Source organism: Sebastes umbrosus, chromosome 4 (assembly GCF_015220745.1).
Source record: "Sebastes umbrosus isolate fSebUmb1 chromosome 4, fSebUmb1.pri, whole genome shotgun sequence".
NCBI lineage: Eukaryota > Metazoa > Chordata > Actinopteri > Perciformes > Sebastidae > Sebastes > Sebastes umbrosus.
In genome coordinates, this window is record NC_051272.1 from 33,567,718 (window position 1) to 33,684,974 (window position 117,257).

Here is a 117,257-nt window from a genome sequence, read left to right on the forward strand (position 1 = left end):
GCAAAAACTCCTCTGACTAACAGACACACTCAAACTGACTTTTTCTTCTTAACAAGCCAAGAAAACACAGAGCCCATTGGCCTGTGGCCAGTGTCTTTCTTTGCACATAGAAGCTCTTCACCGCGAGAACCATAAATCAATAGGTGGCTTCAGTGGGAATCACCAAGTTTATTCATTTGAACAACAGACGACCATAAAAGTGCAGAAGTTAACTTAAACTTATTAGTCATGTGGAACCTTGTAAAATGACTTCATATTATTGTAATTCAATTCAATAGCTAAAAGTTAATTTCATAGTATGGTGTATTGGTGGCCCTGCTCTCAACAGAAACGCTGGCTGCACAATGTCTCCACAGTGAGAGAGAGAGTGGTGAAATTATAGTTGTAAGGCTAACTCAGAGATACGGGGCTAAAATGTGAATGAAGTGAAACAGAATAGAATAGAAATGTCATTACAATTTAGGTACTTCTATGTAGAAAATGAGAGGCAAACAAAGAGAGAGACAGGGAGAGAGAATATGCCTCGGGCTCCTCTCAGCATTTTATCATGTACACAAATGGTTTCCCAACAAATACCAAATGTCAGAGGCCCTTAGAGTAGACAGAAGCCAGAGGCAGCATTAGTGTCTTGTATGTCAGCTTCCTGGACGTGTGCCCTCAGTCTGCCCTTTGCTTCAGCTAAACCTTTGGCTGAGACTGCCCACCAGGACCCATAGACAGAAGTAATGAAAGACCTGTAATAGATCTGCCTACAGAGACGGCAAGCAAGACAGTAATGGTTAGATCAACCTACAAACAGTTTGTGCTGTTTAGATTTCTCACCATAAAATCCTACCCCGTGGGTGAGACTGTGAGATTTTACCTCAATGGTCACGATGTCGGGGCTAAACTCATTGTGAATGCATCCTTCATTTTATGACTGATGGGACTTCCGTGTAATCCCGAGGAGTGTTGCTGTGATGATCCAGGTCGAGTGCTAAGCTGTAGAGCTTTGATTCATTTCCTCAGGCGGTTTTATGACAGGAGGCCAGCCGACCGGCCTTTGGGTGTTGACCAAAATATAGCCCCAGGTCATTTAAATAGGTAAAGAAGGATTTTATTAAATATCACTGCTGTTACTGCTTGTTTATAGAACTGTCTGGATAGAAACTGTCAGCAGGTATATTATTTTAAGATATGCCCTTTACAGTATTGGACTAAAATACCTGTACTGTAGCGTTGTCTTGTAAACAAAGAGGAAAAAAACGATGTTTTGTTGATGCCCCAGTCGACTAATATTTTTGAGAGGGAATGGTTTTATTAGTGCAGTGGTTAGCACTGTCGCTTCACAGCAAGAGGTTCGAACCCGGCTCGGGGCCCGTCTGTGTGGAGTTTGTATGTTCTCACTGTGTTAGCGTGGGTTTTCTCCGGGTTCTCCGGTTTCCTCCCACAGTCCAAAGACATGCAGGTTAGGTTCATTGTTGACTCTAAATGTCCTGTAGGTGTGAATGTGAGTGTGAATGGTTGTCTGTCTCTATGTGTCAGTCCTGTGATAGTCTGGAGACCTGTCCAGGGTGAACCCTGCCTTCGCCCAATGTGAGTTGGGATCGGCTCCAAGGACTTGCCAAGGTAGAGCGGTATGTAGAGTGTGGCCTCCGGTGGAGGACCGACACGTCAACCTCCTCGAGCTCCAGGCAGTGGTCTTGGTCCTCCTGCACTTCAGGCCCCTGATACAGGGGAAAACACATACTGGTGAGGACCAACAACCGCACCACGGTGGCTTATATCAACAGACAGGGCAGAGTTTGGTCCACTTCAACAGTGGAGAACCTGTGGTTGTGGACCTCACAGCCCCTGTTGTCTCTGATGGCTCAACAAATTCCGGGACTAGAGTACAGGGGTGCCGACCTCATGTCGAGGGGCGGACCTCTGTCGGACGAGTGGAGGCTTCACCCAGAGGTGGTGAAGCGGATTTGGTCCCCGAGGTGGAAGCGGAAGTGGATCTGTTGGCCACCCGTCGTAAACACTGACTTGACGCAGAGACTTTGGTTTTCATATTAAGACCTCGGACAATATATTACAAGTGAAAAACATGAAGATTCAAAGGAGCAGTATGTTTTTGCGTATGCCTCCCTCTGTCAGGACAATTCTATACCAGGATCAATAGTCACAACCCAGAGGCAAGGTCAATATTTTCATCACCAGTGACCTACCTTCTAACTCGCTGGTCCATCATCTCATATTTAACACTCCAGCGGGCAGCTAGGACTGGGCCACCATCACATGCTTTGGTACGCTAATGCCTTTTCCACACAAATCCATATTTGACAATGATAATAGCAGCCTACTGGTTATCTGTGAATATTCCCACCAACAACAACAACAACCAGGGTTTCCCTGGGATGCTGCCTGTGTTGGGTGAATTAAACATCAACACAGGCAGCCTCAATTGGTAGTATCAAGAATGACACTGTGGTAGACAGCAATGCATACCACTACCCCCCACTCATGGATCCGACCTTGGGACAAAAACAACAAATATTGAACCAGTCCCAATTTTCACTGGGGTGGACTATTTTTTTAAAATTTATATTTACAAAGATAAATTATACCATAATAAAATTTAACACAGTGGCAAAATGTAGTTAAGTATTAAAAGTCAAAGTATCAATTAATGCAGACAAGCCCTGAGGTGGAGTTCAGTCTAAAACAAACACACACAGGCTGAGGTGTCTGAATGTCACCTCTGGATAACAAGCAGCGCCACTGCAGGGATAGCAAGCTAGTGATAGAAGCAGCTAAAGGCCAACACACTCACACATAGACAGAGAGGGCGTGGACAAAATACCATTAACACCTTACCAATAATACAGTCAGGAAATACCAATATCATGGGTTATCTTGTTTGTTAGTTACATAAGTGTCCGTCAGTCAGTGTTGTTCAGGATTAAATGAACTGTTCCTCTTTGTTAAAGTAGTTTTCCTCTTGGCACTCTGTATATCTAAATTATATCAAACTGTTTTTTTGCCTCATTATTCCACTTGTGATGCAGCAGTAATTACTGTAAATCACAACTAAAAAGGCAGCTACACACAAGTGAGTCATTAAACTCATATCAAATATCAATAACAAGCAGGAGTCAGCTTTAGCAGAGGTCTGATGATTATCAACATTACCATGATATATATATTATGATATAGCAACTTTGTGGATCAGACATCACAAAGTGTTACACAATAACTGACAAAATGTAGAATACAAACACAATGTAAGAGCAGAAAATAAACATGGGAACGTTTATAGCGTCAATGCCTTAAGTCAGAAATGTACATATATTGTGAAGTAACATTCCACTCTGCAGCAGGTTCTCTAGTTGTATTAGTATTTCAAAACTTGATATATATATTTAAAATGAACCCAGTTCTGAAGTCTTTTAGTAGCATAAAGAATAGGGGTGTGAGGAAATTTCGAAAATATAGAGTATCGTGATATTATGTTTTGTGATACTGTATCGATTCTCAAAAACACTATTGATTTTTATCGCTGCAAATATTAATTCAGTCAATACTTTATTTAATGGGCAAAGATTCAGTGTATGTGTCCTTAAGAAGTAGTGCTGTTCTGATAGGATAAAACATTTTTTTTTTTTACTCAGATGTTATGCATATGGTGGTGTGTTCTTTATACTATGACAGTTATCCTAAAATTAGATTTTTAAAAATTGCAATATATCACCTTGTTTACAGTATCGCAATATATTACAATATATTGAATCATAACCCGTGTATCATGATACGTATCGCCAGATTCCAATACACAGCCCTAATAAAGAATTTAAATAATAAATATAAAAATGCACATACAGTACTGTATGTACTAACATATATGAAGTCAATTTGTACAATCACTGTACTTGCAATTCATCCTAATGATGTCCAAGTTTTAAGAAAACTTGCATTTTGATATCACCTTCTATTAAAGTGGATGTAGCGAGGTCATTAAAACGAGAACTGGTAATTTTGCACATGATGACACCACGTAAAACGCCTTTGGTGTTATTTGAATGTCCTCTCTGATCCACCTTAGGCAATATGGGAAAAGAAGGTGACATGCAACAAGGGTCCCTGGCTGGTCTCTATACAGTCTGATTTTTGGGCTTTCTGGTCGAATAGAGTCATGTAACGGTGGGCTGACAGGTTTAGATTGTTATTATAAGTGTCTGACAACATCATGGAAAGGACCCTATGAAAAATAAAACGTTTCTCTTACCTTTCGCTTCCTGTTTGTTATTGTGTCATGTGACTTGTTGCCAAAAGACAACGGTGGAAACGTGAGTGCGAGTTGGAGAGAGGAGTGCCGGAGTTGTCAGAGTTTGTTGTGTTGGAGTACAGAGAGCGTAGCTTAGTGTTATATAAAAAGATTTTCCATGTCACGGCTGAATATTTAGATGATTTCCACAATGTGGATGCGACGTGAGATTTCAAAATGAGACTTCTCTGAGTGAGACACACAATAACAAACAGACCGGATCAAGGGAAAGGTAAAGAAAGACTTTTTATTTCTCTGTAGGGTTCTTTCCATAATGTAGTCAGACACTTGTAATAACAATCTGAAGCCTGTCAGTGGAAAAAACAACAAGCACTTTTAGTGGACTGTAACTTTTAGTCTGCAGCTTTTATCCCTCAATACTGGATCAATTTCAAAAGTTGTTGTCCCCATTAGTCACTTAGACACCAAAACATGGGAAAATAGATTCCAGGTTGAAAAACACAGACGTTACTCTTTAATGTTCTCAGTAACACCTGCGCATTTCCTGCTATGACAAGTCAAAATGTCTGCCATTTTAGGCAAAAAAATAAAATAAAATTTGTCTGGAGCCGCAAAACATTTGAGCATTGTGATGAAGGTAACACAGTTTATAGTCTAAGTATATAGTATATAAGTCTAATAAAGTGAGGGCCCTATTTCAAATGTATGACAGAGTATTAGGGCCACATTGAGGGAAAAAAATCGTAGATTTCGAGAATAAAGTCATATTACAAGAATAAAGTCTTAACTTTACGAGAAAAAAATAAAATAACACGTAAAATTACTACTTTATAATATTCTCATATTTTTCCCTCGTAAACCTATGACTTTATTTTCATAATATTACGACATTTTTTCTCTCGTAAACCTATGACTTTATTCTCGAAATCTCAGATTTATTTTTTTTCCTCAATGTGGCCCTAACAATCTGTCGTACCATAGACCCACAACAATGACAAATAAAAATGAAAATGTAAACAAAAAACAGTTATTCATTTCCATGTTTAAAAATCCACAGGGAGCCACTGGAGAGGAGCTGAAGAGCCGCATGTGGCTCCGGAGCCGCAGGTTGCTGACCCCTGGCCTACATCGATAAAATAGCTATTTATTGTCCTACTTTCTAACACATTACAGCATGGCATAATAGGCTAGACTCGCAATCAGAAATATTTACATAAAGTGTCACTTGAGGCAGAGAAGAAAGGAAAAGTTTGTTGTTTAGAGTAGTGGCAGAATAGACAGCTAATCAACAGCCTGTTGCTATGTTGTTTTTCTTGGATACAGTCGGCTCATGATGATGAGGAGGTGGTTTTAAGCAGAGTTTAAGCAGAAGGAAAGACTGTTTATAAATGCATTCAGAATGTTATGGTCTCAATGACTAAGTCACTCAGTTTTAGTAGCATTTGGTGCCTGACGGGTGGTAAATGCAGATTCTGCTCACTCTGCACAACAGTTGAGAGGTGACCTAAATCTGCATGCTGTGACTACAGTTTGTTTTCCAGTTTCAAAGGCCATCTTACCACAGACTACGCAACAAAGTGGTACTTGTAGGACTACGGGATATCGGCAGAAGTAACACAAGCAGCAAACATTGATAGCAAGTAGATGCTGAAACAACAGTCTGCAATAAGATCCCATGCAAATATTTGTAAAATCAAGACTAAAATGTATTGCTGATAGTGAGATATTAATTATATAATAATGTGTTTTTCTCTACTGTTTCTACCAAGGTAGCCATCCCTTTAACCTCCAGTTGTGTTTGTAGGCAATTTAGAAATGACCGAGTTGGACTGCTTTATGGCAAATGTTGCCATTTTTGGATATCGAATTACGTATATGAAGGCAAAAAACGTCCATACATCCATGTGACCCACCTCTACTGACCAGCCTAAAACTCCTAAGGTTACCCATCTGTAATGATATAACAGAAAGAACAAGCAACTGTTTTCATTTGTAAAGCTGTAACCAGCAAATGTTAGGAATCTTTACTTGATACACATTAAAACAATTAATCAACAATCAAAATTTCAGCAACCAACGATTCATAATCAACTGAATGTCCATCAAAAATCAACGGTTTCGGCACTAGTGATGAAACACGTAGCGATTATGAACACATTGTCAAATTGTCGAGATTACGTGAAACTCACACAATATGACAAAGTAATGAAAATGTATCCTCGTCCCACCACAGACAGCGTGGCTCAAAGGTAGAGGGTGGTGATTTGTCAGTGCTGCCGTCGTGCTCTGTCTAAGTTCTGACCAGAGTCTGTATCTTTTAACCTCAGTGCCGAGGTCAGGGCTGCATATCGGTGATCTTCCTCTTGCGGTAGTTGAGAACAAGACTGGAGGCGGTGAGTTGTGAGGCCTGGCCTTTCTCCCAGCTCTGGAAGCCGTTGAGGCCGCTCTGCCCGGACGTGAACAGAGCCCTCTCCAGACAGTCCAGACGCTCCACCAGCGCAGACGTGTCCTCGTTGTAGGCATTCTGGGAGGAGTCCATGTTCCGTCTGAACCGACCAATGAACGTCTGGACGAAGGACAATGTCAACAGTTTGCCAGCGGTTAGATGAGAAGACAATGACTGCACATATAGGGTGAGTATTATTGCTGTTGAGGTATTTTACATTAAAGGAATACTTCACCCACAAAACGACCATTTGCATATCAATTACTCACACAGTATTACCTTGAATTCTTGAAAAAAAACTTTGTTTTTCTCTCATGCCTCCAAATTCAAATTATGTGATTAAATTCAGTTTTTCAATGCAATTATTCAAGTTGAGCAATTCAAATTCAAATATGAATGATTCAAACTCAGTTTTTAGTGAGACATACAGTACTTCTGCCCATATGAACCCCTTCTGGTCTTAATATTATAATATTACAAGTACACATACCAAGCTCGTATATAATTTAGTCTATAAACCTATAAATCCTAATGTCCACCGTGATATTTTTATTTCTTCAGTCTTCACGGTGCCTGGGTTTAAAGAGTCTCTATAGAAATGTAGTTATGTATAATTTATATAAATGTAGTGAGCACCAGCAGTTCTGAAAACCGGCTGCATGCAGCTAAGTCTTCATAACGTGCTCCGTTTTCACTCCTTTGGTTCTTGGTAGAGTTAAAACATCACATAAACACACTAAGGAAATAGGGAAGATATTCAATACTGTATCATGCCCTTTCTGATCAAGCCCATGTGGTTAAAAACAACCAAGGTGGCAATTCTGATGCTTGAAATGTGTGAAAACCTTGTGGTGTGTAAGGCCATGGAGAAGTCTTATAGTGTGCAACAACCCTCTGTTTGTGCGTGTCTGTCAAACAATGAGATTAGAGGTAATCTGCCTGGTAACAGCTGCACCAAATAACCAGTAGTCTCGCCCATGTTTTCTGATCTGATTGCACCCCCTAGCTGTAATGTAGTAAATAACACTGGCTGCGTTTGTTTTGAATCTGCATTGTCTGTTGATCTATGAAGATTTTATAGCAAAGCATCTGGGCTGTTGTACAATGCAATATGTATTATTAATTATTTGACCACAAATTTATTCAGACATCTAAAGACACCCAGAAAACTGTTTTGGGTATTGCGAGCTTGTATAAACATCTTTATCTCTCATGAAAACACAAGTCAAGAATAACAATCAAATCTGTTGCGTTTCATTGGCTGGAAAACCTACTGTGTGCATCACAAATTGTAAAAATTCTCTGACATACAGACTTGCATGTGTAGCAAACATGAACAATATTTTCTCAAAGGAAAAAAAAAGAAAATATTCTAGTAAAGTGTGACATGGTAGTCACCTGTGGTTCTGCAAAAAAAGGGAAAGGAATCCTCCAAATGTGCTCTCACTTTGTGTAGCAAAGGTGACTTCTGCTAGATGCAGCTGCCATCACTTTCTGTTTCAAACATTTTACTTTAAGTGTAACAAAACCTAGATAAATGAATAGTTCAACATTTTGGGAATTACACTTCTTTGCATTTTGACGTAAAGTTAGATGAGAAGATCGATACCTCTCACATATACATGTACATTAAATATAAGGCTACAGCCAGCAGCCAGTTAGCTTAGCATTAAGACTTGAATCATGGGGTAACAGCTAGCCTGGCTCTGTATTAAGGTAACAAAATTCACCTAAAAATGCCAGACTATTTTGAACGTTTTTGTGGAAAACTCACATTTGACAGTTATTTTTTTATGTAAAAAATAAAGCATACCAATCTGTACACTGATCAAAGGACAACACATAATATTTCACTAGAGTCTAGTTGTATCAGCTGCTTGGCAGATTTTTTCACCATTTGCTGCTTCTTTTGGATGTGGCCCTTTGGTTGTTAAAATAAATGGATTCTACACTTTTATATAAAAATTATTATAAATATTAATGAATGACGACAAGGAAAAACTTTTGATTACAACACATTGGGCAGAGAAAAATGTGTAATTGTCAGCAAATTAATTATTGCTTACAGGACCTCCGACCTCCAGATCAGATACATATATACATAAACACGATATGGGCCAGTGTTGTACACCACTGATCTCACGTTCCACATTGAAAGTCTGTAAAAACTCATTTAGATATCTGACCATTACAAAATGATGTCCCTGCCTTTAACAGTGGGCGTACAGTTTATACACTGTTTGGCTGCCGCTGATGTTGAAAGAATTTAGGGAAAGAAAAACAAGTCTGAGTCAGTCTGTCTGGGTAAGCATCACCATTTTAGTGAAAGCAAACACATAATATTCACAAGGTCGATTTAGCAATGCACAGCAATTCAAGTCTAATGGTGTGTTTTCTTTCCTCACAGCCAAGTAGCACTAAATTACAAGAGATGTTGGGATCTGTAAAAGCATACATTGTGTACATCTGTGCACACAAAGCTTAAGATAGGGATAATCTCATTTAATTAATTAAAATTACACTTATATGTCCATTTTAAAATGTAATGAAGAGTCTAAGCCCACTTAATATCTGCCACCATGATAAGTGACTACCTTTTTTTGTCCTGCAGGTTTGTCTCACCTCCTGGAGGTCATAGTTTTCCTTGATGAGGTAAATAAATCAGGTTGACATGTAATGTGCGTAACAAGGACTCCTGTCGGATATTTAAATTATGTATTATTTGTTAATGGTCTTCCAGTGTAGACCTGAGCTATATTATAAATTGTTTCATGCAAATACCAACGATGAGGTTTGAAATTCAATACCAGCATTGTTTTGGTACCTTCTCATGTTAAATCAAGTGTTTTGTGTTAATGTTTGTGCATGTTGTTCACCTGCAGCAGCGTCTGTGCGATCTCTGGGTTCTCTGGGCTGTCAAAGTGCAGCATCTGGGATCCCAGGCCGTAGTAGTAGGGCCCCATCTTATGCAGATCCACCACGTTGGGGTCTGCGTTGAACACAGTCCTCCAGCCCTCTCTGTACACCTTCGGAAGCTCAACTGACAACACTCTCCTCTTCTTCTCGTACAGACCCTTGGACAGCCACAAAGGAAGCTCCATCTTCGTACCCTGAGATGAAGGAAATGGACTTCAGAGTTGGAGGAATTGTCGAGTTGCCTGCTCTCTGGGGTCCATACTAGGGCTGGGACGATACACCTCTCTCCTGAGTGATATTATCACGATACTTGAGTGGCGATTCGATAAATGTATTGTGATTTTTAAGTATGCAATTCGATATTACGATTTATCCCCTGTATCATTATGCATATCGTATTGCCAGATTCTTTCTAATATACAGCCCTAGTAAGTTTAGGGTTTCAGATCAAGTGTTGTGTATTATTACATAAAATATTTCCTATGAAGTCAAAGTTAACTGAAGTACATTTCCATGAGATGTGAGTGGTACCTCATCTGTATTGTTAGATGTTGGGCTTCAACCAGTAACAGACCAAACGATATTATTATGATAAAATATTTAAATTTCACTGCTGGTTCCTGAGTAACACAAGTTTATATTTTATGCGTTATGTCCTTCACTATTGATTGTTGCTGTTCATTGATCATCAGTGTGACGTCATGCCTGTGAGCTGTGTGTCAATGCCTCCATGCAAGGCAAGTTTCCTCCGGGATAATACTAATAATAATCAAGTTTTGGTAAGTAATAAACATGCCGAATTGAAAAGTGGTCTTGCTTATTTTCTTTAGCATGCTTAATCATCTTTTACCACATAGTACTAATACTAATACAGCAAGGTAAGAGTAAACTGCAGTATAGTGAGTGAAGTCTGGCGTCACTTTCTCTACATAACAAGAAGACCTCTATCTATCTATCTATCTATCTATCTATCTATCTATCTATCTATCTACCTATCTATCTATCTATCTATCTACCTATCTATCTATCTACCTATCTATCTATCTATCTATCTATCTACCTATCTATCTATCTACCTATCTATCTATCTATCTACCTATCTATCTATCTACCTATCTATCTATCTATCTATCTATCTACCTATCTATCTATCTACCTATCTATCTATCTATCTATCTACCTATCTATCTATCTATCTACCTATCTATCTATCTACCTATCTATCTATCTATCTACCTATCTATCTACCTATCTATCTACCTATCTATCTATCTATCTATCTATCTATCTGTAGCTGTATTTCTCATAGACACAATTATCTCTAAATAAATACATTGACAACATTGTAACTATCGCGACATGTTCTCCAGTAACTTCACCGACCTCCGGTATATCCTGCGTGTCACTCGACTTCTCCAGAAAGCCCAGCCGAGGAAAGCTGCACTCCGTCCGGATGGGAAGTCTCTCGTGTGAGAGCAGGATGTCGTCTAGAGACAGGAAGCTCTCCTGCATGCCCACACCGGGCTGCACGGGGAGATACGACTGAGTGTCCATGTTGTGTGGCCGAATGAGACCGACAGTAGCTTTATCTACTGACACATCGAGCAGAGATCTCTCCTGTCGTGTTTACAACTCCTCTTCCTCCTCCTCGCTTTTTTGGCGCCAGAGCCTGTTGACCAATCAGAGCGCCGCTGTGAGATCCAGACCAGAGCAATGGATTCAATGTGAGTCGAACTGGGTCAAAATATCTGTTATCTGTTGTTTTGTTCTGCTTTATATTCTAAAGGTTGCTGTTTAAAAAGTTAAATAAAATAAATAATAATAATAATAATAATAATGAAAAATACATTCAATAAAAACAAAAAATTGTATTCGCCTATTTTGCTATAAAAACTCAAGTGCAATTACGAATTTAGCCATTAGAGGTCAGAATATTACCATTACAAATTCAAAGCCCCCTTGTGTCCTGTACTAATAATGTTTAGCAGTCATGTCGACTTGTTATAATAATAATAATAATAATAATAATAATAATAGCACAAATAGAGGATAATAATGAAAAGTACTTCAAACAAGCAATAAAAAGTCAACCTTGAATTTTCATTTAAATTAAATTGGAAATTAGCATGCTCATGCTTCTCTTTTGCTCTATCCCGATCACATTAATCAGTTGATGAATGAAAAATGCCACCTAACCCATTCTGTAATCATGTATTTCCCATCTGTTAGGCTACCATCACTTTACAAATCTAGACAAAAGGAAGAACAGGTCAGTCATCTTTCTTATTTTGAATTTTTTTTAATATTATAGATTATTATATGTCATTATCATTACTCATCCTACAGATTGCACATCAAAGTCATCAGACATGTTCGTCGGCGCCCCCAGAAAGCAGGCAGCCATTCACATCTTTGGAAAGTCAAATAAGTCACGACCTAAATGGAGTCAAATTAAATAAAGCCATATTAAACGAAGGTACTGTATTGTTGTAGCTGTGTATCTGAGCGGAGTGGGCAGGCAGCCGGTACAGCGGGCCTACTGTCGACTGTAGCAGCAGTCTGAGAGACTCATTAGATATTTTCACTCTGCAAACTAAACAGACTGAGGCACACATCAGTTCTCAAAGAGATCATCCCCCTCCATTATCCGCGGGCCACGATACACAGAGAACGTTGTGTGTCACAAAAATAGGCAAAGAGGTTAAAAAAAGGTTACGTTAAAAAAACGTGTGCCTCTGTGTCCACCGATGCTCCTAATGGCATCTGCAAGATTTCACAGACCGGAGGAAAACAAGCAGTCAGAGCTGATCTGGAGTCTGCCGTCCAGCTGCCGTCAATTAGAGCTGGCTGTCAATCACTCGCAAACACTGATCAAACGGTCAAACTAGGCAGCGCTGATCAAATATGAATCAATATTCTGTTACTGCCTATTTCTCACCTCAAATGTTCTCAGAAAGATCTTGTAGTGTACTGTTTAGCTTTAAAATGAGAAAGTTTGTGACCCGGCAGCCATGTTGAGATCTGTTGAAGAAATACCAAGCACCGCCCACCAGCTGGAGCACAGCCAATAGGAACGCTCTCTCTCTGATATGACCTGTGATTGGTCAAAGTCTCCCATCACGGGCTAGATTTTTTTAAAGCCTGTAAACAGAGACACGAGGAGGTGCAGAAGTCTAGTTTTCTCTCAGAACACTTGAATTACAATATTCTGAAAGATTATTTTTGCCCAATGATGCCAAAAATATTCTGCCTACTGAAGCTTTAATATTAGATGTAATGTAATCAGGAAAAAAAAAGTCTAGTGGGATTGAATGCTTTCTGCTGAAAACAATTTCATACCACATTGAAACTCCACTAAAGCTGTATCACATGATGATCGCTCCAAATGGCAGCAACAGGCAGCTATGTGAAAAAATATGAAATCAAATTCTCCAAGGTGATGTCACATTGCATGCTCCTGTTTACCAAACCAGCCAGTGTGGGATACTTCATCAAGGACAGCAAAGTGATTACGTCAATTAGTCACTCTTTGGGTGGAGAAGAGACCATGCCCTGACACAAGAACTTGATTTGTTAACAGTGTCTGAAGTATTGCTGATGGGGCTTTTTTTTCTAAAAAAAATGGTTTATTTATTTACATGCAAATTGCAGCTTTAATGTACGTCATAATGCATTTTACTGCTGACTGTTTTATTAATGTAATTATTAAAGCTGCATTATACATTTTTGTGGCTAACATGTTACACATACATCAAACAGAGAGTAATGCTAGCATCCATTTGGAATCATTCATTTGTTTCTGGTGGGCTCCTTTGAATTAGCTCGGCTAACTCCTGAGAATAGCATTTGTCCCTTTAGCTGCTAAATGCTCCACTATGTCCACCAGCTAGTCAATATCTGTGTCTGTTGTCTGCTGTTAAAGGTCCCATATCATGCTCATTTTCAGGTTCTTACTTGTATTTTGGGTTTTTACTAGAACATGTTTACATACTTTAATGTTTAAAAAAACCTTTATTTTCCTCATGCTGTCTGCTTGAATATACCTGTATTTACCCTCTTTCTGAAACGCTCCGTTTTAGTAAATTACAATGTAATTGTAACAGAATTGCGTTGCTAGGAAACAGCTTGGATCCATGTTTACATCCTGTCAGCTGATGTCATTCACATACAACTGCAACAGGAAATAAACTGGGACCCATTTAGAATGTTTACGTTTAAAACTTTGAAATGGTCTAAATATTGTAGATTTGTGACATCACAAACGGGACAGAAATCCTGAATGCTTGTTTCAAAAGCTCAGTTTCTGAATACGGGCTCTTTGTATTTCTCTGTGGATTAAGCGTTTCGATACTTTCACAGTATTTATATAGAACTTAAACCTGCTTTATAATATAAAATCCATGAAAATGTCACTTTTTACAATATGGGACCTTTAAGTGATAGGCATGTAGTGTACAGTGGGTTTATTAAAGCTTTTTTTGCTGTAACAGCTGCCTGCTGATGATGATGACGATGAGCTGAAATAAGCTAAAAAAGCTCCGTAGAGATGGGGGGGAACTGCAGTCTTTGAAGGCTCATCACTGCAGCGGACACCTTTCACATACATGTAGTCATGTGAACCCATTGTTGATAGAGTTGGGTATGCGTTTACAGTCATTATGATGCCTCGCATTGCACTTCAAGTAAAGTTGTATGAAAATGATGGGTCCCCAAAATGGACCGCGCTGACTTGAATCCATTTTATACAGGAAATAGAAATCCTTAGCACAGTATGAGTGCAGAGCAGCCAGTGTTGTATAAATGGTTAACTCTCAACTGATCACATCTGAGGCAGTTTTCCTGTCAGCTTCAGAGCACCACAGAGGCCCCTTTGTAAGACGACTGCATTCAATTGTGTTAAATGCCATACTTCCTGGTACAACACTGATAAAAGTGCAATAAAACAAAGGGATAAAAGTAGTTTCATCATTTTAGTGAAAAGCTATACCAGCATCTTCTCTATTGAAATGGAGGCTAGGGCTCATGGGTATTGTAGTTTTTTAGAGCCGTCCATCATGCTGAATGAAAAAAATATGATTTTTCAGAAACAAAGTTGAAATAGTGTTATGTTGAGGAAGGGAAAAAATATTTTGGAGACAGCTGCTCTTTGCACCTCACAACTCTCAATGCATAGTAGTAGAAATAGACAGTTGTACACATATTCTATACCTATAGAAAGGCGAAGTATGTACGGTAGTCAACGGAGAGAGACGAATATTTTTTTATATACCATTTAAATTGCGCCATGAATCACACATATGATGTTTGTCAATTTAAAGAGAACATATCATGCTCATTTTCAGGTTCATGTTTGTATTTTGGGTTTCTACTAGAACATGTTTACATGCTTTAATGTTCAAAAAACACATTATTTTTCTCATACTGTCTGTCTGAATATACGTGTATTCATGCTCTGTCTGAAACAGTCCGTTTTAGTGCATTTTAACGTAATGGCAACAAAACTGTGTTGCTTAGGAAACAGCTTGGGTCCATGTTTACATCCTGTCAGCTGATGTTGTTTACATACACTGCAACAGGAAATAAACTGGGACACATTTAGTATGCTTAAGTTTAAAACTGTTAATTGGTCTAAATATTGTAGATTTGTGATATCACAAATGGACAGAAATCCTAACAACTTGTTTCAAACACACAGTTTTTGAATACGGGCTGTGTGTATTTCTCCATGGATTGAGTGTTTTGATACTTTCACAGTATTTATATAGAACTTAAACCTGCTTTATGATATAAAAGACATGAAAATCTCACTTTTTACAATATGGGACCTTTAAAAGATAGTTTTGCAAGTCAAGAAAGTCTCAGTTTGTTGTAGTATCATTTAGTTTTGTGTGAAACCGCTCAGTGAACTACGTCTCTCGTCTCGCACAATATACGTCACCAACACTAGCTAACTTAGCTATGTTCCACGCACAAATGAAACGTTATCTGACCTGATGAGTTTTATGCAGCGACTCCTAGTCTTTTTATCAGCCGGGAAGAGAAAGAACGATCAGACCTGTTGCTGGTGTGAGTTCATCCCAGTAGGAAACACACAGACATCGTAGCTTCAGAGAGAGAGACGTCACTACGACAATTTTGGATGTGTCTTCTTTCTAATTACGTATTTTCACAGTCTGATACTTCAACAGTTTTACAACAAACTGAGACTTTCTTGACTTGTAAAATTATGTTTTATATTGACAAACATCATATGTGTGATTCATGGCGCAATTCAAACAGGTTCAAAGAAATATGTGTCTCTCTCCGTTGACTACAGTACATATTTGTTCGGAAATAAGGTCCCATGGTGGTCCATCGGAAAGGGTGGGACTTCACCTCTCTATACACCTTTCTTGGCAATTGTCAAACGGCATTCTGGGAAATGTAGTAAAATGACTAAATGAAATCGGATTACACACAACCTGTTTAGTGAAAGATGATACATCACATTCAATCCCAAAATAACTGACTGGTGTGGGAGATGGTTCAAGGGTGGATTTTTTTTCCAAAAGAGTCAGCTGTATCACCATGTCCCATTAATATACCAGTATAACACATGTGTGTCTATAGGCCGACAATATATGTCAGGATTAAGATTTTTAATAGGAAACCCAGCGCTGTTCAGTTTGCATAAATTGTACCCTGGTCACAGAAGGAAAGTGAATGAAAATAGAGTCTGTCATCTAGCACAATTTATTCCACCATTTGTTTACAGTAGCTTTGTAAATGCAGTTTGTTTGTATGTTGATTTGTAGAAGTCTTCATACATCAGCTCTTGGCATTCTGAAGAGTGGGTAACACCTCACATAATTGGAATATTAAACAAATATTGTTAAATATGAACAAATGAATAAATAAGCCCCATCCAGTGGATCCACAGCGGGGCTACAGAGTCCTTTTTCGGGGTCTGAGTGGCTCGCGTCTCCAGTCGCAGTCAGCCAGACCTACTCTAGCAGAAACACAATGTGGGGAACCGACAGTAGCATAGACCAAGAGGCGCCTTTAGAATCACACACACACACACACACACACACACTCAAACACACACTCAAACACACACATGCACAAACAGTCATATGCACAGAGAGACGCACACACGCTCTCACACTCGCGACTCTCACGAGAAAATGACTAATCATGATCACATGAAAAATCTGGCAGATCTAAAAAGAAAGAACCGAGAGAGGTTAGGTGCGTAATTTACAATGTCATGTCGCTTCTCTGTAGCTGTAAACATCAGCAAAGTAAAGGGAGGACTGCCAGTCGCACACACAGGGAACATGGACATCTACACTGTAAACATTTCAATACACAGACACACACACAGCACTGTCCCAGTCAGCCCTCTACACTGACCTTTCACGCTGTAACACACACGCACTCACACACACACACACACACTAGGCTTCAGCAAAAGCTATGTTGTCACAGTTCCAAGCTCAGACACTCACACACACTCACACACACTCACACACATAGTGTACATACACATACCAGGTGAAGCCTGACACTGGAGCATCCCAAACACACATGTTACACAGTAGGAGCGTAAACTACACTGCTGGCCCCTTCCTCCCTCCCAATCCCTCTCCACCCCCAGTCCATCTTTAGATTCCCCACCCCCCCTCCCTCCATCGTCTACATACAAGACAAGCTGACATCCCAGTTTGTTTGTTTCTTATCCCTCCATCCGTCCCTGCCTGCCTGCCCAGGTGTGCACAAACCAGATCTAAGAAGCATTTTAAGGGACTCTTTGATTCGATTACTATGAGTCAAATTGGCGAGGAAGGGCGCAGAAACTGAGGCAGGAACTATGAGAAAGAAGCACACTGGGATCCAGTCTGTTATGAGAGGACGTCACCGAAGTTGGGAGTCCCGTTGTGCGATGAGAGACCCGCCGGATGATGTAAAAGTCTGATCTCAAAGCAAGCTTCTGCCGCTCAACAATCCTCAATTCATTGGTTTCCTCCTCCTCCTCTTCCTCGTCGTCTTCCTTCTTTGCTCGTATGGTTTCCTTCGTCTTCCCTCCTGCCACCCCCTCCCTGCTCTGCTTCCTCTCCTCTCCCCAGTTAAGGCCATGGGAGGGCTGGACACTAATGACTGACAGGCCTGGATCCAGACACAAGATGGAAGGCTAGCTGCTGGAGGCCTGCAAGGACCTGAGCATGTCATGGAGGCAACTGGCCACTTGAGTTGGAGGGGGGGGGGAGGGGGAGTTGAGGCAGATGAAGCCCTTTAAGGGACTGTTAGCCTGGAGAAGTGGGAGGGGAGGGAAGCAGTCTCTTCAGCAGATGTGAAACTCAGGGCTCGGGAGGGGCCCCTTTAATGTACGATGGTTTTGACGGTCACGTTTTTTTGGGTTCAGTTCACAAGGAATAATTATCTTGGTTAGGATGGTGGATTCTGTCAGGATAAGTATGTGTTGATCGCTTTGATTGTTTCATCAGATTTGGTTGTCTGTGTCCAGATATCCATGGCAGGACCACAAGATGTCCTGGAGACAGAGAGCAGGAGGGGTGGGGCACAGACAGACAGACAGAGAGTTGGAAAAATAATGCATCACTTGTAGTTAGATATGGTTTATCAAGCAACATATTAATAGAAAAAATGGTTTCAGTGGCATGGAAGACAATTATCTGCGTACACTCACGCCTTTGAAAGGTGCTGAACAAATGAAGATATAATTATTATTTACATGTTTCATCTTCAAAGTATAAAACCCGCGACCCTGAACAGGACAAGTGGTTACAAATGGATGGAAAATATAAAAACTGTTTGGTTATGTTTAATGTCTTCCCATTCACCACAACAACGATTTCTTATCATTTCTACAATGGATTTGTATCAAGTCAAAAAAGTCATAAAGTCCATCATATCAGTGGAGGTAGACAGTGACTGGACCACATCTAAATGTGAATACAAAGCCAATATGAGCTTCTGTATACTGGTTTACATGCACAATCTTATCTTGCAATAATTAGCATTCAGTACAGACAGTAGTGTGTATGTATGTATGTGCTGTGTGTCTCACCTTGAACCGTATTCATAGTAGGCCTGGTGGTCAGTCAGTCAGAGGGGTGTTCGGGGCAGGACCGATTGATCTCAAACCACGAGTCTATACAGCTGCACACAGGCACACGGGTTATTTAGTCAAACAACACGTCTGTATAATACAGCTGCAAATACAGAGAAGAGAGATCATAAGATATCAACTATATTGTAGTCCTATATGGATTCAGTACTACGGGGGATTATTGCTAAAGTAACACGTAGGCATGTTGGAAGGCCTCCATGGACTCCCACATACAGAACATACACAATATATAATATATAGATGGGACCCAGAGGGAAGCACAATAGCACTGTTACAGCACACTCACACATGTGCAATATTTTAAGCTCGTAAAATGTCACGTTCTTACTGTGTTTTATGGAACAGTTTACCTTTTAACTGCATTTCTCTGTTAGTATTTGTGTGTGGTGGTAGAACATCCTTTACGTAAGTGTAGCAATAATTTAAATGAAAGTAATACCACAATGACATAAACACGATAACAGTTGATGTTTTGTTTGCATGTGAAATCGTATCCACAAAATAACTACATGTATAGCTCTCAGATAAATGGAGTTTATTAAAAATAATATTAATTGTATTAGAGTACTTCACCGTTGTAATATGGATGTTTAAACCAAAATAGTTTTTTTTAAGCCATCCAAAATCTTTGCATGTGTTATGTTTACAACTGATTTACATTACAATACTGAGGCTAATGCTATTGCTAATTGTAGGAACAACATATCCATCATACATGTGTGAAATCCAATTGATCTTAACCTGCAACGTTGCATTGACTGTCGGATACATGTAGCTGAGCAATACGTACATATTTTCTCTCTAAAATTTTGTGAAGCAGAAATATGAAGTAACATAAAATAAAAAATACTGAAGAAAAGTATCTGAAAATTGTACAATGGATGTGTAATAAAGATTTTTGAAGCAGATCAAAGTAGGGGAGAGGGAAAAAAATCGATTCACCTATGTATCGCGTTTTTTTTTTTTTTTTTTACGATTTTGAAATTGATTTTTTAATGCCAGAATCGATATATTTGCTTCATTTGAGTCTATGCGGAAGCAGAAGGAAGTTACTGCTTTCATTGTTGTAGTCTGAGTAACATCACGTCATATTTGTTCCGTATCCGTCAACCAAAACAAATATGCCGCGAGCTGAAACGAAAAAGTAGAAAACGTTAGAGGGTCTGCGTGGATACGACCTGCACCCTCACATGTTAAATCCAGCGTGATAAACACCACACATCCAGTAAAGTATGGAAACACTTTGGGTTTCACACATTACCGGGAAAAGCAGAGCTAGACATCACGGCTAAAGCTGCATGCTAATTCTGTCACGGACAGGAAACGTTATCGTATCGCGGTAACGTGCGGTCGAGCCGGCCATCACTCTCATTCATCTCCGTGGTCAAATGGGCCGACGCTACAACTGTAGAGCACCCATTTAGAGAACGGAGCTGACGGGAGAGCTAGAGACCACCTTGGAGAAGTTAGAGGAAGTATACACATGTGACTACGTCCGGTTTTCCAAAATAAGGAGTTTGACAAAGGGAACTGTATATACAAAATACATCTATGGAAATAAGATTGATTGGATTATATTCACCAGAAGTATAAAGCATTACATGTTCCTTATAAATTCAAAAGAAATACCACTAATTTGTGAGGGAAATGTCTTTGGTTTGCTTGAAAAAATGTAATAAATAATTCCTGACAATGACTGATACATTTGACTTCAGGACATCTCTGACTACATACATGCTGAAAATCAAACATTCTTAATGTATTAATTTAGATATTTTCCAAAGTAAAAGTCCCTTGAAGTGTATGATTCAACTTTTTCCCATGGTCTAGTGGGTAAGATCGCAATAAATCGCAATATCGAATCAAAATACTTAAAAATCGCAATACATATCGAATCGGCACCCAAATATCGTGATAGTATTGAATCTGGAGATACACTAGGTGAATCATCCCATCCATAGATCAAAGTGTCATCTAAAAACCTCTTTTGCATTGAAATCCAGGACACTAATGCTAATATTATGCAAATACAAATCATAATGACAACATATTCACTCATACATGTGTGGAATCTAATCAGTCTTACTCTGTTAAGCAACTATAACTGTCAGATAAGCTGGGTTTAGGAAACAAAGACCTAAAGTAAAGTAAAAAATTGTAGCTTACTATGGATGTGACTTTTTCAACCTATAAAACGATTTCAAGGAAAGCACTTTTCAAGCACAGTACTTGGGTAATTATGTTGCCCATAAACCTGAACTCATCAGTTCACACTGAACTCTTACTTACAGTGTACACAGAAGCTGAAGTGTAGAAATGCAGCTTCAACCAAATATTTATTGTTTGTGTTGACAGATTGGAACTTAAAGGTGCTACGTGTATCATTTGACATCAATAAATAATTTCCACATTTATGTCAAGGCATCAATGTAGCCATGGGCGGATTATGAGACAATAGGTCCCCTAGGCACACAGACATGCAAAAGGCCCCACCACCTCTCCTACACAGGAGCAAGACACACAGACTTTATAGTTGCTTATTACACGGCTGTATTGATTACTCGATTCTGATTGGTCAATCACGGCGTTCTGCGGTCTGTAATTTCTGTATTACTGACCGTTGCTATGTATAACAGACTGTTGCTATGTATAGCAGACTGTTGCTATGTATAACAGACCGTTGCTATGTATAACAGACCGTTGCTATGGGCACAGCTCTGATGTCGGACTCTGGTGGACCGTTTCTGTGTCAAAATATTGATTTCTTCAGTAAGTAGCCGTGTAATAAGCGGGATAATGTACAGCTAGCGGGTCATTGTTGTGAAATAAACCCCTTCAGGGCGAGGAGAGATCCCGACGCAAAGGGGATTCTTTCACAACAATGACCGGCTCGCTGTACATTATCCCTTACTTAGCCTCTTTTTGTTATTGTTTTGTGTCTGGTTACGCATCTCTCTGTGGTTTTATGTCTCGTTTTTTGTGTCGCCCTGTAGTTGCTTGGTGTCTCTTTGTAATTGTTTTGGTCTTTTTGTAGCTATTTTGTGGTTACTTTGCTCCTTTTGTAGTCATTTTATGTCTCTTTGTGGTTGTTCTACCCTTTTTTCAGTCGTTATGAGTCTCTTTGCAGCTGTCTTGTATCTCTTTGTAGTTGTTTTGGTCTCTTTGTAGTCATTTTGTGTCTCTTTGTGGTTGTTCTGCCCCTTTTCATAGTCGTCATGAGTCTCTTTATGTCTCTTTGCAGCTTTCTTGTATCTCTTTGTAGCTGTTTGGGTCTCTTCCTACTGTAATCGTTTTATGTTTCTTTGTGGTCATTTTGAGTCTATTCCTTGTTTGTATAGCCTACTGTACGTGTCTCTTTGGGTGACATTTTGTGGGTGAAGGCCAATGGGGCCCCTGATACTTTGGGCCCCTAGGCCTGTGCCTGGTAATAAGCCCGCTCGGTAATTCATCCATGATTGTAACGGCTGTATACAAGGGAGACAACCACCTAAAACATTGGAAACTTCTGTGCTGAGTCAAACTGGGAGGGAGATGAGCCGATTTGCTTTATGGCACAAAGCAGGAGCAGGCTGATGTTTTTACATAGCAACCAGAGGTTCAGGCCATGGCAGACGATCACAGGAGTGAACGGCCAAACAAAAATCTTTTTTTGTGATTTTCGCTAAAACCAATGGGAGAAAAAAAACTGAATAAGCAACATCCTGTTTGTGACAGGATGTACTCATTGCAGCCTGCTCTCACATGGTAATTATCCCCAAGCTATATCACAGTTAATCTAACAGTGATACATGGATGTTCAGAAATGCAACACGCAGCACCTTTATTGTCGAATGATATAATATGAATAACCTTTTAATCAAATGCAACAATTACTGTCCATCTTTAAGGAATGTTATTGGAGCGCAGTAGGTGGATTTAATTAGAAGAAGTGCAAAATTATATACCGGGCAGTGATTCAAATCTGCGTGTGTGTGTGTGTGTGTGTGTGTGCGTGTGTGCGTGCGTGCCTGCGTGCGTGCGTGTGTGTCACCTTTTGTGGTAGATGCAGAGGCACGGCAGTCTGGCTATGGTGTCCCCTTGCTGCAGTTCCTCTAGACAGATCACACACTCACCGGCATCCCTCGCCAGCACATCATCTAAAGTGGCAGGCACACAAACACACACACACACACACACACACACACACAGGACACGTATCAGTATGCACCAAAGAAAGCGATAATTTCAGACTCCGACAGCATATCAAACACAGCAGAGAGCAGTAAGGACAGCAGGTTGGTGCATTACACACAGTAGTGGTTCTTAGTTTCTGCTCGTACCAATGAAAATGCACAAGGAGGAGTTTCTGGATGAATTACGGTAGGAGCCTCAAAATCTTTTTTTCACAGTAGAAAAACAGTGACCATCGTATGGAAATTCATCACTGAATATTTTTTATTTCCACCAATCTACTTAGTGTTATGAAGGCAGGATCATAAAGACTCTTGAATGGTCTATACTGTGTATGAAATATGTATATATATCAGATGTACTTTATAAAGTTTATTTTTTCATAAGAGTGATTTTGCATTCAGTTAAATGTAGTCAATGCTGAGCTGTGAAGAAAGAAAAACAGAATAGAAAATACAGCAATAAGGCAAATACTGAATAAAGATAAAGATAATGAAAAGTAAATAATAAAATAAAATAAAATAATAATACACAGGAGCATGATAGTCACATGGAGTTTTTCCAGTCACATCATTCTGTGTTGGATGTCCTATAGTGTTAGGGGTTCACCAAATACCACTGACATATACTAATCACCATAGACTGAATATAACAAGTTGACGTAGTCACCGTGACGTCACCCATTGGTTTGTGGACTGCTGTTTTGAAGCCTCGAGTTCGGCATTTTGTGATTTTTTTTGGAACCAGAAGTGACACGTGAGGGTGAATAAGACATTTCTAGGCGGCCAAAATGTTACAAATAACTTTCATGAACTGAAAACACACTGTGAAAGGGTAAGACAAAAACACGGACAACTCCCAGACTGGACAAACACCGTGGTAGCGACCTGTCAATCACAAAGTAGCCACGCCCTTAAGCATCTCCTGCATACCCCGTCTTACACAGTCTAAAAGAAAAAAAAAGGGGGCCTTATTTTTCTATGTCTCTGTTCTATGTTTACATACGGTATACTGTATGTGTCCATGTCCACGCTTGTTGTTGTCTGTCTTTTGTACGGTCTAAGACCTGCTCTATATATAAAGTCTCTTGAGATAACTTCTGTTGTGATTTGACGCTATACAAAAATAAATTGAATTGAAATTGAATTGAATTGTTTATTTGTTTATATGTCATTAAGGTGGCCAGCTTATTCGACCCTGCTTTTTTTAAGTAATATGGTTTGACTAAGATTATGATTATTACCTCTGCCAACGCCAAAGGCCTTGTTACCTCCTTCAAGGCCTTGGCTGTCTGTTAGCATGATTACTTCAAAAGTGTGCGATGGATTTGAATGAATAACAAGCCGACCACCTCACTGTAACGCCAGCTGTGAGCTGTGATTTGTTTTTTAAAGTCGTTGGCGGAGGTCTGCGCTCTCTGAGTGCCATTCTAGTTATTACAGTAGTAGTATTACTTTTCTTTTCCTTCATTGGCTATTAATTTGAGAAAGAATGAAAACAAAGTGAATTTAGTCCTCCAAAGAGGTAGTGGCTGGCGGGCAAAAGAAAAGAGGAAAAAAGAAAAGAAAAAAAAGCATCCCCTGCTTTATGGTCTATTTGACTCTAAATGGGACCATCATTCACTAAATGAACATCATGCTGTATTGTAGAAGACTTGAAACTAGCGATTGAGACCATAAACTCATGTTTACAATGTTTAGGTTCATTTTCTCATAGACTTCTATATAATATGATTAATAATGAATATCTTATTAAATACACTTTTGCACAAGATTCTCCGTCCTCACAATGGAGCTCTTATTAACTCTTTGTACTGACAGTAAAGAGGAAATCATGGATTATCATGGAGTAATATGTATTTCATATATTCAGTGGTTAAGAGCACTTTCTCATGTTTACAGTCGTAGAGCGCTCTGCCTTCCTATTATTGGTCAACGTCACAGAACACCTTGTGGAATTTGTCATACTAGACGGCAGAAGGGATAAAGCATCAGCAAAGAGCGCACATATAATAGGCCACATTTATCAACAGTATGGAAAGAAAAATTTGCAAGAAAGCACACACTTTATGCATATGTGTATATATGTGCATGATGTCATCACACATGTGAATAAATGTACTGTATGCAACAAATAAAGCTTTGAACTCTAAACCTGAAATAGAGCAGATAATATAGTACAACATGTTATTTCATATGTGTCACTGTGGGGCACAGCTACACAGACTGTGCAGCCGGGCTGCTGCTCCACTTTGAGATTGGCTGGTTGGTAAAGCAGAAGCTTTAACTGCTCATCATTACTCTTCTCTTTGACTCATGACGCATATCTGACACAAGCCGGTTTGCAAACGTAAAACCACATAAAAGCACAACAATTCATTCACACACATGAAAACAATATATGGAACAAAAATACGAGAGTATATGATTTACAGAAAGAAAACATAAAAAAGTTGATGGCACTTGCCAATTCAATCCTGATCAACAGTGTCCGAGAGGCCCATTTTATCAGTTTATACACAGACTGAAGTGACCATCACTTTTATCGAGGCTGTTTACAGTGAAAAGCCTTATGGCTTCTGGAATGAAACCAAAGTACATGCAGATGATCTCAAACACATTCCTGATGGCATTAGCTTGAAAGATTCATAAAGAACATGTGTGGGGGGTCATTGATAATCATATGTCAGGGCGAGCAGGGTCGGTTCGGACACTTTTGTATCAACACCAAATAACCTTCCATTACTTGCAGACTACTTGAATGGTAATGAAAATAATTTGATCCCTGAACACATACAGTACAGGTGTCTGCTAACAATTTATCAACCTTGTTCTGGGCTTAAGATATAATTTAAATCGAAAAAAAAAAAAAATGTTGTCTAAATTCGAACTCCTTATATTTACAATATCACTTGTTCACATTTCTTTGAGAAAAATAAAACATTCGTAAAATTATTATATTTTCGGAATTTGGCAAAAAAAGAGTTTCTGCTGGCTTTTTGTTGATCTGTAACAAGGTGGGAACTATAATTAATACTGTCCTAGCTGTCCCCCCGTCCCAACCAACCCCGCTCTCCCCTACCTTTTTGAGGACTTGCGTGAGAAATGTCATGAAAATATCATTTTTGTAGATTTGGTTGCATTTAAAACTAAAAGGAATCTACAGCAGTATGGGTCCATGTGATTAATCTCACTGAGAAGAGATAATAACACAATTACAATTTACAATGACAATCATCTATATAAGATAAAATAATAAGGGAGAAAGGTCACAACCCTGGAATTTGAATGTTAAACCATTTCCTAAGGTTTTTCTCAATCGCTTTGGCTCATCAACAGTTTGATGGGACATCACAACTCTATTGCATGTTTGCAAAAAGTAGTAACTCACCCAAAACACTTCATTCATGTTTCAAAACCTCGTTATTGTGTCAGTAAGTTGGCCGACAGCACCGAAATGAAAAGTTGCTTTGTCATCGTGTGAGCCGGACCGGTTAAAATGTTTAAGAGTTTTTTTTCATCTTGACAGTCAACACTGGAAATGTTTCTTACAGTATACACAAATCTGTGTTTTGTTCTACTTTTTGTTGACACTGACTGCTTACTGTATTATTCCAGAATGTCAGTTTTATCTAGCTGAATGCTGTGGTGTCTCACACTGAGCTTTTTAGATTCCCATTTCAACAGTAAAAACAGTACAAAACGCTTACTGAGAAAAGTCAATGCTGTACAATGTAGTAGACAATATAAAGTCACCTTTGATCTTTCATATGAGGTCATATACAATGAAAAGAAAAGTTGCCACAAAATGACATCCATGCACAAAAATATAATGAAAAAACCTGCTGTAATCCAGTAAAAAACACAACTCTACTCTACACAACTTCCTTTCCAAGGTGTAATTAAAGGTACACTGTGGACTGGTAGCACTATGGAGCAATGCATGCACATGCATGATGAGATATAGATTCTAACACTGGTTCCATGCTATTCCACCAGTTTAGTTTAGCATGTTAGTTTGCTGACATTTATTAATCAGCACTAACGTCGTGTCCACACCGCCCGCGTGAGCACCGCCTGACGACTGCCTCGCTTAAGTGCTGCGTGAGTCACGCGTCGGATGTTCAGACCAGCTGCGTTTCTGCTGCTGCTGCAGCTGCTGCTGTCAGCGCTTTCTTTCTACATAGAGTTTGCCTTTCATAATGGCCATTTCATTTTGTTATAAATGTCATTTATATTTATTTTAGACAGAGAAAGGTTAAGAAACGTGTGGTAATTTGAAAATAATAATAATAATCCACAATTAAAACCCCGTACTATATTCATTCATGGAGCTGTGCAAGTCACTGCATGTTCTACAACACTGTCCTGCACATATTTGAGAATAAAAGCCTCATGTTAACAAATGAAGGAATTCTATCCACAGAAAAAAAACACTTGCAGGCTTTTATTTTGAAATGAAGGCAGGAAGTGTTGATTTAAAAATAAATCTTTACTTTTTTTCATGTTCGTGACATATTCTACAGATACAGACATTGAAACTGTTGTAATTTTGCTGCTGTGATGTCAATATACAGTCAAAAGATCACTTTCACTGTGTGTTGTTGCCGTGAACCGCGCACGGCTCGCGGTAAAAATAGGCGAGACCTCGAATCTGTACAAGAAGCTGAAGCTGACACACAGACGAGCCACGCTGCTCATGTGGGCTGTGCGGCTGCTCTAACCCGTTAACACGGACGCTGTAATAGAAAAACAATCGGTTCCGCAGCCGTCGCGTGCTGCTCATGCAGGCGTTGCGGACACGCCGTAACACAATCAGTGAGGTTGATGGGAATACCGTTAGTTATGCAGGTATTGGACGATTGCAAGTTTTGACCTGAAGATGGAGTTAAGGGATCTCTAAAGTCAATGAAGCCATGAATGTCTGTACAACAATCCACCCAAAAGCTTTTACAGATATTTCAACCTGGACCAGAGTGGTGGACCCACACACCAATATTGCCATCCCTGGAGCCGCGACAAAAAATTTACAGTAAACTATGTTATAATTTTATGTAATTGTGAAAAAGGTTTTTTTTTTAACATCGTTTTGAATGTAAAACTGTATCTGCTAAATTATCACTAACAACAGCTGTCAAATAAATTACAGTATGAAGTCTCATGAAATAGTGATACTCAAGTAAAGACACAGAATTTAAGTACAGCACTCAAATAAATGCAACCAGTTTTTGAGGATGTGCCTGGATGATTGTGGACAATTTTCTCCTATCTGTCAAATGAAATATGAATGTTGTCCAAAAAGATTATTCAGCTAGATAGATAGATACAGTAGATAGAGAGAAAGAAAGAATATGGGGGCAGATGAGGAGAGGGGGTAGACTGTGAGATGGAATAAGAGACAGAAGACATATGCTTTGACTGCAAATCAGCTTAGTTCCTCAACAAACTCCCATAACCCCACTCTCCTCCTCCCTCCCTCCCTCTCTCTATATCTCTCTCCTCTTCTGACCCCAGTCCTTTATTCTATTGTTCGCAGTAGCACATCCCTCCGTCCTCTATCAACCCCCCTGAAAACACCCACAGCATCTCTCCGACAGAGTGCTCCGGATTAAATCGCAGGAATCTACATACGCTGTCTGATAACAATACAGCAGCTCCACTGCTCCCCTTCCCCAAATTTCCTGTGCAAATAAATCCAACCAGGAAACACTCGGAGATTAATCAACTCCCAAAAAGTCTGCATTTGACTGTGAGTGTATTAAATCTAAAGTCAACATCTGACCCAAGCTCTTATAATCAAGTGAAGAGGGTTGTTCAATCTTGTTTCCTTCACCTGTGAAATGTTTAAAAAATGAGGTCATCCGGAGTCAGTGCCCCAACTCATCATAGTCCTGCCTCAGCCAAAACCCTCTCCGGCGACTGCAGTCGGTACAGAATGCAGCTGCGAGGCTGTTAACTGGATCAGATAGGAGCACATCACCACTGTTCTAGCTAACCTGCTCTGACTCCCGGTAAATTTTAGCTGATTATAAGATTTTATTGTTAATTTTTACAAAGCCTTTCATAATCTTGAAGCTACATTTAGTGAGCTTTCAACCCCTTATGTGCTGGCAATGTACCCCGTATCCACTTTGCTGCAGCTGAAACTAGGTCATTGCAGTACAACAGCATACTGTACTACACTAAAGGAGAGATTAAAACTTGTTGTTGGTCCATGCCCTCAGGAACGACACGTAGAAGTGTTTTCTGATCTGATGCTACTATCAGAAGGACATAATTTGTCTGTGCCTTGCAGAACTGTCACCATACTGCTAACCTTGAGACCTTAAAAAAGGGAGGATGTCAAAATCAAAGTGGGGGGTCGCCCCTCTGGTGTGAACTTGGCGTGTGATTCTCTGGCATAAACTAATGGGATGCACCGATACCGATACCAGTATCGGGTATGGGGTCCGATACTGTGCTCATATACTCGTACTCGCAAAACGGCTCCGATACAACGGCACTGATACCACTTTACGGCAGCGTGACGTTAACGTCACTATCTTTCGGGTCCTATCGCACGCGCTCACGCTCCAACTCCTCGACGGTGCAGGTGAGACGGGCCGGAGGTGCGCCCGACCCCGCTGTGCAGGGATCCCACCTCAGCCGGCGCGCGCCGGCCCTCACTTTCATTGTGCCACAGGGTTTTGCACCCTCTGACTCTCGCGTGCATTAGACTCCTTGGTCTTTGTTTCTAGACGGGTCAGGTGGGTTGCAGACATCGCCACAGACCCCTAGCGCCTTTTACGTGGGCTGAGCCCCACCCTGGGGGCACGACGCGGTTGGGGCGCACTAAGGACAGCCCTCGGTGACACTTTGGCCACGGCACCAGGAAGCACCTTCCCCCCGAGCCTTTCCAAGCCGACCTAGAGCCGGTCGCGGCGCACCGCCTCATATGCGGGACTCCCCAGCCTGCCGCCTACTGTTTCCACCCAGACGACAACTGTCATTTCCCGTCGGAACAGAGCAGTCTAAAAGCCCAACTTTGGGCGCTGCACGCTGTGGCAAGCGCAGCTTAAACACAAGCTCAAACTGCGCTGTGTCGCGAGCATAGACTGCTCTCTTCCGCCGGGAAACGACAGTTGTAGTTGTAGCTCTATTGTCATCCGGGTGGAAACAGTAGGGATTATACACACTGTTCTGTTCCAGAAACAGGATAAGATAACGAAAAGGAAAAAAAGTGTGCAAATTTGCCATAAATCGGGAGAAATACGGGAGAATTGTGACCCCGGGAGGAAACTGGGAGAGGGCGATGAAAAACGGGATCCTCCCGGGAAAATCGGGAGGGTTGGCAAGTATGACTGTCACATATCACTGTTTTATGGTGTGACGATGCAATGGTTCTATGGTGTTAGTGTTTGGTTTGGTTCAGGCACTAAAAATGACTTGGTTAGGTTTAGGGGAACATCATGGTTTATTTTCAAATAAGGACTTTGGTAAGGTTAGGGAAACATCACGGTATTAGTTAAAATGAAGACTTCGATAAGGTTAGGGGACCTGGGTCATCATGGTTACAATAATGACCATCATGGTCATGGACAAAGTTTTAAAAAACAGCATTGATTGTCTGTTGGAAACAGGAAACAAACAGCGGTCTTCCGTGTTAAAGTCTGATGTTTGTTGTTCTATAATGACATCACCTGACTTCCTCCTTTGCTTCAGTCATAATTACTTAAGCTGTATTCCAAACCGCCTGCTACATACTGAGGAACGCCGTATGCAGTATATAGTACATACGGCCTTCCTCAGTAGTATGCAGAATGCAACGGTTAAAGCGATGTATTTTGCAGTATGCTAAATCTGGCTTTTAGCCTTTAAACCAGCTCTTAAAGCACTGGACAAAAAACAAACTCGTACCACAATATTATCGAACAATACAACTTTGATTTTTTTTGTTTATGTTATGTTAGTTTACTTTATAAAACACTGCAGGTTTAAACTATTTATTCTAACAGCTCATAGTGAAGTGAGACAAACAGGATCATCAGCGAGGGGAGACGGGAAATATAAAATATTGATCCACAACATTTACTCAAACTGATTTTTCAGTTACAGAAACAAAACAGCGGAATGATCTCCCTCCAGATATTAGAGTAAAAAGGGTCGTGTTGTCTGAGCAGGTATACCTGACGTCCACTGAAGTCTAAAATATAAGCATTGGTAAAACGTAAATCACAATACCAAACTTGCGTTAGTCTCAAAATGAGTCAGCAAAATATTCCTGGTGTATCTGGTAATGTTAACGGTCGACAACAGCTGACCTAAACAACAAAACAGCTTTCCAACTAACACGATACTGAGCTAACGTTAAGTCCTAAACATAAATCATTTCAGTTAGACATTAATTGTTGATTTTTTACCACAGAAGTGTGAGAAAGGTTTCTCCAAATTGAATCGAACCGAACTCAGACCACTTCCCGAGGAGGTCTGAGTTCAGTTCTATTCAGAGGGGTCTGAGTCCTTTTGGAGTGTTCACATATATGCAAAATATGCTGACTCCTTGCTCTGAGTTTGTTTTGAGGGCTGAAAGGGACCAAGTGTGAAAACACCCTAAGTCATGTGCACACTTTTCCAGGGTCTCTCCAGTGATTAGCCCTCTCCTCACCTGCCCCCGTTTCCCTCTTGACTTTTAGCTGTCTCTCTCCCGGCTGTTGGCTTGCCAACAGACATTTGGCATCCAACACCTTCGCATCAATTATGAGTTAGATGACTCGCTCTTTGCTTCTCTGAATCACATGCACTCAGTTCCCTCTTTATTGTCTCTTTCTGTGTCCTCCGGTGACCTGAGCTGCAAGAGGCAAAGTGTAGGTCCCTCACCATTCTCTCTTCTCTCACACACACACACACTCTCACACACAGACACACACATGGTCTTGCTTTCTGAGTCTCCATACTGCCCTTCTGACTCCCATGTGTGTATGTGACCCCCTCTCCCTCTCTGTGCGAGGGGCTATATTTAGTGGGGGAGGCATTAAAATATCAGCATGTAAAGTCAAAGCCCAGAAAAGATCCAGTGTTCAGCTCACGTGTGCTACCTATGACCCTCACCGGCACAGTGTAGACGAGGAGGCAAGCTCAGAGACACGGCATTTAGATTCATACAAGAATTAAAGCTGCAATCTGTAAGTTTCTGCTCATTCTGCAAATATGGGCACATTTAGTGTCATATTGTGAAGATATTTCACATTGATGTGCATTGAAAATGTCAGGAAAGTCTCTCTGCGTCTCCAACCTTCGAAATGAGCTGATTTTAGTCTTTAAACACACCGCTCATTAAAGCTGCAGTGGGTAAAAATGGAGCAAATATGATTTAAAAGAAGTTATTTTTGTAAAACGGTCACTATATCCTGACAGTAGAACATGAGACAGGTAATCTGAAAAAAATGATGTTCCCCTGTGTCCTTCAGTGTCCTCCGGTGTCCTCCGGTGCTCCTAATGGTTTCTGCAAGATTTCACAGACTCCAGATCAGCTCTGACTGGTTGTTTTCCTCCGGTATGTGAAATCCTGCAGATGCCATTAGGAGCACCGGAGGACACCGGAGGACACCGGAGGACACCGGAGGACACAGAGTCACATGATTTTTTTTCAGATTACCTGTCTCATGTACTACTGTCAGGATATAGTGACCATTTTATAAAAATAACTTTTTTTAATCATATTTGCTGCAATCTCGTCTACTTCAGCTTTAAGTAAAAATATCTACTTCTTCCACCATTGTGCCTCATCAACAAACACAAACTGAGAGCACAGATCAGTGTGCAGAGTCTTTAATCAGTCTGTCCCTTTCGTAGATGTAACAGTTAAAGTCACTATAAGATGAGCTACCAGACAGTATTACACTATTCATGTCACAATTTACGGGACTGTCGTCACTCAAGAGAGCTAATGTAGCCAGCTATCATCTATAGTGCTACTACTATAGTACGTTTCAATTGAAAATAACCTTTTGGTTCACGTCGTATTGATAAGATTTTCACAATATAGATATTTTACACGTTTGAGTTAATCAAATCGTCCAGAATGAACTTGAACGCAACACAAAGAAGGGCTAATACAAACCGCGCCGCTGGCAGCTGCGTAGTGAGGATAATGAAACTCTTCCAAACAAAAATAAAGTCATTTATTCACCATCTCATGCAAGTTTTAAAATCTTTACAGCTAATAATTTACATATTGAGAAAAATGTTTGTTGGACTAAACTCCTACAAAGTCAGTGTAGTTAGTGCTTTAATAGTCTGATTAGATTCCTGCATCTATTGTACCATAAACGTGTGATGACCTTGCTCCGAGATATGCTGATGTGCGACAGTTAGTTGGCCCAGGTGATTGACAATAGACCCCTGAGCATGCTGGGAAACAAGATAAGCTGCCCGTTTTGTGGGTCTCAAAAACCCAAGAGAGCGTGAGAGACAGAGAGAGAGAGAGAGGTGGAGGGGGGGACAAAAGATGGAGAGAAATTTCACAGCGGGAGCAGAGCCTGACTCACAGTGGAGAGAGGGACAGACGGAGGGGAGAACGAGAGAGTAATTTGCTGGAAATAAAGAGTGACAGGACAGACAGAGCCGTGGAAAAAAAAGAGAGGAATTATGGGAGTCTTTCTCCTTTTGCCCTCTCTTCTCTCATCCCTTATCAGCCATCAGGGTACTCCATCACTCTGGATCCCATCTTCCTTAAGACAGTTTCACTCTCCTCTCTCTGTCTCTGTCACTCAATCTGCTCTCCCCTCGCAGTGTGAATCCAGCTGCAGGCTTGAAACTTACATTATTTTTTTTTTACTGCACTGGCCTTATGGGCCTAGTTGAATGCTATTTGTGGAGCTGTAAAATGACTTCCCTCCTCACCCTCCATCTAACAACTTTACATGATTTAGTCTGTGTGGCAACACTGTCCCCCACTATGCATATTGTACACACACAAACACAGACTCCTACAAGGTGACCTTCAGGCTCCAGATCAGACGTTACATGTGCACAGTTTTGAGTCAAACAAGTGGTTGTCAATCAACGAGTTGCTAGGGGCGATGAACAGACATGGCTACTGTCGAGCATGTGTCTCCGAGCAACCAGGTGTGGCATAGTTAAAGGAGACATATCGTGCCCATTTTCAGGTTCATACTTGTGTTTTGGGTTTCAACTAGAACACGTTTACATGCTTAAATGTTCAACAAACATTATTTTTTCTCATCATGTCTGACTGAATATACCTGTATTCACCCTCTGTCTGAAATGCTCCGTTTTGGCCCCCGTCTCTTTAAAGGTCCCATATCATGCTCATTTTCAGGTTCATACTTGTATTTTGTGTTTCTATTAGAACATGTTTACATGCTTTAATGTTAAAAAAAAACGTTATTTTCCTCATACTGTCAGCCTGAATATACCTGTGTTTACCCTCTGTCTGAAATGCTCCGTTTTAGCGCATTTTGACAGAATTGCAACAGAATTGTGTTGCTAGGCAACAGCTTGGGTCCATGTGTACTTCCTGTCAGCTGATGACATTCACGTACACTGCAACCAGGAATAAACTGGGACACATTTAGAATGTTTACGTTTAAAATTGTGTCGAGGGTCTAAATATTGTATATTAGTGACATCACAAATGGGCAGAAATCCTGACAGCTTGTTTCAAATGCAGAGTTTCTGAATACGGGCTCTTTGTATTTCCCCGTGGATTGAATGTTTCGATACTTTCACAGTATTTATATAGGACTTAGGCCTGTTTTATAATAAAAAAACATGAAAATCTCACTTTTTTATAATATGGGACCTTTAAGTCCCTCCTGAAAACGCCCAGTCTGCTCTGATTGGCTTGGTGCACCTTTGCAAAGGTAGTTCTCAAGCTGTGGGCGGTATATTCTAAGGAGCCTGCATGTGACATAGGAAGGGGAGACACATCTGAATGGCTTGTTGAATCACATGTTTTGTGATCTATAGGTAGCTCACAAAAAAAACAAAAAAAACTGACAGGGTTGTCTTATTTCACAGTTTGTGGGTTGGTAAGTTTTTCATGATATGTAAACAGCAGCCTGCTCAAGGAAATAAACAGGAGAGTGGAAGGTAGACGGTGTGTCTGCAGCAGCTTTACTCACTCTTTATGCTCTTTATGTACATTTGTATTCCATTCATAAATAACCTTGGGTATCATTCAGAGTAACAATAAACATAAATAATGCTAGAACCTCTTGGGTAAGTCAACAACTCGCATCGTCCCTCCTGAGGCCTGTACTACCAAGCAGGATTTGGGGTTAGCGAGGTAAGTTTAGGGTTAACCCTTCAGGGTTTTCAGTCCTACGAAGGTGGATCACTTCTTACCAGGGTAGAATCGCCATGGTAACTGATGCTGAACACCTAACCTGCTCCGGAGTAGGTTATGTTCCAGATAAGTGATCAACTCATATAAAAGCACTGCCTATTGACCAATCAGATCTCAGTGCGGTGATTGTATGATAATATTACACAAATATGAAGAAGTTACAGTCATAATCCAGACTTAAAAACAATACAGTTTAAACTGATAAATGCAGGAAGGACAGCTGGATTTATTCTCTTGGTGTTTTACCACTTTGAATTATGTTTTTATATTTATTTTTTTACTTGATCTTGAGTCTTTTTCACACCACCGGAGACGGGGACGCAGCTGAAAGAAGGTTGAAACAGTCACACACGCCTTATATTTATTAATGGGCATAATGAGGTGTAACCCATCCATCCAATACATTTCTTAAAGCTATTTATATCCAGACGACTATATCTGACTTTTGAGTGTTCCGTTAAATTAATAAATCTGTTAATTTATGCATTCACACATCGGGAGTTTTTTCTTTTGCCAGCCGTCCTTCCTGCATTTGGCAGCTTCAGCTGTGTTACTTTTAGTCTGGATTAAGTGTTTAACTTCTCCGTATTTGTCTAATATAGTTTGTTCTTCCTTTGTAAAATGTGCGGCTCTGCCTGTCTGTCTGCAAATCTGTAGACTTGTCCATGTTTGTGACTGGTCATATGCTGCAAACACCGCCCCATTCATGTGAACACACTCTCATAGTGAGATAGAGAAACCCTGGGTTGATTTCCCGAGTTGATAACCAGCGTCGTAGGACCACTTAGCGGGATCTCGGTTGTTAGGGTTAGTGAAGCCAGATAACGAGGAGATACCCTGGGTATGTTGAACTCGCTTCGTAGTACAGACCTCTGGTCTTATTAGTGATATGACCCTTTGGCTTTTTAAAAGGTGACATTTAGATCTTTTCTTTTTTTTATACGAAAACTGAAGCAAGCAAAAATGCCAAACATTCACTGGTTCCTGCTCTTCCATTACGATGATTCACTGCTTTTCTACAGTTTTCAGATCAATATTTCGGGGATTTGGACTGTTGGTCAGACAAAACAAACAATTTGAAGACATCGCCTTAGACTCTAAGAAAGGTTAACCAGAATGCAGCCCTATAGGGGTGTTTCGTACAGCCACATTTCTTGCCTTAAGACAGCACTCAGATACCTTACACTGTTTTGGTCAATGTAATCATTTCTCCTGTCCATACTGGCTGTGAAGAGATCTCTTCCTAATTCAATTCCAATGCAAGTGAAGAGGGAAAACAATCCACATAAAAAAACAATTTTAAAGGTACCCCATGGAGCAATGTTTTTACGGGTGGATCAGCGGTGTGAGGTAATTACGAGGAGACCCATCGGACGCTAGTTACTAGTTATGAAGCACTGACACACACACACAAACACATTAAGCATTAGTCTTTCAGATTTTGCACCTAAACTACCGTATGTCATATTGTTTCGTCACATGATCAGCTAGAGACATCCATTTAATTGAATCATTTTTAATAGTGTTTATAGTTTGTGTAGAATAAGCAAATGCTTTTGTTATAGATTGCTACTAACCATAAAAAACAGAAAATTAAAATCTGAGCCATGACAGAGATGGGTGTACTTTTTCGAAGCGATATATTGCAAATGGCACCATTTTAAATCTAATGTGTGTTCTTCTTTAATACACACACAGACGTATTTCCGAGGTGGCCTCTAGATCCCTAGAGGGATTGTTGGAGGGCCCGTTCTCTCAACGAGCCCTGCCGTGGGTCCTTGTTTAGTTTGACCTTATTCAAGTGCACAACAACTGACATGTATGTGCACGTGCATGCAGGTGGCATACTGTACATGTCTTGGTGTCACCACCAGACATTTCAGAAAGGAGACGGGTCAGTTTCCTGTATCTGTGTCACGTGGGTTTCGCCACTGCCCCGCGGCACTTTAGGAGACTAGCAGCATGTCCTATTAAGCATATTAACACCAATGGGAGAAGTGAACATGAACACAGATTATGACTGATTCTTTTGCCCCATAGTCACCAAATAAATATTGGACCCATTTTTCACATCTTCTGAACATTCTGAGTTTTTTATACTATGACAGTTTAACTAAAATGTTATTTAAAAAAATCACAATATATCACCTTGCCTACATTATCACAATATATTGCAATATATTGAATCATAACCCCTGTATCATGATACATATATTGCAGATTCTCTTTACATGTGTTAATGTACATGCTGTATCAAAAAGTCTTGTATGATGCTAGTGCTGTTAGCATTAGCATGGAGCACATGTAGCCAGTGATCCACCAGGGACACTTGGATGATTTTGGCATCTCATCAATCATTAGTTGGTTGACCAATGGGAAAATTCACAAAAGTGTGCATGTATTCCTTTAGGATTCACTACAATTGATAGCAGGTATCATTCCCCCCCGAAACATGAAATACAATAAGGAGTAATAGATTAGTGGTCACGAAATCCAGTCAGTGAGTTGGTGGTTGAATAACAGGGAGAAAGGAGAGAGGGGCAGCGCGGAGAGACAGTGAGGGATGAGCTAACAGAATAACACAGAGCAGCTCTACACAGACGATCAATAAAGCAAAATAAAAGAGCCTGACATGCCCGGCTCCCACAGGCCTACACTGTTTACGCACCACGGCTTCTTTCTACATCACGTGGAAACCCAGAGAGATCGAGCTCAGCATTGATCTTCAAGGTTATTGATGGTCAACGTTTTTGTTTATTTTTCTATGAAGACACACTATTTAAATATGCTAGTTTATGTTCTAAAACGATACCGCAAGCATCTGAACTCAGACTTTTGACAAGTAAAAGAAATGTGTTAAAGGCCCCATATTGTAAAATGTGATATTTTCATTGCTTTTATATTATAAAGCAGGTTTAAGTTCTATATAAATACTGTGAAAGTATCGAAAGGCTTAATTCACAGAGAAATACAAACAGCCTATATTCAGAAACTGAGCTTTTGAAACAAGCCGTCAGGATTTCTGTCCATTTGTGATGTCACAAATCTACAATATTTACACCATTTCACAGTTTTAAACATAAACATTCTAAATGTGTTCCAGTTTATTTCCTGTTGCAGTGTATGTGAATGGCATCAGCTGACAGGAAGTAAACATGGACCCAAGCTGTTGCCTAGCAACGCAATTCTGTTACAATGCCATTGAAATGTACTAAAACGGAGCGTTTCAGACAGAAGGTAATTACAGGTATATTCAAGCAGACAGCATGAGGAAAATAAGTTTTTTTTAAACATTAAAGTATGTAAACATGTTTGAGTAGAAACTCAAAATATAAGTATGAACCTGAAAAAATCAGAAGTGACAGCATATTAAAGTTGTTGACTTTCTTTCTTTGTTGGCAGTCATCCCATCTGATTAATTTGTCAAATTATATATTGAATAAAATGTGAAAGGTTAGAGAGATGCTAGTGCCATACATTCTTATGCAATATGCAATGATTTGCTTAAAGTGAACTGTGCAGCAGTGTTAAGAAGACACCTGGAAACCCTCCTTGCACTATTCATGCATTCAAATCTGCTGCTGGATCATTCTTTTATCTGCTAAAACTAGCAGTTTGATTTCCTTAAGGTAGCATTCAGCCGTGATGTCTGTCACTGCTGATATCAATCCAGCAATTTTATTTGTTCCTACAAATCAGTAATATAGAACTTATTATTTCTTGTTTGTCAGAGGATTATTTTATCATTTGTATTAAAGAGAAGGAGTTATAACCCTCTTTCCTAACTAGTCTTTTTTTTTATCATTCTGTAGCTTCCCAGTGGTGTTCCTTATCTGAACATTCAAATCTTGATCGAAGTATGTATGTTTTAGAGTCAAAATGCTATTTTCCCCAAGCCCTTCTAAAACCTTTTCCCCACGTGACCTGACGCAGAGTTCTGCATGATGAAGCTGCTACGTACAGTAACTTAGATGTACTGTAGTACTGTAGTACTGTATTGTGGACACCACATTAATATTGTATCCGAAAGTCACACAATAACACAAACAAACTAACTGATCAATGCAGCGGTAGACCAGCAACTCCTGTGTTCTGCAGGGTAAAATGATGTTTTTGTGAATGGACTCTGGTCTGGTGGCTTTGAAGACTGCTAAATAATGGTTTCAGTCCCCCGTCAGAAAGGGCTGTCTGATGGCGAGGTTAAGCGGTGAAAATATTCTACATATAGCGTACACTTAAACAGATATTGATTTTTTTAGGTGGCTAAAATATGTTTTTCTGCTGATGCCGTCCACAGCCGCTTTACCTCGCCGTCAGACAGCCCTTTCCGACGGGGAACTGAAGCCGTTATATCGCTCTCTTCAAAGCCACCAGACTCCATTCACAAAGGCAGTAATTTTACCTCGCAGAACGCGGTAGTATACATACAAACCCACAGCTAACTTTGACTCAACTTCACATAATTCATAATCTTATTGATTAGCTTCGATTAGCTCACTTTGGTAACCTACATTACTGCTTTTTGCAACAACTGAGTGGGCGTTTCCATTTGAAAAAACGGAAAACAACGCAGATGGACCCGCCCTTTAAACAATATACACTATATTTATGTGGAGTGCTCCATTGGAAAATGTAATTAATAAGCGATAAAAACACAATAATCATCAATATAATGCTACCTTTGTCACACCATTAGTTCTGAAGTTAGACAATACATTGTTGAACACATCATTTAAACCAGGTTCAAATAAATAAATTAAATTTTTTTTTAATTAGCATTCAAGAACTGCAGATCTATTAAGGTTTTGATAGCGCACAATAGCTACTCATGGGAGCTGTTGTTGAATTCTAATGAACACATTTTTTGTTTTCTCTTGTTAAAATGACAAAGTACTCATATTTTATAACCAGATAATTAAAGACATTAAAAGTGCTGTTAATATGCACACGATTCAGAATGAAATGAAGGGTAAGATAAGCAAAGAAAACAGCAACATGAAGAATGGAAAAATGAAGCTGCATGAGGAAGCGTAAGGCAGTTTGTAACGCATTAGAATTTCAAGCACTTATTGCAATCAAGAGCAATTATTGAAGTAGAGCTGAATTTTGTCTCTCTATAAAGTAGCAAAATGGATATTTAATGATAAGAAAATGTGACAAAATTGTTTTGAAAACATGTCATGAAAAACTCACTTTCTCAGTGCTTGTGCAAATACATCTGGGTATCTGGAGTGTCTACCAACCCAAAAACTGAAATAAGATGACCTAGTCAGTTATTTTGTGGGCTGTCTAGACCAGAAAACATGTGATTCAACAAGCCATTCAGATGTGGCTCCCCTTCCTATGTCACATGCAGGCTCATTAGAATATATCGCCCACAGCTTGAGAACTACTTTTGCAAAGGTGCACCATATTTTTCTCGCAAGCCAATCAGAGCAGACTGGGCTTTTTCTGGAGGGGGTGTTAAAGAGACAGGCGCTAAAACGGAGCGTTTCAGACAGAGGGTAAATACAGGTATATTTAGACAGACAGAATGAGAACTAGTAGAAACCCAGAATACAAGTATGAACCTGAAAATGAGCATGATATGTCACCTTTAAGGTTGTTTCCACTGTTGTAGTTTTGTTCTGTTTTGGAATGAAATATTATTTACTACGCCAAGGCCAAAGGCCTAGGAAGGACTTTACGTTTTCACTGGTGTTGGTTTGTTGGTTTGTTTGTTTGTTTGTTTGTCTGTTAGCAGGATTACTCCAAAAGAAGAGGATTTGACTGAAATTGTTTGGAGGGGTGGGGTGTGGCACAATGCACCACCCATTACATTTTGGTTGAGATCCGGATCGTGATCCGGCTTCAGGACATTTTTTTAATAACTGCCGCTCAGCCTGAGTATTAACACCAAAGGCTATAACACATGCACAATGTAACTGATGACGCATTCATGACGTGTCACCCTGCCTCTTTCCTTCTGCCAGCAGAGAGAGAGAGACAGAGAGAGAGCAGGGGGTGGAGGGAGGGGGGGACAACTGTAGATTCTGCATTTTTTCACATTAAACTCGACCAAAGCACACTTGGTGATTGTTGGAAAGAGTAACGACGGCGCTTTAGGTGAGTTTTATTTTGTTTCTGTCCAGTTTGAATGAAGTGTTTTCCGATGCTCTGCTACGTACAGCTGATCTCAACATAAACAAAAATGGATGATGGCGCAAGCAAGCTGAATGGAGAGAGGGGGGGGGGCATCGTACTCGCACCTTGGCAGAGGTCTGCGCTCTCCGAGTGCCATTCTAGTTACCATCTAGGTTCACACTGACTTACTGTATTATAACCAAACCAGGAGCTGTAGACTGACAGCAAGTCATGCAGCACTCCACTGTGTGACTGAGCCTTATGTTTATTCATCTCCGCTATTGTCATAGAGTGCAGCAGCAGAGGCAAGAATTGATAATCAAAATTATTTGTCTAGATTGAAACAAGACCACCTGTTCAGGAGTTCTCGGTCTGGTTGTTTGTCGGCACCACAGTTTGACTGACAATTTCCACACCAGTTTAAATCAACCAACCACATCTGGTGGTTCATACCAAACAGGTTAGGGGTAAAAGCACCCCGAGAATATGATGGTTAATGCTACATCTGTCACTGCTCGAGTCACTGTGCTTTGTTTATTCAGGAGTGCATGATTGAATATGTCAGGTTGTGTAAACTCATTCTACAAATCTTAATGATTTTCCTCATTTCCCCTCATTCATAATCATAGTATATATATATATATATATATAAAAGACATTCCTTACCATTGTAGGAGAGGCGAGGCTTGCTTAGACACATGATGAAGTGAACTTCCATTTCATTGGACGCCACAGACTTGGAGCAGACAGGACACTTGAACCCTAGGAAGAACAGCAGAGGAGAGATGAGTGAAAAAAAATGTATAATTTTCAATTTTCATTATAAACCTCTCCTGTGTGCCAAGCGTAATACTAGCGTAATACTATACAACTTCCTGTTGTCTTGTTTCCCAGAGGCTGAGTGGAGTGATGCTCTGGATCGAGTAACGTTATCGTCTCCGGCCCAAGCAGGAAAATTGAACAGTGTTTGGTTCGTCCATTCTGGGCTATACTGTCAAAACATGCTGGCCAGCTCCATGAGGAGGACCCTGCTCCCTATGTAGATACACATTTATCTTCTAAGGTGATGATCTAAAGTCTAGGAGCCCTGATGATAAATGACCTATCAGCAGGCCACTTAAGTGTTGCTGTTTTTCTTCAGCGCCCCCTGGACCCCATCTAATGACAAACCATGACAGACTCGGTGTGAATGCTGTGATATAAAGCACACAGAGCAGCAGCCTGGACGAAGCAGTCCCCTCTTTGTGTCTCCAGCAAAGTCATGTCAAAGGTTGAAATGCAAAGCTATTTAATGCTCGTGATGTTTTACATTTCTTCATTGTTACTTTAAAAGCAGCTCCACCCAAACAGGCCCTGGCCCTCACAGATACAAAGAAAATAAAATGGAAATAAAACTCTAAAGAAAACTACTGAAATGTGGATTGAGGCATTAAATCATTTTTCCATTATTCTGAAAAAAGCTATTGAACCAGTAAAGATTCTAGCTGCTGCACTTTATACAAGCAAACGTTAAGTGAAGCAGGATCTAAAGGTCGGCGCGATGATTGGAGATGAACACGGGCGATACAACATAAATGAAACAAGCCACTGTAACAAAGAACTACTTTTGAATGGAAAACATTGCCCTTCAATCTGGTGTGTGTGTGTGTGTGTGTGTGTGGTGCTTGTAGACCTGTGTGTGTTTGCATTTAGCTTTTTACAGCTACTTTGTGACAGTGCCTTCTACATGTCAATTTATACAGCAGTTATACATATGCTATCCTATAGACGAATCCGGCGACCGCTTTGTGTGTTCCGCCATCTGGTGACTTAAAGGCGAATGCGTCTGTGGTTGCTCGGAGTAATTTACTCAAATGGTTGGCGTAGATAACAAAACACAGATGGGTATGTATTTAAAATTGATTAAAGTAAAATCAAAAGGCTTTTACGAGGTCACCTACATGTTCAGTTTGTGTTTTCAACAGCTGCCGTCACTACGAGCAACCACGATGCATTCGGCCGGTCACCAGTTAAACACCAAGAACTACCACTAACGTTAGCTAGCTAGGGTACCAAGTTTGTCACTACTGTTGGAGCAGCTGAGAACTGCACAGGTTCTTCCTGAACTCCTAGACATCAGTGTCAAAAGTAGAAAAACTGTACATTTCTTAGGACAGCTTGCATTCGTGTAACGTAGGGAGACGCCACCTCAGTTATGGCGACTTGTTTTATTTCTGGCTCTATCTATCTTGACGTGGAGAGGAGGTTGTGTTGCTCGGGCTCTATCTGGCGTTGAGAGGAGGTTGTGTTGTCCTGGCTCTATCTATCTGGCGTGAGAGGAGGTCGTGTTGCTCTGGCTCTATCTGTTTGGCGTTGAGAGGAGGTCGTGTTGCTCTGGCTCTATCTGTTTGGTGTGGAGAGGAGGTCGTGTTGCTCTGGCTCTATCTGTTTGGCGTTGAGAGGATGTTGTGTTGCCCTGGCTCTATCTATCTGGCGTGAGAGGAGGTTGTGTTGCTCTGGCTCTATCTGTTTGGCGTGGAGAGGAGGTCATGTTGCTCTGGCCCTACCTATCTGGCGTGGAGAGGAGGTCGTGTTGCTCTGGCTCTATCTGGTTGGCGTGGAGAGGAGGTCGTGTTGCTCTGGCTCTACCGGTTTGGCGACGCCTGGAAGCTGCTTGACATCGTCCTGGATCTACCTTCTCACATATGTTCACATTAAATGTATTATTTTTTGTCATATGGATTGTCTATGTTGTATTTTCATTATGTTGTTACTCGATCTTACTGAGTTGTTTTTGTGCCTAAAACTAACTAAACCTTAATCATAGCGTTGTCACATGACATGTTTCATCACGTTTCGGAAGGCACAAAGAAATGATGTCCTCCTGCCGATAGTGGCGTCAGAACAGAAAACACTTCCATGTGTCGTTCTAAACAAACAACATATTAAGTCCGTCCACCTTTCTCCTCTCTCACGCATTTTCACACACTGGGTTGTTTTTGAATGTTGGATCCGTCTCATAGCCCCCTCCTGTGCTGTTTGGATGGGACCCATTAGGCCTAACTATATTAGTTTAACAGATAATTACATTAACCACTAAGGCCACATGAGCCGAGTTTGCAAACAGCTGAAAACAGACCCGACGGCTCTGTGGTAACGCAGACTTGTGATCAAAACACGGCAATCCTCGACTCTAAGCAGAGGTCCAGGATCACTCAGATTGGGATAGCAGGTTTTGGAGTTGAGGCTTTTATGCCCCCCGATTAGCAAAGCTTACCGAGCTTACTGTATGTTTACTGTACTTACTTATGGTACTTATGGTACCAACAAGCTCTCAAAAAATGTATTTAGTTTTTAAACCTTGATCCACTGATGCCCTCGTACGTGTAAGTGTCTTATATCACAACCCTTTGGTTTTCACTGATTAAAGAATTTAGGGAAGGCAACTATGAGTATAGCATCATCTGTGACGATTTATAAATATACATACTGTATACTGTATGTAAATCTCTAACCAGCAGCATTGCTAGGGGGGTTTCCGTTGGGGTTTTCTTTGAGAACAGTTTTTTCCCTTTTGAGAGAGTTTTTTTTTTCGGTGGGGATGTTTTTGGGAGTTGTCCCTTGCACACTTTGCAGTTGTCGGGTTGGTGGTGCTACGTACTCCTGACAGTATTAGATCTACAGAATATGTCTATTCATTTGTTTTGTTTCTCTCTGTTACTGTCTCCTTCTCTTTTTTCTTGTCCTTTGACGCTTGTTTTCAATAAATTGCTATTTAAAGAAATGTACTTGAACTTAAAGGGGTATTCTAGAGATTTAGTTGGGGAGCACTCATGAGACAGATTAATAAAAAAAAAGTCCAAATCTGTGCAAAAGAGTCCATAGTAAGGGCTAAAGCTCCAAAAGTCCCTGGCTCTTACAGTTCCAATAGCTCAACATGTCTTTTATTGGACATGATTTCATCTGATTGATGGCGCAAGCAAGCTGAAAGATTTATTCACAAGACAAAAGTGAAAGTCTTCAAAAGAAAATAACATTATTGTGTGTTGTGTTTGTTTGCTTTTGTATTTCTAATCATCTGCTAACCCATCACATTAATTTGAGACACTCCTTTTCTGACCCCCAGTTTGGTAACCACTGTATTGGAGCCCTGATAACATCATCACAGGTTATTTATCTTAGACTTCAGAAAGCTCTCTCCAGAGTCACTGAAGACATGATACAACTGAGTTACAGCACGACTAGTAAACAGGCCTTTATATGTACAATAGGTGGAGTTCTCCAGTTATTTGGGATTAGCCTCGAATTTTACAAGACATTGACTTCTCACTGTCCAGATACAGACTGTGTATGAGTAGCCTGACAGGAGTGTGTGGTTCTGACGTACAGTAACTTCATAACAGCCTGACCTCTGTAACTCTTTAAAGCTTCAGTAGGCAGTATATTTTTGGCATCATTGGGCAAAAATTCCATAATAACCTTTCAGCATATTGTAATTCAAGTGTTCTGAGAGAAAACTAGACTTCTGCACCTCCTCATGGCTCTGTATTCAGGCTTTAACAGACATCTAAGCAAATGTGTGGTTTCCATTGGCATTTTTTCAATACACCAGAGCACTGTAATTATTTTTCTTCTCTAATGAAAAGTACAAAATAGTATTGCTGAAATGATTAGACATTTAATAAATTAGCCAATGACAGAAAAAAAATAATCGAGAGACATTTTTAGAAAATCAGTTTCATTCTCTGGCTTCCAGCTTCTCCAGGGTGAGGACTTGCTGCTTATCTCTGTTTTATATCAGTGCAAGTTGGACATCTTTGGGTTTTAGACAAAACAAGCAATTTGAAGGTGCAACCTTAGCCTTTCATTTTATTTTACTATTATTTATTTTATTTAATCAACATTTTATTGCTGATCATTATTATCTTTTTTTATTCTATTTTTTATACAATATGCTTATTTTGTGTAGTTTTATAATTTGTATTTATTTATATTTATTTCCTTGTATTTTATTTATCTTTTATTATCTTAAATACCCACCTCTTATTGCTTTCTAATTCAATTAACTTTTATATTGGTTACTTTGGTGTGCATTAGTCTCTAAATCCATTTTTTACACTCTATATTTTTGTCAATCGTCTGTCCAGCACTTTGAATTGCATTTGACTTGTTTGAAAGGTGCTATATAAATAAAGTTTGATTGATTGATTTGTGAAATTGTGACATTTTTGACATTATGTAGACTAAAGAATTAATATACTAGCGGGTGTTTGTTATTTGTCTGTTGTTTTTAGTGATTATTTTCATGAGAAAAGGGAAAATTGTAGGGTATTACATATGTGGCAATCTGAAAATGTCTGTCTGCAAACACAATCAGCTGTTTGTCTAAGAAATAAAAAAATGCTTCAAAATCTGAGGTACGGAGGTACAGTGTTTTGATAATTTGTTACATTACACACACACACACACACACACACACACACACACACACACACACACACACACACACACACACACACACACACACACAGAGGCAAATTCACTATACACAGTACCCCCCCGCCAACCCCCCCCTCCTCCACATGGCACCTGACCCACTTTTCCCTCGGCTGCTATTTTCAGATGGTCCATAGGGATGAGCAGAGAGAGAGAGAGAGAGAGCGATGGAGGAAATGAGTGAAAAAGAGGTGCAGAAGGAAGGTGAGAGAGTTCAGGCATTTGAGGAGAAATGAAGGGTTATGATACATGGTCCGGCAGGACTCTAGCTGTGCAGTCAGGGAGGTGTGTGTGTGCGTGCGTGTGTGTGTGCACATTTGCCAGCTACTCAGCCAAGCACCACCACAAATCCTTGAGGACTTTTCATATTCAAGGTGCGCATAAGGTCAGATAGGGACAAAAATAAATCAAAGGACTGGATCATAAATTAATTATAGTGGTGCCTATGTGAGAGTGTGTGTGTGTGTGTGTGTGTGTGTGTGTGTGTGTGTGTGAGTGTGGATGTGTGTGTGTATTTGAGCAACTTGTGCCAGTAATCCTGCACCCTACAACACCGTGCACATTTGGTTTATGTCAAATTGGCACATTTCCTCTCAAATATTTTTCTTGACTGTCATCACTGTGGAGTGTAGGTGACGTCAGCAGACCGACCGCAGCACTTTTATGATCAGCAGCCACGGGGACGCTTTATACCAAATGACACAGAGGAGACTGCGAGTCCAGCTTTCTCTGGATCATTTTAATGTTTATGTTTTTGTGCTGCTCTTTGTCATTTAGGCTAATAAAATCTTCTTTTTTTTAATCTTACCTCATGCAGTTTAAAAACATATTTTTAAAGGCCGGTGGATGGAATGGCTACTTTGACAAACAAAATGACATTATATTATTCAATTCTTTGTCTTATTTTACTAAAATATGCTGTTAAACCTAAAAGTTCTATTGTCTTTTCCATCAATCGATAGTTGGCTTCTTCTTGCCTGATGATGATGAGTGACAATGACAATATTGATGTTGGCATTAACCTGTGTACTTTTGGTTGTGCGTTTTGTATTCGTTTCTATATTTGTAATACATGTATACAATTATATTAAATATTTTTTATTATTTGTTTGACTGCTGTCTTTAAACCAAATTGTCACTGGAGGACATTAAAGCTCCACTTATTCTACTCCATCTATGCTTGTCTACACCTCTTAGGTGGTCCTGTTAGTTTCCAAATAACAGGGTTAAATCAGGTGAACAGACAGAGAACCTTTGACAGTCACAATCACATCATGGGATATTCTTATTTTGTCACCGCGATAGCATCGCAAACATGTATGCAGACAAAACCTGTTGTGATCAAAATGAATGTTGAGTTCGAAGATGGTCATGATCCAAGCACGGGTGCCGGAAGGGGCCATTAGGGCTTTGCGGCTGGTTTGATCGCATCACAAGATGCTCTCTAGTTGTATTGTACTTTCACAAATCTAAATCCACAACATACATCTACGTTAATCAGGAAAGACACTAACAAATATGTTAAGATGTTAATTTTAATAAATCCAAAGAATCTGGCACTGACCCTGTTATGGCCGGGACAGACGAGGGACGTCAACGTGGCGGCTCCCTTGCTGAACTGCTGCGTCTCTCAGGCATATAGTGTCCTCACCAGCAGAATGTCTGCTGCTGCTGTCAGCCCTTTCTTTCTACATAGAGTTTGCCTTTCATAATGGCCATTTCATTTTATTATAAATGTCAATTATATTTATTTTAGACAGAGAAAGGTTAAGAAACGTGCGGTAATTTGTAAATAAGAGTAGTAATCCACAAATAAAACCGCGTACTATATTCATTCATGGAGCTCTCCAAGTCACTGCATTTTCTACAACACTGTCCTGCACATCTTTCAGAATAAAAGCCTCGTGTTAACAAATGAAGGAATTATGTCCACAGAAAAAAACTTTTGAGGGCTTTTATTTTGAAACGGAAGCAGGAAGTATTAAAAAGTTAAAAATAAATCTTTACTTTTTTTCATGTCTGTGACCTATTCTACAGATATCTAGACATTGAAGCTGTAGTAATGTTGCTGGTATGATGTCAATATACAGTCAAAAGATCATTTCCACTGTCTGTTGTTGCTGTGAACCGCGCGCAGCTCGCGGTAAAAATAGGCAAGACCTCGAATCTCTAGAAGAGACGCAGCTGAGCTGCGCTGCTCACGCGGGCTGCGTGGCTGCTCTAACCTGTTAACAAGGACGCCGAAATAAAAAACAAACCGGTTCCCCAGCCGCTACACGCTGCTGACATTTCCTGTGTGGCCGTTAGATCAAAATTTAGACAACACACAAATAGTTACAACGAACTTAGGAAGGACTTTACAAACACAATTAGTAATGGATTTATGAATAGATGCAACCTAATGTATTATGTATGTAGTATGTATATTAATCATATGTTCATTTTTAGAAAAGAATATAGTTACCCACCACACCCTATTTATTTAGTATTGATACTGGTACTGGTACTTTAGATAAGAAGTCCAATTTAAATTTAAAAAAAAAAAAAACAATAATCCAAATTTTAAAATGCAGAAATAAAAAAAATAGCTCATTTCCATTTGTCTTTTGTAGTAGCTGCAGGTGCTGCATACATTTCCTTTTCAGCATTGAGAGCACACACTTGAACTAAACTGAATGTTGTGTTATCCTGTTTTCTGTCAGCCCTCTGTGATGTTTTAGTGATGAAAAACATCAGTGAATCAAAGTTGCACAGAAAAAGCAGCGCTATGCTGTGATACAATAATTAACATTCAGCGAGCGGTGGGGATCAAAGCAGAATAATGACTCAAATGCTAAATCAGTTGTTAGGCTTTCAGTTCGGATTTTCTTGTAGTTGGCTCATCACTGGCATGATAGCGTCTCACGAAAATCCTGATTTCTGTCAGGGCCGACCACCACATGATCAGCAGCCAGGCCTGATTGGTCACATTTAACTCCAGATGATTTTTCATGCAACTGTAGCAAAACAAATGTGTGCATGAAGTGTGAAGACTAGACTGGAATACCACCCAGAAGAATCATGACATTTAATGTTTTTTTACCAATAGATGATCATTTAGACACACGTATTTTATTTCACACAGTAGTTCCTCATTGTCTACAGCCACTAAAAGGAGATGATGAGCACAAATAACACTACTTGAAGAATAAAAAAATGGAACATTTATTTTGGCAGAACATTGTCTTATATATCGTTGTTCTTGGATTTTTCCAACAGCAGATGGATCCTTGAAAACTTGTCTGTCAGATGGGGAATGTCACACTACACTACGACAAGCTTTGGTGAAAATGAAAAGGTCCCTTAACTCATCACTAAAGAGTTGAGAAATGCTCATAAAGATATTAACTACAGTATATCTATTCCTCGATAACTTCTGTTATGATTTGGACGCAATATAAAAATAAGTTTAACTGAACTGAATTCAAATGATAACAACAGAAACAGACAATTATAGCAAAAGTAATGTAAAACACAGCGATGCACTAATTACCAATGATCCTTCATCATGTCATCATTTTTATATCAATCACAATGTTGATAAAAATAATACGCACCTTTACATAAACAGAGAGAAGAGAAAAATAATAAGCATCGATGCTGTTTTCAACACAAGCATTTAGCTCTCCACTGAAGTGTCAAAGGGAAAGAGAGGCACTGATAATAAATGAATGTAAGTGGTTATTATATAATACACTATAGGATAAATAAATGCAAACAAGTTCTGAGGATTGTTGAGCCAGAGAAAACCTGTTAGCCCACACAGTTCAATACAGAAACAGTAGAGAATGGAATCTGAGCCCATAAAAAGCTATCCATATCAGCTGCTGTGAGGGTCTGAAGTGTCGGCGGCACAGAGGTCCTCGCGGGGACCGCCAGTAGACAATAACCTCATATTTTTATGTTAATAAAATGTACCTGGGCGGCACGGTGGTGCCGTGGTTAGCACTGCCACCTCACAGCAAGAGGGGCCCTTCTGTGTGGAGTTAACATGTTCTCCCCGTGTTAGCGTGGGTTTACTCCGGGTTCTCCGGCTTCCTCCCAAAGACATGCAGATTAGGTTCATTGTTGACTCTAAATGTCCCGTAGGTGTGAATGTGAGTGTGAGTGGTTGTCTGTCTCTATGTGTCAGCCCTGTGATAGTCTGGAGACCTGTCCAGGGTGTACCCCGCCTTCACCCAATGTCAGCTGGGATCGGCTCCTGAATAGGATAAGCGGTTACAGATAATAGATGGATGGAAATATGTAGGATATTACTACAGACATTCCTGTAATGCAACGTCTGCTGTATTATCCATGTGTTTATTACATGTTTATTTGCATATAAAGCGGGGGAAGTGAGATCCGATCACAAGCGGTCACTGGAGACACATGCGGAGACGCATTCTAATGCCAGGTGTGAACAGACGTACTCAGAGCTGATCGAATCACCCGAGATGCATGTTAATGCAAGGTCTGAACGGGGCCTTTGAGAGAATGTCCATTAGCTTGTACCTCAATGCTTGCCAGTGCTAGCTACCTAAAGCTTTTACCTATAGGAACCCCCTCATTCATTCTTCTCTTACAGTCGTTTGGGTGGTGTTACAGCCTACATTCTAGCATATCTCTATTTGTTTGTGTGTTAAAATGTTAAAACGGTGCTTATATGAAACATATTCATTAAAACATATTTTTGATTCAGAAACGTCGACATTCGACGTATCCCTTGGTTTGGAGAAACGTACAATGGCAAAAAAAAATTCTGGAGCCTCGGTTGGATAACTCTTGGAAATATAATTTATGTGCATGCAAAAAATCATTTTCTGTGCTCTAAATGTCCATTTGCACTCTCTGAATCAAGGCACAAACATAAGGGAGAGCGTTGGGAGACACTGCACAGAAGCTCCAATTCAAACCTTCACGCAATCTGTTCGCCAATCTACCTGTCTGTGGGAGGAACACCCTGAGAACACACAGGCAACACACACACTCACACCTCACATGACTACAATAACAGCAGCGAGAGAAGCTGAATAGATGGAGCCGTCACACACTCTGAGCTGAAGTGCTATTAAATGGTCCCATGGAGACTTATTCTTGTCAACCCCTGCATAGACAACACACACACACACACACACACACACACACACACACGCACACACACTTCTCAGGCGAGGTCACTCAACTCAATCTCTGGCCAATGCATATTTCATCAACCCTGGGCAGCCTGAGACCCTGACGCAGCTCCCAAATAACCACTGATGAAGACTTCCAAGACCAACAGAGATACTCAGCAGGAAGTGGAGCAACAGATAAACTATATTGGGTATAAATGTTTGCACAGATTGGTGCTTTTCTTGCCTGTGCTGCAGCCAGGTTGATAGCTACTGTATATTTGCTTTTACAGTTTGTGTTTGCAAAGTCAGGTGAGAAGATTGATATCGATCTAATCTCCAGGACAGGTCTGGGACGTTTTTGCCCTTATAACAAAAATAAGTTTATTCTAGTGTGCTATTAGTATACGTCTTTTAAACCTAAAATAAGAGGGTATGCTTTCAGTTTACTTTTTATGTACTTATCAGAGATATACTTAACAAAATTATACTAATGTATACTTGGCTTCTGCTGACAAGTATACAGAAAAGTCTAAGTATATTTCGCTTATGCTTACTTTTTGATAGAGTAGCCTATTAAAGGGTGGGACAGTTTGTAAACGTGTGATTTGATATTAATTTACTTTAAATCTTCAAAAATTGTTCACCGTGGAGGCATGTGAGAAAAACTTCTTTTTTTTTTTTTAATCTCATCACAAAATATCAAGTCAAATAGCAAAAGTCTCTTTATGTGATGCATAAATCATTGGCTAAATACTATAAGATAAATAAAACTATACTAATAGTAAAAACTAATGAAATCGTAGTTTACTGACTATACTTTAAAGCAGGGGTTCTCAACCTTTTGTAACTTGAAGCCCACGTCTTTAAACGATTGTTAAAATAATTCCGAGGACCACTTTCCCAAATAAATGACAAACTTGGCTATAAATATGTGTTATGCCACTGTTAGGTGTAATGACCCACATAAATATTCAGCTTACCCTCACCCATCACTGCCTGCCATTATGAATCCAAACTATTCAGGGTCATATTTCCTCACCACACGCTTTGGAGCTTTTACTGGTGCAGGGTTGTCTCCAACATCACTTTTCATTTAAAGAAATGCTCCATTTTGTGTCACTGCATCCGAGACATATATATGTCTGTAAAGGGAGACTCGTGGGTACCCATAGAACCCATTTTTATTCACATATCTTGAGGTCAGAGGTCAAGGACCCCCTTTGAAAATGGCCATGCCAGTTTTTCCTCGCCAAAATTTTGCGTAACTTTGAAGTGTTATTTAGCCTCCTTCCCAAAAAGCTAGCATGGCATGTTTGGTACTAATGGATTCCTTAGGATTTTCAGTTTCATATCATTCCAGTGTCCTTCTTCCAGCTTTAAAACCCGCCCGCTACAACCTCTGAAAAACAGAATAACGGCCGTTGGATTTTGAAGAGGTTGATCTAACCATTTGTCTGTACCTCCGCGGCCCACTAGGTGGTGCTCTGAGGCCCACCAGTGGGCCCCGACCCAGTGGTTGAGAATAGCTGCTTTAAAGTGTTCTTTCATAAACTAAAAAGTGGGCTACAAGTATATAACTAGTAAACTAACAATATACCTATCACTAGTTCACGTCATAATATAGTTGAAGTAAAAAATACAACTTAGATGTAAACTAGTTGTGCACTCAAAGTTTACTATTCTTACACTTAAAGTACACTTAAAGGTATACTTTTATAAACTAAAAAGTGTGCCAATTTAGTCCCAAGAAGTATTGAAGTAGTACACTTAAAAGTATACTACTAGTACACTGTTTTTAGTATACTTAGCACATAAAGTATACTTGGGAAATATACTTGAACTTTACTTAATTTTACTTCATAAAATAAACTTGAAGTATACTTCTTTTTTGTAAGGGTAGTTTAGCACAAAGACAACGCCAAAGCTGTCTTCATTTGTCTCATTTACAGGTTGTATCTTAATAGCGGATCACTAAAAAAAGTCACCTGGCTTTTGATGAGAGTAGAGTTATGACAGGGCTCAAACTTTGCAACTCCACTGTCTAGAAAACACTTTGAAACCTAGAATTGTTTTTTCAAGTTCTGACACTAACTTGTAACTTAGCTAGCAGTACATCCTGGAACAATTATTTTATGTCATCCCACTGTAGGTAAGGCACCAAACAAAGGTGTTTTTCAGACTGGTATGTTTTTACACTGAAAAATCCAAATAGAGCATGTACATACATACTGTATATGTGTATATGACACTTGTATTTGCTTCTTCAGAACTGCCTTTCAATAGAAGGGGCACACATTTTCATTACAAACGTCATATAGACACTTTGTTCTGTCGAGATGTTCAAAAAAGAGCAGGCTGGTCTCAGACATAGCTGCTGTGTGTGAAGGACCGTATCCTCCTTTTCTGTAGCTGGGCTCTAAGTCAAAGTAAAAAAAACAAACTCTCAAAAGTAAATACATAATAAAAAAACTCAGAAGGGAAGACAAACATTGTTCAAGTGTTGTAATGAGGAGCCAAATGTCGAGAGTACTCCGAAATAGGGAGACATTTATTTCATTCATACTTAAGTTGGTATTAATTCTGCAGAATATGGCTTCATCTCCTGCCTGGGCCACAGCTGGGAGGGGATAGAGCAGCACGGCTACACTGACAGTTAATGCTATCTTGTTCCACTATTACCACCGAGGGCAGCGAGGTCGGCGTGTCTGGAGAACATAACAAGTCACTCAACTGCCAATTAGGGATGCCGAGCTGAGGATTTTTTATTTTTTTTTTGCCAGTGAACTCTCCCTCGTCATGTGATGAGCGGGGAGAAAATCATTTCCTTTTGTTATTTGCAGGTCAAAATGTGGGTTTTCATTATTCTTATGAAAAGATACAACTTTTAGAGATGAGTCAAACCTAAGGCAAGAAAGGACAGTGTTCCTGAGACAAAATCTTATTTTTGGTAACTAAAACTGTATTCTAGTTTTTAAAGCTGCAGTGGGTAGAAATGGAGCAGATATGATTTAAAAAAGGTTATTTTTACTGCCCGTGGCAGTAGAGCATGAGACAGGTAATCTGAAAAAAAAATCATGTTCCTCGTTGTCCTCCGGTGTCGTCCGGTGCTCCTAACGGCATCTGCAAAGATTTCACAGACCGGAGGAAAACAAGCAGTCAGAGCTGATCTGGTGTAACGCCTATTTCTCTCCTCAAATGTTTTCAGAAACATCTTGTAGTGTACTGTTTAGCTGTAAAATGAAAAAGTTTGTGACCCGGCAGCCATGTTGAGATCTGTTGAATAAATACCAAGCACCGCCCACCAGCCGGAGCACAGCCAATAGGAACGCTCTCTCTCTGAAATGACCTGTGATTGGTCAAAATCTCCCGTCACGGGCTAGATGTTCTAAAGCCTGAAAACAGAGCCATGAGGAGGTGCAGAAGTCTAGTTTTCTCTGAGAACACTTGAATTACAATATGCTGAAAGGTTATTATGGAATTTTTGCCTAATGACACCAAAAATATACTGACTACTGCTACTTTAATAATATAATAATGTAGGCAGCATTTCACAACAACCACTTTCATTATAACTAGCTCTTTGCCAGGCTAATAGAAATACAGTGTATGTAAGTATTTCCTTTATTTTGTCCCCCACACTTGTACACCCAAACCTCAGACTTTCATGCACTAGACCGGAGACCGCATTATGTCACAGACATGCAATTAATGTTCTTTCTCTTTTCTCTTTTTTAGCCACAATCTTTCCCGGAGCTTCACCAAGTGTTTTAATTGACTAGTTTTAGTTGTTGCGTTGATTCGCCACCGGCACGACCCCAACCTCGACCACATGTAGTTGCAACCCACAGTTATTGCATAAAGCATGCATCATTTTTAAAATCATCAAATTGTTGAACATCCTCTGGGCTTTTGCAGAATCACTCGGTATCAGTGTTCTTGTCTGGCAATATAGGGCCAACAATACAAGGTTAGAATGTGTTAAAATGTGAATTAAAGGAGAGTGTGGTCATTCTACCTTAACAGTTCAAGTGGAACCTGAACCCTGCTGCAACATGCTCTGGCATAGATGTATTTTAAAAATTAGGTGAAAAGATATCAGTCAGCAGGAACTGACTCATTCACTGCAATATTGCAGCAGACAATATGATTAAAACATGGATTATTCTGTCTCATAATGATGAATAATGTCCAGAAGAGGACAGCTGGACTGGACTGTACATAGCAACATTCATCGAAAGGAGCCGGTCTAAATCAAACCGGTGCCTGGGAGTGTAATGGCTGCACAAACAACTCTCCCAGATCAAATCAATAGCACTGTAAAATCCCCACTGTATTCAAAGCTCACATAAAATATCCGCAGAACAATAATTACAGAGCAGATGAAGGCTCCGTTATTGTTTCTTGTCCAGGCTGTTATCTGTATTAACAGTAGACGCTTTGGTTGATAAGTGTCAATAGCTGCAGAGGACAGACACACGTCAGAGGGAGGAAGGGGGGAGTCCGTTTTAACTGTGCAGTAAAATAAGGATCACAACAGTCCGGGGGCAGAGGGAGAGATGAATCATCCAGCCGTCTACTTTATGGTGCAGAAGTGAGGAGGAGGAGGAGGAGGAGGAGGAGGAGAGGACAGAGGGAGAGAAATAGAGGGGACAGTAAAGCAGAGAAAAAGAGGAAGGCGAGACAGAAAGTTGAAGGGGGAATTGATGAAAAAGAGAATGCACAAGGGAGCAATATAGAGGAAAAAAGAAAGATAATACTAAGACTAAATAAAAGGAATGAGACTGAATCATGGATCTGAGCAGGGACAGAGTGGCGGAGGAGAGAGTGAGAGGTGGAGCGATACCGAGTTGTGAGAATAGCTCAGTAATGACAGCTATGCCATCCTAGTCCTGATACCTAGGCTTTGGGTATCGGCCGATACCGAGTACTGATCTGATATCAGTGTTTCATTAATAAGACTCACTGTGTGGAAGTGACTGGGATCATTCATTTATGTGTAAGGCAACATCAGGCTGGAATTAAAGGTACTATATTTAACAATTTACATGTATGAATCGCATTGTATTGCCAATGTGTGAACATATTGTAATGTAACTTAAAAACAGAGACCTTCCCCGATTTTAGCGGTTGCCTATAACAGCCTGTGGACTGATTTCGATGTAAAGGACTCGGGACGGTTTTGCTTCTTAACGTTAGCTGATGAAGTAATTTGCAAATGGCAAGATAGTTAGTGTTATGGAGGTTGGACGTTACAAATAGTAACGGTGATATACAGTATGATTGTAATGTAATGTCACGTCACTGTTTCGGCTGATGCCCAGAATGATCGCTCGCAACAGGACTGCAGTCCACCCGTGTCATTATAACAAGGACTTTCTAAAAGTTACATATAGTGCCTTTAAAAATTGCTTTATCAACTTTGTAAAACAAAATGTAACAAATAAATACACATAAATTTACTGAATTGATATTTATTATTAATATAATAAATCGTACACCAGAAACTTGGCAAAAACAATCTTTAAAATGAACAGGAATTACAATTCAAGTGTAAACCTTTTTAATGCAGCAACACATTGGTCAAAACTTGCAGTATATAATATGAACACTATGTTATATGAACATAGAATTGAATTTAATAGATCGGCCCCACTGTCACCGATGTCCGATCCAGCTGTTTGAGTCAGTATCGGCCCGATATCCGATCCGGTATTGGTATCAGTGCATCCCTGTGTCATTCTTATATTTTCCAACTGTAGCTCAAGCCCTTTCTCATCAAGTTTTAAGCAATCAGAAGTGGTGATGTCACAAACTAGAGGTCAGCAGAAACACATATTCAGAGGGGTGTTATTCTCAAGGAATAAGGCATAGTTTGACATTTTGGCAAGACACAGTGACTTCCTGGAGTCATGTTGTCACTGTGAAGCTGCCCTCACATTGTCCTCACCGCGCCACCAGGAATGGAGCTGGGGCTGTGAAGCATTTTTTTTGGTGTAGTGGCTGGCCCGCACGAGGTATTGCAACGTCTGTGTTCATCACGTGACACACATTATGTCCCACAAAGCACATTTTCTCCATACACAATCATTGTACGGCTGTGAAATGATGGATACGTTTTTGGAGTGAAAACCAAAATTACTTTTTATTATCTGATTTTGATCCAGTGAGTTCAACAACATTTGGAAAGTCTAGAGGAGCCATATGATTCGGTTATTTTAGCTTGTTCATGTGTGCGGGGAGCCAACAGGAAGTCAGTCGTCTCGGTTGGCAAAACTCTCCGCAGGCACAGGCTCTCAACCGACTCAGCTGGAGAAGGACTCTACTGAGCGAAAAGTGAGCACCCAGTGAGCAACTTTCATAAGAATGAATGGGGCACCAGTTCTCCTTAATACATCCATGGGCCTCTCTAGGGATGCACCGATACCGATACCGGCCGATACTGACTCAAACAGCTGGATCGGATATTGGTGACAAGGGGGCCGATCTATTAAATTTAATTCTATGTTTATATATAATATATATGATAAGCCAAGTTGCTGGTGTAGGATTTATTATTTTTAATAATAAATATCAATTCAGTAAATTTATATCTGTGTATTTATTTGTTACATTTTGTTTTACAAAGTTAGGAAAGCGATGTTTAAGTCAAGCCTGATGTCGCCTTACACACAAAAGAATGATCCCAGTCACTTCCACACAGTGAGGCATATTAATTGGTAACACTGGTATCGGATTGGTACTCGATATCGGTATCGGAATTGAAAAAGTCGGATCGCTGCATCCCTAGTCTTCACAGGTACTACAAGAAAATGTTCTGTCCAAATTCATCACATCGAATTCATCTGATATATATAAATATATACTGTATATCAGTATGTAGGTCATTGTTATGAAATAAATCCCGACAGGGTGATGCCGTGGACCCTGACGCGAAGCCCTAAAGGGGTTTATTTCTCAACAATGACCCGCTAGCTGTACATTATCCCGCTTATTACATGGCTACTTACTGAAGAAATCAATAATTCGACACAAAAACGGTCCGCCAGAGTCCGACATCAGAACTGCACCAATAGCAACGGTCTGTTATACATAGCAACGGTCTGTTATACATAGCAACGGTCTGCTATACATAGCAACAGTCTTCTATAAAGAAATAACAGACCGTAGAATGCCATGACTGACCAATCAGAATCGAGTACTCAACACAGCCGTGTAATAAACATATATATATATGTGTGTGTGTGTTTTCTGAATGTCTGAATATATATATTTTGAACTTCTCTTACAGCACAATTAGAAATGCAAAAAGACTAAATTCCTCTTTATAAAGACTCTGCAAGTGCAAGAAGAAAATCTCAGAGAGGCCATTGCACAGTGCCAAGTCACTCAAGTCAAGGTAAGCTAAGGGCATGATCAGCTTCACAAGCTCAAGAAGGTTTTGTCCACAGGGAAAGCACAGAACTGAGGCCACTGGAGGTTTTTAGCTCTGTGGCAGGGAAGTTGGGAACTGATTCAGCTGCAGATTCACGCATGCACACACGCATGCACACACACGCACACACATAGAGCCATGCTGAGATTCAGCTCCACAGCAGACAGGCTGAAGGCAGAGATTCTACTGCAGAAGCACAACAAAGCCACTCTGGGGGTTTAGCTCTGTGCCATGGCAGACTGAAGGCGGAGATTTAACACACAGAGGCACTCCAGGCAGGCGGTGTCAGGCAGACGGATCAGAGAGGAGGAGAGAGAAGACACCATTAATGCTACAGATGGAAAGTCTGAGAGCAACTATAGTCACACTGCTTGTCACACACTGCTATAGCCAACCAGGCACAAGGAAGGGGGGGAGGGACTCTTGATGTTTAGTAATGACACATATTTTGTAAAAATGACTAAATTACAAATGTTGAGATAAAAGAAAAGTGCATGAATGGGAACAGCAAGTGAGGACAAGAGATATCAGGATGAGATATAAAGGTGACAGAAAAGTGTATATTCTGTCTGACTTGTAAACATCTTTCATCTGCTGCTCAGAACAAAGACCGCATGATACCAAAAATACTATTATTGTTATCTCGATGAAAGTCAGTTCTTCTCAGTGTAACCTCTCACATATCTTAAGTGATCACCTGCATTCATGTAATGTTTTGGGTGTGTGTGTTTCAACATGCCTTAAAGGTTCAGTTTTAGGTCCCATCCATCCAAAGACACAATATATTCTTCTTCAAAAAAACTGTATTATTTGGCCTCTGTGTCACGAATATGACTAAAAACTGCATTCAAAACTATACTTGGAGATCTATTTGCTGAATATATACTGTAGTATTCTGCCATCTTTGAAGCTCCCATCACCTTTGCTATTCAGGTTCTTGTTTTGTTCAGTTACAAACCTCGTCTAAAATGGAGTAGTTTTCATCATTCATCCGTCTGGAGAAAACTTATCTCACTTGTATTACCCAGACTACTGCATCATTAAGTGCTCTGCTGTCTTGGCTTCAGTTTGGCTCGACTGTTTCACCTCAGCTGACCTGGAGCATTGTGCTCATTTCTAAATCTGGGCTTAAAGGACAATTCTGGTGTATTATTATTTGGGTCTAGCTTTGGCCATCATTTATAATTATTTACAATGACTTGCACTAACCAATGTAAATGCTAATACAACAGTATCCATCCATCCATCCATCTATCCATTTTCTTCCGCTTATCGCGGGGGCAGCAGGCTTTGCAGGGAATTCCAGACGTCCCTCTCCCCAGCAACATTTACCAGCTCTTCCTGGGGGACCCCGAAGCGTTCCCAGGCCAGACCAGATATATAATCTCTCCAGCGTGTTCTGGGTCTACCCCGGGGCCTCTTACCAGTTGGACGTGCCCGGAAAACCTCCAAAGGGAGGCATCCAGGAAGCATCCTGATCAGATGTTGAACCACCTCAGCTGGCCCCTTTCGACACGAAGAAGCAGCGGCTCTACTCCGAGCTCCCTCCAGATATCCCCAAGGGTGAGCCCAGCCACTCTACAAAGGAAGCTCATTTGGCCGCTTGTATCCGCAATCTCATTCTTTCGGTCACTACCCAAAACTCATGACCATAGGTGAGGGTTGGAACGTAGATGGACTGGTAAATCAAGAGCTTTGCCTTCCGGCTCAGCTCCCTCTTCACCCTAACTGCAGATGCCGGACCAAACCGTCTGTCTACCCATCTCCCTCTCCATTTTTCCCTCACTCGTGAACAAAAGTCTGAGATACTTAAATTCCTTCACCTGGGGCAGTGACTCACTCCCCACTCAAAGGGCGCTTTCCACCATTTTCCAGCAGAGAACCGCGGCCTCAGACTTGGAGGTATTGACTCTCATCCTGACTGATTCACACTCGGCTGCAAACCGCCCCAGTGCGTGCGCAGGTCGCGGTCCGATGAAGCCAACAGAACCACATCATCTGCAAAGAGCAGAGACACAATTCTGAGGTCCCCAAACCGGACACTCTCCTCATACAACAATACAATGAATCAATCAATACAACATCATGTAACGTCCAATGTGGCAAGAAACACAAGTCAACAATTTAGCAAAGATTATGGCCTATACCACCACTTCATTTTAAGGTAAAACCTAAAGTGAGCACATCAGATCATGGCATGATAATCAGACTGAACAGCCATTTCTTTTCACTTTGTAATTCAGTCCAACAACGTCAGTAGCAGGTGACGAACCAATGTAATTTTTCACTCGGCATGTAAGTTAAAAAAAAGTTTACTTTTTTTATGCAATCAGAACAGTGGGATCTGCATTTGCATTTATCACAGTCCCTGTAATATCCAACAGCATAGAACATTGAGAGGACATATACACTGAAAGGGAACGTCTCTTTGCAAATGAAATAAAGTATTTTCTTCTTCTTCTTTCTCACCGCGGACGGCCAGCAGCTCCCGCACACACATCCACACACGTATCTCTCTGCTCGAAGGAGGAAGGAGGCAGGATCATGCATCATCAATGCGTCATCACTGTTACACTGTGCATGTATTACACCCTGTGGTCTTAATGCTCAGGCTGATCAGAATCCTTAAAAATATTCCTGAATCAGGATCGGGATCGGGATCTGGATCTGGATCTGGATCTGGATCGCCACCAAAATCGAATGGATTGTTCATTGTGCCTCACCCCACCTCTCCAAGAGATTTCATTCAAATCCATCTCAGACTTTTGGAGTAATCCTGCTAACAGACAAACAAACAAACAAACAAACCAACCAACGCCAAGGCCCAGGTAATTAATTGATCATTTCATATTGTGAAATGCCCTTCAAATTACCCAGAATCACATACGCCTGCAGGTGAGCTTGCCGCATCTCCCCGCCCCAAGGAGCGCTCTCTTCAAGTCTTCCCGTGCAATTTTTTAATTTTTTACTCATAACGAGTATCGGGTCCGATACTATGTACTCGTAGTCGCAAAACCGCTCCGATACAACGGCACCGATACCACTTTACGGCAGCGTGATGTTAACCTCTCATCACCATCTTTTGTGTCCTATTGCACGCGCTCACGCTCCACCTCCCCGACGGTGCGGGCAAGACAGGCCGGTGGAGGCCCGACCTCGCGGGGCCGGGATCCCACCTCAGCCGGCGCATGCCCGCCCTCACTTTCATTGCGCCACAGGGTTTTGCTTGCACCCTCTGACTCGCTTGGCGTTAGACTCCTTGGTCCGTGTTTCAAGACGGGTCGGGTGGGTTGGAGACATCGCCGCAGAACCCTGGCGCCTTTTACGTGGGCCAAGCCCCGCCCTGGGGGCACGACACGATTGGTGCGCACTAAGGACAGTCCGCCCCGGTCGACAGTCGAGCCGGGAGCAGGAGGCTCCATTCCTCCCCGGCGGGGAGAGAGGGCCGAGCGAGCACCTTGGCCACAACCCCGGGAAGCACCGTCGCCCCGAGCCTCTCCAAGCCGACCTAGAAACGGTCGCGGCACACCGCCTCGTATGCGGGACTCCCCAACCTGCCGTGTGTCGCTCACACCCTCCAGCTGGCTGTTAACGAGGGTCTTTTGGCACAGAGAAGTACTCGTATCGGTACTCGGTATCGGCGAATGTAATTACTACTTGTACTCGGTCTGAAAAAGTGGCATCGTTGCATCCCTATTTGCATGTAAACTATTAATTAAAAATCGATACATAGTTTTTGAGAATCGATACAGTATCACAAAACATAATATTGCAATATTCAATATTTCTTCCACCCCTAAAATTGATGTATGCTATCCTTGCTCCACCTTTTACTGTAACCAGGTTCCTTTCGTCACCTCCATTTTGTTTTTGCCACCTTGATTATGTAGCAGCAGGAGTTGCATTCAGAGCTCTACAAATAAAGCAACACAGACACTGTAGATAATAACTGGATGAGACAGCAGTATTTGTAGTATACCTTTCTCTCTCCTCAACACACACCCACCCTCCACCTCAGAGAGAGCCGCTCTGAGCCACAGTCAGACAGGAGGAAGCCTGATCTTCAGCAGCCTACCACTGTCATGACCATAAACGGCAGCCCTAGAAACTGTTGGCTTGATTACATCACAACTTACTGCTAACGCAACTCTCTCCAACAAACTCTCCTTACCTTACCGGAAAGACCAGCAGTTTCCATGGGAACAGGACAGAACAAGAGAAAGAGAAAAATAGACGGGAGAGGGATGGAGAGACAGAGGAGAGGATGGATGTTGGGGGTGTGGAGAGAAGACAGAAACAGAAAAATGAAAAACACGTCTATTGTGTTGTTTGTCTCACAGAGACGTATTGTGACCTTAGATGGAGGTGAGGCGGCGGGAGGAGATGAACTGGAAGTGGGAGGTAGGGAGAGAGAAATGTAATTATACTGAGAAAAAGAAAGGACAGGGCCGCAGCTTGAAGACAGTGTGGCCTGTGCTTTGGGTCTGTACCATCCCGCGTCACTGGGGGTTAAATTAGGATGTTTGCACCGAAGAGAGTCCCTGAATGCTCCGTCAACCCCTCAGAGGCCATCTCTCCAGAGAACACAGTGGGCCCGACAGGGATCAGTAACCAACACGGTGAACATAACTCAGTCTGAACAACAATCACAGTGCAGCTTCACACACACGCCATGTTGTTCCCTCAACAGTCATTCGGTAAAAATGAGCTGTTACATGAGCAATACTTCAACTAGGGCTCCAACTAACTATTAGTTTCAGTATTAATTCATCTCAGCATTATATTAGCAACTAGAATGGCACTCGGAGAGCACAAACCTCCGCCAAGGTGCCTGACTTTAAAAACAGATCACAGCTGTGAGGTGGTCGGCTTATTATGAACAGAGTGTGTTTCTGCGTAACGTATCGGCGGATGCCTCTCTCATTCAGCAGCCTTGTTATGTCTGTATAACGTTACACTACGTTGTCTCTCATCCCGTAATCTACCGCTTTTTTCTTTCTCACCGCGGACGGCCAGCAGCTCCCGCACACACATCCACACACGTATCCCTCTGCTCGAAGGAGGAAGGAGGCGGGTCATCAATGCGTCATCACTGTTACACTGCGCATGTGTTATATCCTGTGGTCTTAATGCTCAGGCTGATCGGAATCCTTAAAAATATTCCTGAATCGGGATCGTGATCTGGATTTGGATCGCCACCAAAATCGAATGGATTGTTCATTGTGCCTCACCCCACCCCTCGAAAGAGATTTCATTCAAATCCATCTCAGACTTTTGGAGTAATCCTGCTAACAGACAAACAAACAAACAAACAAACCAACCAACGCCAAGGCCTAGGTAATTAATTGATCATTTCATATTGTAAAATGCCCTTCAAATTCCCCAGAATCACATACCCCTGCAGGTGAGCTTGCCGCATCTCCCCGCCCCAGGGAGCGCTCTCTTCAAGTCTTCCTGTGCAATTTTTGTATTTTTTTGGGGGGGGGCTTAAAATAATTCCAGGAGTGGTGATACGTAAGTATGTAATTCACGTGACAAATAAATCAACGTTGATTTCTGGTTTCACACGGAACATGAACGGCAGTCTCCTGGGGCAAATTTTTTGACCCACCCATCCACGCCAACTTCCTCCCTACGCGGCGTTTGCCATTATTTACATATCCTGGTTCACGATTACATTAATTACACACAAATCGATTTTGTGGGATGTACACAAATTACAGTGCATTAGTTTTCGTAGGTATAGGAACAGTGTGTGAGACCAGCCTGCATCAAAACACTCAAACTATCCCTTTAAAGTATCAGAGAACTAGAGTTACAAATTAAACTTCTGATGTTCTCGTTGAACAGCACCACCCCCATGTAACATCTTAACAAACATCTGACATTATGCATGAAGGCATGCAGATTGTATCAAATGTATGTCATGTGTTTATATAACGGTGTGTCATGGCTTCTGTCCATTTCATATGGGAATGAGGCAGTTTTACACATCTGTGACTGCTATAATGTGTCACACAGTATTACAGATATACTCCAGGCAAATCAGCAACTCCTTATTTTTAAGAAACTGGAACCAGAAAATGTTTTAAATTACTCAAATGATTATCTTATTATCAAAATTGTTGGTAATACATTTTTTTGTGAATCAACTAATTGATTAATCAACTAATTTCAGCCAAATAAGGCATATGAATAAAGAACGAATCATCTCATGCAGCCACTGTGTGCTCCTTCCTTGTTGGGTTTTTACAACCCGTTCTCACTCCCAGTTCGTCAAATACCGCCGCTTGGACAGCGCCCTTCGGCATTGGATACCGGCGCATGGAGGAACCCTTTAGCAGCGGTATGCGACGTACCAGGCTTTCAACTAACTGCAATGTAAACCCCCGCATGACATTATTCAACGGTTAGAGATGTATTAAGAGTGCGAGAGTTCGCTTAGGGCAGTTGGGCAGGAGGGCCGGTGGATGGGTAAAAAAAACACAGGATTTTCAAGTAGTGCTAGTATGCTATTAGTATACTTCTTTTAAAACTTATAATATGAGAGTATGCTTTCAGATGACTTTTTATGTACTTGTCAGAGATGAACTTGACAAAATTATACGTAAGTATACTTGGCTTATACCGACAAGTATATAGAAAAGTCTAAATGTACTTGGCAAGGATACAGAAAAATCCAAGTATACTTGGTTTATACTGAAAAGTATACAGAAAAGTAAAAGTATATGTGGCTAAGTGCTATAAGTTAACTTAAAGAAAACTTACAAGTATACTTGCAGTAAAAAAAAACTATAAACTAGTAGTTTACTGAGAGAATTCTTTAAATTAAACTGACAGTATACCTATAAGTTCACTTGTAGTATAGTTCATATTATAGTTGCAGCTCAAATACTTACTACTTATACTTAAAAGTATACATTTATAAACTACAAAGTGGGCCAATTTAGTCCCAAGAAGTATTGAAGTAGTGCGCTTACAAGTATTCTACTAGTACACTGATATTAGTATACTTATGACTTAAAGTATACTTGGGATTATACTTGAACTATCTTAAAGGTCCCATATCGTGCTCATTTTCAGGTTCATACTTGTATTTTGTGTTTCTACTAGAACATGTTTACATGCTGTAATGTTCAAAAAACCCTCTATTTTCCTCATACTGTCTGCCTGAATATACAGTACAGTACCTGTATTTACACTCTGTCTGAAACGCTCCGTTTTAGTGCATTGCAATGGAATTGCGTTGCTAGGCAACAGTTTGGATCCATGTTTACTTCCCGTCAGCTGATGTTATTTACATACACTGCAACAGGAAATAAACTGGGTCACATTTAGAATGTTCACATTTAAAACCATGTAATGGTCTTAATATTGTATATTTGTGACATCACAAATGGACAGAAATCTGCAATTTCTGAATACGGGCTGTGTCTGTTTCTCCGTATATTCAGCGTTTTGATAGTTTAACAGTATTTATAAAGCGTTCAACCTGCTTAATAATATAAAAGACATGAAAATCTCACTTTTTACAATATGGGACCTTTAAGTTTACATCATTAAATAAACTTGAAGCATACTTCTTTTAGGGAATGTGACACTGCATGAGGCTTCATGGGGTTGTTTATCACTGTAAGAACTACATATAGATGAGTCAGGTGTATTACAGTAGTCTGGCCTGTATACAGCCTGTTTGAATGCTGCTACCTGTCCCTGCTCCACTTGCTGCCCGAGTCACATGTCTACCTTTAGAAAGTCTTTTTGCTCTGCTGTGACAACATTTAGGTGCTGTCCATAGCAACAGTCGCCGTGCCCATCAACTGCCACGGCCACCGCCGGAGCCCTCGCCGCACAGATTGGCCGGCCCTTCGCAATTACAGTACATAATGGTGTTGACACGCAGCCACGTGACTGATGCTACCTCTGATACCCTTTATACCTTTAACATGACTGCTGTGACTGCTTGCAGGGACCATTTAAAATAAGGTCCAAAACATATCGATAAACTACTCTCTTCAAGACTGTCTGTCTTCTCCTCCTTTTCTCACTCAGTCTCTCTTTTTTTCCCCCTAACCTCATGCTCCGCTTCTTTTTCTGCAAACGGTAAATAGCATTGGTGTGTTTGCATGCGGCGAAAGTCAGCCAGGAAGGGAATAGTGAGGTTGAGGCGACATTTGCAAAGGTGAGGGGAGTGTGTGTGTGTGTGTGTGTGTGTGTGTGTGTGTGTGTGTGTGTCACAGCGTGCACGCAGGGCTCGTGCACGTCTAGAAAAGCAGCAGTGATAGGCGGCTATGTGGTTGTCACAGCAACAAAAACCCATCTCCGAACCTCGCTCGCAGTCTCTCGTTCATTCTCCGTCATCTCATTCTGCCCTTGTATGTATGCAGAATGTGTGTGTGTGTGTGTCCTCATATGCCTCCTCTGTGTACAGGGAGGAAAAGAGCAGAGGGAAGATGGGGAGAGTGTGAATGTGTGTGTGTGAGAGAGAGAGAAAGAGAGAGAGAGAGGCAAAGGAAACAGAAATAAATTGCAGTGCTGACCTATATTCTCGAATCCCGCAACCAGTTCAGCACAGATGTTCCCCCAATCTCTGTGTTCGGCCGTGAAATCCAGCCACAACACCCGACTGTGTGGACGCCGGTCGCTCTATCTGTGCCTGCGTGGCCCTGTGTGGCCCACGTACGTTATGCATCAGCGGTGTATTTATTTGTTTGTGTGTGTGCTGCTGCTGCTGCTGCAGTGTGTGTGTGGGTGGATCTGTGCTGATTTATTTCCGTGCTTAAAGAAGTACTTCACTGATTTCAGCCTCGACCCCCATGTATATGTTAGAGTATGTCTGTGTACACTTGTCAATAATCTGTATGTGGTAGGAAGGGCTCTTTTCATCCCTCCAAATCCAAAACCTGATGATGCGAGCACAGGCCGAGCAGCAGCAGTGAGGAGTTATTTCAGGCCACAGACCTCTCTAATCATTCTCTCCAGCAGAGAGAACTGGGAGATGTTTGTGTCTTTACGACCGCTCATCCCATGGCTGCATCATTACAAGGAGTACGTACAGTTTTGGAGTCTGGATCAATTTATCTAGGAAGTAGATCCAATAAAAACAGTTCACAGAGAGGTATGGATTACCCAGCGTAACGGGAACACTGATCCAGACTGTTAATGGATTTGAATGAAATTTTTTGGAGGGGTGGGGTGTGGCATAATGAACAATCCATTCAATTTTGGTGGCGATCCGGACCATGATCCGGATTCAGGAATTTCTTTAAGGATTTCGATCAGCCTGAGCATTAAAGTGGCAATAGGCAGTATATTTTTGGCATCATTGGGCAAACTTTCCATAATAACCTTTCATCATATTGTAATTCAAGTGTTCTGAGAGATAACTAGACTTCTGCTCCTCCTCATGGCTCTGTTTTCAGGCTTTAGAAAATCTAGCCCGTGACGGGAGACTTTGACCAATCACAGGTCATTTCATTGAGAGAGCGTTCCTATTGGCTGTGCTCCGGTCATGTGACCGGTACTTGGCGTTCCTTCACCAGATTTCACAATGGTGGCGGCGTCGCAAACTTTCTCATTTTACAGCTAAACCGTGCACTACAAGATGATTCTGAAAACATTTGAGGAGAGAAATAGGCATTAACGTAACATGATATTGATTCATATTTGATCAGCGCTGCCTAGTTTGACCGTTTGGTCGGAGTTCGCGAGTGATTGACAGCCGGCTCTCATAGACGGCAGCTGGACAGCAGATGTCAGGTCAGCTCTTACTGTCTCCATGGATACAATTTTTTTTTCTTTTCATCGCTATTGACTTTAACATTATATTAAAAAAGCACCTGTGTATAGAAGTGGAAGATCTGCTTATGTATCTGTCATCTGAAAACAATAGCATGCAGACATCCACTCAGTGAGACAGAGAGAGGGGGGGGGGACAGAGGAAGTAATGGGGTTGCTGAGTAATTGCTCTCAGGCAGCAGATTATACGCAGCGCTGTGGAAAGAGTCATCGGTTCACCCCTAACCTGCTTTAAGCCAACGGTGAGCACGTGTGTGTTTTTCCTCTGTGTGTGATTTTCTATTTTTCTTTACTATTTAAAATGGGTAAAATCAGGCGGCAACCTCCGATCCTGAAAAGTGAAGCCAATGCTGAAGTGCCTTAAACTTGCATTCTTTCTAATAGCCAGCAGGGGGCGACTCCTCTGGTTGCAAAACGAAGTCTGGTTGTATAGAAGTCTATGAGGAAATGAGCCTACTTCTCACTTGATTTATTACCTCAGTAAACATTGTAAACATGAGTTTATGGTCTCAATCACTAGTTTCAAGTCTTCTTCAATATGGCATGATGTTCATTTAGTAAATTATGGTCCCATTTAGAGTCAAATAGACCATAAAGCAGGGGATGCTTTAGGGCGTGGCTACCTTTTGAGGTCACTACCGCAGCTTTGTGCGCCCTTGTCCATGTTTTTGTCTTACAACTTTAACCCTTTCACAGTGACCTGAAAACACGTTCATGTAACATTTCGGTCGCCTAAAAATGTCTTATTCATTTATAGTTCGGTTGTACTTAGCTCCACCCTCTCATGTTACTTCTGGTTCCAAAAGAAAACAAGATGGCGACGGCCAAAATGACATACTCCAGGCTTCAAAACATGGATGTATAAAGAGAGCTGGATACAGCATTGGAGGCGGGCCCCGTTCATTCCTATGAGAGTTGCTCAGTGGCGGATGAAGACAAAATGGGTCGACTTCCGAGTGGAAAAGTACCCGGATCTTCCGGCGATCTTCCGCATCCATTGGGCCCATGGAGAAGGCGCAGCAGCGTCCGCTCGGTCACAGGGTCACAGCCGTCACGCTGTCGTCACGGCTTGCTAACTCCGCCTCCCAGCTCTGGCTCCAGCCTCGTTCTGGGTCTCATTCACATGAACGGAGGAAGGGAAATAACTCTGGATTCAGCTATTAGTGCATTTAACAACTTTTAGGACCTAATGATTTAAATAAGGACTATTAGAGTGTTCGTAGGAAGTTGATTCACAAAAAAAAAAATGATCTGCTGAGTTACAGATGTCTCTTGCCCAATGTAAATCTATAGGAAAAAAGTATTTTGTTTTGATTCTCAGCCTCTCCTTCACCTGCTCTCTCTTTCTCGCTCTCTCTCTCTCACAAACACATTGACAACGGACTAGGGATGCCACAAAACCAGAAATTAGTAGTTAATTATAATGGTCGATTCCAATAACAGTGCCATGATCGTCGATACCAATTCGCTATCCCGGTAAAAAACAAAAGTAAAACAATAAACCACCTTAAAAAGAATCTAATTCTGTGGGAAACATTGGAAAGGGTTTATTTTATTCATTTATTTATATTTATATTGTCTTTACTCCTCAAAGGTGAAGAGCCCGTCATTGTTGTATAAATCAATAGTCTTTGTAACTCCTCTTTCAGCCAACCGCCGGGTTTCAAGTAGGCATTTCCACAAACTGGAGAGAACTGGGACAGTTGTGACGTTACTCCTAAAAGCTTTTTGCACTTTAAACCAAACCTTAGTTGTACTCACTACAAGGGGATTTTATGTATCTTCTTTTTAATTTAACAAGTTGTTTGGAGTAGAAAATGCATATATAAACGCAGAGTGGTTGTTGTATTCTGTTCAGTTCAGGGAGGGTTTGAGAATTAAAGCATTGCTGCTCTTAACTGTGCGGCACTATAGTACCAAAATATAAGTTGAGAAACTGTATGTTGATGAGAAACTGTGGCGAATACAGTAAGTTCAGTCTTATTCTTGGTTTGTTTTGTTGTATAAATACTGCTTTAAAAATGTTTTGAGATTTTTAACTCTGTCTTCTGGTTTTTAATATCCAATTCTAAATGCACTGGAGTCTTCATCACTGCTGACCCTACAGCGGCTGAGCAGTTTGTTCAGTCACATAATAGTGACCTACTAACCTCTGAGCTTGATGTGGCAATTGTCTTTGTCCTGACTACCTGCTTTATAATGTCAAACGTGTTAAGCTTCATTCTATCTGATCTGAAAATCCGATTCAGGTCCAGCGATGAACTTGTTCAACTCGTCCGCTTAAAAACTATTGTATTGAAATGAACAATTGATTTGTGAAGTGACCCGCGACTACTGTTCAATCACATTACAAATGGACCTGGGTGATGGCACCAGATTTGTCAGTCTTCTGCAAAGGTCTCGATTGAATTGTATCGCGTTCTCTGTTCTGTTCTCTTCAAACGGGCGATGTAATTAAGCGTTAAAGATGCTTTTACAACTTGCAAAGCACCACTGGGGAATCTGCAGCCGAGGTGGGCAGGGATTAAATGTGTTGGTCAGAAAAAGAGTGCAAATGCTGTATTGATTAAGCACTGATGCTGTATTGACAGGACGTGTCAATAAAGAGGCAGGAGGGTTGACTGTGGTTGACTGATGGGTATAATGATCAAAGGCTTGCTAAAGCACTGAGTTGTACAGTAATGTCAGTTACTTGTGTTTGTGATGGTGTTGGGGTAGGATCTAAACTGTCTTTGTCTCTATCAGTCTGTCTGCCTCTCTGCTAATATCCTCTGATTGTCTCTTTTGGTCACTGAGTCTGATGTAGTAAGTTAATGAACAAACCTCTATGCTGTTTTTCCTTCAAGCACCCTATCATTATACACTACACCTGTGTGTGATAGGCTACCTATCAGTATGATCTATACCAGTGATTCACAGCCTTTTTTTCTCAGACTTGCCTCCAAAGTAGTGGCGTCATCAGCATCGGGAATGCTTTTTCATCTAGCCGCCGCGAATCTTTCTGACAGAGGAAAATCGAATCATCATGAAATGTAAATAATTTAATTCTCGACCACACCGACCCTTGCTGCTGCCTATCTGTGTGTGTGGACGTAGAGACTGAGGGAGGGGAGCTACTTCTGCTCAGCTTGTCTGGCTCACACAGCAGTAGGGATGCACGACGATATCGGCAAGTCATCGGTATCGGCAGATAAAGGCTTTAAAGGTCCCATATTGTAAAAAGTAAGATTTTCATGTCTTTTATATTATAAAGCAGGTTTAAGTGCTTTATAAATACTGTGAAAGTATCGAAGCGCTTAATATACAGAGAAATACACACAGCCCGTATTAAGAAATTGTGCTTTTGAAACAAGCCGTTAGGATTTCTGTCCATTTGTGATGTCACAAATATACAATATTTAGACCATTACACGGTTTTAAACGTAAACATTCTAAATGTGTCCCAGTTTATTCCTGGTTGCAGTGTATATGAATGACATCAGCTGACAGGAAGTAAACATGGACCCAAACTGTTGCCAGGCAACGAAATTAAACAAAAACAACAATTTATTAACAATAAATTAAAATAATTACAATGACCCAACTTAAAACTACTTCCCAAGTAGCAGGACAAAAACACAAAACACACACAGCACCTAACACAGGCTGATACGTTACATAAAAATAAATATGGCTTTTTTTACAGGGCTCCAGAGGTGCGACCAAAAATCTGTCAAGTGTGACTAAACATTTTTATTGGTCGCACCGGTGCGTCTAACATTTAACAGTTCTGTCTCTGTGTGTGTAGCGTTATTGTTTTCCTTCGCCCAATACTCACTTTTACTGAATAGGACCTGCATCATAATAAATAAATCAATCAGCACATCCCGTTAACTAGGTCTCGTCCTGCCGATTTCAACATGGATTTGTTGTTGAGGATATTTTTTTTAAGGTAAATCATCTTCCACGTCTGAACAGTTGAATAGTCCTTATTTAAATCATTAGGACCTAAAAGTTGTAAAATGCACTAACAGCCGAATCCAGAGTTATTTCCCTTCCTCTGTTCATGTGAATGGGGAAATTTTATACTCGGAAGTCAAGCTTTTTCTGCTTTTCTACATGCGCCACTGAGCAACTTTCATAGGTTTAAATGGGGCCCCGCCTCCGATCCAGTTCTCTTCATACATCCATGCATCAACCACGATCTTTTCCTAAATCTAAGTGGTTTTGTTGCTGAAACCTAAACTTCATGTGAAGACCGAAGTTTATTTTGAAAAGACACTATGCATGTAATGACCAAATATTGATACGTGTTCCCTGACACGTCCAAAAGTGACCCTAGAGGGGTACCTATAGTTTGAGGCTTGGGGCCACCGACCAAGCGTTGGTATTTGACAAAATCTGGGGTGAGAATGTGCTGGGTATTGTCATTCAAACATAGTTAGGTCAAACAGATCAATCTGCTAGCTACCACAAAAGTGTAGCTTTCTTTAGTGACAGCTGCTAAGAGGAGTTGTCTTATTCCAGTAGAATGTTATGGTGTAAGCTACCAATGTAACATAGTACATGCCAGTCAAAAGTGGCAGTTATCAGTGGCGTACCAGTAACGTCAAATATTTGTGTGGTACACAACAACAACTGATCAACAGTCGGCAGTGTCATATGCCAGTAAGAGTCTGTGTATGTCAGTGGGGAGTGGTATCTGTCAATGAGTGGCATACTGTTTATAAGTGGCATATGCCACCTAAACAAACCAACAGCCGCTTCTAGAATCCTGCATGACTGCTTGTTTGCATCACGTTCCAATTATCTTCTCATCCATTAATATAAATGAACACATTCTGTCAGCTGTTCAACTGCTTGCATATTGCCAAGGAAATGCAATTAACAAACCTATTAAAATTAAGATCATGATGCAAGAACAGTCTTGTGTTAATCAGAAACATGTTTTTGAATCAGTTCATGAATCCCAGCTACGGTGCTCATTACTGAATATCTGAATATCACACAACACTGAACTAGACCACAGTTCCTCCCTGTGAGGTCTGATTCAAGATGCATGCTGTCACATGCATGTTGTAAAAACATGAATGAATGCCAAATCATCAAACCCATTCATGTTCCTGAATCAAGCAGCAGCCATTTAATGCGCCCCAGCATGGCTTGTTTGACCTCTACCTGCACCGGACAAAAGATGGATGGAAGGAAGAGGCAACTTGACTGCGGCTGCTCTCTCTCTGTGTGTGTGTGTGTGTGTGTGTGTGTGTGTGTGTGTGTGAGTGTGTGTGTGTGTGTGCGCGTGCCTGCCTGCGTGTGTGTATATGTGTGTATACGTGTGCATGAGACAACGCAATCTCAAGGCGAGACCTCATAAGGTTACGTACAAAAAATGCAATTGCAAGGCTGTTACTGGTCTGTGTCGTGATTAACATTAGCCTAGTAAACACATCTTTCACATCTGAATGGATGGATCAACACACACACACACACATACACACAAACACACACACACACACATACACACACACACACACACACACACACACACACACACACACACTCTCTTTCTTCTGCATCACCACTGGCCTTTGTCTTGAATTTTAAAGTGACAATCTGTTCTCCCTTGTGACGATGATTTTGAGTCTCCTTTGTCCCCCTTTACCCTCCCTCTCTGTCTCTCGTTCATAAACACACACACACACACACACACGTACACACACACCAACCTCCCAAGGGCAAACAGGGGGAGAGGCACCTGTGGCCTGTCTGATTAACAGCCATTTTATAGAGCAGAGAGACTGGAGTGTTTTCAGTACAGCAGCGATGAGTGTCTTCTGAGAATCCACAGTGCAGTGCCTGTTCAAAACGGGCCTGTTGTGTTGCTAACCGTTCATACAAACAACTTCACACTCGACACCGTGCTGCATTGTGTCCCGAGCAATACACCTGCCGTGACGTCGTTGTGTCAGACGCCCAAGTCGTGGCTACTTACGGTCACAAACACCGGTGAAATACACTCTGGTTCACGGGAAAAAACACCGGGGGCGGACTTTACCGTTAGGCAAAGTAGGTTAACTGCCTGGGTCCCCTGACTAAAAGGGCCCCTAACAGCTATAGATTTATTATGATGTTTAGATAGATACGAAACATATTGAATTTTGATAGTATTCTAACTCATTTGACCTGAAATAACTTACACTTCACCCCAAGGCACTTAAAAAATATGCAACTCAACTGTATACTTCTTACTATGTACTTCTACTTCAGTGGAAAACAACAAAACATACAGTTATTGTGCATAGCAGCAGATAGAATGGGCAGTATGGGGTGATTTTGGGCATCATTGGATAGATCCTCCTTTGTCAGACAGTATGCACACTATTTTGGAGTTGCTGTTTTTTTTACATTCTTCTTAACATGGATTGTCTTGTTCTGACCCCTAAACTGGCACAAATTAGACCATAGACCACATTTTGCTAAGACTTTGTCTTGATATTATGCAAGCACGTTGGAATCTATGACTGAGAGCCATGACAGTAAGCCTTGAGCTTTTGGGGCCCTTGGAGTTCTAGGATCCTGGGGCAGGTTGCCTACTTTCCCACTTGATAATCCAGCCTTGGTCCTATGTGACTTTACTGGATTAACTATGTCTTTCTGAGATAAAACATTATACAGTGTAAATATCCACACTGCAAAAGTTCCATGAATGCAGCATTTATCTCCCAAAACCAATGAAATAAAAATGGCCTGTGAATTCTTTGTGATGCTTTATGTTTGGAATGCCCTAAATGGAGACTGGATTTAGAAAGTACGTTTATCAATCAGATTTTCACTTTGACCAAGTTTTTAATCTATAATTTCTATTTAACACTAATCCACATTAAACTAATTAAATTTCATTTGAGTTCGGTAACCTACTAATAGTAGCTAGCCTACATATAGCTGCCTTGAATACTGCACTAGAATATTGACCAGAACAATTAAAACTATTACTGCACCTGCAGCCTCACACCATTTCATTAATAGGTCATCAAATGAATGTTTACTGACTGGCAACTAAGTCTCCTACCTTTTCTGGGACTGACTTGAAGACTTGGGCTGAAGCATTAGAATCCCTGAGGGAAGTCAGGCTCGGTGCTGCTTATAAATACCAATACCAATACTCAAATCTATCCTGTTCACCACAATGACAGCGACCGATGAGGATGAAATACAGCGACAAACAGTAGAGAAATCCCCGTATCACTCTGTTCGCGTCTACAACCCAAACCGGGTCGTGTCTAGAAGGTTACCCACAAAGTTGCGAAAACTCTTGTGAGACTCACTGCCTGATGACCTATCCAAACATAAAATATTGAACGTACTGGTGATTTTTCTATGGTAATAAGTAAGTAAACTATTATAGGTTTCTACCACACCTCACACATATTTTACATATATTTTAATGTAAATTGTATTTTATTGTCTTTTTATGTGTGAAACAAATGAATAACAAATAGCAAAAATGCCTAACCTTAACCATTTGAGGTCAATGCTTAACCTTAACTATTCCAGGTCAATGCCTAACCTTAACTATTCCAGGTCAATGCCTAACCTTAACTATTTTAGGTCAATGTCTTACCTTAACTATTCCAGGTCAATGCCTAACCTTAACTATTTTAGGTCAATGCCTAACCGTAACCATTCCAGGTCAATGCCTTACCTTAACTATTCCAGGTCAATGCCTAACCTTAACTATTTGAGGTAAGTGCCTAACCTTAACTATTTGAGATCAATGCCTAACCTTAACTATTTGAGGTCAATGCCTAACCTTAACCATTCGAGGTCGATGCCTTACCTTAACTTTTCCAGGTCAATGCCTTACCTTAACTATTCCAGGTCAATGCCTAACCTTAATTATTTGAGGTCAATGCCTAACCCTAACCATTCGAGGTCAATGCCTAACCTTAACTATCCCAGGTCAATGCCTAACCTTAACTATTCCAGGTCAATGCCTAACATTAACCATTCCAGGTCAATGCCTAACCTTAACCATTCCAGGTCAATGCCTAACCTTAACCATTCCAGGTCAATGCCTAACCCTAACCATTCCAGGTCAGTGCCTAACCTTAACCATTCCAGGTCAATGCCTAACCTTAACTATTCCAGGTCAATGCCTAATCTTAACTATTTGAGGTCAATGCCTAACCTTAACCATTTGAGGTCAATGCCTAACCTTAACCATTCGAGTTCAATGCCTAACCTTAACCATTCGAGGTCAATGCCTAACCTTAACTATTCGAAGTCAATGCCTAATCTCAACCATCTCACCAGAGTTTTGCAACTTCCAGGTTACCTTCTAGACACAACCCCCAAACTGGGAGCCACGTTCATATTTAAAGTAGCATATTTGGTGGGTTTGTTTGGTCTACATTTTCAGTGAAATCACTGTCTAGATCAGTGCCGTCTGACTCAAATGGTGAATGGGTCTAATGCTAAATACTCATTCACATACCCATGGCACCGCCTTCGGGAGCAATTTTTGTTTCAGTATCTTGCCCAAGAACACTTCCATACGCGGACTCAAGGAGCCGGGGATTGGTGACCGCCGATCTTCCGTTTAGTGGACGACCCGCTCTATCGCACAGCCACCTCTACAGATGCTGCAGAAGAGGAGCAGCGTTTCTCCCCCCTGGATCTTTTCACCATCATAATTTGTATCTTGTCTCTTCTCCAACTGCATTGGAGAGTTGCACTCCAACTCCAGTCTGATCCAAAGGCAAATAAATAAATATAGACCAACAATACAAAACCTATTTAATGTAGTCTGACATAAGAATGACCTTATGTGATCCTCAACACTCCACACCATAAAACCTTTCAGCACTGTCTGCACTTTCATCACCCCACACCAATGGCAGAAATCAAGCTGAACATGATGTTCTGTGGTAAATGACTTATCTCAAGGAAGGTTAACTTTTGTAGCATTCTGAAATGGCTGTCGGAAAGTACATTATAAATACTAAAACCCTAGTGGCAGGGTGGACGGCTGGGCCCCTTAAACCAACATAAAAAACTACAAAGGAAAGAGAAATTACAACAACATAATAACTCAGTCATAATGGACCGGCGCTCTATCAGAGGGTCAGTGGGCAACCCAATATGAGAAGGGATGACGTGCAGTGGGCCAGTTCTCATCCAAAGATCTGGGGGCGGCCCAAGGCAATGACACCCATGAGAAAAAGATAAGAAAATGAAATACAAAAGAAAGACAGGAAGAAAAAAAGGGCTTTATTTCTCTCTCCTCCTTCTCCTCGGACATACCTGCACATTCCTCTGGTCACAGTTATTCATATACAAATATATGACACACTTACACAACTTTCATACATGCACACAAACACTTACAATTCTCCCACTGATAAAAACAATACAAATCTGTACCACTTTTAAATCAGAATGTCTGGTTCATACGTCTTGCGCTAATGTTTGTGTATTTCGTTACACCTTTGTCTGTCTAATTTGTCACCTGTTCATATTATGTCAAGGTAAAAAAAAAAAACTACAACCCTATTATATACTTATGACAATGCTTCACACTAATGTGATTTGTCTTAAAACTGAAGTAGGCGAGATTGGAGCAAATATGATTAAAAAAAGTTATTTTTATAAAAGTCATCATGACAGTAGTGCATGAAACAGGTAACCTGGAAAAAAACATGTTCCTCTGTGTCCTCCTGTGCTCCTACTGGGATCTGCAAGATTTCACAGACCGGAGGAAAACAAGCAGTAAGAGCTGATCTGAGGTCTGCTGTCCAGCTGCCGTCTATGAGAGTCAGCTGTCAATCACTCGTGAACTCCGACCAAACGGTCAAACTAGGCAGCGATGATCAAATATGAATCAATGTTATGTTACTGTAATGCCTATTTCTCTCCTCAAATGTTTTCAGAATAATTTTGTAGTGTACTGTTTAGCTGTAAAATGAGAAAGTTTGTAACGCGGCGGCCATTGTAAAATCTGTTGAAGTAAAGCCAAGCACAGCCAATAGGAACAGTCTCGCTCTGAAATGACCTGTGATTGGCCAAAGTCTCCTGTCACAGGCTAGATTATTTAAAGCCTGAAAACAGAGCCATGAGGAGGTGCAGAAATCTAGTTATCTCTCAGAACACTTGAATTACAATATGATGAAAGGTTATTACGGAATTTTTGCCCAATGATGCCAGAAATATACTGCCTACTGAAGCTTTAACTGGGCTGTGCCATGCAAATTTACTGGTATAGTCCTTTAAGGCAGACCTTTCTTTTTTTCATGGCACAGTGGGAAGAGGACATGATGACTAATAACTGTAATATATGCAGCAAGTCATCGTTTTGGTTAATTGTTGCATTTATGCATTCATTTTTATGTTTCATGTGAAAATGTTCAAGTAAACCACATTTCAAAAAGGAAAGCTGCATTTTTGTGGTCCACAAAAGGGGATTTGTTCCGGCATAAACAAGCATGAAGCTTCAGATATGTGGAGCACAGCAGTAGTCACAAGTGTGAGTATGATGTCTGTTTTGGTTTTCATATATAATAAAAGATTATCCCACTGTTTCTGGAAGAACATTCTCAATAAATTATTGATTCCTTTTCATTGAGGGGATTATCTAATGTGAACAATGACAAACTGAGCATGTTTCTTATGTTAAATTCATATTAGACTTGTCCTTCCTATAGCTGGGTGGGAACACAGCTGCATCGGTCCCAATAGAACCTGGTCTTGCTCTAGTTCCTTTGCTCTGAATTGGACACGAAAACTGAAAAGCTCCAGGGTTTGAAATACATAACTACTAGGTGTGTTCAGGCATAGACCAAACCAGGCTGGAAAAAAGCAGCCACCTTGCACTATGTTGGATTTGATCTTGGGAAACTGGCTCTTAAATACTATGCTCCACACAAGTAAAACAATCTGCAAAAGCTGGTAAAATTAGACAAGCTAATCCTTTTTAATCAATTGAAATCTCTCTTATAGAGCAGTGCGAATGAAAGTGTTTTCTATGAAGTGATGTTGTCCCTTAGCTGATGTCCTTGGCCTGTTTATGTTGAAGTCCTAGGCCTGTTTTTATGTTGATGTCCTTGGCCTGTTTGTGGTATAATCTCTTGATGTATATTGTAACTTCTGTGTGCTTCTGTTGTTTTACTGCAATCAGGCCGTCCTTGTAAAAGAGAGCTTGCTCTCAATGGCCTTTCCTATTGAAATAACACATGAATACAAAAAGAACAGTTACATTTCTAGAGTCCTGCCATGGTTTGAGAATATTCCAACTGTGTGGCATGCCTCTTTTATATGTCATGGGTGCCCAAAAAGACTTCCACAAAGGATACACTGGTGTTTTCTCGCTCTCAGACCAAGTTAAGCTGGTTTACTAAAGGGATTTCCACTCTAATGAAAAATTATATAACAAACATGACAAATGTCAGCATTTAAAAGAAAAAAGAAGATTCCATTTCATTTTTCATGGGAAGATCGCCGCCATGTTGCAGTACTCTAGCCTGTGATGTCACTAGGTTGGTCGGCTCAGCTGAGTTACACAGATACAACAGTAGAGACCGTGAAAGTCAGAGACTGAGGAGACACGGGATCGAAGAAAACAAAAGAGGGGACACTATTTGCTCCTGGATGTAAAGATGAGTTTAACAATGTTAAAACCAAGGACAAAACAGTCCATTTCATAAACTGACACTGAAACAGAGGTCAGTAAGTTACTGCAGCGCTGGCTAGTGGCACTGAAAGAGCCCTCCGACAGTCACTGAGTCCAGATGCAGCTGACTGTCTCCCCATCTTCTGTCCTCTCCCCTCTCTGATCACCTGTCTCTGTCTCCTCATCTCCCGTCCTCTCCCCTCACGTCCTGCAATGTGGCTGCTACTAGCCCCACCTTTTTAGCCACAATAAGCTAGCTGTTGACCACACCCATATGACAATCCCACAGTGGTAGTGCACCCAATACCCTTAACATTGCTACAATGCTACTTTGAGTCAATCAAGGTGATTTAGTCATAAACATACTGGTGTTTCCTGTAGATTTACCATTTCCTGAAGGCCTCTCTTCACCCGTAGGGATGCACCAATGCCGATACCAGTATCGGATATCGGTCCGATACTTTGCTCATGTACTCATACTCATACTCGTACTCATAAAAATGACCACTTTATGACAATGTAACGTTAACCGACAAGATTAGTGCCTTGCATGCAGTGGTTGACGTGCCCAATAAGTCACCCAGCTGCAAAGATAACCCGATGAACAAACAGGTTATATCCATCTTTTATCGGCAGCTGAACAAGCAACAAGCGTACTCTGTCAGGGTTTCCACCAGTGTATTGCAAGCCCGGCGTAACATTAGCGAGTGTCCGGTCGAGAGAGACAGTTATGTGTGATGATGAGTATGAGGTTAGCAGTAATGTTATAGCTGTGTACGTAGCAGTGCAGTGTAGGGGTGTGACGAAAGATCGTGCCACGAAATATCGCGATATAAAAATGTGACGATATGCATCGTCGAGACGAAAAACTGAATAGCGATATCAGGGCATAATAGGTACATCTAGTCATACAAGCACTGATCTGCATTCTCTCGTCTTTTTCAGTGCTATGTTTGAACAGACGAGGGCGCTCTGAGTTCAGACCAGTAGGTGAAGCACCGCCCCCACCGTCGTCTAGCTTTTTTTTACAGAAATATAAACCATTTAGTTCATTTCAGCGTATCAGCGGCATGTTATCATTAGATAGTCGGACGACAGACACTACGATCTGAAAGTGAATGCATCTTAAGGATGCCCCCCCCGCCCTGTCTTTCAAACCTCTTGTATGGCAGCCTTTTGGATTCCCTGTTGAAACACAAAATAGGAAACTGAAGATGCATATGATGATTCATACTGGAGAGAAACCTTTTAGTTCAGTGTGTGGAAAAAGGTTCAGTCAGAAAGTAGAACTGAAGTGACACATTCTATTACAAGATGATTAGGCAATACCCTGTTACTAGTTGTAACGCATTACAATTTCATTAAAAAATGGAACTATAGGGCAAACAACAGCATTGTTTTGCATTTTGTGCCTTTTGAATAAAAGGAGACCCAAGCCAAGTGCCCATGTCTTGCTTGCCACCTGCTGATTTAAGTGAAGGCGGTTAGCCCCAAAGTTAGCAACAACTCCAGCTCAGGCGCACTTAAGGTGGGCTGACCTTTAAGGTGGACCAGCTATTCTCCTTTAAAACTGAAGTAGGCGAGATTGGAGCAAATATGATTAAAAAATGTTATTTTTATAAAGAAACAGGTAACCTGAAAAAAAACATGTGCCTCTGTGTCCTCCGGTGCTCCTAACGGCATCTGCAGGATTTCACAGACTGGAGGAAAACAAGCAGTAAGAGCTGATCTGGAGTCTGCTGTCCAGCTGCCGTCTATGAGAGCCGGCTGTCAATCACTCGCGAACTCCGACCAAACAGTCAAACTAGGCAGCGCTGATCAAATATGAATCAATATTCTGTTACGTTAATGCCTATTTCTCGCCTCAAATGTTTTCTGAATCATCTTGTAGTGATCTGTTTAGCTGTAAAATGAGAAAGTTTGTGAAGGAACAGCATCATGCTTTATATTTAATCTGTTACAGCCAGAAAGTCATCGTTAAAACTGTAATGGTATTGTTAAGTACTCGATATCGATACTCGGTATCGGCAAGTAGACAAAAATAAGTAATTGTACTTGGTCTGAAAAAAAAAGTGGTGTCGGTGTATCCCCATTCTGAATGTTACTCTGTCATCTCCTCCCACTGATATGAAAGCATATCAGAGTCGCTAGGTGATGTAGGCAGGGAAAAACAGCTGAGATGTTGACGTCCAACTTGCTATTCTCCTGCTGTGAGCCGGTCAGGGCTTTGGTAATGAGAGCCTGGGGACCTGGCTGAGCCTGCTGTGTGTGTGTGTGTGTGTGTGTGTGTGTGTGTGTGTGTGTGTGTGTGTGTGTGTGTGTGTGTGTGCGTGCGTGCGTGTGTGTGTGTGTGTGTGCGTGTGTGCGTGTGTGAGAGAGAAAGAGAAGGAATATGTCTATAATCTTCCTTGAGAACTTTATCACTGAGTGTTTGTGTGTTCCTATAGGCTATGTGCTATGTGTTGGAAGGGAACCAGCTGTGGCCATGTGGTGAAGGCTTTGTCTGCGTGTATGTGTGTGTGTGTGTGTGTGTGTGTGTGTGTATACCTATACATATATGTGAGTTTGTGTGTGTGTACAGGTGAAGGTGTGTGCGTGTACTTGTCGTCCTTACAGGTTCAGTCACACACACAGAAACATATTGTGGAGCGAGTGGTAAGCCGATGATAAGCATGAACATCCCCCCTCAACCCTTCTCTCTCCATCCTCTCCCTCCCTCCTTTTTTCCCCTGCCTCATCTTCCTCCTCCATCTCTTTTCCTCCTTCCTTCTTCCGTTTCTCCTCCCTCCCTCCCTCCCTCCTTTCCTCCTCTCTAATCGCCGGGCTAATTGACTCAGCCAGATTTGGCAACAGGCGTATTAGTGTCATTTCACACAACAAGGAATGACCTATACAGCCGGCGCAGCGGTGACAGTCAAGACAGAGCGAGCCCTGCAATGTTATGTTCACCAAATCCAATTCACCATGCACACGCACACAACACAATGTCCTATTAACAACTGTTTCGTGTGAGTGTTTGATGCACTGTGTGCTTGTATGCTTCAAACTGAAGCTTTAGAACTCAATTTCAGACCATTTTTCTGCAGAAAATGTTGAGTATGAAGTGTTAAAAAGCTGAATTCCTCTGTGTTTTCTGCTGGCACTGTGCAGTCCACCCACCTCAGCCAACACAGTGGAGGAACCTGAGGGAAACAGATTGTTTTACACAGCAGGTCAGCTTGTTTTATTTCTGTAGAGCCTATATTCTGACTGTCTTTCTCTCACTCAGAGCATCCTCAGACTGGCCTCAACTTCCCTTCACAGCAATGCAATTTAATGGCACCGCATTGGTGTCATTTCCTACCTGCAGGTAAACAAGGTGTGCGTAATTGTAGTGTAGGAGCGGATGGGATGCATTTGTGTGAGGTTTTATCTCTCATGTTTAACCCTTCAGCATCACTCACATTCTGCCAGGTGTGTGAGTGTGCGTGTGCATGTGTGTTTGGTGTGTGTGTGTGTGTGTGTGAGAGAGAGTGTCTGCGTGCGTGCGTGTGAGTTTGTGCGTGTGAGTTTGTGCGTGTATGTGTGCGTGTGTGTCAGTGTGTTTGTGTGCATGCATGTGTGTGTGCGTGCGTGTGCGTGCGTGTGTTTGTGTGTGTGCGTGTAGACCGTCCTTACCGCTGTGCGCGCTGAACCAGCGGGGTGCGATGTGCAGGGGTAAGGTGTCAGCCAGCGACCCCCGGGACCCCAGGTAGAGCACCCCGTCCGTGTGGTGCCCTCCGCCGCCCCCACTGTCCTGGTAGCCGGTACCGTGGTGGGGGGGGGCGGTAGTGACCCCCGACCCCCCTCCAGCCCGGTCCGAGTCCGTCCCTCTGGGGGTGTAGAAGCCGAAGGGCACGGCGGGGCTGTGCTCGATGCCCATCCCGGCCACGGAGCTCACCGAGCGGCTCCGCAGACCCATGGTGCCGCTCGGCCGGTAGTGGCCGAAGTGGGCCGAGGGTGGCACCGCGCTGTCATCGGTAGACACGCCGGGAAAAGCCCCCCGGGGCCGCCCCGCCGTGCTCTGCTTTCCCCCCATCCAAAGTGAGACACAGACGGGGGTGGGGGACGGTTCTGGGCGGAAAACAAGGAGGGGGCTCGGCTCGATCCGCAGCGGGTCGAGAGAGCCTGTCGCCCCCCTCCCCTCCTCGCTCCCTGTCTGTCTCTCGGCCTGTCTGCCTGTCTCTGTCTGTCCTGTCTTGTCCGTGTGCCTCAGCTGGATCGTCAGCTCTGACTCTCCGCAGACGCAACAGCCCGGTCCGCTGCTGAGCGGAACATGAGCCCACCCTGCCGTCTGGATTCACCTCACAGCCGCAGACACAACCTCCACACTACCGGGGGGGTAGGAGGGGTGACGAGCCGAATGACGCCGAAATGACAAACAGATGCACACACAGCAACACACACTCCTCTTCGCTGTCCGTCCAGCAGCTGATCAACAGGGCTGGATCATAGCAGGCGGGCCGCCCGGCAGCAACACGTTAACCCGGCCCGGCCCGGATCACAGCAGCGCCGCAGTGTTCACTCCTCATCTGATCTCACACATCGTGACAACTGTTGCTGTCTGTCTGACCGCCAAAAAAACACGGTCTGCCTTTGAACACACAAAAAATATATATATATGACGTCGCCGTCCCCGCTGTCCGGTCCGGTCCGGTCCGGTGGTCTCCAACCCAGAGGTCGCGTGTTTTTCTCGGGGATCGGGGTGACAGTGAAGCCGCTCCCCAGAGCTCACTGATCGGCGCTCCGGTACTCTCCGCTCCGCCGCCGCTCTGCTGCTGCTGCTGCTGCTGCTGCTGGCCAGACAGACAATGGAGGCGCTCAGTGCGCAAGCCCGGATCATAAATACAGACAGGACAGGAGGAGACGGTATACTGGGAGAAGAAGGCACTATACACGCTGCTTTAATTCCTAATCAAGGGGGCAATGGGTTTGGGAAATGTCTGCAGTGTTACCTTAAAGCTTTTTGGGATCATCTGTAGGATGTGGCAAGGTGTGGCAGTGGACACATTAAACCTACATTGGATTTTATACCATCATTTGAGAAGACTATAAGCAAAAAATCTCAGGATTTCATTTAGTAGTTATATCTAAAAAAAACAAGAGGAGCATTATGAGCAAGTGTGTGTGTGAAATGTTTTAAACACATGTCAATATCCTTATCAATTCAGTTTATTCACAGAGGCACACAGAAGGTTGGGATCTTTAAAGGGCAAAGGAATCCCTTCTGTTGAGTCTATTTCTTAATTGAGGAATACAAATAGAGCTATATGGTGAGTTCCCCTAATGTGGGACACCTATAAGCTCCAGTGGGTGTAGGTCGTCCTCAAACAAATAAAAGTCAATAAAAGTATTGGTTAACACAAGCTGTGGTGTCAAGTGATCGAAATCACATGACATCTCCAATGTCCAATTATAGATTAGTGTGTAGTGATCATCAAACTGGAAGCTACCAAAGGTCAATGACAGTGTTTAGACAAACTTAATGTTAAGGGTAAACATTTCTTATAAATAAAACAACCTGCTAGTTTTTTATCAGGATATGTTTATGATGTGTTTGTTCATCAAAAGATATTATAATATGGTGTAAATATACTCTACATTTGTTCTATTGTCCCACTTTAGGAAATATGGTTTTAAAAAGTGGGACAGGATGATTTGCTTAATGTGGGACGGCATGAATTGTGCAATAACAGCGGTTATTTATAGGGTTTTAGTCTTCTAATGCATTATTTAAGATATTTAAGGTGAAGTGCAAATTATATTCCATAACTGGAGGTGGCTGCATCTCTGTTAAAGTTGAGTTGAGTTTTTTTTTTCTAATTTCTGCAGGTTGTTGTTTTTAATCCTATGCATTACAGGTTACTCAATAATTACCCATAATGCAGTGTGTGGTAAGCAATGGTTTTATGCAGATTCAGGTTTAATGTGTTGCCTCAAGGTTTGATGTGTTGTCTTCTAACAGGCCCTCAGTCTGTTACGGTTGTATGTGTTCCCTGTATAATCAAATGAAAACATTTGAATGGTTTAACATTTTAACTTTGCAATTCACAGCACATTTTTAGCTGTGCATTAAATTAGGCTTTCTTTGCATAACAGATATGTAAATATAGGCTAATTGATGTCTTTCTAATATGACTAAATGCTTCAAAACTATTATAGTCTTATTGTTTGTTTGATGTTTGATTATTCATGTAACATCTACAAAACCTAGATGTTATAACAGCAGTAACATTGTAAGTGGTAAATTACATGACTGTCCCACATTAGGAAATAGTAATTTGTCTGAGACAACTTGGCACTTAGAGTACTAATATGTCTACCATTTCTTTTATGAGCGTGATATCTGCATTTTCTTTTTTTGATTTGATTAGGACACATCCTGGAGATTTGGGAGTGGTACTAGGTGAGGGATTTAATATATTGGCTTCATATCGTAATATATTACAGAAGTATGAAATGCAAAAAATGTCCCACATTATTAGGCTAATTCACCCTACCTTGTCTTTTTCATTAGCCGACCCCTGATCCTGCTCTGCTCTCTCTCACCGTCAGGCCTACAGCCAGCATATTGTTGTCATTACCAAGTTATGCACAGATTTTTCCACCATATGCTAAATTATTGGGATTACTGGCTCACATGTTTTGTTTGGGATTACTTGGTCTAATCCTGAGCATGCGCATGTGTGTGTGTGAGTGTGTGTGTGTGGGTAATCATCAGGCTGTTTTTGGCTCTTTGTTTCTTCACAATAACACACAGTCAGTCTTATACAGTCTTCTTGACCTCGCTACCCAATAAGGTAAACTATGGTAAAGTATTAAGGCCTACTGCAATAGGTGTTAATCTATCCTGCTCTAATGACAGCAGGCCTATAAATGGTCCCCTTTTTGCTAGTCGGGCATTCAAACACACTCGCACACACACACACACAATCAACTGAAATGGTTCTAATATAAATATAAGACCACAGGGGGAGAATACATAAGCATACAGGGCCAGGGCAATTCTACTTACTGTGTTCATTTGACTTCCTGTTGTTATCATAGTAGGCCTATAACTGTCAAGGTTTACCACACATGAAATTAGCCAATGACACAGACAGAATCCTAGAATGAATAACAGTTAGAAAGTTTCTATACTGTCCTCACACACAGTCTTCTTAAAGGGGACATATCATGAAAAACTCACTTTAACAGTGTTTGTGCACATCCATTTGGGTATCTCAAGTGTCAACCGACCAACTGTGAAATAAGACAACCAGAAAACATCTGACTCAACAAGCCATTCAGATGTGGCTACCCTTCCTATGTCACATGCAGGCTCATTAGAATATATCGCCCACAGCTTGAGAACTACTTTTGCAAAGGTGCACCATTTTTTTTCTCGCAAGCCAATCAGAGCAGACTGGGCTTTTTCAGGAGGGGGTGTTAAAGAGACAGGCTCTAAAACGGAGTGAATACAGGTATATCCAGACAGACAGTATAGGAGAAAAATAATGTGGTTTTTGAACATTACTTCCCCCCTCCAGTCAGTTTTACTTCCTGCTTTTTAGTTAACGTTCTTTCTCAAACAGAGAATGGGGGTGTGGTTAATAGTCAGACGTAGAGTAATTCATTACCATGGCAACAGGATTGAAACGTTTCTCAGCCGAGTTTAGATGAAACCAGTTTAAAGGTCTAGTTTTCTCTCAGAACACTTGAATTACAATATGCTGAAAGGGAATTTTTGCCCAATGATGCCAAAAACTTTCTGCCTACTGAAGCTTTAATGCTCTGAATATCATATAGAGAACCTTTAATGTTCACTTAATGGCTGTAAGCTGTATGACAACAATATTTACAGGCCAACAGAAGCAGAAATGAGTCAACAGCATTTTATCTTATCCATCTTCTATAAGACACTGTATGTTTGTCCCAGTCTGTGCCCAGTGAGCTGAGGGGATGCACTGCTGACACTCTGTGGTGCAGCACAGTATTACTTCTTCACTGTAACAGGACTGGATCGAGTCAATGGACAGTAGACGCTCAGTCTCACAACCATTCAGCAAAATTCTGTATTTTTCAGTGTTTCACTGCTACAGGGAGGCAAAGTGGAACTCTAATAATTCTAAAATCCACATGCTGTAGTGCAGCTGCCCTCAAGATGGACAAGTATCCCAATATACTGCTGTATTTTCTGTGCTCTATGGTGCAGTCTGTCCGACAAATGTTGACGAGTAGAAAGAATTAGGCTACTGTAGGACAACATTCTGTAGGTGCTAACATCGGGCATACAGGTGAAATAATTTGTCAAGCCTGATACATCAAGTGCGAATGGAAAACAAACTTGTACTATAGATCTACTTTGTGTTCAAGACGTGAAAACTTGTTCAAGGAAGTGGGAACATTTCACCGTTTGTTTAAAGGGCCAGTGTATAGAATTTGGTGCCATCTGTAGCGGTGAGGTTGCAGATTGCAACCAACGGCAAACTTCTCCCGTGTGCCGAGCGTGTAGAGCTATACGGTGGCAGATGTGAAAAGGTGAATGTGCCTATCTGGAGCCAGTGTTTGGTTTGTCCGTTCTGGGCTACTGTAGAAACATGGCGTCCGGCTCCGTGAAGAGGACGCGCTCCCTTTGTAGATACAAACGGATCATTGTAAGGTAACGAAAATACAATTCTTATTTTCAGGTGATTATACACTAAAGAAAACATACTTCTTAATTTTATATTGCATTTCTGCAATCCCACTAAACACTGGACCTTTAAAGGAAATACACTAATTCACTTACCTTAGCTCAGCATACTTCTTTGCCAGACTAGAAGCAGGGGGAAACAGCTAGCCTGGCTCGCTTACAAGAATATAAAACAGAGGAGAAGTAGCAAATCAGCAAAGATTTGCATTTTCGCTTGATATCAAATAATCCATTATCACTATATGCAGAAACAAAGTGAAGTGACAAAAAGAGTCTGATTCAAACATTCAATTACTGGTTGTTTATTTAGTTATAGTCATTGGTAGTTAAAAGAGAATATAGGCTCAGTAGTAGCAGGTCAGGTCTGTCACCACAATCCATTCTAAACATTCTGGATTTTACTGATTCACCTGAATTTCTAGTTCAGAGGCCTATTATTGCTTTTCCAACCTGGAAAAGAGTGCATGATTCACGGTGACAACACGGTGCACCAGAAGGCAGATACATGTAGGCCTTTTACACAGAACACATTTTGACTTGTTACAGTAAGAAAAAGCACCGGTGTAAATAATAAAATTTGATTTCAGGTTCCTAGGGTGCATCCCCAAGTCTCTTAATTGCATTCACGTTTCCCTCACTTGCTTTTCCTTTTCCTTACGTCTTCGTCCCTCCCACCTGGGATGCACCGAGAGACGCAAGGAAACCATGCGAGGACAGAGGAAACGAGGAAATATGTTTTTTGGAGACATGAGACGTCCTTTCCTCTGAAGCTTCACGTGAAGCGACGTCCGTTTGTAATGACGATCAGCTGATCACAGCTGGATCAGCTGATCACAGCTGGATCATCACCTGGATCATCAGCTGATCCAGCTGCCTGAACTGTACTAATACTAATAAAGACACAAAGTTCTTATCAGTGGCAGAGCAGCAGTGTTTTCTCTCTGCAGTCTGTTACCTGTTTAACAAACATGAATAACAGCTGCAGTCTGTATTTCTACTGTGGACTGAGTCCTGCTTAGAGGACCAGGAACCATTTCTACTGGCACAATGCCTTTATATTATTTATTCATTATTAGTGTTTATTGATATTCTGATTTTGAATTCATTATTTAATAACCCAGAATATGATTATTGTGTCTTTTGAACAATAGAAATTATTTATTAGGCTGAATGTTTCAGGGAAAACTGAAAGGATGTAACTCCTATCAAAGCCAACGCTCAGGAATTATCAGTCTCACATGTGACTGAATGGGGGAAATAACAGATCATGAAAGGAAAACGCTTTCTAATAATTGAAGAAAGTTGTTTGACGTCCGTTCGTTATCACGTGTTAAACAGCTCTGTCAGTGTCAGACTCCTTCAGCCACCGCGGTGTGTGAAGGAGAGATACTGCAGGTCCTTCTGTTGCTCGAACACTTTACCATCAACACGGTCCGTTTGTCGTTCACACCTACAGTTAACTCAGATTTGAACTAGATGGTGAATCAGAAGACAACTAAACTGTAAAACTTTTAATCTGTGATCTGTCTTCACTCCGGTATAAAATTCTAGTGATGTTAAGATGAATCGGATCAGTCCGATCAGCAGCATTGTCCGATCAGTAAATGATATCCAATAAGGGGGCGCGTCGGTCGGTAAAAGACTTCCGTGAAGGCTGCTCTCGTGTGTCCTCGCCCCCGGCTCCTCAGAGATCCCTCCTCGCTTCTCAGAGCAGAAATAAGAGCTTTGAGACGGTCTTCAAGATGGCGCACAAGAACAACTTCCGGTTCAAATAAGAGACTTGAGATGCACCCCTGGAATCGGGCATGCTGGCTCACTGCCATCGTTAGTGCTATCAGTAAGACACGCTTTTCCTTCAGTGACAAGGCACAAAATGTCTGCTGTGAGAAAGGCCTATTTAATCCCACATGTCCCACATTAAATAACAGTGTCTTCCTATTGGTTTTCATTTGAGTGATCCCAGCCTGTTATGTCTCATCCAGAAGTCCAGTTTTAACAGGAAGTACTTCCTATGCAATATACTCTGAAGTCTCCATATCAGTCTGTGATCAAGCCATAAACAGTGAGCAGATCAGGATGACATTCTCTGTGTTTAGTGACTTTTCTCTCAGGGCTCTCTCTGGTTTATAGTTCTCTCGGCTGCAGAATTTTCCCAGGATTCATCAGGTTCTTTGGGTCGAGAGTGTCCTTGAGACGCTGCATGACCTGGACGGCCACGGGTCCCATCTCTTCGCACAGCAGCGCTCTCTTCCCTAAGCCCACTCCGTGCTCCCCTGTACATGTGCCGTCCATGGCCAGGGCTCGCCTGGAGGGAAAACAAACCGCATTATTTCACTTCAACATGTTACTGATATCATAGTATTTTTTTTTTTTATAAAACTAAACACAAATAACTAAGGCTCGCAGCATTTCTTTTCCTCTGCTATTCGTTGCAAAAGGCATTTGAAATTTTGCACATAAATATATGTAATTTGAAAGTATATAAATATTAAACTTTTTATAATATATATATAATATATACTATACTTATACTATATAAAATACATATTTGTTTTGTTGGATTGGCGTTGTTATTTTTTAAATCTCTTATTTTATTTTAATTTTTTTTGTTTTTACTACTTTATTTATTTTTATTTTATTTTATTTATGTTTTTGTGTGTATATACGAATATTGTATGTGTTTTATAATATCATGTGATGTGTCTAATGTGTTTCTAATTTTGGTGTCATTGCTGCCTTAAGTCTTATAACTATTAGTGGTATATTGGTTATATCCTTTATTGTTGTGGGTGGGAGGGGAAAATGGCAGAAAAACAGAAGACTACTTATTTGCTCTATAATTTATATGCCTTGCAATGTTCTTCCAATTAAAAAAAGAAGGAAAAAAAAGTATATAAAAGCAAATATTATGTGTTATCTGATGTTTTCTTCTAGTTTTGTACATTTGTTACTGAAGGATATCTAATGTATAGTGTGTGATTTTTTATGTTTGCCTCATTATCCCCATGTGGAAAGGGCCAAATGTACAGACTAATGACCATTCACTATTTATTTCCACTATGTGGACTACATAAATGTATGTCTGAAGGAACAAATGGTGGGGCACAATACTTGACTTGCAACAAAGGGTACCTTAATGTAGGTAAATACATACACCCCCACCTCCAATAGAGCATATTACCTTAACATAACTAATTATGTATAAATCTTTATGTTCCCATCTGGATATCAAATCCCAAACTCTAACCACTCAAATGTATGTGCCATTGATACTGTTATCAGTATCAATGGCTTTCTTCATTCTTCATTTGACACTTCTCTGTGTCAGTACCCTTTAGGATCTAGGACTGACCCAGGTACAGCCAGTGGATTTTAACAGGCTTTCAAAGCTGAATTTGAGAAGCCTGTGTCCACATTAAGCGAAATTCACTATTCATGAACGGGCAACACACTATCCAACAGCCTTTTCAAAACCCAATACTTAAAGTTTAGTCCTCTGAAATCAATATCGGCTGAGAGAGACGGGCGAGAGTGCGATGCCAAAGGGGAGGTGAATTTGTCTGAGGGTAGGCAAGCAGAGTGAAAAGGATTAGACGAAGGTGTGTGGAGGATTAGGGACAAGAGAAAGGAGTTGAAGAGGGAATGACAGAGATAGATAACAAGGACAAGTTGCTGAAAGGGAGCAGCGAGGCCTGTCGACCTGGCTTGGCTCCGGGGCAGAACATTTACTGAAGCTTGAAGCAAACGTCTCTTCAACAACCCTTGAAAAAAATGGAGATTGTTATGATAATCAAATGAAATTCAGGTGTACATTGATGCTGGTACACAGAATTGAGTTCAGTAGAAACTGGACTTTCACCAAATGTTTCCTCGTCAAAGTAAGGATGACGATGTTCTTGAACTGGATCCAAATGTAACTACAGTGGTTCACAAAACGTGAGCATTAGTTCATAAGTTATCTCCACAGAGAAAAGTCCTGTCTGGTGGAGGACAAGTGTCAGAGGACAAGAGAGGTGAGAGGTTCAGAGACACATTACCTGGCCAGTCTCTCAGTGAAGAGGTGGACCCTGTGCAGCTCATCTGGGTCAGTGGGTTCCACCACCATCAGACAGTGGAAGTTACCATCACCCACATGACCGGCTATGGGACCTGAAAGTACAGTAGAAAGCATCCACGCTCATTACGCTGAAAAACACACAGTTATTAACCTTCATTTTTTTGATTTGACTTTTATTCTTCTCCTATCGTTTCTCTCATGATGTAGCTATGGAAGCCACGAGAGGCAAGTCAGAGAAAAAATTCTGGTGATCCATTTTCTAAGTCTGATCTAAATTGTTGTCTCTTCTGTGTTCATGACTTAAAGCTGCAGTGGGGTAGAAATGGAGCAAATGTGATTTTAAAAAAGTTATGTTTATCAAACGGTCACTATATGATGACAGCAGTGCACGAGACATGTAATAAACCCGTTCTCATCCGTCAAATACGGCTGCTTTGTATCTGACAGAGCTAAAGGGGGACTTATGTTGCATTCGCACCAGAGTGAAGCGAATTTTCACCTTGTTTTACTCACATGAGTTGGAATCATTTGTCTTCATAGACACGCCGGAGAGGAGAAGGAGGAGCTTGTCTCCATAGATACCAAAAACGTTTCTTTCCGTAATTTCCGCCATCAACCATGGAAGAAATAACCACTGATGCTGCCTTGTACATTCTTGTGGTAGTCCCAGATATGACGGAAAACCAAACGCCGTCGTGTCTGGGTTCATAACGTCATCCGGGCGAGTTCTGTCAATTTCACCGAGCTGGAATAGACTGTATCTAGCAAGCCACACGTCGTTACTGCGGTATGAACCAAAAATAAACAGATTGTGCCATGGATTAATCGCAATGTGCAGATCACAATGATGCCGAAATAACTACATAATGATGTTGATTTGTAAAAAGTCTGAATTCATGCTGTCGGATTAAACGACGTCCGGACGTCAGTAACAACAGAAGGAGAATCTCAACGCTGACAGGCTTTCGCGACACAGCATCCATGCAAATTTCTCGCTCAACTTGAAACATTTCAGCGAATTTCGCGTATTTGCGTTTGCGCCATTCCTGCCTCACGTTTGGTGTGAATGCCCCTTTATACTCACAGTGAACCATATCAAGCATTATTAACATTACTTCTCTCATTCTCTGCAGTGGACTCACCTGTAAGTCTGTTCTCAATCAGGTCCTCCTTTGTGTCCACTATGATTTGAGGCAGGCGAGACAGAGGGACACACACATCTGTAGCGTAAGCCTGTGGGACACACACACACACACAGAGGACAGTAATATTGTGGTAAGTGATAATATGATACTGCCAGCTGACCATCATTTTATCCCTTTGGAATAGTTCTAATGAAAAATATCACGTCTACTCGACCCAAGGAGTTGTTTTGGTGGTACTTTTCTTGTCTTTTTCCCAGAACATGCTTTGGGGGGGGGGGTTAGCAGTAATTTTAAGACTCCTGTGTTTCTGGTCTAATATTCATTGGGTATTTCAGAGATAAAACTGTTCATTTCCCCACAGGTTAAGTAGCAGATGAATGTTTTTTTATTTACCTTGCAGCCAGGTCTGAGAGCCAGAGCAGCGTACCAGGCGTCATGACGAGCTTTCCACAACCGGTTCCGTATTTCTGCATCTCTAGCCCACTGAAAATCCGAACCACCATTACTCTGAGTGATGTCCTCTGTAGAAACACACACACACACACACACCAAAAGCATACTCATCTACTGACAATTTTTAGCAGGTTTTTAAATAACCTGCATATACACGCTAATTTTGGTGGAAAAGGGAACAGATCGGCACTGCCACTGAAGCTACACAGCTAGCTAGCGCTGCTAAAAGCCAACAGTTTTTCTGCTCCACCCTGTACGAACTGCAGCCATAACTGTCACAAAAAGACACACTTGTTACATTATTTGCCTTCACTACTGACAAACATCAGGCCATGCAAGATTACATATGAACATTTAATGTATTCTGTGACAAAACACTTCTTTGAATGTAACAAATCTTCAAGTAAAAATGAGTATTCATAAAGATTTTAGAGGTTAATTGAATATATATTAGGGTTTTCCAACAGCAATACTATATGCTTTTAGTTGATAGGAAACCATGACTATTTTTGCTTGTGATTTGTACACACTCACACACCGGCTGTGTTGACCTGTTCCTCGAGGCTTCGCTCCGAGCCGTGGAACTCCAGGAACAGAGTCGGGGTCACAGGGTAGGACAGAGAGCTGAACCTGTTGCACGCGTCGATCATCACATCATCCAGAAACTCTGGATGACACACATTCACACACAGTCACAACAACACACACACAACCAAGACAAATGTCAGTGTGATGCATCTAAACAGGTCATTCCTCTGACTTATGTCAACTTTTACTTAATGGTCAAATACATATTTTCCAACTGCCAAAAATTGATATTGATTCTATCTGCACAGCGAATGTTATGATACATTTCTCACTCCTGTATTCCATTATCCTCCTACTGCAGGTACCCGTTCTCTCTAAGGGATCAATAAGGTTTCATCTCTTCCTTGATTTGTCTTTAAACTCAATCCTCCCAAACCCTGTTCATCTTTCCTTGGTGGCTGCTTCATCTTTCATTAAGCCAAATGACATCAGCTTCTTGCTGTGAGTGATTAACATAGCTTCATAACACTTAACACATATTTAGATCGCCCCCAGTGTTGTGCTTTATATGTGTATATATACACTAGTCTGAGTGGCCTGGAGATACCACCACAGCTCATTTGTATTTAATTGCATTTTCAGTCTTGACCGCACGCTGTGAGGAAAGAGGCAGATTGTGAAAAACACGATCTAAAGAGATGTCTTCCTCTTTCAGCATGTACAACTCTCAGATGCTCAACAGTCTGATTTCATTATTCAAATTCTCTTTGCAAATCTCAAAAATAGAAAGCTGCAAAAGCTCGTCTCCCCAATGCCTTTGAGGCAACCAGCGCTGTCTTCAGCACAGTCAAAATATGGATCACTCCAATCCAACCATCCCAATGAGAGTTTTTATTACACTGCATGTGTGCGTAGTGATTGATTAGTTAAACCCCATTTCTACTAGACCAGTGTAGCAGAGCTGTGATCACATGCATCTCACTGCACTCACTCAGCAGGGGTATATGGAAGCAGCAACAGGTGATGCAGTGCTATTTGTCACCAAGGTTAGCAACCGACAGCTACCACCTTGTTTAATAAGAAATATTGAAATATATTGACAGTCTTATGGAAATGGTCCAGTTATCTACTGTATGGATGGATGTTAGGCGTTATCTCATTACCGATGCGAGCGATGGGTACTCCTGCTTGTAGAATCTGCACTGTGCTGTCTACAGCAGCCTGGACGGAGGGAAAAGAGCAGACGGCTGACACCATGGCCTCTGGGATGCCGTACAGGCGCAAGGTTGTCTTGGTGATGATCCCCAGGGTGCCCTCTGACCCCACAAACAGGTTTGTCAGGTTGTAGCCTGCTGCTGTCTTCCTAAAGGTTGATAAAGACAGAAACAAAAGGCAAGCCAATTTAAGATGCCCTGGGCAATGTTGCATATTTGTGACTGTAATATGTCTAATGTGTACCTGGGACGTCGGCCCTTCCCAGCCGTGTGTATGATGGTCCCATCGACCAGCACAACCTCCAGGTTTAAAACGTTTTCCCTCATAGTTCCATAACGCACTGCGTTGGTACCAGACGCACTAGTGGCAGCCATGCCACACAGAGACGCATCGGCCCCAGGATCTGAGACAATAAAAAAAAAAACATTAGTATTTCCTAAATTATTTTTAAATATTATACATACAAGAGAAAATGTAAATCTATTACAATCCCGTTTCTAGTGGCTGGTTCTACGTGGGATGTAGTAAATAACAGTGAGTACAAACTGTAATTGAGCCGGTGGCTCGCAGCTAATGGTGCTAACAGCGCTAACAGTGCAAACAGTGGCAAAAGTGCGGGCGGAACTAACAGTGTTAACTTGGGGTGGGACTGGAGGGTGGGCATTATGCTTCCGCGATGACGCTGTCGGTTGGGATGGCGTAATCAGCTGTAACCGCTGTATGAGAGCGTTGCAGAGCAGCGACTGTGAGCTAGCCAGTGGGGAACGCTCACATGCACTTACATGCACTAAAAGGCATGTGCGGCCGGCTTGGCTATATCAACAAAGCACAGACGAGCTCGGATTACACACACACTAAGACACACACACACACACAGAGGGAGAGAGACTTCATTCTCTGCTCAGGTAGACATTACTCTTCTATATCTTAACATAGCAAATAGTTGTTTGCTGCTATTTTAATGCTCTGGATATCGTATAGAGCACCTTTAAGTTAAGTTTTCACAGTAACTATGTACGCTTACACCCCATTTACACCTGGCATTAAACTGCGTTTTGAATGATCGGATTGCAATCGGATAGTGCTTGACCTCATGAAAGTTCAAGTGTAAATGCACCCAAAACGCATTGAGGACGGATTGTGACCCGATCGACCAAACGCTCAGCGTCTCCTCTGAGCCCGTGCGTGATGAAGCCTCCGGAGGCTTCCTCAGCCCTTTCAGACAGAACAATCGGATCTCAATGTGGACACTAGAGACACATAATTACACATTAATACCAGGTGCAAACGTAATTATGTTAAATCATATCTAGATACGCATTTTAATGCCAGGTGTAAAGGGGGTCTTATATAAAGTCTATGTTTGCAACAGTTTATTTGTTACATAACACATTTTAAAAACATTTTTCCATGTTACCTCTGATCTGCCTTGGTGTCAGCTTATTGATATAACCCATACTCAGCCAGGTAAAGCCGTGCAAAACAAATTGGATATTATCGTCTTTTACTCCCACAGATGATGAAAAAAAGCTCTTAAGCGGAAGGAGAGTTTGAGTGATTCATATACAGTATATCCTTGGCGGATGCCAGAATGGAAAACATTTATCTTGTAGAAGGCTTTTTATGTGACTAACCAGCAGGGACATAGAGTGAAAGATGCTGCTGGCATACATGGATTGACCGACAACACGGTCACTGAGGGCAATGCTGAGAATGCTGCAAGTCACACCCACCCAGGACATGAGGGAATGCACGAGGTGGGGAGAAAATGATGTGCCAAACAAATCATAATTCAACCTGATGATCAGACAGCACTTCCATTTCTTTCCACTTCATTCAGTCAGGCTGACATTGTGATCATGTTAGCTAATTTCTTGTTGGGGGTTTATTTTGTTTCGTCCTAACCAATCAGTAGCGGGTGACGTATCCACCACGTCATTTGCAGTTGACATGACTAGCTTTTTCACACTGATCAGAGCAATATGTCTATTTTACAGAGTCTATTTTCTATAAGTTGACTTACAACTTGTACAGCTGCATCAATGAGATCCACATGTGTTACCACTATTACAACACATCACTATTACTTAGTATAATGCAATGAATTTTATGACAACAGGGTCAAGATTATTGGTAGCTGCTATCTCGCAACAATGACAAGTCAATGTTGCTGTTTGTACATATTAAAGGCCAGACACAGTTTCCACACGGGTGTTTTCACTCCTCTGACCAATTGGACCTCTATTCAGGAAAGTAGAAGTGTGGACAAAATATGCTTGATTGCCATCTCTCTCTGTAAAGGCGGGACAACTAACCCTTCTAACATTCTTATTGGTATGTTAAGACTGCTGACCTCATATATTTTTCCAGTGTGCACCCACCCAACATCAACCTGAACAGAGGTCCCAGGGCTCCAAATACCACTTTGTAATTCTCAGCTCGACACACACTGGTGCACGGAACTGTTCAGGGCTGCCAACTCTTGCTCACATTGACCGAGAGACTCACCCAATTGACCCTTTTCACAAGCTCTCATGTCTCACATGTCTATTTTCTCCCGTAATAAAAACAAATTTATAACTGATAATGTTGGCGCGCGAAAAAAGGACACTGACAGCGCACGGACAGACAACAAAGAGAAGCACAGCACAGCGCAACACTGCAGCCCTATAACACACACACACACATACAGTACACTTGAACGCTTTGTTATTAGGCTACTATGTATCAATTCTTTATATGATTGTCTTTTATATGTATGTTATTGCACAATTAAAGGAATTGGAGGTCAAGAACAGTGTTGGGAATACGTTTTTCTTCCACCGGCCACTTTGGCTGACAGAAGGTGGCGGTGTGCACCTTTAAAGTTGGTTTGCGAATCCACCAATAAACACAAGGAAGTAGAAGAGGAACCTTACTCTGATTGGTCGAAAAGATACAGGTGGAGAAGATGTAGCTAACTTTTACATGACAGCAGCCACATACCGTAGGCTAGTAAGTAACAACACTATTCCACCGCGCACAGCAGCACTACGTTCCACCACTGACGGGGCTGATCGCGGCTGATCGCGGCTGATCGCGGCTGATCGCGGCTGATCGCGGCTGATCGCGGCTGATCGCGGCTGATCGCGGCTGATCACGGCTGATCTCGGCCACTCTACACAATGCTTGTGATTCCACCGGACATGTATGTACTTGTATAACCAGTATTTGACAAATAAACTTTGATAAGAGGTAATATATGAAACCGTTTTTTCTTAGTGGCTTGATTTAGGCTCTCAGCACACATCAGGACAAACAGCTCTGTTCTTTAAAGTATGGGGCTAAACCGAATCGGACTTTGTACCGTTTTATCTTTCCACAGGCGAACGTCTAGGCTATTTCAGTCATTACAGCTGAGGGATTGGTGTTTTGCTGCTGTGGTGAGACACCACAGAACAGATGCAGATTTAGCTCGCCCCCTGAGTGAATACACTGATTGCAGTGATTCCATTGGAATATATTTAACTTGCCGTGAAATGTTGCCATTTTAAATGCTGGTATGACCGGTCCTTGCCTCTGTTCTATTCACTAAACTACTGGAAAATACCGAGAAAACTAAAAGTGTGACTGACCAACGGGAAACCATAGGCCCGTGTCTCGCAGGTAGGCGTTGATGGCCTTCCGAGTCACACCAGGCTCCACCGTCACGTCAAAATCCTCCTCGTGGAGATCCAGAACCTGGTCCATGTTCCTCAGACTGAAGCACACACCCCCCTAAGGGCAGGAGAAACCACATATTTGTCATTTTTCATACTTAGTGTATTTTTAATATGGTATATATTAAATTCCCCATTATCAATTTGCAATTTCGATACATACTATAGGCTATTTTCATTCGTGACGATGTGAAAGGGGCCCACAACTTTACTGTTCTGGTTCACTTATCGCGTTGTTGTAAAAAGCCACTGTACACTACCTGCTCAGCATCAAACAGCAGACAGACACATTAAAAAGGGTAGCTGGTGAACATAGTGGAGCATTTAGCAGCTAAAAGAAAAAGATAATTCCCTCAGGAGTTGGTGCAGACCAGGTTGACATTTTCTATGATTCAGGAAAAGCAGTCCACCGTTGCTCTCCTGCGGTATTTGCTTTCTCAGTAAATGATCAAGCCTCTGACTGATTTTACCTCGAGCCAAAACCACAAGTGCACATACTAAACACTATATTACCTTCATTACTACTCCTATTTCCAAAGTGTTAACGCACACATATCCAGTCACAGATATACTTACACACACATACACACAGTGGCTTCCTCTCTCTCACCTGGACTGCGCTGACCCCTCCCTCCAGGCCAGTTCCAGTGCCAAAGGGGATGATGGGAAGGTGGTGGTGGTTGCAGACCTTGGCCAGGGCGCTGACCTCCTCCACACAACGAGGAAACAACACCACATCTGGGGGACAGCATCTGGACAGCAACAAAGCAACGCTCGCTCATTGTTCTCTATACTTCTCCACTAAACAGCACCTTTTGTTATCACCCCTTGTAGGATTCAGTAGGAAAACATCTTATTTATAGGAATAATGTGCATTTAATCTCCAGTTAACCAACCAAGACCACTGGTGCCATCATGGTGGTCCACGTGAGGAAATGTCAGTGTGCAAACAACCTCCGTTACAATCAGATTAGAAGGAATGTGACAAACTGATCAGTTCCACATTAAAACAGTACACAGATGAACCCTTTTAGTTCTATCGAATTGGCCAAGCTGTATCTTTAAATCTGTACTAATCTGTGTTTGTATATAAACAACAGAGTGTTTTCATATAAACAACAGATGAAATGACAAAGCGCAATGTGAAAGAGGTCACCCACAGAGAATTATCCAACTCTACAGTTTCACTTAGCACTATGGAACTTTATAGCCTCTAACATGTTTTTATTTTTATTTTTTTTGCATAGTACTGAAAACATTATTAAAGAAGACATATCGTGCTCATTTTCAGGTTCATGTTTGTATTTTTGGGTTTCTACTAGAACATGTTTACATGCTTTAATGTTCAAAAAACACATTATTTTTCTCATACTGTCTGTCTCGATATACATGTAATCATGCTCTGTCTGAAACGCTCTGTTTTAGCGCATTTCAACGGAATTGTGTTGCTAGGAAACAGCTGGGGTCCATGTTTACATCCTGTCAGCTGATGTCATTCACATCCACCTCAACAGGAAATAAACTGGGACACATTTAGTATGTTTACGTTTAAAACTGTGAAATGGTCTAAATATTGTGGATTTGTGACATCACAAATGGACAGAAATCCTAACGGCTTGTTTCAAACACACAGTTTCTGAATACGGTCTGTGTGTATTTCTCCATTGATTGAGTGTTTGGATACTTTTGACAGTGTTTATATAGCACTTTAACCTGCTTTTTGATATAAAAGACATGAAAATCTCACTTTTTACAATATGGGACCTTTAACATACAATATTATGACTGTGTGTGTCTGTGTGACACAGTGAGAGAGACTGACCTGTGTACAGACTCATCTTTGCCGTGTTGCTCTCTGACAGCTTCAGCCAATGACACGCCATCCTCACCACATATAGACCTGAATGCAGAGAGCACGCTGTCCAGAGTAGCACTCTGTGCAGACACACACACACACACACACAGTGATGGAGGGTGAGTCATCCCAAGAGAGTGAGGCCCTGTTCAGACCTGGTATTAACATGCGTCCTCAGTGATCGGATCACAAGTGGACAGCTCTAAGTACAGGTGTGAACGCACTCAAGACGCATTGAGATCTGATCACACAATCCACATTCAGAGGTGGTCTGGGCCACAAATGGACACATTCTCCTAGGCCGCATTAAGGACCGCCAACTAGGGCTGGGCAATATATTAATATTTTGTCGATATTGTGATATGAGACTAGATATCGTCTTAGATTTTGGATATCGTAATATGGTAATATGGCATGTGTTGCCTTTTTCTGGTTTTAAAGTCTGTATTACAGTATATGATTTTCTGAACTTACCAGAATGTTCTACCTTTCTATTAATTTCCTTTACCCACTTAGTCATTATATCCACATTACTGATGATTATTCTTAAAAATCTCCTTGTGTAAATATGTTGTTGAATCACCAATAGTCAACCATGCAATATCATCACAATATCAATATCGAGGTAATATTGTGATATATGATTTTCACCATATCGCCCAGCCCTACCGCCTACTCAACTGACATCCCACTGGGATCCGCGGCATCACTGTACTGCGCTCCTCATGTGAATAGACAGGAAGACGCAAGTAATTGTCTCAGCTTCTCTGCACAATTACTGTATCCTGTTGGTACAACTGTATTTTCTTTATAGGCTGTTGCAACATATTAAAATATCAGACTAGGCACGGGGAGTGCATTGTTATCATATTGTCGGAGATGTGTCGGTATTTTTCTGGTGCTCTGCACAGAGCTGACCCCCGCCAGCTCTCTGGAGCTCTATACCCCGCTGTTGCCTGGCAAAAGCAGCGGTGTCTGCAGCACGGAGGTCCCCGCGGGGACCGCCAGTACACAATAACCTTGTGTTTTTATGTTAATAAAATGTTCACGTATATGTAGGATATTACTATTGACATTCCTGTAATCTTACATCGCAACATCTGCTGTATTAGCCATCTGTTTACTACGTATTTATTTGCATATAGAAGTAAGATCCGATCACAAGTGGTCACTCAAGACGCATGTGGCAAGACGCATTCTAATGCCAGGTGTGAACAGACGTATTTAAAGCTGTCCACTTGTGATGGGATCACTGAGGACGCCTGTTAAAGGGACTATTTGTAAGATTCAGAAATGCTGCTTAACAGCGACACCTGTGGCCTTGAAATCAACGAAAGTCAGGGTCGAGCTCGCGCTTGCTCGCTCTACATAGACATGAACGAGCATCGCTCAAAACAGTGATGCGACAGACGTCAGCTAAAACCACAATATCACTCTATATTTCAGCTGCTTGGCAGCAATGTTAGCTGACCAGACGAAGGTCTCTCCATGAATCAATGCTGATCCTAATGTTGGCTTTTCCTGCTCAGCGCAGGCTTCAGCAGCGGGGCTCCTCAACGAGTTACGTTATCGCCTCCCGACCGCAGCCGGCAGCCGAAGACACCGGCACCCGGTCGGTAACGAGACGATAACGTAACTCGTTGAGGAGGCCCGTCACTTCCCAAGACACGGAAAACCTCTGTTGGTCTGGAGGAGCTGCAGCATTTATTTCTGCACAAACGTCCACTCTACATTCACTAGATATTCTCAGAGCTACTAACTCTCCTGCAGTGTGGAGTGAGCGCGCGTTCACGTCTAGAGGTGGAGCGAGACAGCGAGGACGCGCCCGCTGTCTGAGTGAAGGAGAGCAGGCAGCGGAGACGAGGCTCCGGCCACACGCGAGCGCGCATATGCGAACGCGCATGTGTGCCGACCCGCTACATTTATACGCTTAAAAAGTTACAAATAGTCCCTTTAATGCCAGGTCTGAACAGGGCCTCAAACTCAATTGAATGTGTCCCTGATTATCAACAGAATAAGAACTTGGCTGGGCCAACAAGTTTTTCCAAAGACTTTACAAATTAAGAGCAACTTAAACACTTGACATTCAGGTGATGCATCAAGAGGTTCATTATGACATGTTTGACTTTTAGAATTGGTTCTCACAGCTCACTTAAATAGTAAATACTTTTAAAGTTTTTGCACGCTCATCTTGGTGTGAGCTACAGAGTCAGTTTAAACTAGATTATTTAATAATAAACATGGATGATTATAAAAAAAACAGGATTAAGGACTATGTCCTGGTGGTATGTAGGCTGTATTGCTACTGAGGCACAGTGCAGACAGAGTGGTACAGACAAATCACTACACACATTTGCAGATCTCTGCCACGGCAGAAGTGTAGCAAAAGTCTCATGTAAAAATACAGACAATTGAGAGGCCAGCTGAGTTGTAACTGATGACTTGTCTGTATTTCCATACTTTGACCTTTCAGCCAATAATATCCATGTACACATTTACAAATCTCGATACACTTGCAAATCTGAATACAGATTTTTTTTTTTAAAGATTTACAAATGTGATTACGCACACACAGCTTGAGATAGATTCACTCTCGTCTTCACACACATTTGCAAATAGTTTTGCTACAATAATGTCCCTATAGAGGGGATGCCCCAGACAAAACAGATGTGTTTGGAGAATACATCCTGCAGCTTGGTAAATACCAGAGGAAGTCCTTCTGCTGGCTCCTCCAGAATGACTCTGGGTATATATACCAGCTAATCAAGAAGCAGCAAGAGGAAGAGGCTGAATGCAGAGAGTCACAGCAAGGACAGCCTATACCTTCATCTCTTAGTTTCTGGCCAATGCAATGTTTTTTCCAGACAGGCGTCCCCAAAGCTCAACAGATGTTTTTATGTACTGTAACTGAAAGTACAAACTACAAACTACAATTACTTCAACCATAAGGGCAGCAGCATCATTACCAGCTAGATAACACAGCTTCACAATCTGTACATTGCTGCTGCCATGAACAGAAGCTAAATTACGTAATACGAGTACAGTAACACACGCATAAGCAAACATATAAGCATGTGTGCACGAGATAACGTATAGCCCTGTCACAGTGTGCCACAAGTCTGCTATCTAACTTGACGTTTCATAAATAAAGTTAACAATAAACCAAGACCCCTCAGGAAGAGCAGCAACAGCAGCTGTGATATATGATAACAGGTATAACGTTAGCTTATGACAACAGAGCTATTACGTGCTTTAATAGCTATGTCACTGGGTTGTTACTATGTCGTTTATTGTTTATTAACGCGAATTTACTGACGTTACATGTACAGTTAATGTAACGTCAAAAGTAACATGCTCATGTTATCATACTGTCTCTGCAGTGAACTTACTCTGGCGGTGTTTTCTGTTTTAATGCTTCGACACTGCAGGAGGCAACGTCGGTGAGACAGCAGCCGTCGGCCCGGTGACAAGCCGAGCAACATGTTATAGCGAGCACCTGCACTAATGGACTGTATGTTACTGAACTAATGTGCTGTCTGTCACTGACTGACTAAACCCCAAAACATCGAGTACAACGGGCACGACTACATATACGACTTCCGGTACATTCTTTTCAGAATAAAACACTGTACTACAGATTTGAAGCATCATTTTACAAACAATTACATGATTTATTGTAACATTTCTAATAATTGTTAACCTCGATTTATCTTATCTTTATTTTTTGGTACAGACAGTTTGAAGAAGTCTTTATAGATATTTAAATCAACATCCTCCTCACAAACACTAACCATACACTTCTATGCAACACACACACACACACACATTTGTCTTGTTTTACTGTATTGTTATTGTTGTTTTTTATATATATCTTGTCCTAATTGTTTTGTTATCACTATTATGTAGTCATATTATTTCTTTATATTAATCTTGTCTCTAGGTTGAGGCTTCAGATAAGCCCAGTGTTTTTTTTTTTGCCTCTTCCTGCACTGTATATTATTCATTTATTTTTTTGTTATGTTGTATAGTCTTAAATTGTGCAAAACAAATAAATAAAATAAATAAATAAATAAGCATGCACTACCTCACTATTCAGCAGTGGTGGAAGAAAGATTATCTTTTACGTAAATATAGCAATACTACAATGTAAAAAAATACATTGTTACAACTGTTACAAGTAAAAGTCCTGCAATGAGTACAAAAGTATTGGCATCAAAATATAGGCTACTTAAAGTACCGAAAGTATTCATTATACAGAATAGTCATACATATAATATCACTGAATTATAATTACTGATGCATTCATGTTTTCATCACTTTAATGTTTTATTTGCTTTATATTCTGCTGGGTATCTTAACCTAATACATCATATTTTATTTGTTAATATTTTTGTATTAATAATCAGATTCTGCAAAGTAACTTAAGCTGTCAAATAAGGTGGAGTAAATGCAAAAAGAAATTTGCCTCTGAGATGTAGTGGAGTAGAATTATAAAGTAGCATAAAATGGAAATACTCAAGTAGAGTACAAGGAGCTCAAAATTGTACTTAAGTACAGTACTTGAGTAAATGTATTTAGTTACTTTCCACCACTGCTGTTCAGTGTTATTGCACCTTTTATTGTTGTTTTTAGAATATATTTTTGTTTCATGTTATTTGTTGAGATGTTTTAGTGATCTAGCCTACTGTACATGTAAAGGGATATGCAACATAACATGTGAAGTTTACTGTATGCCCCCTCTTTGTTTCCTACATCCAGGATCATAAATCTCTCACTACTACGTGTTAAAACGTAGAGTTACATCTCCTTCTCCTGATAAATCACTAACTAAACTTAACACCTGCTACAAAATCTGGTCATCAATAAAGACAGATGTTGCGGTAGGAGCAGATGTGCAAAGGCAGCAAAATTCAGCATTTCGTTTTTTTGACCATGATCAGTTTGGAACCACCAGCATCGCCAGAAAAGATTATATTATTAGAATATATAATAAAGTCTAAAATAATAAAATATATATATGTACAGGATGAAACATCAAAAATCTAGGAGTACATCAAGAAGATGGCCCCAGATGATGAGCTGCTAAGTGAATACCTCAGACAGCAGAAACCTGATGATAGTGAAGAGGAAAAGGAGCAGACAACATGGAAGGACAAGCCCTTACATGGCATGTACCACCGTCAGATAGACGAAGTGGCTGATATCAAGAAGACCTACCAATGGCGGGAAAATGCTGGGCTGACAGACAGCACAGAAGCACTAATCATGGCTGCACAAGAACAGGCCCTAAGCACAAGGGTCATAGAGACCAGGATCTAACATAGTAGATCAGACCAGGATATACCATAGTAGATCAGACCCAATGTGCAGGCTGTGCAAAGATGCCCCTGAGACGGTCCAGCACATAGTAGCAGGGTGTAAGATGCAAGCTGGATCAACGTACATGGAGAGGCACAACCAAGTGGCTGGAATAGTGTACAGGAACATCTGTACCCAGTATGGACTAGAAGCACCCAAATCCCAATGGGACATACCACCCAAGGTGGTTGAGAACAACAGGGCTAAGGTCCTCTGGGACTTCAGATTCCAGATTGACAAGCAGCTGCTGGCTAACCAACCGGACATCGTGGTGGTTGACAAACAGCAGAAGAGGGCAGTGGTGATAGATGTGGCGATCCCAGCTGACAGCAACATCAGGAAGAAGGAACATGAAATGGAACAAATGTGGAAGGTCAAAGCCGACGTGGTCCCCGTGGTAGTAGAGCACTCGGGGCTGTGACCCCCAAACTTGGAGAGTGGCTCCAGCAGATACCAGGAACAACTTCTGAAGCCTCAGTCCAGAAGAGCGCAGTCCTAGGAACAGCTAAGATACTGCACAGAACCCTCAAACTCCCAGGCCTCTGGTAGAGGACCTCAGCTTGAGGAAGACACAGATACGACCCCATGAGGGTGAGAGGGAGGTTTTATATATATATATATATATATATATATATATGTGTGTATAATTGAACTGTTTTCTATAAAACCTTTTACTAGTCACAATGACTGTTCCAGGTGGGGTATTTTTTTATTTATTTTTTTACATATTTCTCATAAAAGCGTCTGGAGGGGATCTTTGAGAGTGTATACGAGGTACGGAGAGTGTAAAAACGACTTTATTAAGAAGCAAAACTCACATCAGGAACAAATTAGGACCAAGGTCCCTTAAAGGTCCCATATTGTAAAAAGTGAGATTTTCAGGTCTTTTACATTATAAAGCAGGTTTAAGTGCTATATAAATACTGTTAAACTATCAAAACGCTCAATATACGGAGAAATACACACAGCCCGTATTCAGAAATTGCATGTTTGAAACAAGCCGTTAGGATTTCTGTCCATTTGTGATGTCATAAATATACAATATTTAGACCATTACACGGTTTTAAACGTAAACATTCTAAATGTGTACCAGTTTATTTCCTGTTGCAGTGTATGTAGATAACATCAGCTGAAAGGAAGTAAACATGAACCCAAACGAAATGCACTAAAACGGAGTGTTTCAGACAGAGAGGAAATTCAGGTATATTCAGGCAGACAGTATAAGGAAAATAATATGTTTTTGAACATTACAGCATGTAAACATATTCTAGTAGAAATACAAAATACAAGTATGAACCTGAAAATGAGCACGACCTTTAAGCTGAAATTTAAATGATCCACAACTAAATATGCTATTGAATTTATTGATGTCTTGTCCCAATAGATTTGGAAGTTTTAGCAGGAAATAATAACATTAACTTTGTCATACCATAAGGTTTCATGTCTGAATATCTCAATGTTTTTTTTTTGCAAATTTTAGCAAATTGATTGCTTATATTTTGAAGTCCACCTCAGTTGTTTCCGGTCATCTGGATGGAGCTTGCAGAGGGACGTAGTGACGTAATGACGGTGTGCCGTCAGACGGTGGCGCTGCGGGTCAGAGAACACACTGACGTCAAGGTGACTCAAAGTGCCACAATACAGGGAAGTTACAGGTGGAACAACAGAAAGCTTCTCCTGTCAACGTCGATCACTCCGCTGTTCTATAACTTATTCAGTCGAACAGTAAGTTCATTGTCACCGTGACGCCTTACCAAAGTGTTTGTTAAGGAGTTGCTCTGAGAGGCTTTATGTTGTCCTTATACATGTTGTTGTTGTTGTTAGCATTGGTAAGTTAGCAGGTCAAAGTGCTCACAGCTGCAGCCGCACCCACATCAGTCACACTGTCACTTTAAAGCTGCTCCTGAAGTCGCTTTAGGACGCAACATGTCACTCAAAACATTTTCTGAGTCGCCTATAGTAACTTTTCAAATCCAAATATAACTTGTTAATACATTCAAGTGGATTTTATTGCCATAACTTTAAATGGGTTTTAATTGAGACACTAATAATCATCCATCAAACATGCGCTGTGGATGTGCTACCTGGAAGTTAATGTTTAGCTAAAGTCAGGTCCACCTGCGTTGATTACCGTAACTTATGCACCGATCTTACCATAATGAACTAAAAGCATACCAAAGGTCACAAGTCATCCTTTACGTGATAGTCTGTGTGTTGCACAAGCAAGGCAACTTTAAATTGCCAGAATTTTGCACGTAGTCTGGTGGAAAGACATTTCTGCTCTGTAGGAGAAAAGTGGACAAAATACAGCCAGTTAGGGATGGGTGTTTATCCTCAGTCGCTAGTCAAGAGACATTATTATGTGTTGCTTGTTGATGTTTTGAAACAGTTGTAAATATGTAACTATCCCTTCAACAGCTGTATTCCCGTTGAGAGGGCATGTACCCCGTAGACCTTCCAGCTGTGGATGACACTGACCTGACGTCAGCATCTGAGCTGTACCTCTCTTCTTTGGAGTCAAGACCTCATAATAATGAGTGGTTTCGATTATCACAGACTTCAGAGGTACCATAAAACTTGAAATAACTCCACTTTTTCCATAATGATCTTTTTGTTGTTTTTGTTGTTTTTTACAATTTCCAGTTAAGTATAGGCAGGAATCTCCACAATATTTTCGACTCTTAAAGGTCCCATATTGTAAGAAGTGAGATTTTCAGGTCTTTTATATTATAAAGCAGGTTTAAGTGCTATGTAAATACTGTTAAACTATCAAAGCGCTCAATATAGGGAGAAAAACACACAGCCAGTATTTAGAAATTGTGCGTTTGAAACAAGCCATTACGATTTTTTGTCCATTTGTGATGTCACAAATATACAATATTTAGACCATTACACAGTTTTAAACGTAAACATTCTAAATGTGTCCCAGTGTATTTCCTTTTGCAGTTTATGTAAATAACATCAGCTGACAGGAAGTAAACATGGACCCAAACTGTTGCCTAGCACGCAATTCCGTTGCAATTCTGTTGAAATGCACTAAAACAGAGTGTTTCAGACAGAGGGTAAATACAGGTATATTCAGGCAGACAGTATGAGGAAAATAAAGTTGTTTTTTTAACATTACAGCATGTAAACATGTTCTACTAGAAACACAAAATACAAGTATGAACCTGAAAATGAGCATGATATGGGACCTTTAATTAGTTCTTAATTGAATTACTGTTAACACTTGGGGGGCACGATGGAGGCGATTTTGCAAATATCTGCAAACATTATTGACACTGGTTTTGATGGAGGTTAATCTTTTGGTTCCTGAAATGTTTCCTTTGCATTAAAGCCATTTTGTATGACCTTAGACAAAGAAAAGTATGTTTTGGAGTGTACTGTAGGCTAATGTTGCTGCTACACTGGTGTCTTCAGGTCGGGGAGTGTAGATGAATTCATGAAGTTGTCTTCCTGTCTGCTCAGGTAGCGATAACAGCAAACAATGTAAGGCGGTTGCAGCTGTTTGAAGATGACCAACCCGACTGTACACTGCTGGCACTTTACCCTCCTGATGATCCAAAGCAAGGTTTGGGACTAAACTCACTGCTCCTATCAGACACCTATTGAGAAAAAGACTAATGATTTGTGTGCTCTACCTTTCCAGTGGTGGCTTTATACCTGCATGAGAAGTGGTGGTGTGTGGATGACGTCTTACGAACGTCCAGCGAGTCCAGAAGTGGCTTGATTTTGGTAACTGTGCTTTTGCACATGTATGTTAACATCACTACAACACAGTGATAACAGATGTGGAAAAAAATAGAATTATCTGTCTTTGTAATCCAGGGGTCTCCAACCTAACCTAAGCTAATTTGATCAAATGAAAGTGGCCGAGAGCTACACATAGCGCCACCAAGTTGTAAATCGCAAATAGCAGACATACTTTCTGTCTTACTTTCATGGTCCTTTAATAACAATACAGCCACCGCAGTCATCACTTCTATTACATCCCGCCATAGGTGAAGGGCTTTTTGCTTCGTTAGGATGTGCGCCACTAAATGAAGCCTCTTCTGCTGCGTTGGCCTTCTTTCGTCAGTTTGGTAAACAGAGACTGTCGTCTTTTTAGCGTTGTTTTCAGCTCCTTCTCTGTACGCAAACTTCTACCAGCCGGAAAGTTCCGTGAAAAGTTGCCGCTAACTTTTGTGAAATGACGCTCGACGTTACATCTTTTAATGACTAGCTACAGCTACAGATACTTTTTTTTTTTTTTTTTGTCAGAGCATTTGATTTATTGATTGCTTTTGAGATGTAATGAGAATTTAAACTAATATAACAAGAATGTTTCTAAAATCTTAACCAACCCTGCCTTTAAGACATTGTTAATTATATGAATTCGAAAGTTAGAAAAAAAAAAATTCGAAAAAATATAAATTATTTAAAATCTCGACTCCAGTGATTTGAAAGATTGACATTTCTGTGCAGTTTGTTCTCATCAGTGATTGTCTCCCCCCCCCCCCCAGGTGCAGTCGATTATGGAAAGGGTGATTGTGTTCCTGCTCAGTCAGGTAGTGGAGAGGTCCTCACAGGAGGAGGTGTTGTTCTCCCTGCACCCCCGCACAGAGAGCTGCAAACTGCTGTGGAGAGACAGCCAGGCGGTCGGCTTCTACACCATCAAACACAAAGGTGAGAGGATGGAGGAGGAGGAGAGTGAGAGGATGGAGGAGGAAGATGGGAATGAGAGGGGTGTGGGTGCTCCTTCCTGCTCCCCCCCCTCACAGATTTATTTTTACATGTAATTCTTGTCTACTGCAATTTGAACATTTGGTAGCTGTTCCTCCTTACGTACTAATGTAAGCACATTAAGTGGCAGAAAAATGCAGACCATAAATATCAAAAACACAGTTTGAGTTCATACAAAATTTGAAGGATCATAACTTTAATGGATGATTGTTGAAAAACTTTGTGTATGTTACGTTTTCATGTAAAAAAAACAATTTAACTCTCAAATATCAACCGGTTTGGCCTGAAAAATCCAGTATAGATTGTGCTGTATTCTACAATGGACTAAGTTATTGACTGTGATGCTGTGCATTCTTTGATAAAGTAACTCCTCTGCTGCTTGTATTTCAGGCAGTCTGTGTGACGGCTGGAGCAGTCGCTGCTACCTGCTGCCTGCTCTGGACACAGTGCTGGTGAGGAGGAGCTGGAGGAGGAGAGGCTTTGGTCTTCAGATGCTGGAAGACTTCTGCTCCTCGTTCTCCACAGAGCAGTTTCTGGGAGTCAGCTCTCCGTTATCACCCAGCATGGTGGCAGGTCAGCTAATGCTCTCTTTTGCCCACTCCCCACCCCGCAAATAGCAACCCCTTAACAGGATGTGTGTTTGTGTTTGTGTCTCCTGTGTGTTCAGTATGCAGGAGCTTTCTGCAGCAGCACAAGGAACATCTGGAGCATCTATATGAGGTGGAGGCTCCAGGGGGCTGGACTCAACGACGAAACATCTGGCTCAGCATCCGGCTAGGCCGCTACTCCCTCGGTACAGATTATATTTATTTGATTATTTTAAATGTGTTCAGATGTTTTGAAAGGATTTCTAGACATCATACTGCAAAACTTGGCTGGGCACACACTGCACGATTCGAGAAATGTTGTTGTGTACTTCCTACTCCTACTGTACGAGTAGATCGTTTGCGACGCAAAGCCAAAGCTCACGATTTATGTGCTCACACTGTACGGTCCGAGCGTCAGCCGCGACCTGAGTGCTCGTGGACAGTATGGCTTGTCCATTTTGCGGAGAGAATTGGAGGAAAGCTAGCTACGTTTTACTTGCTATATCTATTGTAGCCTACATTGTTATCTCGATAGCTACGCTCTGATTACTGTAAAAAGAAGAGAAAAAAGCGCTGACGTTGGGGAATCGGCTCGTGGCTCTGCTTCAACTGTGTGAGGGCCTGTGGGCAGCTGACTAAAATTTCGGACATGTCAGATATTCATCCGATTGTTCGACGGCAGGTCGAGGGAAGTTAGTCGGTCCTCGGTCCCCCTGTACACTGCACGGCAAACGACGCCCGACGAAGCTGAAATTCGGTCCGACTCTAAAATGAGTCGTGCTGCTCAAAATCGTACAGTGTGTGCCCAGCTTTAGCTTCCCAAAGATTCCAATGATTTTGAGCTTGTCTACATTTAAAGGAGCTATAAATGAAATCCAGAGTCTGGGTTTGGATTGCCTCTACACGGCTCTCACCTCTGAGATCACAAGCAAACATGGAGGTGTCTGAGCCGAAATGGCGGCAGCTAGCAGTGCTAACAACGGCTACAGCGCTGACAGAACTAACGGTGTTAGTGGGGGTTAGCTCACACTCAATGGGGCGACCTGGCTTCCACGCCGACGTCCACCGTGGGTCAGGACGGCATTATCAGTGGTAACCACCGTATGAGCACCGCTCTCCCACGCACGCCCGGCCCGGCCCGGGTAGTACGCATTGCAGAGCGGCGGCGATTAGCTAGCCAGTGAGACATGAACACAAATGGAGGGAGGGGAAGAAACGGGGAGGTCCAACAATTTCAAAGGGAGGGCACTAACGAGCACTCACGGCCGGCCCGGCTACCAAAACAAAGCACAGAGAAGCTCAGATTACAACACACACACACACACACAGTGAAAGTGACTTCATTCTCTGCTCAGGGAGATATAACTCCTCTTTATCTTTATAGCAAATAGTTGTTTGTTTCTGCTTTGGATAACGTATAGAGCTCCTTTAAGTGTAGCCCTCACTTTTATGTGTCTTTCTAGGTATTAATGAGGAGAGTGGTCCAACATCAGGAGAAACACAGAGGAATGAAGGAGATGACTCCTCTCAGAAGGTGGGAATCTCACGTTGAAAGAATCACTCCAAAACACTTAATCATTTACGTTTAAAACAGCTACTGGTTGATGCACATAGCATTTTCTCACTGATTTTGTTACATACAAAACAATAAGGAAGGGCTTTCTCCAGATCCACTGTTTGCAATTATGTTCAAGTATCATACCAGAGAATACCCATCCAGAAATGGTGCAGCTTTGCAAAGGTAGTTCTCAAGCTGTGGTCGGTATATTCTAATGAGGCTGCATGTTACATAGGAAGGGGAGCCAAATCTGAATGGCTTGTTGAATCACGTTTTCTGATCTAGGCAGCCCACAAAAAAACTGACTGGGTTGTCTTATTTCACAGTTGGTGGGTTGGTAGACACTCCAGATACCCAGATGTACAGTATGTACACAAACACTGTTAAAGTGAGTTTTTCAATATATGTCCTCTTTAATGGTGTCACTGATTGTACATTGCCACCAGTTGGTGTAGGTATATTTATGGTTGTAAATGACACCTTCATTAAACTTGCCTTAAAAAAAGAGTTGAAACATAAATGATACAATAAAATAATTAGAGCTTAGCGTGTAAACTAACCAAAACACCTTAAAACACAGATGTCCTGTAGTAAATACCAGTTTCCAATAATGCTCAATTTTTATTGAACCTGTCAGAGGCGTCCAATCAGCGTGATCATTGAGAATGTACATGGTAACAAAAACTTCAACAAGGTGTAACCTATTGGTTGGCTTTTCTATTATATGCTTGTTTTAATTTGTCCACCTTGTGTCGATGACTTTTTGGTTGGAAGTGCATCCTGGGATCTCAGAGTCTCCTCTGTTTGTTTGTTTTTCAATGCAGACCTACAGTTGTAGACTGGACCCGGCCTCATTGAGCACCTGTAATGTGAACATTCCACTGGCAACGGGCTCTACTGTTCAACAAATGAAACCTTGTGATCCAAACCAAGGAGGAAGCTCCCCAAGCAGCAAGATCTCTGGAACAGGATGTAGTCCTGCAGCCTACGCTGATGATCTGGACTCTGGACCTCCCACCAGACCACCGCAGTCCCTAAACACAAGACAAGCGCTGAAGCACAAGCATCGTCTATCTTCAGAGCCTCAAAGAGACAAGCCAGAGCCAGAGAAAACACAAAGAAGTGCCAAACGAGTTAAAAGGACATGAGGATACAGACACAGGCATTGTGTGCAACAGCAGGAACTGTTTATACAGATTAAGTTGATGCTCTATCCTCCTAACCTCCGGTGACCTTCGCACTTTATTTGTGGAGTAAAGTTTACAGACATTTTTGGAACGATATGTTGATAAATTGACAGTACAGTACAATGTGAGTAATATCTCAAAGCATGCAATAAACGGTTTTACTACAATATAAACAGTTTGTGTTGCTGTGGAGGTTGTTGTTTCCTTTTGATTTATAGCAGCAGTGGGTAGAAATGGATCAAATATGATTAAAAAAAAGATATATTTTTTTATAAAATGGTCACTATATCCTGACAGCAGTGCATGAGACAGGTAATCTTAAAAAAATCATGTGCCTCTGTGTCCTCCGGTGCTCCTAACGGCATCTGCAAGATTTCACAGACTGGAGGAAAACAACCAATCAGAGCTGATCTGGAGCCTTGCCGTCTCTGAGCAGCTGTCAATCACTCACAAACTTACAGTTAAAAAGTACACTACAAGATGTTTCCGAAAACATTTTACGCAAGAAATAGATATTACAGTAACAGAACATTAATTCATATTTGATCAGCGCTGCCTAGTTTGACCATTTGATCGGGGGCGGGGGCAAAAAGCTGCGGTCAGGTCGGACAGTTTCCAGCCGTTTCGAGCAGCCTTCACGGAATTTACAGGAAGTCACAGAAAAAGTTACTTCCTGTTAGATCCGATCTGTAGGCCACTTGTAGTTTTCAGACCACGTTGGGATTTATTTATATTTGTTTGTAAATCTGTGGAAATGTGCGTGTTTCTGGCATTTGGTTCTATTCTTTATTATTTTTATGTTCGCCTTGTAAAGCACAAAATGAGCACTTGTTTTGATAAGTGTTATATATAGATAACCTTCATTATTATAATAATTAGTATTATCAACCACACAAGATGTTTGTTAACAGATGAAACCTTCATTGCACAACATGAGACTAATAAAATCTAACATTAAATATTACAATTACACAAAAAGTTGTGACTTTCTACAATATGTGGTGTTTGCTGTCAAAACTAAGAGCGAATCAGCTCTTTGATCAGCGCGCGCCAGGCGTTTCCCATCATGCCCTGGGTCTTGCAGTCGGTGGAGAGCAACTGCGGCGCCTGGCTCTAAAAACTGCAGCCGCCTCAATCTCGCGAGGTTATCGTTGCCCGCAAGTCGGGATCAAGTCAGACACAGATCTAACCGACATGCATTGCACGGCAATCGATTCTGCGCAGGCCTGACTCATCTCGAATGATCCTATTGACCGCTGCCTTCCTTGAATTAACAGCCAATAGGAACGCTCTCTCTCTGAAATGACCTGTGATTGGTCAAAGTCTCCCGTCA

General features: G+C 41.2%; 4 protein-coding genes and 1 long non-coding RNA gene across 5 annotated transcripts; 2 read left to right on the forward strand and 3 right to left on the reverse strand.

Annotated features, from left to right (window-relative positions):
- Window positions 1-6,232: 6,232 nt before the first annotated feature.
- gins3 (GINS complex subunit 3) lies at window positions 6,233-11,199 on the reverse strand. The gene is made up of 3 exons (XM_037768678.1): window positions 10,995-11,199; window positions 9,572-9,805; window positions 6,233-6,815 (listed from the first exon to the last, which is right to left on the reverse strand). The coding sequence occupies exons 1-3, from the start codon at window positions 11,163-11,165 to the stop codon at window positions 6,585-6,587; spliced, it is 636 nt and encodes a 211-aa protein (XP_037624606.1). The 5' UTR covers window positions 11,166-11,199; the 3' UTR covers window positions 6,233-6,584.
- Window positions 11,198-12,209, forward strand: LOC119487642. The gene is made up of 3 exons (XR_005206751.1): window positions 11,198-11,335; window positions 11,841-11,880; window positions 11,958-12,209. It is a non-coding gene; the product is annotated as an uncharacterized LOC119487642 (long non-coding RNA).
- A 4,111-nt stretch (window positions 12,210-16,320) lies between these two features.
- On the reverse strand, window positions 16,321-85,682 carry znrf1 (zinc and ring finger 1). Its single transcript, XM_037767087.1, has 5 exons — window positions 84,527-85,682; window positions 42,052-42,147; window positions 22,775-22,880; window positions 18,682-18,773; window positions 16,321-18,144 (listed from the first exon to the last, which is right to left on the reverse strand). The coding sequence occupies exons 1-4, from the start codon at window positions 84,924-84,926 to the stop codon at window positions 18,716-18,718; spliced, it is 660 nt and encodes a 219-aa protein (XP_037623015.1). The 5' UTR covers window positions 84,927-85,682; the 3' UTR covers window positions 16,321-18,144; window positions 18,682-18,715.
- A 4,940-nt stretch (window positions 85,683-90,622) lies between these two features.
- ldhd (lactate dehydrogenase D) lies at window positions 90,623-106,073 on the reverse strand. The gene is made up of 11 exons (XM_037767815.1): window positions 105,902-106,073; window positions 102,480-102,592; window positions 101,268-101,409; window positions 100,574-100,715; window positions 97,203-97,362; window positions 96,908-97,107; window positions 95,755-95,883; window positions 95,157-95,284; window positions 94,761-94,851; window positions 93,599-93,710; window positions 90,623-91,866 (listed from the first exon to the last, which is right to left on the reverse strand). The coding sequence occupies exons 1-11, from the start codon at window positions 105,992-105,994 to the stop codon at window positions 91,686-91,688; spliced, it is 1,491 nt and encodes a 496-aa protein (XP_037623743.1). The 5' UTR covers window positions 105,995-106,073; the 3' UTR covers window positions 90,623-91,685.
- A 3,359-nt stretch (window positions 106,074-109,432) lies between these two features.
- fam169b (family with sequence similarity 169 member B) lies at window positions 109,433-116,091 on the forward strand. The gene is made up of 9 exons (XM_037767816.1): window positions 109,433-109,595; window positions 110,289-110,435; window positions 111,339-111,441; window positions 111,520-111,605; window positions 112,373-112,535; window positions 112,983-113,165; window positions 113,260-113,385; window positions 114,643-114,713; window positions 115,562-116,091. The coding sequence occupies exons 2-9, from the start codon at window positions 110,310-110,312 to the stop codon at window positions 115,883-115,885; spliced, it is 1,182 nt and encodes a 393-aa protein (XP_037623744.1). The 5' UTR covers window positions 109,433-109,595; window positions 110,289-110,309; the 3' UTR covers window positions 115,886-116,091.
- The last annotated feature ends 1,166 nt before the right edge of the window (window positions 116,092-117,257 follow it).

Excerpts from the sequence above, each read along its gene's own strand:
- znrf1 (XM_037767087.1), bottom strand. The coding sequence starts at position 84,926 with ATGGGGGGAAAGCAGAGCACGGCGGGGCGGCCCCGGGGGGCTTTTCCC. Across the intron at positions 22,881-42,051 it reads GCCTCGCCTCTCCTACAATG|ATGATGTGCTGGCGAGGGAT; the intron begins GTAAGGAATGTC and ends CTGCCACTTTAG. Across the intron at positions 18,774-22,774 it reads CTCTGCATCTACCACAAAAG|CTGTATAGACTCGTGGTTTG; the intron begins GTGACACACACG and ends GCCTGTGTGCAG.
- fam169b (XM_037767816.1), top strand. The coding sequence starts at position 110,310 with ATGTACCCCGTAGACCTTCCAGCTGTGGATGACACTGACCTGACGTCA. Across the intron at positions 111,606-112,372 it reads CCAGAAGTGGCTTGATTTTG|GTGCAGTCGATTATGGAAAG; the intron begins GTAACTGTGCTT and ends CCCCCCCCCCAG. Across the intron at positions 113,166-113,259 it reads ATCACCCAGCATGGTGGCAG|TATGCAGGAGCTTTCTGCAG; the intron begins GTCAGCTAATGC and ends CTGTGTGTTCAG.
- gins3 (XM_037768678.1), bottom strand. The coding sequence starts at position 11,165 with ATGGACACTCAGTCGTATCTCCCCGTGCAGCCCGGTGTGGGCATGCAG. Across the intron at positions 9,806-10,994 it reads ACACGCAGGATATACCGGAG|GGTACGAAGATGGAGCTTCC; the intron begins GTCGGTGAAGTT and ends CCTTCATCTCAG. Across the intron at positions 6,816-9,571 it reads TCGCACAGACGCTGCTGCAG|ACGTTCATTGGTCGGTTCAG; the intron begins GTGAACAACATG and ends TCCTTCGTCCAG.
- ldhd (XM_037767815.1), bottom strand. The coding sequence starts at position 105,994 with ATGTTGCTCGGCTTGTCACCGGGCCGACGGCTGCTGTCTCACCGACGT. Across the intron at positions 97,108-97,202 it reads GGGAAGGGCCGACGTCCCAG|GAAGACAGCAGCAGGCTACA; the intron begins GTACACATTAGA and ends ATCAACCTTTAG. Across the intron at positions 91,867-93,598 it reads TTCACTGAGAGACTGGCCAG|GCGAGCCCTGGCCATGGACG; the intron begins GTAATGTGTCTC and ends TTTTCCCTCCAG.